Source organism: Phascolarctos cinereus, unplaced genomic scaffold (genome assembly GCF_003287225.1).
Source record: "Phascolarctos cinereus isolate Bilbo 61053 unplaced genomic scaffold, phaCin_HiC Scaffold_2;HRSCAF=192, whole genome shotgun sequence".
Taxonomy (NCBI): domain Eukaryota; kingdom Metazoa; phylum Chordata; class Mammalia; order Diprotodontia; family Phascolarctidae; genus Phascolarctos; species Phascolarctos cinereus.
Window position 1 is genome coordinate 33,027,204 of NW_027555625.1, and position 144,179 is coordinate 33,171,382.

Genomic DNA, 144,179 nt, shown 5'->3' on the forward strand with positions numbered 1-144,179 from the left:
CCCGGCCCCGGCCCTGGCCCTGGTTCCAGCCTCAGCCCCGGTCTCACCCCCGGCCCCGGGCTCAACCTCGGCCTCACTCTCCGCCCCGGCCTCGGCCTCGGTCTCGGCCCCGGCCCCACCCGCCCCGGCCCTAGGCTCACCCCCGGCCTCGGTCTCGGCCCCGCCGCAGCCTCGCTCTGGCGCGGCGACGGCGGCTCGGAGGGTCCGTCCGAGGGGGCGCCGCGGGCCCGGCCATTTCCTCTTCCTCCGCGGCGGCCGAGGAGGCGGTGGCGGCGGCAGCGCCCCGCCCTCGGCCCTGCGGGCGAACGCGGGCCCGAGAGCCGAGCGCCTGGAGCCGCTGCCACCGCCGCCTCCTCGGCCGCCGTCGCCGGCGTGGTCATCGTCGTCGTCGTCGCCGCCGCCGCCGCCGCCTCCTACCCCTCCTCCTCCTCCGGCAGCAGCTGCGGGGCCCGAGGCGGGAGCGAGAGGCGGGGCGGCGGCGGCGGCGGCGGAAGGGGGAGGGGAGGAGGAGGAGGGAGGGGGAGGAGCGGGAGCCGGAGTCGCCACCGCCACTGCCGCCGAGCGCCGCCGGGCCCGCCGCCCAGCGCACAGGGACCGTGTCACGGTGACGGGCGCCGGCTGAGCGAGCGAGCGGCGCGGAGCTGCGGCGTCGGCCCCGCCTCCTGGAGGAGCCGCGCAGCCGAGCGCGGCCCGGCCCGGCCCGGCCCCGATCCCTCCTCCTCCTCTCCTCCTCCTCCCTCTCTTCTTCCTCTCCTCCTCCTCCTCCTCCTCCTCCTCCTCTCCTCCTCCTCCTCCTCCTCCTCCTCCTCCTCCTCCTCCTCCTCCTCCTCTTTCTCGCCGCCGCGGCGGAGCCAGCGCTGCCCCCGCCGCCGCCGCCACCGAACCCACCCCGCCCCCGCGACCGGCCCGGAGCCCGGAGCCGCCGGAGCCGGAGGCAGGGTGCCCGCCTGCCCGCCGCCGCCGCCGCCGGCCGCTCCGTGGCCGGGACGCTCGGTCGGTGCGGGCAGCGCCGGGGCCCCCGCGGGGACTCTGCGTGCAGCCGGAGCCCGGGAGGGGCCGCGCCGCCACCGTCTGAACTAGGATGTCCCGACATGAAGGTGAGAGGCCAGGCCGCGCCCGCCCGCCTGCCGGCCGGCCCGCCGGCACACGGAAGCGGGGAGGCCGGGCGGGCCCGGCCCGAGGCTTTGCACTGTCATGGGGTGGCGGGGGGAAGGCCGCGGCGGGGCCCGTTAGCGGCGGGGCCCGGGCCCGGCGGCCGATACCGGACGGACGCGGCGGCCTGGGCCTGGCGGGCGCGGCCTAGCGCCGTGCGAGGCCCGCGGGACCCGGCGGGACCGGACGGACTGGAGGCCGGGCCGCCGCCGCCTCCTCGTCCGCCGCCGTGCCCCGGGAGCCAGGCCCCGGCACCGCGTTGGTCGCTGGGGAGACGCCGCCGGGTTCGCCTCGGCTCCGGGAGGGCCCGGGAAAGCCCGGCGCGGCCCTCCTGGCTTAGGCCGCATCGCGTCCCGGGGCTCGGGTAACGAGCTCCCCCGGGGGACACTGGGCCCGGCGCGGCCCTGGGCCGCTCGAGCCGCCGGGGTGAAGCCGGCCGGCCCCTAGGCACGGCCCACCCGAATTCGGGGCCATATGGTGGGGACGGCCGAGTGGGGCCGCCGAGCTGCCTTTGTTTGGACACTTTGTGGCGTCCGGGGGAGCAGGGGGGCCGGGGCCCACGCTGGGCTCTGCCCCGGCCCCGAAGCCCCGGGCCCAGGCTGGCAGGCTGGTGGGGCCGGGGGCTCTCGGATTTAGGAGGGAGCAGACTTCAGGTTTCTGAGCGAGGGGTGGGATGGGGGGTCTCTTTCCCTTTTAAACTCAGATTAGTTTGAATTTTATTCGTAGTAAGTTTCAAAAAATAACAAGGGCTCTGTGCCAGTTGTTAGGTGGGCCAGGGAGCACTTTGGACCCGAGGTTCATGATCTCTGAAAGTTTAAAAAAGAGAGAGAAAAGATGAGGACGAACACAGTTCTTTTTTTACAACCAGTAAATACTTATTAAGTATCTGCTGTGCCTTGTGCTAGGTGCTGGAACGCTAGGGAGAGGGCTTGGGCCCGGCCGGGCTGTGGCTGTGATTTCTGGTGTAGGGAACTCCCTTGACTTAAGCAGGCTGAGCCTTCTCAGCAGCTTGTTTTAGAGAGGTGTCTAGAGCCCTGAGAGGTTAAGGGATTTCCCTGAGTGACACAGCCAGGGGCAGAACTCCAGTCCATGTCGTGCTGGTGCTGGTTTAGAGGCCAGCACCCTGTCCACTCTACTGCACTGCCTCTCAAGGGTCTGATAACAATAGTAATAATATCACTAAAATGTTTAGGAGGTTAGTGCCATTGTAATTGTAACATAGTAACATTTAGAAGTTACACTTATTTCATCAACTTGATGAAATTTTGCTTCCCAGGTCTTAGTAATTGAAAGATAGGCTATAATAAAGTATTGGATTTGTAATCAAATTTTAATTGTCATGTTAAGCTTCATTTCAGACTGCAAATTTTAGGTGTATCCTTAGCTATGTCAAAGAGATAGTGACAGTATGACGTCCTTCTCACACCGCAGGCCTGTAAGTTAAAATCACATAATCATAGCCTTGGAAGGGACCTTGAGAGGTCAAATAGTCCATTCCCCTTGCTTCAGGCAGAACTATTTTTAAAGATATTTTAAGAGAAGATTGATTTTAGATCTCCCAGTAACCTTTTCTTACTGCTAAAGAGTTTTTAGACTGTCAGACATTTTTCCTTATGTCTAAACTAAATACTTTGAGATCTCCAGCTTAAACCCATTTTCCAACATTTGGTCTTTTCCTGAAGAACTAGTTATGAAAGTCTGCAGTAACTTTTAATTTACTTTAATAACCTGGCACCTTAAAACACTGAAACTGATTTTTCTGGCAGCTTATGTTTCAAAATTGGTTAATACCACACACTCCTAAGAAAGATAACATCCCTATTAATTTTGTCCATTGATACATTGTAATATCCCTGCTTCTTGGGATCCTATTCGGTCCCAAAGTCTGAGTGTTAAGCATATAGCTACAAAATGTTTTTTAAACATGACACATTAGAAATCATCATTCATTTTATGGATTTATGTTTTGTGAAATATTCAGCCTGAGCTAGTATTCTCCTAAGAGTTTCAGTCCATTAGTAGATTTGAGTATGATGCTCTCACTCTAATGCAGATGCTTAAAGTTGCCTCTTCTCACAATTCTTTAGACCAAATCCATTTTCTTTCGTTGTTACCCACTGCTATATTTTTTCAACTTATTAATCATCTCCATTGCTGTTATCTGAATCCTTTCTGACTCTTCCTATTCCTGCTAAAGTTGTGAAGCCTAGAGCTGGCTATGAAGATCTAAACATTGCTGATTGTAATGAGTTTGTGAAGCTTTATTTCTACTTAGGTCTCTCTGCTTCCTTTTTGGCTTGTGTGACTGTATGCATTTACTGACATCATACTGACTATTTGTCTTAATGCCCATTCTATAAACATTTTGCTGAATGTGAGACTTACAGCGAAACCATTTACCTTTGGTAAACAAGGAAGCTTGGAGTACCAAGACTCTCCAGCTGTCAAGTCTGTATACATACCATACCCCTTAAAGTAGTATGTTCTCCTTGCTGAGAGAGAGAGTTCACCACAGCAAGAATGACCTTGGAACAGCTAGCGAGAGTAGAACTCCGTGGGCATGTGAAGGTGAGCTTGGTGGGGTAGGTGCTGCTCCTGCTAAAGCGGCTGTTGCATAGTCTCCTGCTATGGTGTCATTGACTAGGGAGCATGGAAAGTGGAAGCTCTTCGATGCTGCTGAAGGTTGAACCATTTCCTTTGATGAGGAGAGGCTGATTCTCTAGGGCAGTTGTTGACAGGAGGCAAACCAGCAGCTCTGTCACCACCAGTATTTCCCAGCCCATTCCATTTACTTCAAGGAGACTCCTGAAGAGCAGTTTATCTTCCCATCTTCTTGGCCTGTAAAATGAGGGTTGGACTAGTTGACTGACCTCAGAGCACCTTCCACCTTCAAATCTGTGAGCCTGAGAAAGCCCCTGCCTGATCAGAGCTGCCATTACAGAGACATGTGACTTCCAAGATCTGCAGAGCTTGGGAGAAGAGTGATGAAACATGTTTTCTAGTGATGTTCTTGTGCATTTCACATTTGAGACACCAACAATGACAGAAAACATTTTCTTTGAAGCTGACCTGAGACTTTGCCTGCAGTTTGTATACTTAGTGTCATCAGTCCCAGGACTTAGATTTAGAGTTGAAAGGGGCTGTCCAGATCATCTTGTCCTAGTCCCTGATGAGGAAACTGAGGCCCAGAAAAGTGAAGTCACTTGTAAAATCACTTCTGTCCCAAGTAAGGGGAAGCCAGGATTCTAAGCCAGGCCCCCCTCCCATTGCACTACCCTGCTTCCCAAGCAAGTCACTTTTTCTATTATTTTTGTATTTGTCACTGTTAAACACTCTATTAAATATATGAAATAGATGAGAGGAAGGACATATTTCACATGAATCTCATTTCATTATAGTTTGGTAAATGAAAGAATTTTTTTAAAAATCATATTTAAATATTTTTACTAGGCAAAATGAAATTATCTTGTATCATACTTGAATTAGTCAACATCATCTTTATCATAATTAGACATTTAGTGGTAATTCAGAAGTATGTGATCTGAAGCATTTTTAGGATATAAAAATAAATAGGTCATTCTGCCATTGATTCCCAGTGTTTTTGAAATTGTGATGCTTTCTTTGATTACTTGTTTCATTTCATAAATTAGAGCTGGCATAGAACTTTGAGGCCATCCAGTCCATGTTCATTAGGCATGGAGAGGTTAAATGATTTGCCCAGGGTCAGGTAGCCTTTAAGTATATGAAGCAGGATTTGAACTCAGCCCTGCTTGATTCCAAATCCAACCCTGTATCTACTACATTCTCTTCCCTCCCCCTTCTGTGCTCTCTCCTCCCTCCATCTCATTTTTTCTTTCATTCACGTGTACACTGCACCCCTACACATACACTCACACAAATTAGGGATAGGCACTAGACCTATAATTTCATTGTTACAAGAACTCCCAGGTGAGAAGACGCCTCTACCAAGTTGACTCTTTATAGTCTTAAGAGAGTTTAAGTGATTTGACCCAGAGTCACAGAGAGAGAGAAAGAGAGAGAGATGGACTTGAACCCAGGACTTCTTAGCCTCAAGGCAGTCCACTATGTCACACTACTTCAAATTTATGTTAAACTAAATTAAAATACATTTTGTTTTGAGAACTTGAGTATTATAAGACTAAGCTTAGAAATCAGTGTCTTCTGATGATTCCTGTCTGCCTTCTTTTAGCATTGCAAATTGGCGCTCCCAGAAAAGTTTTTACAGCTAAATGTAACAGTTTTTAAATGTATACTTAACATTTAAAAAATATTAACTTTGTATTAAAATTGTTTCTACCCAACTTTAAAAAAAAAACCTGTACCAAACTCTATCTAAGCTCAGTTACTGATGATGTATGTATTTGTACCTAGGACGCTGCCATTTGTTAAATTATGGGATCAGATATAAGTTGACAATTGAATTGTCTTAAATATGATTGTATGGGGAAACGTCACAGGTTCTGATTTCAGCTTAGTTTGAATGCTAGAAGCCTCCTGTTGAAGTGATGGCCCTGCATGTGGCTGGCAGAGCTCTGACTCCTGACTTCCCAAGCCTTACGTAGCAACTGAGCTCAAGGAGAGGAAGCTCCAGCTTTCAGACAAGTCAGGGCTCAACTTTGAGGGGAAAAACAATTGTTCTCTGTCTTTAGAGGGAAAGTCAAGACATGCTGAGAACTTTATTTGAGTAAAGCTGACAGTTCCACAGCTCAGCAATGCAAGTTTTGCTTTGGAATGGTCATCAAGAAGCTTTGCATCAGTGCTGTCACTGTTTTTAAGCTAGATTCCTTAATCTCTTAGTTTTCCCATTTATGCTATACAGCATTATTAAGTTGGTAGTCTGGATTTGCCAAATCTGAGGGGCTAAATTCCCGCAACTATTTTGAATGGATGTTTAATTAGTCTGGACATTGAATCTGTTCTGATTCATGTAGCAATAAATGTCCTGTTTATACTGGAAATAACAGTGTTACAGAAAAGCCAGTCACATGAACTTCAGCTCTTATAGACACCAGTTCTCACACTGTTTACAAAAGGCAGGTTTTGGAATGCTAGATCCTAAATAAAATTCCTCTGTTCTTTAAGATGTAAATTGTGTATTTCAATGTTTTACTAGAGGACATGATTTTATTTCCTAAATATGTAACCGTATATTCCCTTTAGTCTTCAGATTTACTTATAATATGAAATGGGAAAGCAGATGTAGTCTTTATGAAGGGTTGCAATCATGAATACTTGTCACAATTGTTTTTATAACTTCAAGAACACTTAGAGATAATGTAGTGATCATCAGGTTTAGCAGCTGGCCATAACCTGAAATTCCTCTGTAGAATGAGGGATTACCAAAAGCAGTTTCCCAAGTGAGTGTATGCAGATGGGAAGGGAGTGACTATGCCTGGGGTGTTCTGAGGGAGGGGTGCAGATTCTAGTGTTAGAGGTGCGGTGGGGGAAATGGAGAAGTAGGGAGGGCAGGTGGCCCCGGAGGTGAATTAATTGTAGATGCAGGTCATTGCATAGGTTTGGTGGAGGTTATGGGAATGAGTTTCTTATGAGTGTGTCCTGGAGCATGTTCTTGAATAGAAATGTGCCCCAAGAGGTTTTTTTGGGGGGAAAGGAATATTTATGAAAGCACTTCTAACACCCCTTAAGGGATGTCCTTAACCTTAACAGGAGTTTTTAACCTTTTCTGTGTCTCAGACCCCTTTGGCAGCCTAGTGAAGCCTGTGCACCCTTTGAGAGAATGTTTTCAAATACATAAAATAAAATGCACAGAATTACAAAGAAAATGTTATTAAAATATTAAAATAAACAAACTTTCAGGGAGCCCGAGTTAAGAACCCCTCTGTAGAAGTTGTTGAGGTATTCCTGAAAGGATGCTTAGTATTGAGGAGACTGGCCCACTCCACTCTGTTCTATTGTCTCTCTTTTGCATTGTGGCCACAGGTAAGTTATTTTCCATGTCTGTAAAATGAAGGTGATTGAATGAGATAGCTAAGGTCCCTTCTAGCTAAAATACAAGTCTGAAACAATGTTTCACTGTTTTAACATGTCTTTGAATGCCCAGGGTCTATTTCAGCATATATATTAGGTGCTTGGGCTTATTTGTTTGAGGGAGGGTTATTAAGGGAATGGTCCTGAACTATGATTTAATTAGTTTGGGAACTCCTGATGTAAGTACTCCTTCTATTCTTAAAGTTGTCCTCTTGACTGGCCAGTGATCACATAGCTAGTATATGTCAAAGGCAGTACTTAAATCCAGGTTTTCCTGACTTCAGGGTCACCCTATCTGTAGTTGGTTACTGACAATTTTGAAGTAGTATTTGCAAAAACACTACCATAGGAACTTAGGGAAATGTAACGAGATGGTATATTGGAATCAGAATTTGAGTTCAGATCTGAGCTCATCACTTCCCCTTTGTGGGCCTCAGTTTTCACATCTGTATTATACTAGAAGTTTCAGTCTATGAACCTCTCAGATCTTAGATCTTATGGGTCTGTGCCCCCATGGCACTTAAAATTGCATTTGGAGAATATGCCACGTGTACAGACAAAATAAGGACTATGGTATTTGCCTTAGGTATTGTGTCAATGAGCAGTATATAAGGAAGCCAAAGTTGTGGGTACAGTCTTTTATTTGAGATCAGCCGATTTCACTGTTCTGTGGCTACAAACTAGAACCCTAACCCCAGCCAGCCATCCTGTTATGTGCATGCCATGTGTCTAACGGTAAATTAGACAGAAGATATGGCACCAATTTATCCGTTTTATTGGAAAAAGCAACATCTCCCGATGATTGTGGGTCAGTAGTATTTTTGACAGGACAGAAGCTCAAGTGATGTCATTCAACAAAATATTTATCGAGCATAGTGCTAGAAAGAATACAAATATGTGTAGTATACAGTCACTGCTATTAAGGCAGTCTTGTGGTAGGGGAGAAAGCAGCTGAAGAGAGGCCCAGCCAAAGTCTTGTAGAAGTTTATGGGAGGCTCTTTGCTGGTGTCCAGAAGCACAGCAGCAGGACAGATGTAGCCTGGAGAGGGGGGAGAGAGGGCATTCCAGGCCCAGGAAACATTTTGAAGATGATAATGCGGAGTAAACAAACCAGTTTACATCCAAGAGAGAGTGCCAGAAGGGAAGCTAGAAAAGAAGACTGGAAAGGTGGATTGGGACCCAAGCATGGAGAAGCTTGAATGGGACACTAAAGATTCTGGACTGTATTTGTGGACAGTAGGAACTCTCTTAAAGATTTTTGAGTGCCAGTTTCTCATTGAAGCTGTAATTTAAGATTACTCAGACACTACCAGTTTGTAGGGTGCACTGGAATGAAGGAACTCAGGAGCCTGTTACAGTTTTACTAAGCAGAGGTGGTAAGGGTGTGGACTAGGGTGGGGGAAATGAAAATAGGGAAGAGGGAAGGAATGCTTAGGAGAGCTTTCCTGGGTGTACTAGACAGAACTTTGGTGACTGGCTGTGTAGGAGAGAGAGAAGGCCAAGATTTTCACATTACAGTTTGCCTGAATTGTGGGCTTTTTTTCCCATTTGCATCTGCTCAGAGTAGGTGAACTGTTGTATAGCATGATATAGTAAGAGAACTTTAATTAGAAGGCAATCAAATGCTGAGTTAATAAGAGAGCTCTTAGGGCTGTCTTTGACAGGTGTTTTCTACTAAAATTTCTTGTTTGGATCTATTTTTATCTTACTATAATTCTCAGCTAGGGATCAGCAACCTTTCCTAAGTGACATGTTCAAAGCTTCATTTCTTCTCTGTTTTAAAGTTTTGTGTGCTAGTGATAACTTTAAAAAATCCTTTTTGAATTAAGAAGCTCCATATCTGTCTGCGTGGAAGGACAGATGAGTTGAAGTATCATTTAGATATGCTCATATTTAATGTTTGCCAAAAACAATAGTGAAATCTTGCCTTTTGTGATCCAGGTGGGCTGGCAGACCTGGGAAGTGAGGGAGAGGGTTTGTGAGGAGAGCTTTTAGAAAAACTATGGGTTCAGGAGGAGAGGAGAAGCAAGAGCATTTTATGTGAGCTGAATGTAGAGAAGGTGTTGGAAAAAAGAAAGAAAACCTCTTCTTTTAGAACTGAGCAGAATGCGGCCTTCTCTCTTTTGGGCTTTGCTTTCCCATTGACTAGCATGTACATTTCTTTCTTCAGCTGATTTCACTGTTCTGTGGCTAACTCAGTATTTCAGTACTTTTTCTGCCATAAGACCCTAGGTCTAGAGCTGGAAAGGACCTCAGAGACCATCTGTAAACCAACCCTCTTGTTTTACAGAGAAAGAAACTGGGAGTGACTTGGTCAGGGTCACGCAGATCCAGGCAGATAGCTTGCGGGTTTGAACTTAGCTCATTTGACCCCTGAGCTGCTGCTTGTTCTACTGTACCATACTTCCCTCACCTGGTAAATTAGACTTAGTGTTCATTCATTCATTCATTCATTCATTCATTCATTCATTCAGCAAATACTCAAGTGTCACTGAAAGTCATTTCTGATATCCATCAAAACGTTTTCATCTCATGCTCCAGGACTACGATACTCAATGTTTTTGAACATCCATGCATTTGCTGCTTCAAAAAGTTTATTTGCAACCTCTTCCTTAAACTTTCAAGTTGTTCTTTCACCTTAAATTTAAGAGTTAATTAGGAAGTTTGTATTTTTTATAGGAAAATACTTAAATTAAGGGTTTTTAAGCTTTTGGGGGGTCATGGATACTTTTGTCAGTTTGGTGAAGCCTATGAACCTCTGAGGATGTTTTTAAATACATAAAATACATAAACTTACAAAGGAAACCAATTATATTGAAATATACTTTTTTTTTTGGTTGAGGCAATTGGGGTTAAGTGACTTGCCCACAGTCACACAGCTAGTGAGTGTTATGTGTCTGAGTGCAGATTTGAACTCAGGTCCTCCTGACTCCAGGGCCAGTGCTCTATCCACTGCGCCACCTAGCTGCTCCTGAAATATGCTTTTAAAATATCTATCCATCTAGATAGATGGATAGATATTTTAAAGCAAGGTTTTAAACCTCAGGCTTAAACTAACCAATTACTCCAGCGTTTGGGACATAGAAGTCAATTATGTGTGTGTGTGCATACATACATGCTTTATATACAGTATAAAGAGCGCTTATTATCTTTAGTGTTTCCCATTTGCTGTACTTAATATCTTCCTTAATTATAAATTTCTTGCTTCAAATAATATCTCAGATTATTGTTTCTGTCATCTGAAATCTCAAAGAACTTATGCATACAGAATTATGGGTTGCAGCTTAGAGATGATCTCATCCATTGTTATAGAAGAGGAAACTGAGGACTTGAGAGAAGTAACTTGCCCTAGATCACCTGCCTCCTTAATAGCAAGGCAAAACTGGAACCCAGATATTGACTCTTTTTCTGCTGCCTATGGCAGAGTATCTTTGGTCTTATTGATTTTTAGGGAGAAAAAAAGAACAATTTTAGTGTTCATTTTGTCATTGCTGTTTTTCAGTCATTGACTCCTCGTGACCCCATTTGGGGTTTTCTTGGCAGAAACCGTGGAGTGGTTTGCCATTTCCTTCTCCAGCTCATTTTACAGAAGAGAAAACTGAGGCAAACAGGGTTAAGTGACCTGCCCAGTGTCACACAGCTAGTAAGTATCTGAGGCAGGATTTGAATTCGGGAAGATGAATCTTCCTGACTCCAGGCCCAGCACTCTATCTCCACTGCTCCATCTAGCTTCTCTTCTGTGGTTAGCTAGCTATATCTACTGTTAATATGGAGAAGTTTATATAAAAGTTCTCCTGTCATGTTCCACTAACACGCTATTGTAATGCACTGATTAGACCAAGTATTTGAATTTTTGTTTTGTTTTGGTTTTTTGCTCTTTGGTGTGGCCATCGAGGTTAAGTGACTTGCCCAGGGTCACACAGCTAATAAACGTCAAGTGTCTGAGGCCAGATTTGAACTCAGGTCCTCTTGACTCCAAAGCTGGAGCTCTATCCACTACACCGCCTAGCTGCCCCGAAGTATTTGTATAAAAATTCATTTGCCTGCTCACATTCTTACCACTTTTAATCTAAGTGTGAGTACTAGAACGGTGAGTTAAACAGCAGCAATAGAGAGGCAGGATTGTTGCAATGATACTTTCTCTGGAAGACTGATATGGTGTAGCCTTGGAAAACTAAGGATGGCTGTAGAAGGGAATGATAACTTTATTTGCTATTTTAGTAAGGCAGTGAATTTTTAATCTCTCCCTCCCCCCATCATTTTAACATTTATTAAGTCTTATTAACAGCAATGCAGCTAATTTCATTTTGAGGTATATGTGGCCTATGAAATAAGTTTTATGTGTATGTAGAGATGGAAATAGTTTTCATTTTTTATGGGAGAAAATGGTAATCAGAACCATTTTACTAGCAGTGAACACTCAACTCCTGGTCTGACTTTTTATTAGAGTATGCTGAAATTAAATTAGAGATCAGTGTACCCCTCCAGTTACTGGCTTTGTTTCTTTATGCAAGCTGCTAGACCTTTCTGGGTGTCTGTTTTTGCTCCTGTGAAAAATGAGTGGGTGCTTTTAATTAAAAAACCGTTCAATTTCACAAACGGTGAATTCAGAATTGCGTTTCTTAAGATTCTTCTAGCGCTATGATCCTTTCTATTCTTGTGTGGAAATATTTGTCAGATCATTTTTCTGCTATGTCTAATGTTAATCATATTTACATAGCTCTAGCTTTAATTTTAGTCTTAGGTTGTTGATTTGCTCTTCACCTAGACCAGTAATTCTGTATGCTTTTTAAAAGGAAAAAGTAAAGTATTATGAAAACATGTCAGAATTTTTGGAGAATTTTTTATTTAACCAAAAGTGTAGAAAGAAATGAAATGTTCTTCCATTTTTCTAAGGCATTTCCTACAAACTGGTTGGAAGCTACCAGAGACAGGGAGGCATCAGAAATCTGCATTTAAAACAGATGGGTACATCTGAGACACCTTTTTAGACAGTTGGCTATTGTCTTTGGGAATGGAGGTATACAAAACAAAATCATCAGATACAGGTCAATTTTAGGTCACCTAAATTTTATTTCATTTAAACAAATTTATTCTGATAAATGGATCTCCTTGGTCTTTTCTAGTAAGCCTTCTCCTCCATTAATTTACTGTTCTTTGATGGAGGTAGGAGACGGTGTGGTGAACAGAGTGCTTGCTGGGTTGGAGTCTCTGTGTCCTTTTTTGCTATTTATGCATCCTAATCTGAGTGTAGAAATTGATCCGCACTTCCAGAGTTTTATAAAGGTCTAGCTGCTCTCTTTTGTCCCTCTTTGTATCTAGATGTTTGATTAATGTTCTTGTGCCTTGTAAATGTATTTGACTTTCTGGTCATCAGTGCCTGTTTTATGATGTCTTCTTGAGTTTTTCCTCCTGAGGACCTAGGATCAAATTTTTGCACTATTTTCTCCAAAGGTATTTGGACAACCTTACTTTTACTTTAACAAAACCAAACCTAACCTAATCATGCAAATAGCCACCAATCTATGTGCATTCCTACTTCCTTAATAAAAATGTAGGGACTAGTAACCTGTGTGACTGAAAAATTTTTGAGGTGAATTTGGGTTTGTCTTCCCTAAATCTCCCTTCCTTAGGAAAGTAGGACTTGTAGGACTCTGTCTTGTTTCAGATCAGTATAATCAGCTATTCTCCCTTCTGATCACACAGGAAAATTTATCCTTCTCATTCTTACCTGGTTCTTCTAAAACCTTGCAAGTTACCATTCTCCTACTTTTCTCTCCTTCCTTCTCTCCTGGGTCCTTCCCACGTTCTTCCAATCTGCTCAAGTGTCTTTAATATTCAAAAAGCCTTCCTATGATCCTTTTAGCCCGTCTCTCTCTCTCTCTCCTCTCCTCAACTGTAAAGCTTTTTGAAAAGGCATTCAGGAATGATAACATTGTCTATGTCTAATGCCTACGGTCTCCTGAAGCTTACTCTGCTCATTACTGAAGCTGCTCTTTCAAAAGTCACTGGTGACTTCTTCCTCATCAAATTTTGCTGGCTTTTTTCTGTCTTTCTCCTTGACCTCATTACTGTTGCTGACCCCTGCTACTGCTCTGAACTTCCCTGGCTTCAGAAACTCAACGCTTTCTTGTTTTCTAGCTCCAGATGTTCCTTTATTTCTTTTTCTCTTTGTCCCCTTCCCAAGGTCAGACACTCAAAGACAGCAGTCAGGCTTGCCCTGTGTCTTCTCTTCTCCAGGATCATCACTGATACTTTTCCTTCATCTGATTGCCTTTTCTCTTTATACTCCTTGCTAACTTAATAGTAGCTGGTATTTATGTAGTATTTTAAGGTTTGCAAAATATTTTACATACATCTCATTTTAGCCTCACAACAACCCTGTGAGGTATTAAAGATGATGTTGTTATCATCCTTGTTTTATAGATGAGGACAGTGAGGGAACAGAGAGAGTGACTCACCCATGGACATTCAGCTAGTCTGTGTCGCAGACAGGCTTTGAACCAAGATGTCTCTGACTCCAGGCTCAGCCCTCTCTGCAATGCCATGTTGCTTTCCTGTCATTCTCTTGGCCGATTCATTTTCATCACTGTAATGACCATCCCTAGGCAAATGATTATGGAATCTGTCTCCATTGTTGACTTCGTCTGTTTTCTAGACATACTTTTTTTTTTGGTGAAGCAATTGGGGTTAAGTGACTTGCCCAGGGTCATACAGCTAGTAAATGTCAAGTGTCTGAGTCTGGAGTTGAACTCAGTCTCTTCTGACTCCAAGGCCGGAGCTCTATCCACTGCACCACCAAGCTCCTCTGAGACCTACATTTTCACATCCTTCCAGGACATTTCCACCTGAATGTTCTCACTAGCACTTCAAACTCAGCCTTGGTTGAGACATGGCTGGTCATTCTTCTGAGAATGAGCAGGGGTTTTTAGAGAACTTCCGGCAGGGAGCCAGCTGTATCCTACTATCTGGTAGTCAGGAAAGCCAGTGCCGTGTTAGGCTGCATTGAGTGGCACAATACCCAGGACTAGGGAGATTCAGGTCCCCCAATACTCTGCCTTGCTCAGACCACATGGAAAGTGCCACATTCAGTTTGCAGGCCCAGTGTGTAGGAATGACATTGATAAGCAGTAGAATTTCTAGAGAAGGCAGCCAGGATGGGGAAAGACCGTCCCAGGATCAAGATGACTGACTGGGAGTGCTTATCTTGGAGAAGGCAAGGCTCAGGGGAGCCCTGATACCTTTCTTAAAGCCTGGAATAAGGATTAGGCTTGTTCTGCTTGGCCTCCAAGGGTAGAGCTAGGAGCAGGGGATGTGAGTTTCAAAAAGGTAAATTTAGGCTTTCTGTAAGGAGAAATGACCTCCTAATGCATTGCCTTAGGAATTAGTGGGTTCTCCCTCTTTGAGGTTCTTGTTCATATCCAGGTTGAGGAACCTTCCAGTTTTGAGCTACAGAAATGATTCTCTTGGCAGGCATTCCTCCCCCCCCTTTGGTTTTTGTTTTGCTGTTATTAACTGTGAGAGGCAGAGGAGACAGTGAACTGTTGCCCCTGGGTATTTGTCCTGCCACTGACTGAATGGCATTATGACAGCAGACAAGTTACTAAACCACTGAGTCCCCCCCCCAAAAAAAAACCTGTAAGCTTTAGGACATTTGCACCCTTGTGTTAGTGGAGAGAGTCTCCATACCAGAAGTTCCCTATACAGATGAAGTCATAGGTCTAGAGAGCTAATTAGCCTATCATTTATGCAAAGCTAGCAATGTACAATTTGCAGCACACTTCACAAATACCTCATTTTATCCTCAGAACAGCCCTGGGGGGTAGGTGCTCTTACTATCTCTGGGGGTGCTGAGATGGTGTGATTTTCAGAGCTGATATGATCTTGCAGGAAGAAGAGTTACAGGACATAACGGTAAAGTCAGTTTTTGAGGTAGATTTGAGCACTGTATATATTGGGCCACTTAGATGCCTCCTCCCCCCAAATATACTTACTATGTGATATGTGTCGTATCCATACACTAGACTGTAAGCTCCATGAAAGCAAGGAATATATTCTCTAAATTTCTATTTTCAGTACTGAGATAATAGCTATCATATGTATGTGTGTGTGTGTGTGTGTGTGTGTGTGTGTGTGTGTGTATAAATAATGGTAGATTTTGCAGTGCTTTACCTATATTATCTCATTTCGTCCTCATTAATAATCCCATGAGGTAGGTGCTATTATTACCCTCATTTTACATATGAGGAAACTGAGGCTTAAAATTGTCAAATGAATTGTCAGGGTCTTGGAGCTATATAAGAGGCAGAATTTGAACTCAGGCCTTCGTCTTTCCAGAGCCAGCACTCCAAGCCACCAAGCTGCGGCTCTGTGCACAGTAGACCCTTAATTAAATGGTTTATGAATGAGTGAATGACTATGAATGGTGAAGCCTCAAGGGGTAGTTCATCTCTGGTCCTATTAGAATTTTGGTTACTTGAAATAAACAAATTGAAGGTGAGGAAGTTTTAATATAGTGTAATTTTAAGATCACAATGTCTCTAGTATTTGTCCTGCAGTGATAAACGTGGCTTCTCATGGTAGGGAGTCAGATTGGCTGATGACGTGGCAAACTCTGGGACTGAAAGTGGTTTTAGGAGGCCTGGGGAAACATTGTAGATCAGCAGAAGCCTAATGGTCGACAACCCCGGTCCCAGACTGCGGACTCTCTCCTTTTACCTATTTGCCTTGTTGTGCTCTGTAACCAGTTTGAATTAGATTCACAATGAATTCTTTGAGACGTTTGAACTTTGTGGAAGGGCGGTGCTTTAGAAATACAAAGTATAGTATTTTGCTGCACTTCTAGGAACACATGTTGCATTGAATTATCAATTTGTACTTCTTTACTTCACCTTCCTTTCCTCCAAAACAAACAGAATTCTAAATGGAGCTTCAGACATAGTCCTGGTTCTTCCATTTAATTGTATGATTTTGAGCAAATTACTTAACCTTTCTGGGTCCATTTCCTCATCTCTGAAATTAGCAGGTGGTCTAAATTCAACAACAATTTGATTTTTTTTTAAAAAAAATTTGAATTGAATTGCATTTCTTAAGATCCTTTACAGTTATGTACTATTCTCTTTGGCTTTTCAAACCGTAATACTTAAAATGGAATTCTCAAATTAAGGCCGAGGAAGGATTTCTAGCAGCCCTCATCTTGTCCATTTCCTCTGGTAAAGTGTGTCTACCCTATTTTCCTTATTACATATTTACTATGTAAGATAAGACTTAGTGATAGCAGATGAAAAGACATAAAAAAGAAAAGTCAATAAAGATAACTTTTCAATTTTTTCTGCTTTCTCCCTAATAGATGCAGCTGGATGTAGACTGACCAATTGATACACTCTTTTCTTATTATTCCTTGTTAAAAATGTCATATATTTTTGAGATGATTGGGATTAGGGATGCATTCTTTGGCTGAGGGACAGTTTTTATGGATGTGGCACTAACCTCAACCCATGGAACCTTGGCTTCACTAGCCTAATGCTTTGAGCTCAGGCAGAGACAGAGACAGCATATAGTAAGTTTTTATTGACATATTTGTTTAACATCACCATAATTTTGGCCCAGTACTTCCCCTTCCCTCCGCCTCCTACCCCCAGAGAGCCATCCCATATAACCATATTTTTTAAAGACAAAAAAAAAGAAACTAAAAATGAACATGACTGATCAATATATTCAGAGTCTGAAATATGTGCAGTGTATCCCACTTATGAATCCTGTCCCCACCTCTGCAGAGGGATGAAGCAGGGTATCCTCATATTTCTTTGGAGCATGCTTGTTCTTTGTAATGTTGTAACATTTTCTTTTGATTTTGTGTGTGGGGGGGGGTTCTTTCTGTTTACATTGTTGAAGTCTTGTATGTTGTTTTCTTGGCTCCGCTTACCGACCTCTACATCAGTTGATGTAGCTCTTTCGCTTCATTCATCAAATCCATCATTTCTTACAGCACAATAATCTATTATGTTCATGTGACACAGTTTGTTTAGCCATTCTTCAATCGATGGGCATCTGCTTTGTTTCCAGTTTTTTTGCCATCACAAAAAAAGTGCTGCTATAAATATTCGGTGATTACGAGGACTTCCTTACTGTAGAAGCCTAGTAATAGTATAGAATCTCTGGGTCAAAGAGTGTGGACATTTTAGTCACTTTTTTTTGCCTAATTCCAAATTGCTTTCTGAAATGGCTGTACTTATTCACAGCCCTACTAACAGTGCATTAATGTGCCTGTCTTCCCCAACCCCACCAACCTTGACTGGTTCTCATTATTTTTCCTTGTTGCCAATTTGCAGGCTATGAGGGGCTGTTCAGATTTGCATTTCTCTTATCATTTGTGGCTTGGACCATTTTTTCATATGGTTGCTAATAATTTGTAATTCTTCTTTTAATAGGTGTTGGTTCCTATCTTTTGATCATTTATCTGTTGCTCAGGCACAACAATTTCACCTTGACATGCTTTTTTTTTTTATGGCAGATTATACAATTTGCTCTTACTCTAGAATGGTCTTTTGTATCCTTTTCTTTTTGCTCTTGATTTTTGCCCTCCCTTAGCACACGTAATTTGGAATTTTAAGTGAATGTCATCTGTCCCTGGTTTCCATGCCTGTCGTAGGGAGAGTTGATTGTATAATTAACTCTTGATTATCTATAGTAGACTTTTTAATAAAGGTATGCTCCCTTTATCATGTAGCCAAGTTCCTGGGCTCTGTCCCTCAACTGTAGACTTGATGTGTATCTGGGAATCAAAGTTACTTTTAATATTTAGGCTGAGATAAGGATCCCCAGAGGGTCAGTTGTAATTAATATTGATCTTCAGATCCAAGGTCAACGTCGTTTATTACAGTGTTGGCACTGTCATACCACAGTGCTTGTGTATTTCTTTTGGAGAGAGGCTGGGAGGTGCCAACATGCCTGTTTGCTTATGACAGTCTAGTCAGTGGTGGCTTACTGAGCGTCTGGCAGCGTCTGTATTCTCTTTTGGGGTGGGGTATATAGGATCTTTTCACTTTGGGGAAATGAAAAATAAATTCTCTCATGGAAAAATTTGGGGCCTTCCTTGGAAGGCAGATATGCAATGATAGATTCCAAAATACTTGGCAGAAAGATTTATCTGCTGTGAAAATTTTCCTTAATAATGCTATTCTGTGCTACCCACTCTACAGTGTCTTTATCTTATGTTACTTAGTCCCTCACCCCCACCCCCCAACTAGATTTTACGTCCTGAGGGACAGAAACTTTGAGAAGCTGCGTGGCATAATGGGTGGAATACGTGGTGTGGAGTCAGAACCTGCTTACCCAGATTAAAATCCCATCACTGATACTTAATAGCTGGGTGATCTTGGGCAGGCTACTTTATTGCTATGAATCTCAGTTTCTTTCTCTGTAAAATGGGAATAATAACTTGAGTGCCTTTCTGGTTTGAGGCCAGAATGAGATAAAGTTTTTAATGCAGTGTAACTCATCAGTAAATAAGAGGCAGCCAGGCAGCACAGTGGAGAGAACATCGGGCCCAGAGTCAAGAAGCCTTGAGTCCAGATTCTCCCTTAGATGCTTATTAGCTGTATGATACTTCATCACTGTCTGCCTCAGTTTACTGCAAATTGAAGATAATAATAGCACCTACCCAAAGAGAGTTATTGTGAGGATTGTATGCAGCAGTATTTATAAAGCACTTAGCACAGTGCTTGGAACATAGTAGGAACTTAACAAATAAATGCTTGTTCCCTTCTCCTAAATGCCACTTGCTATTCTGAAATGCTTAATCAGTCAAGAGATACATTATTGAGCATCTATAGTATATGCGTCATTATGCCTGCCAGGCAGTATAAAGGAGAAGGAACTATGTCATGGGCCTTGCTCTCCAGGTGCTTACAGTATAGTTGAGTCAATAAGATAGACATACATTAAATATTAACTTTTAGGACAGGACTAAATAAGTGGAACAGACAGGTTGAGCTTAAGATGTTCAGAGGATAATGAGGAGAGAAGGCATTAGGGAGGAAACGAGACTTAAGGTGACCTTTGAAGGCTGAATCTGATTTGTATATTCAGAGACAAAGCATTCCAGGCTGGAGGAATGGGATGAACATTGGCATAGAAATTGGAAATCAGAAGACTTCGTGGAATACTGAGTCAGGCGAGTTTTATTAGAGAGAAGAATTTATTAAAGTGTGAGGGAGTGGTGAAGGAAAAGTAAGTTTTAGGAGATCTGGAATGCTAGGTGAAATTCTAGAGTAGATTACTGACCGATATTGGGGGATGTTTAGGAAAGAGTTGATCGTTGGGATTCATTGGGTTTTAGTAAGAACAAATCTTTCCAAATTAACTTTATTCCTCCACCCCCTCTTTTTTTTTTATTGGACTAACAGATGATGGAATAGAGGAATACCATACAGTGTGTGCTATGTTCAGCACATCATTTGACTTATCTTTTAGGATAAGAATATAATATAAGAATACAGATGAGATGTAGAAATGAGGGATAGATGTTAGTTTACTTATGGAGATTCATAGTTGAACAACTGTATCCAAAATGTTCATTAACGAGCGAATTATGTTAACCTGGAGAGAGGTCTCTGATGGCTCATTTGTATGACTTGTCATTCTGTCTTCAGCCCTGTGCTGTCCAACATTTTTTCAAACTAGCAACTTAGTCAAAGGCATCTTGTCTTCCTATAAAACCTAATTCATGTGTCACCTGTTCATGAAACCTCTGAGCTAAAAGTGAATCCCTCCCTGAATTGCTAGCTCTTTTCTGTTTGACTTTTCCTCTGCATTCCTATGCGTGTTCCTACCTGGGTTATACTTATTGGAATATCACTTCACTTTCTTCTCAATTTGCAGGCTCTTTGAAAGTAGGGGCCCATTTTTTCATCTTTGCTTTCCTGTCCCCTTGTAAAGTGCTCTGCAAATGGTTAATTTTGGATAATTATTTCCTGAATTGAAATTAATTGAAGCGACATAAGGGCCTGTGATTGCATTTTCTTTCTTTTTAAAAAATTTTTAAACATTTTTATTTAAAGTTTTGAGTTCGAAATTCTATCCCTCCCTGAGACAGTAAGCAGATATAGGTTATACATGTGCAGTTATATAAAACACTTCCATATTAATCATTTTGTACAAAAAGTCTTGAATGAAAGAAAAAAATGAAAGAAAGTGAAAAATAGCACGTTTCCGCTGTATTCAAGCCGTTATCAGTTTCTTCTCTGGAGGCCAATCACATGCTTCATCATGAGTCCTTTGGCGTTGTCTTGGATCATTGTATTGCTGAGAATGCCTAAGTCGTTCATGGTTCTTCATTGAACTCTATTGCTGTTACTGTGTACAACATTCTCCTGGTTCTGTCGTTTCTTACAGCACAATAATATTCCATTACAATCATATACCCCAATTGATGGGCATCCCTTTGGTTTCCAATTCTCAGCCACCGCAGAAAGAGCTGCTGTACCTTTCCCCTTAGGTATACCTAGTAGTGGGATTGCGGGATCAAAGGGTATGCACAGTTTTGTAGCCCTCTGGGCACAGTTCCAAACTGCTCTCCAGAATCCACTGGATCAGTCTGTGACTGCATTTTCAGATAACACCAAGTTGAGTGTGCTCACTAATAGGTCAGATGGAAAAATCAGAACCGCAAATTATCTCAGCCTGGATGAAACGCCTGTATTTAAAGCCCCACAATATTTAACTTAGAAACATCAATTGCAGAGGTCGATTGGGGGGGCCCTGGCCAAGCATTTAATGTAGAAGACTTAGGAATGCAAGTTTGATATTGATGAACAATCATTTGGAGCTGGTAAGAACATGTGCTTTGAGAGAGGGCTTTTATGGTGGAGATCAGTGTGTGGTGGGGAGGGGCTAGTACTGTGTTCTTTCCAAGTCGTCATCTGGAGCATTTTGCTTGGTTCTGGGGGCTCCAGACTTGTCATGAGATTGGTCACAAGGTTATGAATTTTTTTCCCCATAGCAGTTCTTAAAGACTTGTTATGTCACAGAGAAGTTGTTTTACATGTTGGTTGCTGAGAGTGCTCCCAGGGATGCAGTCCCAGCTCATGGAAGGATCAAAGTATTGACAAACTAGAGAGTAGGACGTCCCTGGTACTGTTGTCTGCGGAACTCCGAAGGGTACTGGGGACATCTGTTTTCTCCTAATAGGGGGCGAGTGTGGAGCGCATTTAAGCTATGTTATGTTTGATAGACTTTCATGTGGAAGAGGACATAGATTTGCTGTGTGCTCATTATGTTCAGAGTGCTGTACCAGGATCTTGAATTGAAATATTATTATGGGGATAGCAATCCATTTTAAGGAAGAACTGTTGCACATTGCAGACAGAGGTGGAACAGTTGAACAGACCACTTCAGAATGGCTCGTTATCTCTGACATAGTTCAGGTAGCTCTCCGGGGGAAATGTTTTAATGGGATTCTGCATTGGGAAAGAGGTTGTAAGACCTTTGGAGTTGGGAACTGATGAGATTAAAGAGAAGCTAACTTCTTCCCTCCAGCTTTAATTTGTGTCAAACACCATCTATTCCTCTCTCCCTAACTTTCCACTTGACTCTGTACTCTAGGATTCAGTAAAGAGAATCCTTCATTTCTTGAGAAGGGAATATAGGTTGTCAGGGGGAACCCCCAGGATTCAAAGAGGACATGCAGGGTTTCTTCTTCCTTGTCTCTTGCATGTTCTAAGCCTGAGGATCAGATTCTTGGATTTTTAGAACTTTAAAAGTAAAGCAGACCTTAGACCTTGTTTAGTTTAACACTCATTTTACTGATGAGGAACCACAGAACTCAGGTGACTTATCGAGGACCATATGTGGTCAGGATTAGAACCCAGGAGTCTTGACTGCCTAGTTTTATGCATTCCCCTCAATTACCACTGAGTGTCCAGGCAGATAGGGACTTCCACTAATGCCAAGGCTCTAACCCTTTTCAGATTACTGACTCTAGGAGAGCAGTGCTCTAACCCCGGGCGGAGTCTGAAAGCTTTCTTGCTTTAGAACCCTGCCTAAGTTTCATCTTCTCTGCCCAATGTCACCACAACAATGGTTGGATGTACCTAGAAGCTGGATTTAGAAGTCTTTCTATTCTTAAACTTGTAGCCACATGTATGGCCTTCTTTGGCCACAGGTACAGAAGATGGAACTTTGGACTTTTAGTCCAAAAGTCCTCTGTTCAAGTCTGGTGACCCTGGGCAAGTTACTTAACCTCTCTGTGCCTCAGTTTTGCCATCCGTTTTAATAATTCCTTCCCCTCAGGGTTGTTGTGAGGATCAAATGAAATGATATTTGTAAAGTGCTTTGCAAACTTCAAGATGTTGTATCAGTGCTAGCTGTTATCATGAGGTAGAGAAGTGGCTCAGTAGATAGCACTCTGGGCCTGAAGGCAGAAAGACCTGTGTTTAAAATCTGGCCTCAGACACTTCCTAGCTGTGTGACCCTGGACAAATGACTTCATTTCTGTCTGCCATAATTTCCCCAACTGAAAAATGAGGGTAATAATAGCACCTGCTTTTTGCAGGGTTACCTGAGAATGAAATGAGAGAGTATTTGTAATATGCTTATCATAGTGCTTGGCACGTAGTAGGGACTTAATAAATTCTGATTCCTTCCCCCTTCTCTTCATTGAACCGTCTGAGAAAATAATAACAAACTCCCACCTCCCTTTATCTCTGTTTGAGTCACTGTCAACATCAGTCCCCTGCATTACTGCCCACTTTCTCATCCCCATCCACCTCAGGCCTATCCTTCCCTCCCATGGTATTCTGCTCCCCTCTTCCGTTGGGCCCTTCCTCATCTAATTTAACTCTGATGGCTCTCTGGGGACACTGTATCTCTGGCCACCCTCTCCATTGCTGAGTATGTTTTCTTATGTCCTTTATACTCTGAGCTAGGAAGAAGAGTCAAAGCAAATCGACATTTTTTTAAATATGGTATTTTATTTTTTCCCCAATTACATATTAAAACAATTTTCAAAAACTTTTTCTTCTTAAAGTTTTGAGTTCCAAAGTCTATCCCTCCTTTCCCCTCTCCCTGAGACAATAAGCAGTCTTATACAGGTTATACATGTGCAATCATGTAAAATATTTACATATTAGTCATTTTGTATAAGAAGACTCAAATAAAAAAGTGAAAGAAAGAAAGTGAAAAACAGTGTGCTTCAGTCTATATGCAGACGGCAACAGTTTTTTATCTGGAGGTGGATAACATGCTTCATCATGAGCTCTTTGGGATGGTCTTGGATAATTGTATTGCTGAGAATAGCTAAATCATACACAATTCATTGTATGATATTGCTGTTACTTTGTACAGTGTTCTCCTGGTTCTGCTCACTTCACTTTGCATCAGTTCCAGGTTTTTCTGAAGTCATCCTGTTTGATTTCTCCATCACACCAAACTGTTCTGCCACCATGCTAGGGAATTCTAAATCCTTTTTTGACCAGCTCTTCCAATTGTCCTGTCTCTCTTCACTCTGACCCATAGTCTTTGCTCCCCTCCTAGTTTTCCCAGGCATCACCTGGGCTCTGTCTTTCCTTTCCTCCCTTCTCAGTCTTGAACCTAAAACTAACTGTACAATTATACATTTTCCTGTTACCTCGAACCTTTGACCCCTCATTGCCCATCATACCCTGCCACGTTCCAGCTTTGAGTTACCTCCGTCTTTTCTGCTTTTGAGCTGCTGAGTGCCAATGGAGATGTCACGTAGTTAGCTGATGTAGGCCCACAACAGATTTGTCATTCAGTCATAGGTAGGAATTGGTGTGTCTGCTGCATGGCCATCCTTTCCTTCTTCCCTAATTGACTCTGTTACTCTCCTTACAAGTACTGGTATAAATCTCTTCTTTCCTTGTTTCCTGCCTTATCTCTTTCCTTCCCCCATTCAGCCGCAGATGTCCTCAGGCTGTCTTGTGCTCTTCCCTGTTCTGTGTATCAAAACCTCTCCGCCTTGGCCTCCATCTTCTTCTCCTTTGCTCCAACTGATGTTGAAGAGGTGGGCCTTTTTGCCAAGGCCTTTGGTCTCATTGCAGCTCATCTCCGAGGGTTGTTCTTCCTTCAGTCATCCCTTCTCACTTTCATTCCCTCTTCAGCCTTTCCTTAGGTGATAGCACATTCCCTGCTTCCTGAAAACATGTCCTGAATGGACTGTAGTAGGGAGAGAGAACTGAGGCCAACAGACCACCAGCAGACAGTAGCAGGAGTCCAGGTCTGAGGTGGTGACAGTGTTGGAGAAGACATGGGGGCATACACTAGAGATGTCACCTATGGTGGGGCTGGGGGTGAGAGAGTGAGGAGTAAAGGATGACTCCGAGATTGTGAACTTGGCTGACTTCGAGGATAGTGATACCCCCTGGTGTCAGGAGGACCCGAGTTCAAATTTGGCCTCACTAGCTCTGTGACCTTGGGCAAATCACTTAACCTCTTTGTGCCTCAGTTTCCTCATCTACAAAATGAGGATAATGAGGATAACACCTACCTCCCAAGGTTGTTGTGAGGATTAAATGAGATAATAATTGTAAAGTGCTTAACAAAGTGCCTAGCACCCAGTAGGTACTGTATGAATGCTGCTGCTGCTGCTACAGCTACTACTACTGCTATTCATGTTAGCAGTATCTCAGCAGGGGAAATGATATCAGAAATCTCTTAGTCTAAACCATACCTGAAACAAAATTCAGCGTTCTTGACAAGCAAACAATCAAGATGTTGAGAGCGCGTTCTCTTTAACGGGAGCCCGCGTTTCTGTACCTCTTGTTCTTAAGAGTTTTCGAGGGGGGGGGGTTGGTGGTTTGGTTTTTGTACATAAGCTGAACTCTGTTCCTTTGCGATGCATTACTGGTGGTTGTGCCTCTCAGGTGCTTGAAGACAGCTGTTTGGTCCACCTTAGATCTGCACTTGGTACTCTGACGCCTGGCCGGGCCAGCCAGACACTAACCCTCTCCAGTGTCTGGACTCACATCTGAAAGCATTTTCAGCTGTGCCGTCATACTTTTAACTGCTCCTTAGCCTGAGACTCACTGAACCCCTCAGATGTTTTCCTAGTCACAGAATGGTAGTTGGGCGCTTAATTGTTTTTCACCCGTATGCTTGACTTTGCCCTCACCTCTGTTGGTCCCATGCTCAGTGAAACCCAGGTACAGAATCTTTGGCATTTATCTTGATTTTACCTGAGCTCTGACTAATATTCTAAAGTTATTTTTATTGTTGCCCCCTTTTCTGCTGTTAAAATTCATTTGCATCTATTTTAGTGAGGCTTTCAAATCAGAGGAGAAGCAAATGTTAGTTTATAAAGGGGAGTCCCTTCCCCATTGTGAAGCTGCTGCATCTCAGTGATCACAGCATCATTGCATCCAACATCCTGGTGTAAGACAGAAATAAAAGAGCTCCAATCAGCATTTGTAATTGGAAAAGCCAAAATGTAATTGTTGGAAAATAAATGGAGAGGTCCAGTTAAAGCGGGTGACCCATCAGACACTCTGAAACCAGTGGGAAACAGAGGTTTTTTACCTTTTTTGTGTAATGGGCTTAGTTGGCAGTCTGGTGAAGTCTCTGGACCCTTTCCCAGAATGTTTTTAATGCAGAAAATTAAAAGGATTACAAAGGAAACCAATTATATTGAAATGTAGTTGTCAATTTTTACAGGTTGTAAACCTTTGTTTTAAAATATAATATTGGAAGGCCAGGATAAATATGTGCAAAGTATTTTTTGAATTCCATTTTTAGCTTAACTTCTGAATCTTATCATTTCTGCTTTCATAACATGTCTCACATAAGGTGGCCCTTCTCTCTCTCACACAGCCACCCTGTTCAGTTCTTATTATCTTTTACTGGACTAGTTCAGTAAATTTCTAACCAGTTTCCTTGCCTTGCCCACTCACCTGCCAAAGTGATTTAACTTAAGCATGAGTCTGACCCACATTACCCTCCCTCTCCTACTTAATACACTGTGGTAACATTACTTCCAGGATCAAATACAAGGTCCTTTGTTTGACATTTAAAGCTCTTCATAATCTCCGCCCTTCCAGCCTTCCTAGCCTTTTTATACTTCACTCCCTACAATCCAACAGTGCTGGCCTATTTTGCATATTTTGATAACTGTATTTCAACATAATCGGTTTCCCTTATACTCCTATTTATTTATTTTATTTTATATATTTAAAAACCTTGTGAGATGGGATATGTAGACTTTACCAGGTTACCAAAGGGGTCTGTGTCACACAGGCACACAAAAAAGCCTTGAGGTTACCTCTCATTTCCTCTGTGCATGCCTGTCCCTCATTAGAACATGAGTTTGGGGGGACTGCTGCTGTTTTGCCATTCTCTGTGCCCTCCAAGTTTAGCACAGTGCCTGGGCCACACCAAGAGTTTAAGTGCTTTTTGTTGTATTGATCCAGAAAAGGTCTCTTAAAGAACTGCAGGGGAGCCCAGGAGAGATCAGAGGACACACCCATCTTGGTCGGCAGGGATAAGCTGTCCAGTGGACTAAAAAGATCTGAGGGGCTTCTTGGAAAGGACTCAGACCCAGAAGAGCAGGCTCTCTGGTGATTTAAATCTATCCAAGGAAGGAAACCAGTCTGAGGATCAGTGAGGCCACTCGTTACAAAAGATATGCTTAGGTTCCAGAAGGAAATTCCGTGCAGCCAGGGCCTTGGTCTCAGGGTAGTTTCAGTGGCTTTAGAGACTGCACAGTGGTAGATTGTCAATGGAGAGTTTGTGGGAAAACAAAAAGTATTTTTTATTTACATCCTATGGCCTTTATTGATTTTTCCTCCTTGTAGATAATATAGCCTTCTTATAGAAATGGCTTTGCACCCTGAAGTAAAAGTTTAAATCCATAGGCAACGTTTTTGTGAAATTTGGAAATAGGCACTGTGTATTCTGTTTCATAATACTTTGGTAAATGCATCACTTTTGTTATAGATACTTCTGTAAATTAGAATTTTTTAAATTGAATTCTACGTTTTGAACACGCACTATCTCTATCTTGTTGATTGTTCAGCAATCATGTATTAAAATAGCTAAGCTTTGTAGCTAGTGCCACAAGGAATATGAAAGAGGTAGAATATATGTTGGCCTTTTGATCAAGTTTCTTACAGCTTTTTAGAAAAGGCAAGCTAATGCAATCAGCAAAACCTGGGGAATTAAACCAAGTTTAAAATGATGCAGTGTAAACCACTCAAAAAAACAGAACCGTAAATAAACCTCCTCTGGCCCCTTTGGAAGTCTGGCCAGGGTGGTTTCTACAGAGGGAGCTGGCTGGGTTTTGCTCTAATCTCTCCTAAAACCAGCTGCTTCCAGTTTTCTAGATTGCTTGTGTGTGACACCATGAGCACTGCAGTCATTTATAATGGGCAGATTCATTTCTTGCTAATGTACTTGTCAGAATTATGCACAAGAGCTAAAGCTGGTTTGAGTCCATTCTTAATTGAAGAAGTGTATATAGTTAGAACTCGGGGTATTGTTCTTTATACCCAAGTTGATTTTAGATGTGATTCAAGGTTTTTTCTTAGAATCATAGAATTTTAAAAGAGGACGAACCATAGAGATCATATTTGATCCAGCCTTGTAAGGAGAAAAAAGCCTGCATTTGCATTGCTAATTTTGTTTTTAACTTCACCTATGTTTCCCACTGTTTGTTTCCCATGCCTCCTCCCAAAAGAGCTATTTCTTGTAAAGAATTTTTTAAAAAGATGAAAACAAAATTCATCAAAACTAAGCAACAGATGACAAAAAGTCTGAGGTTGTATGCATTGTTCCAGACCCATGATCTTCTACTTCTGTACAGGAAGCAGGGAAAGATGTCTTCTGTTATCTGTGGGGCCAAGCTTGGTTATTAAAATTTCAGAGCATTCAGGGTTGTTTTTTTGCTTGTTTGTTTTTGTTTTGTGATCCTTAAGGCAAAGAAAAATAGGAGGAAATTTTTTATTTCAAAGTAAAATTATTTTTATTTCAAAGTCCCTTGATGTACCTGATCCTTATAGTGTTTTAACTGAGCTCCTCTGATCCCAAATCAGTACTTTCTTTACTGTTCTGAAGATAAGTCAATTCATTTCAGCAAACATTTGTGAGGTTCCTACTATATGCAAAATCCCAGGGTTGGAATTCTCTCCCAGGGAGAGAATTTTCCAATTGTAAGCCACATCATAAATCTGGCACTCCATTTTGCTTTAATCAATTCATTATTGTATTAAAATAACAAGATGTGCTAAGAGATTTCAGGGGACCATGGTTTTGGAAATAAGTATGTTTTCTTAAATTTATGTCGAGTAATGTAGTATACTGGAACAAGCCACTGGACTTGGACTTGCGTTCTGGATGTTGTAGCTACTACAGACATTGTTATCTCCACTTTTTGGATGAGGAAACAGGGTCTGGATTTGCCCATGCACACAGTGCCTGAAAGTGTTGTGGGCAGGATTTGTATTCAGATCCTCTCTGACTCCCAAGTCCAGCGTTCTGTTCACCATGCCCTGTTCTCTCTGAATGTATGCAGTCTTTAAAGGTACTGAATTTTCATTGCAAAAATGAACAAATGCAAGGTGCGACTGTTAGTTATGTGTCATTTCAGCATCTGCTTGAACATTTCCAGTTGTAGAGTATTTACTACTTTGGGAAGCGACTTATTCTGTTGTTGGACCTCTCTAATTATTAGTGAGTTGTTCCTTACATTTAGCTGAAATCTGTCCCCAAGATCCTCGCCTGCCAGGAAAGGATACAGTAAATCTAATCTCTTTTCATAGTGAAAGCCTATGGAGTATTTTAAAGATAACTATCATATTTGACCTTCCCCAGACTATCTTTCCCTTTTCTAGGCAAAATATTCTTAGTTCTTTCAGCTTTTTCTCATGATGCCTGATTTTCAGACCCTTCACCATCCTGGTTGTTTCTCTCGTCAAGTTTATAAATAAATATCCTCTCATGTGGCACCCCAAAACAGTATGTAGTGTACTTAATGTAGTTTGGCCAGTGCAATTTATATTGGGATTATTATTTTGATTTGGAAACTGTACCTGTCACTAGTTTTTGAGGGGATTTGTTAGCAGTGAAGTCAAATTGTAGTTTCATTGAGCTTGTAGTAAAATAAAATTCCCATGTCTTTCACATGAAGTTAAGGTCACACCTCTCCAATTCATACTTAGGTTTTTGAGCCTGTATTTCCAGTTTGCTGATCTCTCTCTCTCTCTCTCTCTCTCTCTCTCACTCTCTCTCTCTCACACACACACACACACACACACACACACGTCCACACGTGAGCTCGCACGCACCCAGGTTTGATGATGACACAAAACTGAACTGATATGTTGGGTAGCAGAATTTAGATTAATAAAGAGTTGGACAGGCTGGATTGCTGGACAGCAGCTAACAAGATGAAATATAACAAATAGCTGTCAACTTGAGTTTAAACCTGATTCTCTCGTTATCTGTTAGCTATTGTCGTTCAGTCATGTCTGATTCTTTGTGATCCTGTGAACCACAGCATGCATGCCAGTGCTGTCCATATAGTGCTGTCTAGTATGGCTTTTTTTGGTGGGGAGGGGGTTTTGGCAAAGATACTGGAATAGTTTTCCATTTCCTTCTCCATTGCATTAAGGCAGACAGGGTTAAGTGACTTGCCCAAGGTCACACAGCTAGTAAGTGTCTGAGGCTAGATTTGAACTCAGGTCTTCCTAACTCCAGGCCCAGTGCTCCATCCATTGAGTCACCTAGCTACCTACCACTAGCTGTTAGTTATAAGAGCTATCAAAACTTGCTAGTTTTCTGTCATAATCTACCTTAATAAGCATCCTCTCTGTCTTCATTTGAAGTTGTTTGGTAAAAGCATTAAATAGGATAGGTACTGCAGCATAAGTCTTTGCTTGGTGTGCCCAAAAATGTATGGAACTTGCACACGTACCTTGTCTTAGTGAGCCAGGGTTCCTCATGCCAAAGAAAAATACTGTGCTATGAGCCAAAGCTTGAGAAGCCTTGCTGTGTAAATCTCCTGCTCAAATGGATCTGTGATCTCATTGATTTGGGAGTTCCCTCCAACAAAGCAGATTGCATACCATCCATGCTTGCCAGTCCCCTGCACCTCTAGTCCGTGTCGTCCCAAACATGTGTCGCAAAGATCCTCTGATGTGCTGGAGGTGAGGGGCTGCGTGATGCCCTGGGCAGCTCCTTGTTGACTCTCACCCTCGTTCTGTCCTACAAGTACTTGATGGTACACTGTGTTCCTGACCCTCAGCTTGGCTCAGTGGTTGTCTTCAGGTTGTCTTCTGCAGCCTGCTCAGGCCCACATAGCTAGAAAGACCGACCAACAGACAGAAGCCTATCCCAGACTATCAAGAACTGGACAGGAACTCAGCAGCCACCTGGTTCAGTTCCCACCTGGACAGCAATGCTCTCTAACTGCCATTGCTGACTGTGTTAAGGGGTCTAGTGAGAAACAGCCCATACTCTCTCAAGGCAGCCCCCTCCAATTTTGAGTGCCTTGAATTACTAGTGAAGTTTTATTTTCCTTACATCAAGCAGAAATCTGTTTTTCTTCTAATTCTGTTATTGCACATAGAACAAGTCTAATTCTTCTTCCACATGAAAGTTACCGTGTGGTGCTACGGGTTCTCATCTCCAAGCTAAACATACCCAGGTCCTTCCACCTGGCCTTGGTTATATAACTTAAAAGAAAATGGAGAAAAAATGTTCTAATCATGAATTTTCATAGATTCAATGGATTTCATGAAGCTCACTTATGTTATGCCTTTTTATGACTAGCGCTGGCAGTTTCTAGATGTTGAGTTATATTCCTTTTTTTTTTTCCACGAAGAATGAATTTTCCCACACATAGGTTTTTAATTTCTGAAATGCCTTAAGGCATCATTTTTCATCTGTCCGGTTTTTATTCTTCTTCTGAGATTAGCAGTCAGATCATGGAAACAGCACCCAACTGTCAAGAGAACCAGGTTCTAATACTGCTACTGTAGCTAATTATCTGTATGCATTTGGGCAAGTGAAATCACATCTCTGGAGGTTGCTTTTCTCATCTTTCAAATGAGAAGATTCAATTTTGGATGATGTGGTCCTCTCAGAATGCCGTAAGTGGCTTCTCCTTGATTCCTGAGTAAAGTTTAAGTGATTGATTCTAGCATTTAGGGTCGCCCACCAGGCTGGCTCCCACCTACCTTTTCAGCCTTTTCTCACACTACTACTTCTTCATGTGTTGGCTTTCTAGGAAAACTGGGCTACTCTCTGCCTCCTGCTCTTGTTACATTGTCTCTTTTTAGAATACTTGCTCAAGTAGTTTTCCCATGCCTTTAATTTCCCTCTTCCCTTCCCTCCACCCAGATAAAATGATTTCTTCCTTGTACTTGTTCTTTCTTCCTCAAGCTGTAGGTATTTGTGTTCTTGTTATTCCTGATTGTAGGCTCTTGAGATCAAGTTTTGTATAATAGGCATTTAATAGAGTTGATAGAGTGAAACTCTGAGCACCCTTCTAGCTTTAAAATTCTGTGATCACAGCTGTGACTGGGGGAAGAGCTGGTTTTTTGGGAGGAGCTTTGTAAATTTTTTATTTTAAATTTAAATGCAAAATAAGAAAAGAAAAAACATTACTAGGTATACAGCAGAACGTAAGAGAGAATTCAATCAATATAAAGGAATAAATTTCCATTTCAAGGAAACCTATGTCATATAGTACCATACATTATTTTCAAAGTTGGCCATCTTTTGCTTCCTTGTATGTTTTCTTTTGTCCTCTGCTGTGCACTTTTTACTTCATTTTTTCCCCTTCTTCCTTTCACCTCCCTAAAAAGACTATAATTAAGCACAAAGATATATACACGCATATATATACATATGTAAACATGTACATGTATACACATATACACTCAAATGCTTATATATGTAAGACTGTATTATGCTTATTTCTACTTGTCACCTGTCTCTCGGAAGGTGGAGAGCATCTTCCTTCATAAGTCCAAGTCCATATTTTTCTAAGTCCACCAGCTCTTCATTTTCTAGACCACAACAGTATTCTGACCTAATCACATTCTATCTGAGAGATTGTCTATGAGAGTTTTCCCCCCAATTTTCTGCATTCCTTCTATTCTCGGCTATATACAGGAAAATATATATACAGGAAATTTTTAATTTAAAATAATAAAAAAGTATTCAATTTCACCCTTCAACACTGCTCTCACCCTATAATATGGTTTAAGGTCTGATACTACTGAATCTAGTTCTTTCACATCTTTTTCCCCTGGTTTCCTTGAAGTTCCTGACCCTCTGCTCTTCCAAATGAACCCTGTTATTTTTTTCTGATTCAGTAAGATAATTTTTTAGTAATTTAATTGGGATGGCATTACATAAATAGATTAGTTAGGTAAAATTCTCTCTCTCTCTCTCTCTCTCTCTCTCTCTCTCTCTCTCTCTCTCTCTCTCTCTCTCTCTCTTTAAGTATTTTGAGTTTTTGGAAAATTGGGCCCAAGTTTCCTTTCTTGATCAAATGGCAGAAAGTTTGTGTATATGTTGTTATCATTTTTTACCATTAGGAGGAGAATTGCCTTTTGGTTGCGTGGATTTTTCACAGAAATATTTAAGTATCTGCTTGAAAGTGAGTAGTTTTATAACGATTTTCAGCCTCCAGGTTACACTGTTGTGTCTATAGCTTAATTTATTTGTTTATAGTGAGCATCTAGCTTTTGTTTCTATTTGAAAAAATAATAAATGAGGTTGGTGGTAGAGTGTTGTGTTAAAAGGATGGTTGTACACAGTTCTCAGCATCAGAGCTGCTAAGTGCTTCCCTGCTAGTTTGCTTTTAGTGGTCTACTGTAATACAGGTATAGGAAAGGAGGACTTTGGGCTGGGATGGAATTCCCATTTCAGGTCCAGGGCGCAGGAGTGGAGGGTAAAGGGTGCACAGGGTGGAGATTGTGTAAGTTCTTTGGTATCTGGAACTCCTTGAGGAAACTCCCTCTAACCATGCAAATCAGTACTTCCTCTTGGAGAGTAGTTGAAGACCTAGAAATTCTTCCCTTATCCAGGTTCACTTAGGCAAAGGATGTGTCAGAGACTAAACTAAAACCTGGAACTTTCTGATTTTGAAGACAGAATCCACTAAAGCATTGTCTTTCTTTTTGGAGGCATGATAGCCCCAGGGTACAGGAGAGAATAAACCTTTCCTGTGACATTTGGGTGATTGCTGCCTCTGAAGAGCTGCCTTGACTCTTGGTAATTGAAGCAGGCTTTTAAAGGAAAATGGGGAAGTGGCCTTTTTCCTGGGTCTGTCTTCCCTGGAAATGGATGTTCCTGCTTGTTTACTGTACCTGGAAACATGGTGGACCCCAAAAAACAAATGACGTTCTTGAGAAAGTTTTGGGTGGGATGCTGTCTGTTTGTTCAGATATTTCCCAGGTCTTCTCTCTTGGGAAAGAGAGAGAGGCAACAGATGATGGGTCATAAGATTATGGATTTAGAGCAGGAAGAGAGACATTAGAGGTCATGCAGTTCAACTCCCGAGGTTTATCCAGACTCAGAGGTAACAGATGGCATTTATAGAGCACCTTTAAGATTTGCAAAGTACCTTTCCATCTATTATCTCATTTTATCTTACCATGAGTACCGAGTACCTGAGGATGAATTTGAATTCAGGTCCAGTGTTCTGTCCATTGAACCACCTAGCTCCTGATGGTGGATCCATAGGATCCTAGGTATGGAGCTGAAAGGGACTTGAGAAAGTCATCCCTTCCAACCCCTTCATTTTACAGACGAAGAAACTGAATGGCAGAGTTGGGATTTGAGCCCAGATCCTCAGACTCCATATCTACTGCTCTTTCCATTATATAGGACAGGATTTATTTAGGTAACTATTGAATGTTTTCACGTATGGTATGTGAATTAAATTGCTGCTTTGGTAAATATTCAGTTCTGTTTGACAAATATTTGGTTAGATTACACGTACTGTGATAGGGAGACAAAGAAGACTATCTTCCCCTTCAAGGAGCATCCCTTCTACTGGGAAATGGAGCATGTACATGAATTAGTAAATACAACTTAATTGGAGAGACCATTAAAACCTAGGGGAAAAAGGAAGGCATCCTGGAGGAGGTAGCACCAAGTCAGAGTCCTGAGAGAGTCAAGAATTCTTGGCATTGAAGATCAGTCACCATCTATTACGTGCCAAAAAAATGTTCAGACAAGTTGGAGATAAGGCACTAAGATTAAGGATAACTGAAAAAGGCTTCTTGTAGAGAAGGTGAGATTTTAGCTGGGACTTGAAGGAACCCGGGAGGTAGAGATCAGGAGAGACAGAATTCCAGGTATGGGGAATAAATCAGTTAGGGGATGGGGTGTTTTGTGGGAGGAGCAGCAAAAAAACCCATGTCACTGGTGAGAAGTCAGGAGAGAGTACCTTGCCAGCATTTATGCAAATGCACTGGGTGGGGGTGGAGAGAGAATGTTGAGTTCAGGAAAGAGCCATTCATATTTGGAATGCAGAGTAAGTGAAGGGAATTAAGTGTGAAATCAGCCTGGACCAGGTAGATGTGAGTCTTAAAAGCCAGGCTGAGGAGTTCTTACTTTAACGGAAGAACCATGACAAACTATTTCAAGGTTTTTGTGTAAGGAAGTGATAGAGGATTACAAGTTATTTTGATAGCTGTAGGGAGGCTGGGATAGAGAGGGGAGATATTGAACACTAGGCCATCAGTTATTAGGAGATGATTACAGTAGCCCAGAAGAGAGGATATGAGGGCTTGGCCTAGGGTGAATGAATGGAGAGAAAGAAACAGATGGAAGAGATGTGGTAGAATTGCCAAGACTTGGTAGCTAATTATATATAAAGTGGAGTGTGAGAGGAGAGTCAAGGCTACACACCCGGGTGATTGGGTATATCATAGAACCATAGGTTCTAAGCTGGGGGAGGGTATCAACTACATAGCCTTGTTTTTCACATAAAGAAACTGTGGCCCAGAAAGGTGAAATCATTTCCCCTCTGTTGCACAGGTAGTAGATGGCAGTGCAGAAAATCTGGCCTTCTAAGAGGCAAAGGTGAAGAAGAAGAGTGTTCCAAGTGTTGGGAATAACCCGTGCAGAGGGATGGAAATTGGGAGCGCTGTTGCATGAGGAGCCCTGAGTAGACCAGTCGGTGGAACTTGAGTATGTGAAGGGGACCTGTGAATGAGAAAATGGAGAGATAGTCGAAAAATTCCAGAGAGAGGAGCTTCTATTTGGTCGATAATAGGAAATCACTGGAGTCTGAGTGGGATACAGTGACATGATCAATCAAACCTGTACTCTGTTAGTGTATTATTTTTACATGCCTTTATAATCTGTCCCTCCCACAGCTTCCTTTCCTGCCTTGAACAACACCAACAAACAACAGCAATAATAATAATAACAAAACTTGAGAAACAAAATCCCCATCATAAACATGTATATATATTAGTATGGCAAGCAATCTCTAGCAAGGAGATGAGTGATGTGTTGCATCTAGACTAGTGCACTGTTCATCATTGCATTGATTAGAGTTCTAAAGTCTTTTAAAGTTTTTCTCTATAATGTTATAAAAATTGTTCTAGTTTGGTATATTTTTTTTTGTATCAGTTCATAGACATCTTCACAGCCTCCTGAAACAATCCATTTCATCATTTCTTATGAAACGATAATATTCCATTACGTGTATATGCCATGATTTGTTTAGCCATTCCTTAGTAGGAAGACTCTCCCCACCACCACCCAGTTTCCAGTTTAGGGCTATTACAAAAAGAGCCACCATAAATATTTTTCTCTGTGTAGGCTTTTCTCCCCTTTCTTCGATCTCTGAGGGATCGCTGGGCCCAAGGGTTTGCGCAATGGAGTAACTCTTTGGATATAGTGAAAGGGAGCAGAAATATATAGGACCCTTCCAGATTGCTTTCCAAAATGGCTAAACTAATTCACAGCTCCATCAGCAGTGCCCTAGTGAGCCTGTTTTCCTGCAGCCCCTCCAGCATTTGTCATTTTTCTCTTTTGCATCTTTGCCAGGCTAGTGGTATGAATTAGAACCTCAGAGTTGCTTTAATTTGCACCAATCTGCACTTTAGGAAAATCACTTTGGCAGCTGAGTGGAGGATAGATTAAAGAGGGGAAAGACTTGAAGCATGAAGACCAATTTGAAGGCTACTGGAATAATCGAGCTTAGTGGTTATGTGGACCTGAACCTGGGGTATGGCTGTATAAGTGGAGAGAAGGGGGATAGAGATGAGAGATTGTGGAGAGAGAAACAACGAGATTTGGTAACTGATTGGATATGTGGGGTGAGTGATAGAAAACAATCACAAATGACAGATTTTACACCTGGATAACTGGAAGGATGGTGGGTCCATTAACAGGAATATAGTGGGTGCTTAATAAGTTTACTGTATTCTAACAATAAAATAGGGGTAGGTTGGGGGGGGTGAAAAATGGATAGTGAACCTGTAAAGGACATTCTGGGAAAGATTTCAGAGGGTTCAGAGGAAAGGTTGGTAGGATCCCATGGAGTAAAATACTACAGAGGAAGTCAGCCCAAGAGGAATGGGAGATTCCTAATAAAGTTTTGAATACCCAAAGGGGATTAGTCCCAATGAGAAGGAAAAACAAGAATTATCTGAAGAGACAGATATGAGTGTAGAGAAAACTAACCACTTAGATTTTTAAAATATATCTGCAGAAGACAAGCTATAAAAAACATTCCACATAACCCTAAAAATTATGTCAGGGGCTGTAGCTTAAAATGCGCTGAGCCTGGTGAGAAAAGCTAAGGAAAACAAAAGGGAAGGAGCAAACTAGATATATAGGGAAGAGAGGCAGATCAAAGAGAGGACAAGCCCTGTTGCTCAGAGTGGCTAGTACAGTGATAACTGATGACAGAGAGAAAGAAGAAGAGCAGCCTACTTCTAATTTTGCTTCTGATTTCTCTGCCAAGCAGAATGACCTTTCATTGGAAAGGAACAGAACAAAAATGGATAATAGGGAGAGTCGATACACAAGACAAAGAGATAGTAAAAGAATACTTAGCTGCCTAAATGAATTCAGGTCACCTGGCCCTAGTGAACTACCTTCTTGGGTACTGGAAGAACATTGATGTGATGATGATTGAGCCACTGTCAATGAGATTTGAATGGTCGTGGAAGATAGGAGAGGTGATGCAGGAGTGGACAAAGGCAAATATTCTTCTTTTCAAAGAAGGAAAGGTAATACAGTTAACATTATAGACTAGTGGATTTGACTTTGATCATTGACACAATTCTGATATATTGTTAGAGAGACAGTGAACATCTAGAAAAGGAAGAAATCACCAAAAAGCTATTATGGCTTCATCAAGAACAAGACATGTCAGAATAACTTTTTTTAAAAAATTTTTTATTAATTTATTTTGATTTATCAACAATCACTTCCATATGCTTTTGAGTTTAAAATTTTTCTCCCCACCACCCTCCCCAAGACGGCACACAATCTGATATCAGCTATACGTATACATTCCTATTAAACATATTTTCACATTAGTGATGTTGTAAAGAAGAATTAGAACCAATAGGAGGAACCACCAGAAAGAGGAAAGAAAACTCAACAGAAGAGGGAAAAAAAGTAGCAATTCAACTTCCATAGTTCTTTCTTTGGATGTGGATAGCATTTTCCATCACGAGACCTTTGGAGATGTCTTAGATCCTTGTATTGCTGGGAAAGGTTAAGTTTATCAATATTAGTCATCGCACAATGTGGCTGTTATTGTGTACAGTGCTGTCCTGTGTTCTGCTCACTTCACTCAGCATCAGACCATACAAATCTTTCCAGGTTTTTCTGAAGTCTGCCTCCTCATCATTTCTTATAGCGCAATAGTATTCCATTACATTCATGTACCACAACTTGCTCAGCCATTCCCCAATTGATGGGCATCCTCTCAATCTCCAATTCTTTGCCACCACAAAAAAGAGCTGCTATAAATATTTTTGTACACGTGGGTCCTTTTCCCATTTGTATGATCTCTTTGGGATATAGCCCCAGAAGTGCTATTGCTGGGTCAAAGGGTATGCACGTTTTTATAGCCCTGTGGGCATAGTTCCAAATTGCTTTCCAAAATGGTTGGATCATTTCACAACTCCACCAACAATGCAATAGTGTTCCAATTTTCCCACATCCTCTCCAACATAATAACTTTTTTTTTTACAAGAATACTGAGTACTAGCTCAGGGGAGTGAAGTAGGCCTAGTTTACCTAGGTTTTAATAAAGCATTTGATAAAGTATCTCATAAAATTCTTGTGAGAGATAGATATGGGCTAGATGATAGTATAATTAGGTGGATTTGGAACTGGTTGGGTGAACAAACTCACAGTAGTTGTTAATCATTCCAAATCATCTTGGAAGGAGTTCTCAAGTGAAGTACCCCCAGGGATCTATGGTTGGTTATGTATGTGCTGTTTAACATTTTTACCAATGATTTGGATTGACCAGTGACTAAGGCGTAGATGGTATGCTGATCAGATTTGAAGGTGTAGCACACAGATCAGAGGAATACCATATGACAGTCAGGGACTTGAAAGAATCTTAACAGGATCTTACCATTGGACTGATTAATATGTTGAAATTTAGTAAGGATGAATGTAGTATTATGCTTGGGTTAAAAAAAAAGCCACATAAGTACAGAATAGATTAGAGGGCATTTTGAAAAAGAGCTCAGGTTCTTAATGTATTACAAATTCAGTACGAACCATTAGTGAGATGGGGCAATCAAAAAGGCTTATACCATCTTGGGCTACATTAAGCTTCCAGGAGTAGAGGAGGTTGAAAGTCCCACATCAGTCTGTCATTCTGTAGTCTGTCCTAGTCAGTTCAGATCTGGAGTGTTCTGTTCTGGTTACTACAGTTTAGGAAGGGCATTCAGAACATGGATAATGACCATCTTCTGACAGTGACAGAGAAAGGCAACCAGTATGATGAAGGGCCTCAAATCCCACATTTGAGGATTCTTTGAAAAAATTGGACATGTTTAGCCTAGAAAAGAGAAGATCTAGAGGGATGTAATAGCTGTTTTCAAATATTTAACAGGCTGCCATGTGTAAGAGGGATTAGATGTGTTCTGTTAGGCCCCAGGGGGACTGAACTACTATCAATGAATAGAAGTTACATAGAAGTAAGTTTAGCCTTAATGTCAGGGGAAGACTTCCTAACAATTACAGCTATCCAGAAAGTAGAATGGGCTGCATTTAGGGGTAGGATTCCAAACCCCTTATTAGAGGTGGTCAGGCTGAGGCTTGTCAAGTGCGTTGTAGAGGGATTTTTTTTTTTTGAGGATTGGGGTTAGACTAGATGAGGTAGCATGGAATACTGGTTTAGAGTGCTGGACTTGGAGTCAGACCTGATTCAGACCCTGCCTGAGACCATTATTAGCTCTGACTCTGGCCATGCAGTTCATTTGATTTCTCTGTAAAACGAGGGGAGTTTGATTTGAAGTCATCCATCTCTAAATCTATGATTTCTGATCCTAGGTGGCCATTCAGGTAATTTCTGGTTCTAAAATTCTGTGGAAAAGGTGGGTTTAGATTGCATGACAATGGGAATAGAACAGCATCAGGGAAGTCAATGAATGAAAAGGTATCGAAGAGAGATTGGCAGTGTCATTTAACAGAAAAGCACTAGAATAGTCAGAGGTCCTGAGTTTGAATTTTGCCCCTTCTATTTGCTAGCATTTTGATCTTGGGCAAATCACTTAATCTCTTAGTGCTTTCATTTGCCAAAACTAGGGGGTTGAACTAGATGATTTCTAAGGTTCATTCTTGTTCTAAAATTCTGTGATTTGGTGACATTTACGGTAGTTTCAAAAGCTATAAAGATATCGAGGACAGATTGAGGATTGAGAAAAGATCTTTAGATCTGTTGGCATCCTTGAGAGAGAGCAGTTTTAGTAGTGGGGTGAGTTGGGAAGCCTGATTGTAAGGGGTTGAAGAGGGAGCTCTGAGAAGTGAGTGGAGGGAGAAGAAGAAGAGGCAGGGAGAGTAAGCACTTTGTAGGAGTTTGGCAGTGAAAGGCAGCAGAGATGTAAAGTATAATAGTTTGTGTGGATGTTGAGGCCAAGTAAAGAGCTTTTAAAGAGGAGAAAGACCAGGACATGTTCGTATTTGTCATGGAAGGAAACAAATGAAAAATGAAGCTGCAAAATGTGAAAGGAGAGGATGATTGAGGCAGCTTTCCTGAAGAGAAGGGAGAGTATCAAGGACACAGGTAAAGAAGTTGGCATGGGCATTGACAGGAGAAAGGGTCTCCTGGAGGAAAGAAGGAAGGTGATGTTGAGGAAATGAAGGGACTGATAATAGTTTGCCTCATTTTCCCCCTCATTAATGTATTATGGTTCACAAAGTAGGAAAATGAGGCTGCCTTGCCTTTTTCATACATATAGCCAAGATCTCCTGCACTTTAGGGGTGCTTATACCTCTACCCTTATTCTCCCCAATACTCTTAATATGTATGTGTAACCATATGTATGTATGTATAGCCATATATAAACTTATATTTCAAGAATTCAGCAAGTGGGCAGGTAATGCTTACTTGAAAGCCTCGGAACAGTGGGGAATACAAAGACACAAAAGAAACAGCCCCGGTTCTCTAGGCAGGAGAAAGTGCTTGGGGCATGGGGAGTGGGGGGAGTGTTTGAAGTGGCCCTTAAACTGAGTTTCTAAGGAAGATAAGGATAAGGATTCTGAGAGGGGCAGATGAGGAAGGAGCACATTCCAAACTGTAAGGATGGAATGCTCCTCTGCTCTGAAGGGTGGATATGCTGAGTTAATTTTTGGTAACAGCCAGTCTACTTTGTTTGAATAGAAGATGGAGTACACACATGGAAGCGAAGTGAAGTAAGGTTGGAAGGAAGCCAGATTGTGGAGGGGCCTTAAAAGCCAAGCCGAAGAGTTTCGTGCTGGAGTCACTAGGGAATGACCGCTGAGGATCTTTGAGCCAGAGAGGGACATGACTGGACCTGAGCCAGAGAAGCCTTTTAAATGTGACCAACGTTCATATTGTATACACATTCAAATATAGCTGCTACATAGTGATATTTTATACCTCTATTTAAAATGACATTTTTGTTAGAGATTTTAGCTGTAAATGGATAAAGACTTGTCAAAATACCTTTTATACAAAGTTTCTCCTTAAACTTCTCTGTGTCCTCATTAGCAGAATGATTAGTGACTAGGACATGGGGAAAACCTTGTTCCTGCAAGCTATATTTTATCATGATGTTCATTGTACCTATAGTAGTAGTCTCGGTGATAAGAAATGAACTGTCCATTCACATTGATAAGCTATTTCTCAAAATTTATACTCATGTAAAATTACAATCTTTGTGTTAGCGAATGTGGTACAATGGAAAGAGAACTGATTTTGGAGTTTGAAGGCTCGAGTCTTCTGACCTGGGATCTAACCCTAACTCTCCTGGGTCAGCTTAGTCAAATCACATGATCTTTCATTTCCTTATCTGCAAATTAAGGAGGTTAGCTAGGATGATCTCAGAAGTCCATCCCAGCCCTAAATTAGATCTGTCATGCTGGTGTTGGTACAAATCTCTTGAAATGAAGGAAAGAAAGAAAGATAGAGAGAAAAAAGATGCTTAATAACCCAAGTCAGAGGTGTCAAACATGCAGCCCTCAACATTTGCAAGTGCTCTGGAACCAGATTAAAGTGTAGTTGGGAGATATTTACAAAATAAAATTCAATAAAACATAGATAATATGAACATTGTAAAGACCCTCAGGGATCCTTATGCTACTTGCCTTTTTTTTTTTTTGGTGAGGCAGTTGGGGTTAAGTGACTTGTCCAGGGTCACACAGCTAGTTAGTGTCAAGTATCTGAGGTCGGAGTTGAACTCAGGGCCTCCTGACTCCAAAGCTGGTGCTCTATTCACTACACTACTTAGCTGCCCCAACCTCAGGGATCTTTATGTATGGATTAATGGCCCTGGTTCTGTTAGCCTTTGACACCACTGATCTGAATTGATGGTTGTGTTAGGGCTTTTCTTCAAGATGTAAAATTCTTTGGCCTTATTTGGAGGATCAAAATAGTTATAGACATATAATGGGTCCATGAATGGAAATGGATTCGTGATATCCGTCTTGTACTCCTGGTATGAGACAGGAATGCTTTCACATACCCTACTTATTTTGATTGGTTCCTGTACAGAATTGTGAAGTAATGGTTTGGGCATTGGTGAGATATTACATATGTGTACAGGTTTATTGTACTCATTGGCTCATAGATGTACAGCTGAAAGGTCAGAACCAGTTGGATCTAGAACATGTCTGTGACATTTTTTCAAAGTGTTTTCACTTCTGTTTTATTTCATCTTTACAACAGCTAGGTGGGGTAAGTGATATCATCCTCATTTGAAAGATAAAGGTGTGAAAGTGACCTGCTCATGGTGCCCAACTCATTAGTGGCTGTAGCAGAATTAAGGATTTGGTCTTCTAACTCCAGTCCAAGGCTCTTTAACCTTCATTAGGATGACTAAAGGAGATTGATAAAATAGAGAATTACATTTTTTGTCAAACTATCTGAAACATTCAAGTCTTGAGATGGAGTTTTCCCTGTGCTACAAATACAAGAAGGAAGACCATCTTGACAGTGAGGCCAGGGGGTATTCCTTGTCACCCTGGTGGCCTTACTGATAGGTGTTCAACAATAATCAGTACTTAGAAGCTGAGCCAGGAGGGACCTTAGTGATCATCCATTCTGTCTCCCTCATTTTATGGGGGAAGTTGCCTCGTTGGCTGCAGAGATGGGACATGGCCTAGGTCCCCTCCTCCCCTTCCTAACACTGCTTCTTCTTAGGTCCATTCTTTATTAGAAGTGAGAAAATAGCCATGCCTCAGTAATATCACAAGGAGAGGGTAGCAGAGGCATGACTAACATTAGAAAGTATATATTTGTTTGGGGCATGTATGTTTTTATGCTTACATTTAAATAGATCTACTTGAGGTCCTAGAAATTCCCATCATACTACATATTGAACTCAGTGACTTGGGGGTAAGAAAGCTACCCAAGGTTCACCATGTCATCCTCTCCATCAAACTCCTTCCTGCATCTCACTCCAGTCCAGGAATAGTCAGTATCATTGTGACTTACCTTCTTGAAAACCCTCTATGGAACAACCTTGAAGGAACAGGGAGTCTAAAAGGTGGGAATGAGAAGGGAGTGCATTCCAGGAAAAGGGGAGTGTCTTGGGTCAGTCAACAAGCATTTATTAAACCCTTTCTATAAATATGTCAGGTACTGTGTGCTGTGCTGGGGAGACAACAATCCCTTCTCTCAAGGAGCTTGCATTCGACAAGTGGAGACAAGTCTGTGTATGTGTATATATATATTGAATAAATATCAAAGAAATCCAAGTTGGGGGGAGGGGGGATGTAGGGCACTAGAAGCCAGGATGAAGAAAAGTTTCCTATAGATGATTCTGGAACTGCATCCTTAAGAGAAAGGGGGATTCTTTCCAAGAGTTATAATTGAGGAAATAGCGTATTTCATCATGCCAGATTGCCATTGCAAAGGCCAGAGGTGAACGCTGGGTTCAGAAACCTATACAGCTGGGCTGGACCTTAGGATGCAGGAAGAGGAACAATGTATAATAACTCTGGAAAGGTAAGTTAAGACCATGTGGTAAAGAGATTTAAATTCCAAGGAATTTATATTTGATCCTAGAAGTGATAGGAGCACTTGAATTTCTTGAGTAGGGTAGTAACATTATCAGAACTGTGCTTTGGGAGTTCTGTGAAGAGTGGATTGCAGTCTGGAGAGCCTTGAGGCTTGGAGACCAGTAGGAGACTGTTGTAATGGTCCTGGTGTGGGGTGGTAGTAGCTACTACCTCTGAGTGGAGAGGAAGAGTCAGAGGCAAGAGGTGATTCTGTGCTAGAAAACTCCAGTGAATACTTATTGTCTACAGAAGAAAATCCTTAGCCTGGCGTTCAAGATCGCATAAAAACTGGCCCCAATTTACCCTTATAACTGGTCTTAGGACCCTGCGTTCCATACCATGAACTTTCTGCTCTAGTCAAGCTGATAGGCTCCCTGTCCCTACCCTGCCCACCCAGCATCTACCCAGGCCCTCCTTCTTCAGAGATGGTTTGCTTTCTACCTCTTCTGTAAAGTCTTCTGCTCTCTTACCTGGCATTCATCTCCTGAGAACATGGATGGTACGATGGGACAGATTTGCTTATGTTGTTGTTTGATACTGAAAGATTGCTTTGTATCCTCAGTTATCTCTACTGTGTATCAGTGTCTGATTTAAGCAGATAGCTTCTGGAGACAAGAACTAAGTTATAGGCTGCTTTTTATCTTCCCTTACTTTCTCCCTACTGGCCTTATGCATAATAAGTGCTCAGTAAATATTTGTTTGTTGATTGACTCTATTCAAAAGGCTTTTCTATAGAAAATAAATAGAACATGAGAAATCAGAAAAACTAAAGGAATTGGTTGCCAGAAATAGTACAGGGTGCCCCCTAATACTTTCCATTCTAGCTCCTATGACTCTATATGGAGAGTTGGGCAATAGCCCAATACACTATTTAGATCAGATAGTAATATGCACCAAGTCTAAAAGAAAATTTGTGTCCTAGTACAACTTTCCTACATCAATAAAGGTAAACAAAGGCAGAGAGAATGGTAAACTGCAGATAGTTTGTTCCTCATGTGGTAACTGTATGTATCAGAACTGTTATGAACCCCCATGGCTTCAAATTTGGGTGTAATTAATTGGAATTTTGTTAAAATTTTTGGAGATGTGATTTTTCTTCACTGTTAAAGCATCTTGGCAGTGTTACTTTAATTTTTTGTAAATCCTGGATATTTCCACAAATTGTTGGCTGGCAATATTGCTTGAAGTGGATTGGAACATCTCTTTGGATGTTATGTGAAATGATGACGAGGTTTATCCATTCTCTGAGATCGCTATATACTAACCTTCTTGTAGTGCTAGGTTCCTGTTTTGGGAACTCTGTGCTGTGTAGTCTCCAAATGCTCAGCGGTCTTGCAGTGTTCTACTGTAGACAGTTGGCATTGATGAAGGAGTGTATGTTTCAGCAGAGGTGGAACCTCATCTGTTGGAGGTTTCCTCTTGCCAAGATGAATGATGGGAGTCTGATCACTAACTACTGCCTTGAAGCCTAATACCCTTTCATACTAGTGAACTTACAATTCAGCTACAAGTTTTCTGAGACATTTACTAGTTTGATATAAGAATTAGAAACCTCTTTAGTCCTCAGTGCCATCAGCAATACGTAATAACTAGGCTCTAATTGCCACTGGATGGCACAAAATATAACTGAAGAAAAAAGTTCATAAGATCATAATTGGAGCTGGGATGTGGGAGACCATGAGGTCAAACACCTTTTTTTACAGATGAGAATCTTTAAGCCTAGGAATCTCCCCAAGGCTATGCAGGTAGTAAGCATCAGAGATAGGCCTTGAACCCAGGTTCTCTGACTCCAGATTCAGTAAGAAGGATGGAGGGAAAATTAAAAGAATGAGAATAAATCGTAGTAGTACAGTATAACTGATGGTTACTGCCTGTTATCACTAATGCCACTAGTTGCCTATCCCTGTCCACCTTGCGTAGTAGTAAGCAATTAAACTTATTTTGAATTTTTTATAACAGAAAACATATGTAAACACACTGTACACATTGTTTTACATGGCTTATTGCTATTAGCATACTGCTGCAGTGAACAAAACATTTGGTTTTGACTAGGTCCGCTGCAAATTTATGTCACATAACCTCAACTGGGCCCTCACTCCTGCTGGGAATCTTACTATACCTTCCTTATCAACTCACTATCCTACTTTTCAGAGCAACTCTTCCAAACCCTTTTATCCCTCCTCAAACTTCCCATGGCTTTTCCCTCACCCCCAAACTCTCTCAGCTGAGAACTTTGCCTCATTTTTACAGAAAAAATTGTGAACTCCCTCTTCCTCATTTACTGTCATCTGGTGCCATTTCCTATGTGGTATCTTTCGCCATTGTCTTCTCCTTCACCTCTGTCTCATGTGATGAAGTGGCCTTGCTCCTTATCAAGGCTAACCCTTCTGTTTGTCCATGCTATCCCATTCCATCCCATCTCCTCTGTCATCCTCGTTCTTTCACTTATTTTCAGTCTCCCCTTCTCTGTTATCCTGTATATCTTCTGCTCTTTGCGGCTAAACTAGAAGAGGTCATCTACAATAAGTACCTCTACTTTCTCTCCTCTCATTTTCTTCTTAACCCCTTACATTCTGGCTTCTGACCTTATCATTCCACTGAAACTGCTCTCTCCTGAGTTACTAATGATCTCTACCTTGCCAAATCCAATGGTCTTTTCTCAGATCTCATTCTCCTTGACCTCTCTGCAACCTTTTTTTCTTTTTTTCATATTAATTTATTTTGAATTATCAACAATCACTTCCATAAGCTTTTGAGTTTTAAATTTTTCTCCCCCTCACTCCTCACTTCCCTCCCCAAGAAGGCGACACGGTCTGATATAGGCTATACATGTACATTCCTATTAAACATTTTCACATTAGTGATGTTGTAAGGAAGAATTAGAACCAATAGGAGGGACCACCAGAAAGAGGAAACAAAACACAACAGAAGAAAAAAAAATAACAAATAGTATGCTTTGATCTGCATTCAGACTCCATAGTTCTTTCTTTTTTGTGGATGGCATTTCCATCATGAGGCCTCTGGAGATGTCTTAGATCCTTGTATTGCTGGAGAACGGTTAAGTCTATCAATATTAGTCATCGCACAACGTGGCTGTTACTGTGTACAACCTTCTCCTGGTTCTGGTCACTTCACCCAGCATCAGACCATACACGTCTTTCCAGGTTTTTCTGAAGTCAGCCTGCTTATCATTTCTTATAGAACAGTAGTATTCCATTACATTCATGTACCACAACTTGCTCAGCCATTCCCCAATTGATGGGCATCCTCTCGATTTCCAATTTTTTGCCACCACAAAAAGAGCTTCTATGAATATTTTTGTACATGTGGGTCCTTTTCCCATTTGTATGATCTCTCTGGGATTTAGCCCCAGAAGTGCTATTGCTGGATCAAAGGGTATACACATTTTGATAGCCCTTTGGGCATAGTTCCAAATTGCTCTCCAGAGTGGTTGCATCATTTCACAACTCCACCAACAATGCATTAGTGTTCCAATTTTCCCACATCTTCTCCAACATTTATCATTTTCCTGTTTTGTCATGTTGGCCAATCTGATAGGTGTAATGTGGTACCTCAGAGTTGTTTTGATTTGCATTTCTCTAATCAATAGTGATTTAGAGCATTTTTTCATATGACTATAGATGGCTTTAATTTCTTCATCCGAGAACCATTTATCAATTGCGGAATGACTTATATTCTTATAAATATGACTTAATTCTCTATGTGTTTTAGAAATGAGGCCCTTATCAGGGAGACTGGTTGTAAAAATTCTTTCCCAATTTTCTGCTTTACTTCTAATCTTGGTTGCATTGGCTTTGTTTGTGCAAAAACTTTTCAATTTTATGTAATCAAAGTTATCCATTTTGCTTTTTGTAATGTTCTCTGTCTCCTGTTTGGTCATGAATTCTTCTGTTCTCCATAAATCTGATAGGTAAATTATTCCTTGCTCTCCCAGTTTGCTTACAGTATCAGCCTTTATGTCTAAATCATGAACCCATTTTGACTTTATTTTGGTATGTGGGTGTGAGATTCTTGATCTGTGCCTAGTTTCTGCCATACTGTTTTCCAGTTTTCTCAGCAGTTTTTGTCAAAGAATGGGTACTTATCCCAGAGACTGGAGTCTTTGGGTTTTCTGCAACCTTCAACACTTTTCTCTTTTGATTCTCTTTATCATTCTAGGTTTTCAGAACACCACTTTCTCCTGGTTTACTTTCTACCTTCTGATTGTTCTTTTTCCGTCTTTGCTGGATCCTCCTCCTCCAGATCAGGTCCTCTAACCATAGGCGAGGGGCAGCTAGATGGTACAGTAGATAGAGTGCCAGGCCTGGAGTCAGGAAGACCGGAGTTCAAATCCAGCCTCAGCCACTTACTAGCTGTGTGACCTTGAGCAAGTCACTTAACTCTGTTTGCCTCAATTTCCTCGTCTATTAAATAAGCTGGAGAAGGAAATGGCAGATCTCTCCTATGTGTCTGCCAAGAAAGCCTCAGATGGGCTCCGAAGAGTCAGTCACAACTGAAACACCTGAGCAACAACAGCGACAAAATAGGTGTCCCTCGGGGTTCTGTCCTGAGTCGCCTTCTCCCTCTATACTGCTGCTTCACTTGGTGGTCTTACCGGCTTCTATGGAGCTAATGGCCACCTCTGTCCTGATGATTCTCAAGTCTGCCTTCCCTGCCCCAGTCTCTCTGGGACCTCTAGTCTCGCAACTTCAGCTTCCTTTCAGATATCTCAAACTGGATGACATCTCAAACAGCAGGTGTCTTATACCCAGGATGTCTGGAACGGAACTTATGATCTTTCCCCCTAAACCCTCCCCACTCCTACCTTCCCTATTACTGTAGAGGGCAGCACTGTCCTCCCAGGCCCTCAGACTCTCAACCTAGGAGTCATCCTGGATTCTTCACTGTCTAGCACCCCTCATATCCAAGCTGTTGCCAGATCCATCAATGTCCCCTTTGCAACATCTCTTGACTATGCCTCCTTCTCTCCTGTTACTGACATCTCTCTGGCAAAGGCCCTCATCTCCTCCCCCCTAGATTATTCCAAGAGCCTGCTGTAGGCTGTGCCTGCCTCACGTCTCTCTCCATTCCAGTCCATCCTCCATTCAGCTACTAAAGTGATTCACACCACCTCCCTCACTCGGTAAGCTTTAGTGGTGCTTCCTATGTCCGCCAGGAGCAAATACAGCATGTTCTGTTTGGTGTTCAAAGCTCTTCATCACCTAGCTCCCTCCTATCTTTCCTGTCATCTTACATCTCACTCCTCAACATGTACTCTTTCATCCAGTGACACTGGCCTCCTGGCTGTTCCACGGACAAGACGTTCCATCCCTGAACGGCTCCCTTCTCTGCTCTGACTGCTGACCTACCTGGCTTCTTTCAAGCCCTAACCAAAATCTACCTTTCTACAGGAAGTCATCCCCAACCCCATTTAATTCCAGTGCCTTCCCTTTGTTAGTTATTTCCATTTATCTCATATATAATTTTCTCTACATATATTTGTTTGTATATCTCCTCCATTAGATTATAAGTTCCTTAAGGGCAAGAGTTATCTTTTACCTCTTTTTTGTACCCCCACCTCTTAAGACAGTGCCTTTCACATAGTAGACATTTAATAAATATTTATTGATTAGTTGATTTCAGGGAGCCCGGTTTAAATGCTTTCCCATCTTCTTAACTGTGTGATAATAGCAGGAAAGTCACTTCCCTCTAGGGCCTCAGTATTGCAAACCTGTACAGTGAGGGAGTTGAAGTAGAAAACTTTCAGCTCTAAAACTCACTGAATTGCTGAATTATAAGTTATTGATAAAGCAAGTGTATACTTAAGAGTATAAAATTGGAAAGCAAGCTATCATAGGATTGATTGTATTCATCAGATTTGCAGATGCTTCTCAGTTCTGCTTGAGTGCTGATACTCTGGGACTTAGGAATAGTATTTTAACTTGAACAGTTGGGGAAGAGAGGCATACCAAAACTTGATGGAATTTCAAAGGAACCAAGTACAACATGTTAGGAACAAAAAGCAAACTGGATATGGAATTGATCGAAGTAGAACAAAAAAAAGATCTGAGAGCCACAGAGTAAAATCTGATTCTGAGTCTGCTCTGGTATTTTAAGTGTTGTTTATTATTTAAATCCATCTTGATAATAGCTTTCTGAACTATCTCAGAAGTAATACAGGGCAGTGTGAAGCTGTGCCAAGTTTGGAATCAGGAAAAAGGGGTTCATCTCCCACCTCTGATGCTTACTTACTTGTTGCATATCATGATTATAGTTCTTCAGCTAAAAGGGCCGTTAGAGGTCATCTGGTTCGGTTCTCATTTTATTGATGAAATCCAGAGAAGCTATGAATTGCTGAAGGTCACAGAGTAAGTGACAGAATCAAAATTACAGCTCAGCTTCTCTGACTCCTAAGCTAGCACTCTCTCCACTGCGCCACATTGCCTTTCCATTGGCTTAGAGAAACTCTTGATATTTTGTCACCCAGGAAGAGATGTTGGTAGACTTCATTGACTATATGGCTACTACAGCTACATCCTTAAATCTTCTAGTACCCATATTGAGGGAGGAGACAGTACTTCCTCATTTGCAATTTACCTCGTCCGTGTAGATGACTTCTCACATCTATATTTTCAGTCCCGTTATCCCTTCCAATGTTAAAATAGGCATCTGCAACTGCATTCGAGACTTCTTCAACTTTACTGTCACACCAAACTCGCTATGTCCAAAACCATGCTTATCTTTCACCTTAAACCTAGGCTGCTGCCTTCTCTCTTGTGTGTTTGTCTTTTTCACCGTATCTCTGTGCTGCCACGGTTTAGCTACTTTTATTTAAAAGCCATATGGGTTGCCAACCATGTGTGTAGGACAGTGTGCCAGGTTCCAGAAATACAAAGATAAAAATGAAATCGTTCTTGCTCCCAAGGAACTTATGTTCTATTGGGGGTGATTCAACATATATAACAGTAAGTAAATAGAAGATAGTTTGAGGAAGAGGACTAGCATCTGGGGGGAGCAGGAAAGGTGAGGGCAGCTGAGCTGAAGATAGGGATTCTGAAAAGCAAAGATGGGGATCGTTCAGCATTTATTAAGGACACACAGTATGTACCAGACACTGTGTGGGGAGGTAAAAAGTCAAAATGGTTCCTGCTCCCCAGGCCTGTACATTCTAATGAGGAGACATGTGTGGGTGTATACAGAAGAAATATGACAATAGATATAACTAAAAGCAAAGCAGATAAATACAAAGAGGAGGGCACTAGCAGTTGAAGGGAGGTAATCAGGAAAATGTTCTATAGGAAGCATCTTGAAGAAAGAGAGGGATTCTGAAAGGCAGACAGGGAAGGAAACGCATTGCAATCATGGCGGACAGCTCGTGCAGAGCTGCAGAGAGAGAAGATGGACTATCCTGTGTGTGAGAAACAGACAAAGGCAAGTTTGGCTCAATCACAGAGTACGAAATGGTTAGGGATGTCCAGTGAGGGTGGGTCTGGATAGAAAGGTGTAAAAACTAAAGGCATGGCAAGTGCGTGGAGGGAAGAGATGGAAGATTGATTTTGTGAACAGTCAGTAGTATAGTTTGGCTATATGAGAAATCAGGCTGAGAAAGTAGGTGAGAACCAGGTTGTGGAGGGCCTTCAAAGCTCTCAGGCTGAGAGGTTTTTATTTTATCCTAAGGTCTTTTGAACGGGGAAGTGGCGCGGGTAGACATACCTTGGGAACACTACTTCAGCAGCTTCATGGAAGGTAGATTGCAAAGGCTATTGGGAGATTTGAGGCTGAACGAGGATGGTAACTGAGTGGAGAGGGGGGATGTGTGCTAGATGTGTTGAGGAGGTAGGATTGACTTAATTTCCCATGTTCTCAAATTCGGGGTTATCTTTGATGAGTGTCCCTTAGCTCATCAGCAGACTTGAATAAAATTTTGTTCTTAATCAGAGCGATTGTTTTTACAATTCAGCATACAGTCATATTTCATAAAGATTTTGTGAGAGATCAGTTAGAAAACATGATCAGCTCCTGCCTTCAAAGAGCTTGCATTCTAATGCCATCTTTTTTATCTGTTAAAATTTTGGAGATTTTTTTGTTTGTAATGTTTTATTGATGGATTTAAAGGTTTTTTTTTTCCTGTCACTCCCAATACCTCCCTTGCCCCCGAGAACTTGCTCTTGTAGCGACAAAGTATAACTGAGTAAAAAACACCCCAATAAACCCTAAAACTGACACAGTGGCCATACCTGATTTTTTTTTTAATTTTTAATTAATTTATTTTGGATTATCAACAATCACTTCCATAAGCTTTTGAGTTTTAAATTTTTCTCCCCTTCCCTCCCCACCTCCCTCCCCAAGACGGCGCGCAGTCTGATATAGGCTATACATACATATACATTACTATTGAATATATTTTCACATTAGTGATATTGTAGGTAAGAATTAGAACCAATAGGAGGAACCACCAGAAAGAGGAAATAAAACACAACAGAAGGAAAAAAAATAGCAAATAGTATGCTTCGATCTGCATTCAAACTCCATAGTTCTTTCTTCTCTGTGGATAGCATTTCCATCATGAGGCCTTTGGAGATGTCTTAGATCCTTGTGTTGCTGAGAAGGGTTAAGTCTATCAATATTAGTCATCTCACAACATGGCTGTTACTATGTACAACCTTCTCCTGGTTCTGCTCACTTCATTCAGCATCAGACCAAATCATACCTGATTTTCCCCCCTTGTGTCACCCACCATGGTCTACACACACACAGACATATGCACACACACACACACACACACACACACACACACACACATACCCCCATCCATTTCTCTTTTTCTCTTTTAAAAGAACTTCCTGTAGGATACAGTAGGGTTAAATCTTGTGCACCTACTTTAAGCTGAGTATCTATTATCCTAGGTATTAACTGCTGTAGTCTTTGAGATCCTTTGGGGAGCCTGTGAAATAACTGGTTTGAAGTGTTTTAGGTTTTCTTCCTGGGAGGGGAGCCTTCCCATCAGGATCATTGTAATCATTTATCAAAAACACAGACTGTTAAACAAAATTGGTCAACGTGTCTTAAGGGGGTTATACTATCCAACCTGTCTTTGGAATCTACATAGATAGCATTGTACTTGATACTGTGGTCTGGAAAAAGACCCAGAAGAAGTAGATAGCCAAAAATTGGCAGTGCTGTTGGGTTAACCAGATATCAGGAAATGATGGAGCATGAAAATCTAAATGCAATCCTTATATGTGCTGATCCTCCAGAATAAGAGACGTAGGCCAGGGTTGGCATGGGAGTGGGTAGGAGGAGCTATGTGTGATGGAGCCATGTACCCTTCTTCCCCTCTGCCCATGCTCCTGCATACCAGGAGAAAATGGCATCGGCAGTGTAGTTCTATACTTCACAGTAGAAACGTAAAGCTGGGTTGGGAACAAACCAGCAAAATGACCAGACTGTTTGGAGAGCTTCAGACATTGAGATGTGAAGCCAGAGGCAGGTCAGTGATTGCCTTCCTGAAAAAAGATGTGCCCAAGGAAAGTCCCCAGGCACCCAAGAGAGTAAAATTAGTAGTGATGAGTGATCTGAAACAAGGCCATTTTGGACTTCTTCATGGGGTACTAGAAAGCCAAATGATGGGTGCTTTTGTGAGGAAATAGAAGGGGCACGGAGGTGTACTACAGTCTGGCCCTCCTGCCTTCCCCCCTGGTTCTGGCTCTGGCTGTCCCAGTACTGCAAGTGCGATGCTGCCCCCTGAGGGCTAGTCTTTTCTGAGCCTTTTTCAGTTATAAGGCATTAAAAAAATAAAGAGATTCCATTTAAAATATTAATGAATATCATGTCTGCACATAGTAGGTACTTAATAAATAATTGTCGCTTGATGTCTGATTTAAGGTCAGTTGTCTTTAGTTCATAAAAAATTGCTATACTATGAGTAATGAAAGAATTTAAGGTATAGGATATTTTCAGCTAAGAACTATTAGTTTGTTTTTTTCTTTTTAAATGGGTTATTGATACTCTTTCCTTTAAAAAGAATACATTCTTGGAACTTCCCCGTGATTCCTCCTTCCCAATCAAACCCTCCCTTTGAATGCTAAGTACAGTCAAGCAAAATGAATGTAAACATTGGTTGGTATCTGAAAATGTGTGTTTTATTCCAAACCTGTTAATCTGCCAGGAAGCGTGAAGTCATTATTGTTTCATTTTACGTTTTTGTGGTCACGGTATAAATTATTCTCTTAGTTCTGTTTACTTTTGCTCTCTATTGGTTCACACAAGCCTTTAAAAATTTCTCTTATTGGGGTTTTTACAAAGCTATCTATCTGAAGTAGAACCTGGTTTTACTGAGTCTGCCTTTCATCTACCTTTAGTTTCAGGTTGACTTGCTTTCCCTTTCAGCTTCTCATTTGATTTCTGATAGGGAGATTTTTATCTTCTTCCTTGGACTTTAGATCTACCACTTGGCTTTCTGTTTGAAATTGTCCTAATCTACTGCTGCTTCCCTCAACACAACCTGATTTTGGTTCTCCTGAAGTTCAGACTTAAGAACTTTTCTTTGCCTAACCTGATATGCTTTGATATTTTGAAGGACAGACAATTTCACCATTGTGAGTATTCTGTCCGCCAGTGCAAATGGCTCCTTACTTTCTCATCCTGTATCATTTCTGTCAGAGTTGTTCTGGTGCTCTCTACCCCAGAATCTCATCTCTGGATCCCCAATGCTTTCACCTTCTTTTTTCCCCTTTTCTGCCACCTTAAATTCTTGCCTCCCTGCTCCCTCTCCTACCAGTTCTTGCTCTCTGCCCCACTTTTATCGTGTTTTTCCCCCCAAGACAAAGCCATTTTCATGGTTGGGACAGTGTTTCACTTTTTTGGCCCTAGTGCTTAGCACAATGCCTGGCACACTGTGCTTAATAAAGGTTTGTTGTCATTGTCCCTATTTCTCTGCCTTACTATACCTTTAAAAAAGGCATCTGGCAATCAAATCCCCTTTTCAGAAGTTCTTTCCTGAGAACACAATAGCACATATATTTTCATATTACCTATTTGTAGTGCTATTAAACTATCTCAGTGATTCACAATGAAAAAAAGGCCTATCGTTTCAATACAAATGTCCCTCTTCTGATGCCGTATGGTTACAAATCTTAGAACACCAGGCTCCGAGGAACCAAAATTGTGCACGATCCACAGGACAATGAAAAGATACATGATGAAGAAAAGTAGGTTGCCGCGTATTTCTTGGGTGGCCCCTGTATACTACAAGTGACACAGAAGCTATCTCAGGAAATAAAAATGTAGGATAGAAGAGGAGGTGGGGTGGTCATGTCATGAAAATAGAGCTAGCGTATGGATATGTCTGAGTGATGCTCTGGTGCCTAAGAAATCAAGCAGGGAGGACTGATTAAGTTCCCACGATATGCCTGGCCCTTAGCTAGGCACTGAAGATATAAAGCCAAAAGTAAGAGAAGACCAACGGGAGGAATCCTTAAGTTAAATCCTTTGTGGAGAGCATTAACAAGAAGGTCTTGTGACCTACCCTGCTGAAAGAAATACTCATGTTCATGAAATCACAGATCCATTTAAGTCAGTAAGATTGCGCACTTATATTGTAACAGAAGACACATCATCTCCTTAGTAGATTATCTCCAAGAAAGAGAAATATTGTCCCTTCTATTCTACTTTCTTCCCACATCTACCTTCATTAAATATCCATAATTACTTTCCTTACTCCAACATTCTGTTTACCTGGCCCTAAGCATGTATTTGCCCAGAGTCTTTATGCTTTAAACTAAAAGGGGAGAAGGAGAACACTAGCTGTGTATTTCTCCTGAGCTAGACACCATAGAGAGGAATGATAATGTAGGAAGGAGAGTGGCCCATTAATTCACAAGAGACACAATTCCAGAAAGCTGGTAATAAAACCGCTGACCTAAGATGCCTTTACTTAAAGGCTCAAAGGAAGGATAACAAACAAAGTGAAGCCGAGCTTTTTCTCAAGACAAGGAGGTGCATTTGACATTCGAGACAATGCTGAGACATGGTTGGAATCAGATCTGTGGCTACGATAACTAGAAAAAACTAGAAGGGTTGCCTGTTTTTAAAAGGAGAAAAATAGTTAAAGGGGTAGAGTATCATGAGAATATCATTTATTATTAATCCTAATAGACATTTTATGGTACTTTAAAGCTTGCAAAGCAGTTTACACACACTATCTTCTTTGAGCCTCACAACCACCATATGAGATAGGTGTCATTATTCCTATTTATGGATAGGGAAACCTGGGTTCAGAAGGGATAGGCAGCTTTTCCATGGTCACTCCAGTACAGAGTAGAAGAAGCAGGATTTGAACCCAAGTCTTCCTGACTCCAAATCCAGCAGTGACTTCATTATGCTAGGAAGAAAATACCCAGGAACCGAAGAGGGAAGCATAGTGGAGAGCCTTTGGGCTGCAGTGGAGGCAGAACCAGTGCAGTCAACAGAGTGTCACAAATCACCTGGAAGGAAAGAGGAAAGAGAGAAGGAGTTCTAGAAGCAGATGGCTGTGCGTAGAGGCATGATATAATAGGGATAGGCAACGGCAGTTATCCATCCCGCGCTGGACTTCTCCCTGTCCAAAGCCGAATAGCTAACAGAATAGCTAATCATTTCTTGATTTGCCTTAATGAAAATTTCATCACTTTGTAAAGTTGTCAGGCAAGGATTTCCTTTCTAGTCTTGATTCTCTTCAAAAAGAAGAGAGGCAATTATTGGTGTGTAAATGATAGGAACCTTGGTAAGCAGAGGGAAGAGGAAAGTAACCATTCCTTCTTGGAATTTGTGATACAGTTGAGGAAAGTTGAGAATAGTCTGACATACATGATAGGTTTTGGAAGGGAAGATTTCAAACAGTTCTGAGAAAGGATATGTATTATCCGATCCCATGGTCTAAAGGGTTATGATAAGTCAGTCTAAGAGGAACAGGAAACTCAAGAGAGAAATCTGGAAGACCCAAAGAGAAATAATTCCAGCATAAGAGGAAGGAAGGGATTATCTAATGATACTAGTGGAAAATGCAGAGAAAACTGTCTGCCAAATTATGTATTTAAAAAAAGAAATACACAGAAGGTGAAATCAAGGGTAGGTAATGGAGTAGAAGTACAAAAATGTGATATGGTACTGTAAGAATAGCGTAGTTTCATTTCAGTCATTTTTAGTCATGTCATATTCTTTGTGATCCCATTTGGGGTTTTCTTGGCAAAGATACTGGAGTAGTTTGCTATTTCCTTCTCCAACTCATTTTACAAATGAGGAAACTGAGGCAAACAGGGCTAAGTGACTTGCCCAGAGTCACATAGCTAGTAAGTGTCTGGGGCCAGATTTGAACTTAGGAAGATAAATTTTCCTGACTCCAGCAGGCCTAGTGCTCTATTCACCACAATGTCTAGCTGCCCCAAAAGAATAGTGTAGAGAGTGTGATAAAGCTCAGAATGAGCTGATTCTGGCAAGGAAAGCAAAAGAGAATAAAAAATAGTCTGGGTTTTTAAAAAATTGTTTTGGGGAAAAGAGAATCAAAAAGGGATAGAACAGTTGATCAGGGTTGCTGGGACAATGATAACTGATGCCAGAGAAAAAGCAGAATTTTTCCAATTACTATTTTGTTTCTGCTTTGTCTGTGAAGAAGAATGATCTTTGAACTGGAAAAGGTCAGAACCAAAATGGCTAAAAGGATGTTGATACCTGAGACAAGTGTGAAGGTAGAAAGAGATCTTCCAAATCTCCTTGATGAATTAGTCACCAGGTCCAGATGACAAATAGCCTTCCTCTCTGTCTCTCTATTTCTCTATCTAGCTATCTCACAGAATGCCAAAAGTATTGGTGGATAGGATTGCTGAGCCACTGTCAGCAATCTTTGGATTGCTATCATGGAGTGGAAAGAAGTTCCAAAGAACTGAAGAAGGCATTGATAAACTTGAGAGGAGGGTAGCAGAGTTGGTGAAGCATCTCCATATTCTTTTGTGTGCACATCATTTGAGGGAATTGAGTATGTTTAGTTTAGGAAAGACTGTTTGGCCCTGTACTATCTAACCTCTTTTCCCCAGTAATATTAGATAAATGGCACGCTCATCAAATTTGAAGATACCACAAAACTGGGGTGTATAGTGAATATACTAGAAGATAAAGATCTGAAAAGATCTTAGCAGGCTGGAGTATTGCACCAAAATTCAATAGGAATCAATATAAAGCTTTACACTTAGATTCAAAAAAATCACCTTCGCAAGTACAAGATAAGGAAGGCATTCAGAGAGAGATCTGGGGCTGGGAGAGAGAGGATTGTGTGTGTTAGTTCATTCCAATCTAAATATGCATCAGCAATGTAAAGTGGATGGCGAAAACTCAGAGAGAAGGCGCTAAGGTCAAGGAGGCCCTGTGAAGGCTTCTTACAGATGGTGGGACCTTGGGTGAGAGACTGGGAGGAAGGCAGGAGGGAGAAGGTTTCAGGCATGGGGAACAGTCAGTGAAGGTGCTTGGAGTTTAAAGATGAGGTTATCTTGTTCAGGAAACCTCGAGGAGGTCAGTGTCACCTGATCACAGATTAAGGAGAAAAGTAAGGTGTGAGAAGACTTGAAGGGAAGGGAGGGACGTTATAAAGGACTTTGAAAGCCAAACAGAAGGTTTGTTTGGTTTTGGAAGTAATAGGGAGCCACTGAAATGTATTGATTAGGAGAGTGACATGATCAAACCTGCATCTAGGTAAGATTAGCTTCTCTCTTTTGTAGCCAAGCTCCTAGAAAATGTTGTATATCCTCATCTCCACTTCTTGTACTCTCAATTTCCCACACCTTTAACTTGGCTTCTACCCTCATTATTAAACTGAAATTGCTTTCTCCAAGATGATCAATGATCTATTAATTGCCTGTTCAGTGGCCCCTTCTTGGTCCTGTTCTGTCTTGACTTCTCTCTAGCTTTTGACGCTGTTAGCCATCCTCTCTTTGATAACGTCTCGGCTCTTGGCCCTCCTAATATTGCTCCTTTGGTTTTCCTCCTACCTGTTTGGCCATTCCCTCTTTTCAACTGATTCATCATCCCTGTGCGATCCCTCTATCTGCCCTAGGCCCTTAGCTCTCTCTCTGCCTTGTCTGTTTACGAGGTCATCCACACTCTTGGGTTTCACACTCATCTTTATGTTGATGATTCCCATAGCTACGCAGCCAGCCCTGGTCTTATGAGCTACAGTTCCACATCGTTAACTGCCTGCTGAATATCAGAAGATATGTAGGCACCTCAAATTCAGCTCGTCTCAAAAGACAACTTATTATTCACACCTCTTCTCTACCGTGCCCTGAGAAGCTCATTATTGGAATGACCTCATCGTGTAAGATGAAATCAGCCTCATCCTCCGCCTCCCTGGTTAGAGGACGAGGCTTCCATTTCAGAGAGAGCTGTGCTCAGACGTCTCCTCATTTCTCACCTGGTGTCCTTTTTGGGAACGTCTCTGACCAACTACTTGACCCTGGACCCCAGGGGAGGTACCTCCCCTCCCCCACTCAGCTTCGTCTTGTGCTCTGTCTTCCTGCATTAGATTGTGGGCTCCTTGAGGGCAATGACTGTCTTTCTGTTCTGGCATTTGTATCCCCAGCACTTAGCACAGTGCCTCACACACAGTCAGTGCTTAATAAATGTTTGTTGACTATTGACTTCTCCACCCTGTCCACCAAACAAAATGACTCCTTGTCCTCTATTTCTGTGGAGTCACCATCACTTTTGCAGTTTCCCACAACCTTGGAGTCACCCCCTACTTTCCCTTCACTCACCCCTCACATCCAGTTGGTTTACAGGTCTTTGTAAATTCTACCATGACAACACCAGTCCATCTGTCCACTTAAACAGCCACCACCCTAGTTTAGGCTCTTATCACTTTTCACCTCCACAAGTCCAGCAGACTCCTTGTTGGCCTGTCAGCCTCCTCCACATAGCATGGGCCATGCAGCTCCCAAGGGCCTCTGAATAAAATACAAATTCCTGTAGTTGAGATTTAAAGGCCTGCCCTTCCAGGCTTCCTGCCCTTTAGCCTTCACACACTCTCCATTCTTGCCAGGCAGGTCCAGTTGTGATTCTGCCGACAGTACATTCTTTGGCACTTCTTGCCCTCATGCATTTCTTCCTGTGTTCTGCTTCTTAGCATCCAGAGCTTCCCTCAAGACCCAGCTCAAGTACCCTGTGTTATAGGGAGCTGTCCTTATTCCTCTATCTCCTACTGCCCTCCCCGTGGAAATTACTTTGTCTTTTCTTTGTGTGTACTTCCTACTCTTATATTCATGTTTCTTCTTCCCAGTACAATATTGTCTTCTTAAGAAAAAGGGCCATTTGGATTGTTTTTTACTTTATGCCCACGCCCTGCACAGCTCCTGGCCTGTAAGAATTAATTATTGAATTGAATTCAGATGATGGCTGAATAACTATTCATCAATCATGATGTTTAGGGTAATCTTAAGTTACAATGTGGACTAAGTTGCATCCAGCTTAGATAATTTGTGATTCTCTCATTTAGACCAACCCCCTTATTTTATATACTATATGAGTAAACTGAAGCCTAGGCAGGTCTACATTTAGGCCAAGCTTGGGATCCCAGGGCCCTGGGAAGATTAGGTTCAGTACTCCTCCTCACTTCCAAGTACAGTAGGGCATAAGAATGCCTAAGCTCATGTGAAAAAGACTTAAAGGGTTCTTAATGGCCTGAAAGGTCAAGATAATAGGGCAGGCAGAAAAATCAATGCCGTCTTGGGTGCAGTAACAGAAATATAGTAGCCAGAATGAGGGTGATGAGAATCTGCTGGGCTCCACCCTCATTGGGAGGGGCTCCACCTGCAGCATATTGTTCAGGTTCAGGCACCAAGACTGGAGCAAGACCATAAAACCACCTCATCCAAAGGAAGTGTGTGCAAGAGAAGGTAGAGAAGGAAGGTGACACATAGGAGATCTGACTGCAGTTGTTTGAACAAGGGTTGCCATGTGGGAGCAGGCTCGCACTCAGGGAGCAGGTGTTAGAAGAAACAGCTGGAGTTCAGCTGAATATAAGAAAAAACTTCCTATTGATTAGAACTGGGCCAAAAACTGAGAAGTGCTGTCTCTAGAGATGGGTGAGGCCTAAGTGACCACTGGCTAGGGATCCCTGCTCAAGTATAGGATAGACGCAGTGACGTGACCTCATGCACACTTAACGCAAGTCTTAGCTTGAGCAAGATTATGTCTTCGTTATGACTAAGTATGAAAAAATATTGACTGATTTTGGAAGACTTAGGTAGTCAGAAGTGTAAAGTTCTAACCATCTAGGAAAATTGAACCCCTATTATGCATTGGGAAAACACTGAGAATGGCAATATAAAGGGGTTTCCCTTCAGAGAAGGGAAACTGATTAAATTTGACAGCAGAAGTATAAATATGACCCTGATCGAATGAATTTACGGTTTATCTAACTGATGAAGACATTGGGTTTACAACCTCTCCAGTCATCCTTGTTTCATTATTTCCCTCATCCCCACCCCATCCAACTAGTTGCTAAGTCCTGTTGATTCTGCCTTTCCAGCCCGATCTGGCATCATCCCCCCTTTTCTCTATTTAGGATAACACTGTGGTGCAAAAGAGGGATTCTGAGTCAAAGAGCCATTTAATTAGACCTCTTCCACCATGGGATAGTCACTCCTTTGAGTCTCAAGTTGTCTCACTTGTAAAACAGAGGGATTTATCCAGATGACCTTTAAGGTCCCCTTCGGCTCCGAGTCTCTGATACTTTTTCTCTCCTGCCTAGGCAACCTCCACAACTCAGGCGCTCCTGGCTTACGTTGTAATCCATCGTTGATCGGGGTCTCTGTTTGCTGGCCTGCTCCCTACACAGCTGCCACGCTTATCTTCTGAAGGACCCCATCTGACTAGGTCACTGTTCCACATGAAAACTTTGGGTGCCTTATTGTCTCTAAGATAAAATGCAAGCTCTAGATTGGCATGTAAGACCTTCCACAGCTGGGCTTTAATGTACCTCGGCAGCGTTATTTCACATTGCTTCCCTTCAGACTTTGTACAGTGCTGTCACACCAGGCTGTCTGTTAGCTGCTCCCCAAACTTGACATTCTGTCTCCAGCTTTTGTACATTTGTGCAAACAGCTGTCCAGCCCTCCTTTCCCTCTCCCTCACTTAGTGGCTCAGAATCCTTCCTGACTCAGTTCCAATTCTACCTACTTTTACGTGCTTATCTTTGTATGGTTTGTAGTCCGGGAGAAGAAAGACATGGTACAATAGATAAAGCACCAGGCCTGGAGTCAGAAAGACCCAAGTTCAAACCAGATCTTGAATACTTACTGTGAGATCCTGGGTGAGTCACTTAACTTCTGCTTGCCTCCGCTTCTTATCTGTACTATGGGTGTAATAATAGCACCTACTTCCTGGTATCAAATGAGAAAATAATTGTCAAGCTTAGAGCTATGTAAACATCAGCTGCTGTGGCCAGCTGTCATCTCTCTTTGCGGGGCAAGTAGTTATTTCACCCCTCTCACTAAGTAGGTGCATAAGTCATGATAATTGAATTGAAAGTTTCAGGTTCAGAAAATTGTCAGTTTAATTCAAGGGACATTACGTGTTTATTGTATGTAGAGCAGAATTCCTACTCTGACTGGGTGTGGCATACCTCAGCAGTACAGAAGACGTACAAGCAAAGCGTATGTGGGGAGTGGGGGAGACCACCAGGAAATCAGGTTAGAAGAGATTACTTTGGAGATGCACTTGAAAGGCTGGGTCAGAATTAAACAGTTGGGAAGGTGATTTGTCCAAATGCCCCGAGTGTTGTGGTTACTGCACAACCTGTTTGGGGTTGTGTCATCCATATGTTCAGATTTTTAAACAACATTATTGTGAATATAACCATGGGTAGGATTCAAAGAATCATTTTCTGTTTAGTAGCAAGTGTGGGCTATTTTGAGTCTGGCGTTTTTCTTGTAATATTGGCTTCCTGTGTTTTCTTGTGCTAGTACATAATTTTGGTCAAATAAAAATGTTCTTATCACTAATTTCTTAATTAAAGATGTCTTAGGCATGAAAAGGGTGCAGAAAGTGATAGAAAATTGAGCATGAAAGGAAGGGAGCCTTAGAGTTAATCAGAGATGAGCAGGAGAGCATGTCTAAGGAGAGACCTCTTTTTGATTTAAGATTTCTGTGCATGTAAAAGGAAATAACAGTTATCTAGTATTTAAGAATAACTAAAAGCAGATTCAATTTCTCTTTCTTGGAGTAGCAGTCTTCCAGAATGCAGTGCTGATAGACTCCAAAATTCCTTGTAGAGTTCTGCCTTGATTGTTTGCCTTTTCTCTGCAGAAATCCCTGACTCGTGGTCCTGACGGTGTGCTTGAATACACACTGATTCTCATAGTTGGAAGGGACTTCAGGGACCATTTAACTTATTCCTTCCACTGCCCCCAAATGAATGCTCAGTGTAAGACTGACAATCGATCAGCAAGTATGTATCAACCACCTCCTGTGTGTCGGGGCGCAGTGCTAAGAGCTGGGGATGTAAATGCAAAGAATGAAACCACTCTGCTTGCAGTGAGCTTCCGTTCTAAGCGGGGAGACCACGAGTACGTAGGATGAAAATATAGACAGCAGAAATAGAAGGTTAATGACCTACACATCTATACCAGCATGTATAAACGGGGTAGTGTGGAGGGAGGGCATTAGCAGTTGGGGAGAATTAGGAAAGGTTTCACACACAAGAAGATGCTTGAGCTTCCATTGTCAGAAGATGACCCACTTCTTCCCAAGGCAGCCCATTCTACTTTTTGTAGCTTTAATTTTTAATTTTTTAGGAAGTATCTCCTTTGTTGATTAATCCTGTCATGACCCTATTTGGTATTTTCTTGGCAAAGATAGTGGAGTGCTTTGCCATTTCCTTCTCCACCTCATTTTCTAGATGAGGAAACTGAGGCAAACGATGAAGTGATTTGTCCAGGGTCACACAGTTAGTAATTGTCTGGGGCTGGATTTGAACTCAGAACCCCCATGACGCCAAAGCTAGCACTCTGTCCACTACACCACCTAGCTGCCCTAGTGTTTCTTTCTTAGGGTTTACCCTAAGTTTGCTACTTGCAAATTCTACCTCTTATACTTCTGGGAGGCAAGCAAAAGAAATCCAATACCTTTTCCATAGGACAACTCTTCAAATACTTGAAGGAAACCAGTGTCAGTTACTTAGGTCTTCTCTTTCCTGATTTTTTCAGCTGATCCTTCTACAGCACCATCTTGAATGTTTCTTACATCCTCATAATTCTTTCTCTGAACTCTTCTTGGCTTATAAATGTCCTTCCTGGGGGCAGCTAGGTAGCGCAGTGGATAGAGCACTGGCCCTGGAGTCAGGAGGACCTGAGTTCAAATCCGGCCTCAGACACATAACATTCACTAGCTGGGTGACTCTGGGCAAGTCACTTAACCCCAGTTGCCTCACCAAAAAAAAAAAAATGTCCTTCCTGAATACATGAAGATTAGATTTTTAGGACATTTGAATTCATGTGCAAGGCAAATTTGCTGTTTATGGAGTTTGGGGGTTTGTGGGGAAGGGAGTAATTGACTTTATTTTCTTTTATCCATTATGACGATCATTAATAATGGTTCATATAGAACAGAACCAGGAGAATGTTATACACAGTAACAGCAATATTGTTCAATGAAGAACTGTGAATGACTAAGCTATTCTCACCAAGACAGTGATCTAAGACAATCCCAAAGGATTAATGATGAAGCATACTATCTCTCTCCAGAGAAGGAGCTGCTATTGATTGAATACAGATTGAAGCATGCTATTTTTCACTTTCTTTCATTTTTTTCTTTTATCTGAGTCATCTTATACAAAATGACTAATATGGAAATGTTTTATACAATTGCACACGTATAACCTATATCTGATTGTTTACCATCTGAAGTAAGCGGTAGGGGAAAGAGGGAGGGACAGAATTTGAAACTTAAAACTTTAAATAAAAATGTTTTTTAAAATTTTTTTAAATGGTGGTTCACATAGCACTTTAAGGTTTACAGAGCATTTTTCTTACAGTCACCCTGTGGAGTAGGTAGTATCCATTTTACAGATGAAGAAACTGGGCTTCAGAATTTCCCGTGATTTATCCCAGCTAGTAAGTGTGGGTTGTAATGCATATTCAATTTGACTCAAGTCTGGTTGTCTTTCCTGCATCAGGCTTTGCTTCTCTCGTTAGCACCAGTGCTCTGGGGTCAAAAGAGGCACAGTCCATGCTGCACTTGTGATTTTACTTGTATGTAAGGATGGTGCCGGGCTTATTGCTTCATTAGTAGTGTGAAGACTGTTTTGTGTTGACTCATCCAAATTCCCTCAGTCAGTTGCCATTGTGATCAAAGATGGGACAGATTAAGAGGGCTAGTTGCATCTAGGATTATGTTCTTTAGCTATTATTAGTTCATTTGCTTAAGGAACCTTATAAATGAAGCTGAATTCACAAGTGGTCAGTTTGGTAGGCATTGAATTGATTAGCTAACCCTCTTACAATTGCATTTTGATGAAGGAAACTGAGTGAGAAAGCTTAGGGATGGTCAGTGCAGTTCCATTGGTACTTCTGGCAAAATAGCATCCCATAATGGTGAGTCAAAAGCATCTTTCTTTTTAAGAATTACATTGATGTATGGAACAGCATAATCATCTTCTACCGTGCTTGCTTTAAAAACGAAACAAAATTAAATTTCTGACTCCTTGTAGTACCTTAAGGACTTACTGATAAAAACCAGCCAGCAGATCCTTAAGCCACAAGCCTAAGCCTAACCCTCCTCATTCCCTGTTACTGTAGGGGACCACACTATCCTCCTGTTCCCTCAGGTTCATGACCTGGGAGTCGTCCTGGATTCCTCATCTCTCACCCCAGGGATCTGTTGCCAAGGCCAGTTTATTTCACCCCCTCAACATCTCTTGAATATAGCCCCTTCTCTCCTTTGACACTGCCTGCTCCAAAGCTCTTTCCAATCCATTCCATCCTCCATTCAGCCACTAAAGTGATTTTCCTAAACCTCAAGTTTGATTATGTCACTCCTCTACTCACTAAACTTCAGTGATTCCCCATCATCTCGGACATCATATAGAAAATGCTATGTTTTACATTCAAAGCCTTTCATAACCTAGACAGTGCCACCCCTGCCCTCTCTGCGTGCCCCCCCCCATCACCACTACCTTTCCAGTCTTCTTATGCCTTATTCCCTGACACACACTCTTCAGTCCAGTGACCCTGGCCTCCTGGCTGACCCCTCAGACAAGACCTTCCATCTCTCAGCTTAGGGCATTCTCTCTGGTTGTCCCCCCAACCTTGGAACGTTCTCCGTCCTCATCGCAGTCTCTTGGTTTCCTTTAAGTCCCAACTAAAATCCCATCTTTTACCGGAAGCCTTTCCCACCTCATAATTTAGTGATCTCTCCCTGTCACTTATTTCCTATTTACCTTACACATAGCATGTTTGTATATATTTGTTTGCTTGTTGTCTCACTCTTAGATGCTATGCTCCTTGAGATTAAGGGTCTGCCTTTTGACTGTTTGGCGGTCCTTAGCATTTAGCACAGTGCCTGTCCACTTAACAGCTGAACAAATTCATATCTGCTCTGTGCCAGGCATTGTACTAAATGACTTGATTGGTAGATTTTCTACTGTCAAGCATATGTTGTCGTTAGCACTCCTTCATATTACCAAACTTGTCACTCTGCCATAAATGGAATTTGAATCCTAGCGTATTAGCTTTGGAAGAGACCTTGGAGGTCATCTCATCCAACCCCTTGTTTAATAGGTGAACCCATTGAGGCCCAGAGAGGTTAGTTGACTTTCCCTCTGTCACACAGCTACAATGCAAAGTCAGGGCTAGAGGCACTATGTCCTGACTCCCAATCCAGTGCTCTAACATTCCACCATTTCGTAAAGAATTCAGATTGTGTGCAAAGGTTGGGGGCCCAAACCTCCTTTTAAGAGCTTTTCAAAACAGAGTAACTATGATGAGCTTTGTACTGCCTTTGAAAAAGCATGTATCTTGTCATCCACTGAAGGGCTTGAGAATCTGTGCTTTCTTTCCTAGTGGAAGGAATGTGGAATCCTCCTTGAGACAGTGCCAGCCTCAGGCCAGGGGCTGCCTGCTTCTTTCTAGCCACTTAACAAGGTGAGGATAGTTCCGAGGTGCCTCTTTCTTTCCTCTGTGTCTAGTTGGACTTTTCAGGCATTGCTGAGGATAAATAATGGTGAAGGTGACAGTAACAAATAGTTCTGTCATTCTCCAGGAAACTCAATGGAAGCTAAAGGATGCAACTACAATAACTGGTCATTAAAACAAACATGCAAGTGTGTGGTGATGGTGTGGAAAACATGGAGAGAGTTCTTTGCCATCTCCATACGTTGCTGTTTCATTACTCAGCTATTACAGCAGGTCTTAGGACCTTGTTTCTTGCCAGCTCTTGGTTTTTTTTGGTTGTTTTTGTTTTTGTTTTTGTTTTTTTGGTTAGGCAGTGGGTTAAGTGACTTGCCCAGGGTCACACAGCTAGTAAGTGTTATGTGTCTGAGGTCGGATTTGAACTCAGGTTCCCCTGAATCCAGGGCCAGTGCTCTATCCACTGCGCCACCTAGCTGCCCCTCTTGCCGGCTCTTGTGAACTTACCTTTCAGATATGGCTTCAGTGTGGCTTGGGTTTTTGAGCTTCATGGCTTATATTCTTGATTATAACTATGGCTTGTTTACATCATAATTCTGTTCCCCACCTGTGTTGTAAATTCCTCCAGTCCCCAAACCTGTAAGGCTTCAGTCAGTGCCATGGACCCCCATTCTCCAGGTCTGTGCGAACTGCAAACCCTGGGGAGGCCAGGGCTCTTTACTTCCCTCCTCTGTAATCCCTTCTCACGGAGCCTAATCAGGTACAATTTCAGAATAACATTAACCCAGCAGACATGGGATTTCATTTACTAGTTGTTACTTAGGAGCCTACTAATAATGTAAGTATGTATTTCTAAGTTTACTCTTCAAATAGAGCTTCATTGAATGTTTACGGTAGTAGAATGGGAACCCTGTTTAGTAGAAAGGCATCCTTTCTGAAGTAGTGTACTACATTTTTTGTTTGTTTCATTCACGAGTAAGAGAATGTTGAGGGTAGGAAGGTCATGGGTCAGAAGAAAAATTACGGTAGCTCCCCCCTTCAAGAGGAAGTAGAAGTGGCTTTTGCAGGAGTTAGAACTAGGGTGCACTCAAGTAACCACCTAGGACCCAGTTCTGGTAGTGTGGGTACTGGGTACCTCAGGGTAGGATTGGACCGTCCCAGCAGAAGCAGCTGCAAGGAGGCAGAGGGGCTAGGCAGTAGATTTCAGTCACCTGATAAAATGGACATGACTTAAGGACAAGTGACAGCCTGAGCACTTGACTTGACTGACCAGCCCTCTAGCGTAGGAAGGCAGAAAAGAAGCAGCATTTATTCAGCACCTAGTTCGTGTGTGCCTGGTTCACCCGGTTATCGTGTGTAAAAGTGATTTGCTGACTGAAAACACTTTGTGGACACGCTGATCATGGATATCAGATCTTTATCATCAGAGGCAGTTGATGCAGAGATTGTTTGCCTTCTTTCCCTTGTCAGCTATTGAATTTCTGCCCATCCTCTTAACATCCAACTGAAATGCCACTTCCTCCAAGAAGCCTTCCCAGATCTGCTTAGTTGGAAACAGATTTGTACTCTCTCAGATCACATTTAGCACTTTATTTTGCACATCTCTGAGGACACATAACATTTTTTATTATAGTTACGTACTATATACCTTTGCCAAACTGTGAGCACACTGAGAGTAGTGGTCCAAGGTGAGTAATCTCAGCTTTTTACCTCCCTCAGCATATCATAGCACAGTGCTAGGCACACAGTAAGTACATGCTTAATTGATGTTTGCGGAACAGAAATTATGAAAAGAGAGAATTTTAAGAAGGCTTGTTTCTTTTCATTGCTACAAGTAGAGAAAAGAAATTATACAATCCTGGAAATGTTAAACATAAAAAAATCTACAGGCTTGAAGTTTTTCTTCAAATTTATTCTTTTAAATGAATAATATTGAGTAAAATATCTCTTAGCCTTTTTAGCGCTTCGACAAAAATATGGTTCTACAACTATAAACAGAGCTGTGCAGTTCTGTTGCAGTCTGGATCTGTGGTTTCATCAGTGTTTGCTCTGCCTATTCAGAGGACGACCCATCATTATATGGGGTATTAGCAAAAGTATAAAGTATACTGAGTAATGGTTTGGGGGAGCCCTTTAAGATATGGTTTTGTCAAGGGCTGGTTTTGCCTCTTAAACAATGAATTTTGGTTTTAAGTTTTGTTTTTTAAGAGATATTATATCTAAGGATGAACACCTTAAACAAGCATGTCATTTCAGAACTAGTCCTGTCTCTACATTGTTGCAGTTAAGGGGTCTCACAGACTTTAAAAATCATGCAGAGGAGCTTTTCTCTTCTGTCAAATGATCTTCAGTAACTCTGAGCTGTACTGCAAATATTATCTGCTTCCATTTTGTAGAGGAGGAAGAGATGATGTTGAAGAAATCAAATGACTGGCTTCTCAGCAGCAGGAGAATTACTAGTAGGTCTTCTCGTGCTCATTCTGTTGCATGAGACACTCCTCCAGATGTTCTTTTCAACCTCTTTACCTGCCCCAAGCCCTCTCCCCTGATACCTCAAGCTTAAAGCCAATCAGAAGGGAGAGGTTTGTGTCTGTCTTTTTTCCTCCCTAGGAAAAAAGAATCAATGATAGAAACCATGATCTTGGCTTCCGATTTCCATGCATAAGATTCATGCTTGTGTGCATGCAAGATGGACTACACAAAGAATTGAATTTGACCGTATAGGTATCACTGAGATTTAATGGGTTTTAACTGACAGTTGAGATCTATGGCTGGAATGTGATGCTGGAAGCATATACCTTATTCAGAAGAAATAGGATAGGTTAAAGGGGACTGGACAGCATTGTATATTAAGAAGATGTGCTCAGATGAAGAAATCCAGAAGTTGGAAAGGGAGAAGAAGCTTCAGAGTGAAGATCAATGCAGACAGGAGCCGAAATAATATTGTCATATACTATAGACCACTTGTACAGGAAGAGGAAATAGCTGACTTCAGGGAGCAAGTAGGTCATTAGCTTGGCACAGACTTATGGTGTAGTAGTGGTTTGGAACTTAAGTTTCCTCTCTCTTTAAAGTAGAGTAGTTCATATTTTCTTGGCTTCTCTTTGTGATATTTTCATCCTTTAAAAGGTGTTGAAACCAACAAAGGAAATTTTATTCTGGATTTGATTCACATTGAAAAGAGGCACTGAATTCTGGGGTGGAAATGATGGGAAGGTTAGGGGAAAACGTCTGAAATGAACCCTAGATTTTGGAAAAGCAGATTTTAAAGGGTTTACAGGTAGGATTCAATGAACTAAAATTTTGTAGATGAAGTCTGTTCATCAGGGATGGGAAGCTCTCAAGAATGACGTTTGAATAGAGGAAAGTAAACTGTTCTTATGAGGAGGACAACATGGTTTGAATAAAGAGACTAATGTGGATACATAGGGAATTCCCCAAATTTTGTTTTTAAAATTTTTTTTTATAAAGATATGTACAGGAAACAGGATGAATTCAGAAGTATGGCGTCGTAATGTAAGAATAATGTCAGGAGTTCTTACTCTCAGAATTGTCTGAAGTTGGCAAAGAATGCAAAGACATCATTTTGTTACGGTTTTTAAGTAATGTTGGGGAAAAGATTGTAATAGTTCTTTAATAGTTGTCTTTGTAATGTTGTCATTATTGTATAAATTGTTTTCCTTCTGTTCACTTCACTCTGCATCAGTTCATACAAGTGTTCCCAGGTTCCCACAGTTGTCCCAGTACGTAGTAATCCAGGTGTAGGCTGATGGTATGATGGTACCATTGCCTTCTTGGATGTGAATATTACTGTTTTATGAAATCTGCTTATAAGTGCATTAACTTTTTTAGCAGCTGCCTGGGGCACTGAGAGGCTGTCTTCAGTTGTAAGAATTCAGCAGGACGATTAAGAAAGGTCTGGGTTAGGGTGTGAATGAAGAGTCTGATAAGAAACAGTCTGATAAAATGATTCCATCAAAGAAAAGGGAAAGGGACCTATTTATACAAAAACATTTATAGCAGTTCTTTTTGTGGTAGCAAAGAATTGGAAATTGAGGAGATATCTACCAATGGGAGAATGAATCTCTGAACAAGTTGTGGTATACGATTGTAGTAGAATACTGTTGTACTGTAAGAAATGACAAGCAGGATGGTTTCAGAAAAACCTGAGAAAACTTACATGAACTCATGTTAAGGAAGTGAGCAGAACCAAAAGAATGTAGTACACAGTAACAGCAATATCGTAATTATCCTTACTGTGACTTAGCTCCTTTGATGAAGACATTGATCCGAGGCGATTCCAAAAGACTCATGATGAGAAATGCTACACCTCCAGAGAGAGGACTTATGTACTTTGAGTGCAGATTGAAGCATACTTTTAAAAACTTTCTTTAGTTTTCTAGTTTTATTTTGTTTGTGTTTTCTTTCTCAATGTGACTAATATGGAAATATGTTTGGCATGACCTCACATGTATAATCGAAATCAAAATGCTTGTCTTCTCAAGGAGGGAGAAGGGAATTTGGAATTCAAAATTTTTAAAAATGATTGTTAAACTTTTTTTTTACATGTAATTGGGAAGTATTTAACAAAAAAGATAAAAATAATTTTTTAAAAATGTTCCAAAGCATAGTAAAATTATGAAAGAAAAAATTACATAGAAAAAATTATGAAAGCATAGAAAATTATGAAAGGGAATTTTAAAAAGGATTAAGAAAGTGGGTTTTGGAGAAATGCTGTTTATAGAATACTTGGAGCATTCAGAACTTGAGGTTTCCTCGTCAAGCTTTAGATTTATGCACCATTCTTGGAATTAATTATAAAAGATCATGCTTCCCCGTTCTCCAATTCATCATCCTAGTTTGACTGGCCACAGACTGAGTCAGCCAGTGCCTGCAGTCACACCTGAGCTGTGTGGAAGTCAGATTTGTGTAATTTCAAAGACAGTATTATCTCTAAGAGTAAAAGGCTTTTACAGTCTTAGATGGTAAAAAATCTTACTACTTACAAATGACTGTCAGCTTGGCTTCTAATAGAATGATAGGTGTTGTATTTTGATATAATCTCCAAGCTTGTATTTTAGGCTGAGTTCCAAAGGGATTTAGTTATTCTCTGGGAGAATTGGTGGAAGGAGTGTTTTATGGAAGGGTGTGGGAGATGGTGTCCCATACCCTTTTTAATGGAATCTGCCACTCGAATTTCATGGGTCTGGTGGAATAACTCCTACTGCAGAAATTTCTTCCTTCAGCCTATGCATATGAACAACATTAGGTAACTAGTAACATTAGAGATTTATCAGGAGCACTGAGTTCTTTTAAGGGGCTTGTCTATAGTCACTGGGTTAAGTTGTGTCTGGAGCAGGGCTTACACGCAGACAGGCTTTCCTGACTCCTAGGCCAGCATGCTCTCAAGCTACTGTCCTGCACAACACTGCTTTTTGTATAGGGTTGCCCAAATGTAGAAAAAGTAGGCACGTGCCAGAAGAAGCCAAAAGGGTCAGACACAGGCAAGTGTTTAGTGAAAGGCTGAAGGGAAAGCACAGTACGGGGTGTTTGGGAGTGATCTGAATTCTTCTCCAAGCGTTATTGCTAGTAGCTTTCACAGTAAAGTGGCCCCTGAACATGGGGCCATGTGAACAGCTCTTTATTCACCTTAGAGGCAATGCAAGGATCTTCTCCGGGCAGAAATGGTGTTCTGGCCAAGATACTCTTCGCCCTGCCCCTGTGGCATTTGAGGGCAACACAGTGTGTTTCTATTTTATTGCTATGCTCAAGGACCTGAAAATTTCCATTTCACACCCTATTTTCCTCATTTTTAAACTATTCTTTCCAATGTGTTTCTGAAAGTGTGGAAATTGTATATCAACTCTCAGAATCCATTTTCTTATTTTATGGCATATATTGGTCACTGGGGCTAGAACCAGAGCTCAGAAGAGATTAATGATTGTAACATATCATTTCTTGTCCCATCTTCAATAATAATAGCTCATATTTAAAAGCACTTTGCAGTCCATTCCATAATACAGTGCCTTACTTATATCAGGATGTACCCAGTAAATATTTTTTATCTGCTTTCGTGCATAAGCCCTGTGAACCTGTGGATACTTATATTAATTAATTATTATTTTATATTAATTAATTAATACTTGGGCAAAAGTTGTCATAGTCAGGTTGTTTTAACATTCATGACTTAAAATGAACTGAAGTTTAAAGATTGTAATATTTCAGTTAGTTTTTAAAAATATATATGTGTGTGTGTATATATCTATATCTATCTATCTATATATAGATAGATAGATAGATATAGTTTTTGCTACGTAAATATTCTGACCAAGCGTGAGGACAAAACTGAGAAAATGTACCCCTACCAACAACATTGCATTTGCTGTCAGACGAGGTTGAAGTGCTGGTTTTGCTGAGCCGTTTATGGTTTCTCTTTTTTATTCTTAGTTACAAAGGAGGAAGAAGAGACATATTTAGAATAAAGCTAATATGAAACAAAAAAGAGGTTTTCTTGCCACTTCAGAGTGGTTCCTAGAGCCCTCTTTAATTGAAATTCTCTAGTCTTCTCCCCTCATTTTACTGATGAGGAAATAAATAGACCCTGAGAACTGAAGTTCCCCGCTAGCTGGTGCAGCGAGTAGAGCACTCTTATTACCTGTGGACCCTAGGCAAGTCACTTGACCTCTGCCTACCTCAGTTCTGAAGAATGGGGATGATAGCACCTACCTCCCGCGGCTGTTGTGAGGATCAAATGAAATGATATTTGTAAAGCACTTTGCAAACCTTAAACATTCTACGAATGCTGTTAGACCACATAGGTGCTAGAGTCTGGATTTTAACCCAAGCCCTTTGACTATACCATGAAAAGGTTCAGAATGTGGAACCCGAGTGAATGACGGTGCCCATTAATAGAATCAGTGAAATCAGAAGGAAAACAACTTTAGAGGGAAAGGTAATCAACATGAAGTTGGAGGGGCCAGCGGGGAGGATAGCCATATGGAACTTCGATTCCATATCTTGGCCAATTAAAACTATTTTGAAAGCAATGTGAAGCTGCACTATTTTCTGAGAGTAGAAAGCTGTGTCTTCCCTCCCTCACTTACTTGCTTTCAGTCTTGAGGAAGATAGCTGTTAGCTTTCTAAATGTTTATTACGGTCCTCAAACAGGTGTTTGGGGTCACGCTAGACATGTCCTGTCCTGTCCTGTCCTGTAGTCATTTACAGAGTTTTGTGTGCTGGCCATACGATCTCCAAAGAAAGGTTGAAAAGTAGACTTCACCTAATATGCTTAATATGTATGTATAAGTAGAACCTATATCAGATTACATGCCGTCTTGGGGAGGGGGGGAGAAGATTTTAAAGCTCAAAATCTTATGGAAGTGAATGTTGAAAAATAAAAATAAATTATTTTTAAAAAAATAAAAGAAATAGACTTCACCCAAATCTATACGGAAAGTGTTCCAGAAGATTTTCAACATTTTCTTTCTAGGACTTATTACGATATTTTTTTATTTCTGCAAAGAACCAATTCTTTTTTCAGTATGGATTTGTGTACCCAGAGATCTACTCCCTATGCTGTTGTTACAGTCTGATAAAAATAGGCACAAGCCCAGGGAGACTATTCTAGTTTTTCTGTAGGCTATAGGCTTTCCTGCATGTCCCAAAGCCATCAATGCCACTCGAAAGCAGTCTGACTTATGGAAGGGCCAGCTCAGAGGTAGGGAGCTTCCCATCTGGCCTTTCCCTCCCAGGGAGCAGTGGACAGACTCAGCTGAGTAAACCCAGGGAAGGAAGGAAGTCCCAGAAGAGTCTATGTTTGTTGACCGAAGTCATTAGAGAGGCAGAAGGAGGGAGAAGGACCAGAAAGGGAGAAAAAATGTTGACCTTTACCTGTCTGGAATCAGCATTTACTTAGCCTGGGGACTCCTCCCCTCTCTTACCTCCCCCAGCCAATTCACTTGGAAGCGGACCTACCTCCTCCATCTTTCCTTCCTTTCATTTGGAGACTCCATCGGGTAACCTGTGGACATTGGGATCCTCTTCTCTCCCTCCCTCCCAAAATACGCAGGCTGTCCTGTTTAAGTTTCTGTAATTACTTCAGCTGATAGCTCAGTTTTAATGCGGTGCTATAAAACCTCACTTCTCCGGAGACTGATGTCCAGCCATCCTAGTATCTGAAGGGCTTTGTAGGAAAGTTATTGGCCCCTACTAGTTTAAAACGAGGTTTGGAATTTCCCTTGAAGTAAAATTGAATTGCTGATAAGCCTAGAGCAGCAAATTAGGGTGAGTAGCTGCTAGAGCAGGGCTTCCTGAACTTGCATTTTCACCAACCTCTAACTGAAAGTTAGCATTTTCCTCAGTTATTAATTCGCTTTAAAAGAAATTCTGAAAAGGGGCCCTTAGACTTCCTCAGACAACGGGAGGCAGGATGGAAGGAACAGGCAAGGCAGCGAAGCAGCACATTGTAAGAACAGAGAGAGCTCCAGCTCTGCCTGGCCGTGGCCTAGCTCCCCATGGCCTGACTGGAGGCAGATGACTTTGGGCAGCAGGAAACCACCATGTGTTCTGCAACAACTCACATGAACTCGTGGTTAGTTTTTAAGCAGTTATTATACTTTGTATTTATAGCTTAATGAAATAGTCTTAAAAAGGATAAAAAGAAAAATATGCTTGTGTGATTGATGATATCAGAAAAAAATAGTTATGTTATTTTAAAATGAAAATAATTTCTAGTCACCAACTTTGTATCAGTTTTTCCTGTCTCTATGTGTTTACACACCCATATGTTTTATGTATAATAATATTTTGGTGCCAGCAGTTTCTGTTTGGGGCTAATAGGTTTGGAGTAGAACCTTAGAGATTTTCTAATTAAACTTCCCTTACTTTAGAGGCATGATTTTCCCAATTACACAGTGGCAGAACTGGGACGACATGATTTTATTCTTTTCAAATTCCCAGTTAGGAGCCAAGCTGACAGTCATTTGTAAGTAGTAAGATTTTTACCATCTAAGATTGTAAAAGGCTCTTACTCTCAGAGATAATTCTATCTTTGAAATTACACAAATCTTCTGACTCTTTCACAACCTCAGGTATGACTGCAGGCACTGGCCGACTCAGTCTGTGGCCAGTCAGACTAGGATGATGGGGAAATGTATCTTTTATAATTTCCCAGAATGGTGCATAAGTCAAGAGCTTGACGAAGAAGCCTAAAGTTCTGGCTTCTCCAAGTATTTTATAAACCTCATTTCCCCAAAACCCAATTTCCTAATCCTTTTCTTTATTCCCATTCTTTCATAATTAGCTTTGGAATCTTTTTATCAGATTGTTTCTTATCAGACCCAGACCTTCCTTAGAACTGTCCTGCTGAATTCTTACAATTGAAGACGACTTCTCAGTGCTCCAAGGCAGCTGCTAAAAAGGTTAATACAGTCATAAGTAGATTTCATAGAAGCAGTAGTGTTCACATCCAAGAAGGCAATAGTACCATCATACCATCAGCCTACATCTGGATTACTGTGTACTAAGACAACTGTGTAGATGAGGGAAATGGATGGATATCTTAGAGAAGACATAACTTGGTTGGAATATGTGTCTTCCAAAATTTGAGTGATTATCTTCAGTAAATGCATTCTATGTTACTCCTGAGCCCAGAACCAGAACCAATGGGAGATAGTAACAAGGAGGAAGACTTTAGATAAAATATAATTAAAAACTTCTTGACAGCTAATATGGACTTTTTAAAATGGTCAGCTCCTCATCTGTAGCACTGTTCAAACATTGTCTGGATCTGTCAAAGTGATTTTTGTCATGGCTTTATATGAATTCTCCTTCTTGATGATACTGATTGCTAGTTCGGGTGCTGGCTATTCACTTTCTGGCACATAAGATATCCAGATGGTCAGACCCTACTTTTCTTCATAGGGTAGAAGATGAGCTCACAGACAGTGGCATGTAAAGCTTTATGGTTGGCTTGAGGTGAGCAAGGCTGAGGGGAACATGAATGTTGGGATTTTAGGGCATAAACACAGCTCTCGCCTTTATTTGATGAGAGGAAAAAAGTAATCCTGTTACAGGGCTGCCAAATGGAGCCCGAACCCAAATAGCACCTATCCCTTCAAGTTGTGTAGGTCACACCCAGAATCACCTGAAGCTTTCTCCATCTGTGAACGGGGGAGGCCTTTCTATGAGGAGCTCTTACCACCCTGCTTGGATAGTGTATCTGGTTTCTCCATAATCTTTGCTTTGCTTACCTCTATTGGATATTCGTTGTAATTTGATAGGGTCTTTAGGTGACTTGAAGTTGAAAATTCAGTGTTCTAAGAGAAAATTTGTAGAAGTTGTCAGTAGTTTACTGGAGAAGTTAAATTAGACCCAATTAAAATCCTTGCTTTTACTGGAAGCCTTACCCAGCCCCCTCCCCCTTAATTCTAATGCCTTCCCTCTATTGTTTCCTGTTTATCCTAATTATAGCTGGCTTTATATACATTTGTTTGCTCGTTGTCTCCCCATTAGACTAGAAGCTGCTTGAGGGCTGGACTGCCTTTTGCCTCTTTTTGCATCCCCTGTGCTTAGCACAGTGCCTAGCACTTGGTAGCTACTGAATGTTTATTGATTGATTACTTGACCGTACACATCTTCTAGTATGATAAAGTTACACGCTAGGAAATGTGCTAAAACGGTTTCATGACATGGAATGTTTGACGAACATTAGGGGAGAAACATGCTGCCTTGTTAGGATGGTGCTTTATTTTCCAATTCAGACTAGTGACAAAGCTTTTTAAATAAAAATAGAAAATATTGATCAGACTGTAGTAATTCCTGGGTCTTACATTTGTCTAGCACACTCTGGTCTGCTCCTTTGATTTTTTTTTTTTTAGTGCCCCAAGGCAGGGAGAGAGAGGCTGACAGCACTCCCATTCGGCAGGTAAGAAAACAGTAACGCTAGTAATAGAGCCCGAGAGCATGAGAACCCAAGTCTCTAGACTCTGTACTTGGAGATCTCTTCTACTTCAACATTTTAGAAAGGCAAATAGGTAGGCATGAGAATGATTTAAACGTTTCCTGAATTTTTTTAGGGAAAAACAAGAGTTCCTTTTCTCTGTACCTTCTCTATGTTCTCTTTTACAGGTGTCAGCTGTGATGCATGTTTAAAAGGAAATTTTCGAGGTCGAAGATACAAGTGTTTAATTTGCTACGATTACGATCTTTGTGCATCTTGTTATGAAAGTGGTGCGACGACAACAAGGCATACAACTGACCATCCAATGCAGTGTATACTAACAAGGGTAGATTTCGGTAAGTAGCACATTGTACAACTTCTGATAAGATGACAATTTGGAAATTTTAGAAGTGGCTATGTGACCTGACCTGCCATTTGACTGTATCCCATGCCTGGAGGGCTCTTCTTCCTCTCTGGAGGCCCCTCCCTGTTCTGCCCTGCCCTGTGTTCTCCCTCGAGGTTCCCTGAAGTTTACCCTATCTAGGTCTTGTATATACAGGGTAGTTTGCTTGTTATCTTCCTCATTGGAATGAGGTTTTTGAGAGCAGAGACCATTTTCACCATTCTGTGTTCTCCATCTCTTAGCGATGCCTCACACGTAGTAGGCACTCAAAGCGTTGCCGATCGATTGAATGACTGACACTGAATAATGAACATTTCATGCTTTATTTAGAGTTTAATTCCCTTCAGTCACGCTTTCGTTTCTCTAGCAATACATGAAAACCAAATGGCATGGATAATTACAAACCTGTACCTCAGACCGTCTCCTAGACATCCCACTGAGTATTTTGACAGAGCCTCAAACTTAACCTGTCCCATATTGAACTCCTCGTCTCTGCATCCCAGTTGCTCCATGTCGTTAGCACCACCATCCTGCTGGTCGTTTAGGCTCCCAACTCCAGTTCTAGTTAGCTCTTCTCCCTCATGCTACCATTCAGTGAGGTGCCAAATCCTGTTGGTCATACCTCACCGCTCACATCTCCCACCTTCTTTCTGTTCCACAGCCACCACTCTAGCTTAGTTTCCTATCTTTTCTGAAATAGGTTATTGTAATAACCTCAATCCATCATTTAGCAGGTACAAGTGCCTGCTCTGAGCCAAACACTGCTCTGGGAGATGGGGATACAAATACAAAAGCAGAACATTCCTTGCCCTCAAGGAACTTACAGTCCACTGTGGGAGATAATCTTTACACCTATCAGATATAAAAAATTATTATATGTGAAATTACCACAAAATAAAGACAAAGTGATGGGTGGGGAAGAGCACAGAAGGCTTCATGGGAAATGGCATTTAAATTGGTTTTAGGAGGCGGCTAGAGATGCTACACCACGGGCAGCAGCCCGTAGCAAGGCAGAGAGACTTGTGGAGGGTGTCCGGCCTGAGGAGCAGCGAGGGGGCCAGTGTGGCTGGAACATCAGGAGGGCAGTACAGAATGAGACTGCAAAGGGAGATGGGAGCCAGGTTGTGAAATGCCAAAGGCATTCCTAGTAGGGAGCCAGTGGGAGGAAGCAGCAGGTCAGAGCCATGCTTTAAGAGGGAGGATTGGAGAGGAGGGAGCTCAGCTAAGAAGTCGCTGTTCAGATGGCACAGTCAAGTGGGGTGAGGCTCCAAACTCAGGTGGGCCTGCTCGAGTGCCCAGATGGCAACAAAGAAGAATGAGATGTTATGGAGGCGGGATTGGTAAGATCTGGCCGTCAGTTCGATGTGTGGGTGAGAAAGAGCATGTGAGAAGTCTAAGATAACTCTGAGTGGTGAATGACATTCATATAGCGTTTTAAGATTTTCAAAGTGCTTTACATGTAAATACCTCATTAGAGTCTCACAATAACCCTGTGAAGTAAGTTCTGTTGTTATCACAGTTTTATCACTTAACAGAGAGGTTGAGGGACTTGGCCAGGTTCACACAGCTTACAGAAATCTGAGGTAAGATTTGAACTCAGGCTGCAGTCCTTACTGGCTGCAGTCCTCTGCTCCATCCATGTACTTCCCAGCTGCCTCGAGGTAGGAGTCTGTGTGACTGGGAGCTCATCGTGTGCTTGACAGAAGTAGGGAAGTGAAGCAAAGGCTGAGTTTGGGGAGGCAAGTTAATTATTTCCGTTTCAGACTTGCTGGGTTTGAGATACCTGTAGTTGAGTCAAATCAACAAGAATTTAGGAAGTGCTTGGTGTGTGCCAGGCACTGTGCTGAGCCGAACAAAGTCCCTGCTAAGCCCAGGACACTCACAATTTAATGAGAAGACAATATGCAAACTGTGCGTGTTTGTGTGTGGTGTGTGTGTGTGTGTGTGTGTGTCTGTACACACACACATAGACAGGTATGTGTAAAACAAATTGGAGATAATCAACAGAGGGAAGGCAGTAGCATTAAGAGGGATTGGGAACAGCGGCTTGTAGAAAGGGGAGTTTTAGGAGGCAGCTGGGTGGTGCAGTGGATAGAGACCGGCACTGAAGTCAGGGGGACCTGAGTTCAAATCCTGCCTCAGACCAAACACTTGACACTTACTAGCTGTGTGACCCTGGGCAAGTCACTTCACCCCAATTGCCTAAAACAAAAAAAAAATTTAGAAAGGGGAGTTTTAGTTGGGACCTGAAGGAAGTCGGAAAAGCCAGGAGACAGAGATGAGGGGGCAGAGATTTCCGTGCATGGGGGACAGCTGGTGCAGATGCCCAGTTGGGAGACGCATGTCTTCTTCAGGGAGCATCACCAAGGCTGGATGGCAGGATACATGGAGGAGGTGGGGAGTCGGATTTTAGAAGACTGGAAAGTTAGGAAAGCGCTTTCAAAGTCACAGGACTTTCTGGAGTTTATTGAGTGGGAAGGGAGGGGAACATTGTCACACCTGCACATGAGGGCTGTCATTTTGATACCTAAGTGGAGGATCAACTGGAATAGGGAGAGGCTTCCTTGAAGCAGGGAGACCAGCCAGCCGGCTATTGCAAATGTCTGGGTGATGTGTGCCAGCACTGGGGTGACAGTCAGAAAGGTGTAATTGGCAAGACGTGGGGCAGTGTATTAGATATGAGGATGGACAGAGCATGGAGGGTCAAGGGTGACATCTCGGTTGTGACCCTGAGTGACTGGGCAGATGATGGTGCGCTCCACAGCCATAGGACAGTTAGGGAGACAGGAAGACTCAGCAGAAAAGTTAACGAGTTCTGTTCTGAACGTGCTGGGTTAAAGCTGTTTATGAGACATCTAGTTTGATAAGTACAGTTAGACTTGTTGTTTGAACTGTCTAATAAGCATTTGGCAATGTAGGGCTGCAGTTCAGGAGAGAGACTGTGATTGGGTATGTAAATCTAGGTGTCATCGGTGTAGGAATAATTCAATCTAAGGAAATTGCTGAGGTTACCAAGAGAGAATGTATAGAGAAAAAAGGGAAGAAGGTCCAAGACAGAGCCTTGGGCCATGCTTGAAGTTACGGGGTAGGCAGTTAGGACAGAGATGGTGGTGAAGATGGAGGACACTGGAAGAGAATAGTCAGACAGGAGGAGAACTAAGAGAGAGCCCACCAAAAACTCAAAGAAGAGAGTGTATCCAGGAGATGCGAGTGTCAGCACTGCCCATTTCTGCACAGGAGACCACAAGCAGGAAGTATTTCAGCTTGGCCATCTGATTTGGCAGTAAGAGACCCATGGTAACTTTGGAGAGAGCGCTAGGGTGATGCAGCCGCCATTCAAGGGACTGAGAAGTGAGGGAGAGAGAGAGAGAAGGGGAAATGGGGAAAGCGTGGTAGAAACAACTTTGGCTGCGAGGCCGAGAGAGAGAATGATGACTGAAGAAGATGGTCGGGTTAAATGAGAATTTTTTTAAGGCTGAGGGACACCTGACTGCATTTGTAGGTATCAAATCATGACAGATGACAAGAGAGATTGAAGATTAGAGGAGTGTGGTGGCTAATTGTGGGGGCAGTCTGCTAGAGGAGCCGGGTATGGGGCCAAGGGTCCATGGAGAGGGGTTAGCCTTGTTGAGGTCTGTTTCTTCATCCAGACACTGGAATTAAGGAAGAGAAGGACAGAGGAGGTCAGAAGATTTTAACATGTAGGGCAGGGGAGAAGGGGGAGATCTGGGTTTCTTTTCTCACTAAAGTTGAGGCTCAGGGTCTTCTGCTGAGAGTGAGGTATAGGTTATCAGAGAATTGAGGAGAGAAGATAACGTTTGGAACAGCCTACGGTGAATGAGAGAGAATCAGTTAGGCAGGAATGAAAAAGGATTGCTTTACTGTAGGAAGGGCCCAGGTGAAATGTGATTGCATGACTTCTTCTGGCACCTTTAGCAGCACAGAAACAGGAGCAGAGGAGACAGATGGCAGGAGGAGGACCATCTTGACAAAGTGGGTCGGAGTTGTCAAGAGGTGAACAGTGATAAGATGGGGACAAAGGATTTTAAAATAGAGGCTTGAATAACATTGAACTGATCAGGATTGGGAAGGGAGGAAAGTTAACTAATGGTCTACCTACCTATCTGTCTCTATAGCTGTAGATACAGGCATAGCTAGAAATGTGCTCCTGCTTCCAGCACGGCCCTCATAGCTTTCATCTTGGGAGCCCGTGTCCATGGTACTTCTGTGGGTACTGTAGTTACAGTTACCAAAGGTCCAGAAAGCAGAGTTCTGGCCATTTTGCCTTGGCCTGTCAAAGAATCTACAGAAAAAACTCATGATTTTGTCATAGAAATGACATGAAAGAAGAGGCCTGCTTTGACACTGTACCCGAAGGGTGGTGGACCGTTTTGATCTGCCTTGTAGTCGGAACCTTCTAAATGTGACTTTGTCATTAGAATGAGCTCTTCAGGGCAATGACTGTGCTTTACACACAATGAGTGCTTAATAAATGCTTTTTCATTCATTCGTAGCTCTTTTGCTTATAGCAAAGAACCAGAAACTGAGAAAGTACCCATCAAATGGGGATTATCTGGACAAGTTATAGTATATGAATGTAATGGAATATTATTTTTCTATGAGAAATGACAAAGAGTGGTCTCTAAAAACTCTAGAAAGACTTCCATGAACTGACCTCAAAGGAGGTGATTACAAGGATTTGTACGATGACAACAGCACTTTGAAAGACTTAGGAACTCTGACCAATGCAGTGATCAGCCACAGTTCCAGAGGACAGATGAAGCAGTTATGTCCACCTCCTGATACAGAAGTGACAGACTTAAGTTGTAGAAAACATGCCTTATTGGACACGGCCAGTGTGGGAATTTGTTTTGCTGGACTACATATTTGTTTCAAGGATTTGTATTCTTTTTTCTTTTAAATTTGCAGGCAGAAATGAGAAGTGGGAGGAAGAGGGGACTAGGAAGAGAGTTCCCCTCCCCCCATCCCTACCCCAAAAGAGAAAGACTAAGAGGGGCATTGAAGCATTTTTAAAAATGCGTAGAGGAAAGCACAAGGAATGCTGGAACAAATCACAAACAAGCGAGGTGGCTCTGAAAGTGACACGTTGAATTTATTATATGTTTTAAAAGATCAGCATAATAGAGAGTTGCAGTTTCATGTACGATCTTATTCTGTTCTATAGTATATAGGGAAGTGCCTGTTTTTAAGGAGAGAGAGAGAGGAAATAAAGCTAGATGCTAGAGGTCTCAGGGAGAATGAAGAATAGGTCTACAAGGACCTGAGTTCAAATCCTGTCTCTGCTACTTAATACCTTAGTTTGCTCAAATGTAAAATGAGGGGGTTGAAGGGTTCTACGAGGTCACCTAGTCTGACCTTTTAACTTTACAGATGAGGAATTGAGACCCAGAGAAGTGTAAGGGGTGAATTGCCTCAATGTAGCAGAGTCAGGATTTGAACTCCGGTCTTCTGACAACATACTTAGCATTTTTGCCAAAGTACCTCTCTGCCTTCCTAACCCTCTCTTGATGTTATCCCTTTTTACATGGATCACTTCCCCTACTTTTTGCTCATAAGGAGACCCTTCACCTTTCAGTGCCAGGGAAATAAGGAAATGCCTTTTCATAGCAACTTTCTACTTTGTGGTGTAAAAATAATACAAGTAGTTAATACAAATTCAGTTGAATGGAAGGTAGAACTTAGTACTGTACTGCTCTTGCAAATAACATCTCAGGGTCGGCCGGGACCTCAGAAGGCATCTGGTCCAAGCCATTGGATTGAGAGTCTCCTGCTGTTTCTCTTCTGCCTGGGGTAAAGGAAGATGACTCTTGCTGACAGAAAGGAGAGAATGGTGGCTTTTTCTTTGTTTCGTTTTTTCTAGTGTAGAAAGTCTAGTCTACCTGGAAAGGCAGAAGGGAAGGGAAAACCCTGGGGACAGGTTGGGATGATTAGAGTCCGACATCCCTTAGCCTCAAGATTTTAAACACGTCTCATTAATTGAATGTCTGACTCTGAGCACCACGTCTTTGAAAACGCCAAATGCCAGGCGAGTGTTCTTTAAGTTAAAATTATCGAAGAAGGAGAAATTAAGAATGAGATCAAGAAAGAGGGGGAGGGGGGTGAGAAGTTAACATAGCAGAGAAGGGCCAGTAACGGATGTTTAAAATGGTACTCTTCTCCCATCAGTTATAATATCAAACCTTCAGAAAGACTTTGAGTTCAAAAGCCAAGTGCTAAAGTTGGCCATGCTCTGGAGCCCTTGAATCTCTTCTGTGCAAACACAAATGGCAGTTGAGGGCATCTTCTTTACCAGTAACCAACCTGGCACCAGGATATTATTCCTTTTTGAGGGGAGGGCTCTGGCCTCATGCTTTTGTCAGTGTGTGGGCTCCAGGGAAGAAACCCTTTCTGCCAATGTAGATAAACAGTTATTCTGCACCTTATTTTTAGAGGAGTGCTTTGGGTATCTAGGGTTCTGTGGCCAGGATGTCCCCGATGTGGGAGTTGAACCTAGGCCTTTCTGACTCTAAGTCGGGCTCTCCATTCACTTCTCCTACAGCTCACCAGAAAGAAGCACAGTTGCTTGGGGGATTCTGAATGTTTTATTTTTACCTATGGGCTAGTACAGGAAGTTCTCAACAGACAAAGAGCTCCTAGATTAGAATTGGAGTGGATGAGGTGGCATTAGAGATGGAGACTTCCTAGAAATTTTGAAGTCATGAAAAAATGCTTGGAGAGAAAAATTGTGCTGGGAGTGGGGATTAAATGTAGATAATACTTCTAAAATATCCATCATACACATAATAATATTGTTAGTTTAGGAACACAAAAGTACATTGTGTATGACTTGATTTGCTCCCAAAGTGATCATTTAAGAGTTTAAAAGTGTAGTTTATTTAGGCAATAATATCAAATTCACTAATTAATTTTAATTTTAGATGTTTTTAACTTTTATTACAAATGGAGTTATAACCTGCCAAACTTTAAAATGCCCAGCATTTCTTAGTTTCTCCGCTTTATAAGGAACAGAAGAAGATCCCTTTTCATGTGAAAATACCATTACGCTCTTAGGGAAGAAATCTAAAATCTAATTTGCTCTCCTATTTATGAGAGGTTTGTGCAGCCTTCGTAAGAATGATGCCTTACCTCTGACACGTAACACTCACTAGCTGTGTGACCCTGGGCAAGCCACTTAATCCCATTGCCTAGCCAAAAAAAAAAAAAAAAAGGAAGAATGACACCTTAAAGCAGATCCCTGTGAGGTGGAATCCTGGCTGTGTGCGGCCTGTTACTTCATGTCTGCGAAAATGCTGGTAGGAGCCACAGAATGGGTGAGTGAGTGGGTGAGTGAGTGAGTGAGGTTGGTGAGAAGTAGAGCATCCATTTTTGTCAGGTGCATCAAATCCATTATTCTGAGGTGTCTATTGTGGCTCAGCAAAAGGGGGAATCACCTTTCTCTACTATACTCTTCCAGTGGAGGAACCATCTAAATATCTAGAGTCTGTCCTTACTGTAGAGTTTTTAGAAATGTTTAGTGGGTAAATGCAGACCTAAGAATCAGAGCATGAACATTCTTAAAACGTTGTTATCCTTTTAAAAGCCATCCCCACACACACATATTTAGGGGCAAGGGTAGAGGGCGAGACAGCAGAGCCCTCCAAAAATTGACAAAGACTTTTATTTCATGTTTCTCAGGTTTTGGCCAGGCCTTCACATGTCTTGCTGAGATAAGGAGTAATATGAGAACATATGATTGAACTAAATCACTTGATGTTATCTTTGTAACTTGAATAAGTTAATATCCCTGCAAAAAAAAAATCACTTTTCATTTCTAGAATTCTTGCCCTTCCCTCTTAAATTTACTGCTCTAGCATTCTTGGATTTGACTACATACTTGAATGTGTGAACATATAGTTTCATATTTTCCAGCTACCCTTGCCATTTTTTAAATCCTGTAGTTTTTGGTATTAAAAAAATTCATAGAATACCAATTGTAGAGCAGATCCAAAGTTGGATTTCTGTAGCAGCTATAACAGGCCTGAATCAGGCAGCTTCAGTGGTTCAGGTTTGGATTGGAAAGGTGTGAGACACTCATAGATCAGCAGTTAATTAAAGGACGTTTACTTAGCCATAGCATGGAAAAGATATTCAGCAAGGATTCTGTATGCATTTGCCTTGGTAGGTCTATGTATGTCCTTACTCCTTATGGTCTAACTTCTGTACTTAGACCAGTAGGAAGCTATGTCAGTGGTTCTAGCCTTAATCCCTTTTTAGGAAAAATTAGCCTGCCCTACATGGGAATACAGTTACTCCTAAAACACATGGCGAGGCTGTAATCACATTAACCCTCTACATGTGGCACAGTAGACATTTCTGAGGTCCAGGAGATAAACTAATCTGTATTAATATAGCCAGTGCATTTGAATGGATTAAAATAGTATTAGGGTCCTCAGGAAAGAGTTTTGTGTTTTAACAGGTTGTTTGTACTGTGTGCCTTTGACTCCAAGGAGTGACTTAGACACTGGGCATGTGGCTACCGTGGAAGTTGATATAAAAGAAATATTCAACTAGGCTTTGTTGAGTGTGTCTTATATGCTAGGCATAATGGTTCTGTGCAAAGGAACTTTGATTTTTCTGGTTTAAGACACTTTACTTGCCCTTAAAGAGTGAATAGTCTCATTATTGAGTATTTCCATAATAGATCTGTGATCTCCATAAGTCCATGACACTGAAGCCCAGGCTCCTATGTGATTTTTGTCCGTTTGTTCTCACAGTAGATCTACCTAGCGCATTGGAGGACTTCATCTAGTTCTTTACCGTCTTGTGAATACCACATTGTGCTCTCCATCTTAAATCACTCCTTCTTGAAACATGCCCAGCCTATCCTTTTCCAGCCACTTTTGTGTCTCTTCTGCCACTTTTCGAGCATATCTTTTCATTATTATTTAGGTCATTATAGTGACGATTTTTCTGATCATCAGGCTTTTATTAGACACCAGCTATGTGCCAGGCACTTTGCAAAGCACTAGGGATTCAAAGTTAAGGCCAAAAAAAAACAAAAACCCCAGTCTCTGGCCTCAAAAAGCTTATGCCAAACAAAGGATTTGATGTTCAGTCCTGGAGGTATAGGGATCCATCAGAGTTTATAGAATAGTCGAGAGTTACACGGTCAAACCTTCACTTTAGGAGAATTACTTTAACAGCTGAAGGAAATATATATATATATATTGGAGGGAGGAGAGGCTTGAAGCAGAGAAGCTGACCAGAACCCTGTTGTCAGGTACCAGGCTGGTGGCTGTATTAGTAGAAAGAAGGGAGGGAAGGCAGGAAAGATAAAACTTACTGTCAGAAGGGATATGTGAGGTATGTGTAAGGGAGGAGTTGAAGACGACGCTGAGGTTGCCAGCCTATGTGATTGGGAGGATGGCGGTGTCCTAGAGACAACATGCAGATAGCTATGGACCTACCAGACAGAGGAAGAGCAAATGGAAAGTAAGTTTAGGGAGCTGGTATTAACAGTGGGAGGGACTGGGAAAGACCTACAGAAATCAGAATTTGAGCTGTATTTTTTTTAATTAATAAACATTTATTATCTCTCCCCCTCTCTCTTCCCCATGTAGTAGGAGAAACTCTTGTTCCAAATAAACTTAGTCAAGCAAAACAAATCCATACGTTTGCCAGATCCAAAAAACATGCTTCCTTTGGCGCCTTAAGTCCACTCTTCTCTCAGGAAGTGGGTAGCATGTTTCACCATGAGTCCTCTGGAATCCTGGCTCCTCATTGCACTGATCAGAATTCTTAAGTCTTAGAAGTTGTCTTTGCAGTGTTCTTGTTGTCATGTAAGTCATTCTTCTGATTCTGATACGAGCTGAGCCTTAACAGCATCCAGGGAAGCTTGGAGGTGAAGGTGAGGAGGGAGCGGGCTCCAGACCTGTTCTTTAGGTAAACCACCTTGGCAGCTAAGTGGAGGATGGACTGGATTGGAATTTGGAGAGACCAGAAGCAGGGAGTCCAGTTTGGAAGCTATTGCAGTAGTCTAGACACGAGGTGATGAGGCCTTGCCACCAGCATGGTGGCTGTGTGAGTAGAGAGAAGGGGATGGATGTGAGAAGTGCAACGACAGTAAAAGTAACAAGATGACGGATGAGCGAGTGAGGCGGGGATGTTGGGCTGATTGTAACGGGAGAATGTTGGTGTCAAATGATGGACTTTTGCAGTAGCAAGGAATTTGGAATCATTCAAAACACTGTGGTGTAACCCAAATGCACGTTCTCATCTGGGAAATGGGCAATTATATTCCAAGTGGAAAGTGACGTTAAAGAGACAGGGAGGGAGGTTGACCCGAGATGGAGTAACAGGAGGAAGTACAGCTGAGCTCCTCCCCTCCAGCACATGCTAGAAACTACGTTAGGTAGAGTCCTGAGCGGGAAATCCAAGAGAAAAGAAACACAATGCCATTGCTGGCCCAGGTCAGCATAGGAGAAGAGACAGAGATGGGTGGGGACAAGGTCTAGCCAGAGACGTGCCCATGGATATCCCAGCATACAGGAGCTGAAAGAGGCCTGAGACTGCACCAGGACAAGAAGAGCTCCCGGACCCATAGAGGGAGATGCCCTGTGGAAGCTACGGAAACAGGTGCCACCTGGCAGCTCTGTCATTCACTACCCAATTCTGGGTCACAGGTCTAGGACGGACTGAGGAGGGGGCCTGTGTCTAGCCATGGTATTCCAGAATGAGGAACGACTGGGGACCTTAGGCTGCGTACTGAGTGAGGAGCAAGTCCAGAAGCTCTGACCCCAGGAGCTGAGCAGAATCTCAGCCCCAGCCTTCAGCCTTCAGCAGAATAACCAGAGTAAAATTCCCAGACCAAAGGAGAGCCTGTAGTTCTGTCGCTCTGAACCAGCAGAGCTCTCCAACTGCCTCCTAACAGCTGAGTCTAGCAGCAGTCTACTGGAACTTCCAGCCAGGGCTGAACCAACAGCCTAGACCAGGAGCTTGCTGACCTCAGGCCAGGTAGGCAGCAGTCAGATTTCCTGCAGGATCAGACTACTCTGAGAACACTGAAAGCTCACAGGTTAGATAGCCTGAGCTGACACTGAGGTCCTGGATTGACAACACCTCCTGGCTTCCTTTATGTTCCAGCTAAAATCTCACCCTCTAGAAGAAGCCTTTCCTGATTCCTTTTAATGTTAGTGCCTTCTCCAAGTTGTGGTATATGAATGTAATGGAATACTACCGTGCTATAAGAAATGGTGAGCAGGCAGACTTCAGAAAAACCTGGGAAGACTTGTATGGACTGAGGCTGAGTGAAGTGAGCAGAACCAGGAGAATGTTGCACATAGTAATAGCTACATTGTGCAGTGACTAACATTGAGGTAGACTTAGCCCTTCTCAGCAATACAGGGATCTAAGATGTCTCCAAAGGTCTCATGATGGAAAATGCTATTTCATCCAAAGAAAGAACTGTGGAGTTTGAATGAAGATCAAAGCATACTATTTGCTATTTTTTTTCTTCTGTTTTGTTTCTTCTTTCTGGTGGTTCTTCCTATTGTTTCTGATTTCTTCCTTACAATATCACTAATATGAAAATATGTCTAATAGGAATGTATATGCATAGCCTATATCAGATTATGCGCCCTCTTGGGGAAGGAGGAGGAGAAAAATTTACATCTCAAAAGCTTATGGAAGTGATTGTTGATAAATCAAAATAAATTAATGTTAGTGCCTTCTTTCTGATGATTATCTGAAATTTATCCTTTACATATCTTATTTGTTCCTTGAGAGCAGGGACTAGATTTTGCCTTTCTTTGAATCCCCAGTATTTAGCACAGTGCCTGGCACGTTGTGGACAACACCATCTCTGCTACTGCAGAACCCAAGAAAGGGATGACCTAGAATGGACACAGCAGGTGGAGGGCCAGTTGGACTGAATGGCTATACTCAGGACTTCATCATGCCTTCATGATGATAATCATGAAAACTTCTCCTGGAAAATCACTTCAGTCCTGGAATTCACACCTCAGGAGTACCCTCAGCCCCTTCTACCCTCCCACTCCCATTGAATGGCTTTTTCCAGAACTTTCATTTAAGGAGGGTACCCAGGAAGACCCGAGTTCAAATCTGGGCTCAGACATTATTAGCTGTGTGACCCTGGACAAGTCACGGAAACTCTGTTTGCCTTAATCCTCTGGAGGAGGAAATGGCATCCCACTCTGTATCTTTACCAAGAAAACCCCATGGACTAGATAGTGGAGGACAGAAGGGTCTGGTATACTGTGGTCCACAGGGTCACCAAGAGTCGAAACAACTCAACACTAACACCACCCGGGCTTGATAAGTACTTAGGAAAATGCTGGTCGATTTGTTGCTGCTTTCAGTCAGCACTCTTTCATCTTACCATCTGGGTATATAAAGTCTTGTTTTCCTCCCTGTGAGTTCCATGCTGGACTAGACCATAGAGTTCTTTAAGGTCTAGGAAAAGATCTTATACTTCTCATATGTCCAGCATTTGGGCATAATAAATGCTTGTTGATTAATTGAATTAAAAAAATGTTTATATCCATTTAAATTATAGTTTTTTTTAAATTTTAATCACTGTTCCCACTATGTAAATTTTGCAGTTGAAATGGATGTGAGATTACTATTTCATCAGAATAAAATGAAGTATACTGCCCTTTCACTAAATTGACCACAAAAGCAATTGTGTCTTCCTACATTTGGTTAGCTATATCTTGTGACATTAATGGATAGTTCTTTACCATGAAAAATCTCCCTTTGTACCGCTTATGTTTAATTACAGATGATACTGTTTTGATTTAGGGATATCTATACTAGATGTTTGGAATGTTTTCTATGAAACGATTAGACTTGCTCTCTCAGCTCTCATTGCTTAACCAATTCCATACTTTACACTTTTATATGCTTTATTCTTTATATACTTTATATATTTTATACCCTTCAGTTCTTTTTTGCCCTCCTTATCCTCTCAGAGATAATTGTGTAAGGAGTTGGTCCAAGCATCGCTTCCTGTACAAAGGAACCAGGACAAATGACTCTATCCCAAGGTCTTCAGGTCTAATTCAAACTGGTGAAGTAGCTTGTTCTGATATTTTCCTTTAAGCAACTATATATTAATAAATCTACATTAACTGCTAGGATCATAGGACAGTAGTGTAGTGGAAGAGTAAAAATAAATATTTATGTCCTATGTTTGAGGTGCTTGTTCGGTATTGTTGGCTTAGTGTGGATTGTTCATTATTTGGAGATTTCAATAATCTGTGCTTCTATATTCGGAAGCAAACTGAGCCCCTCTCCCATTTTGAAGCTGCTTATTAGAAAATAATGTTAAGGTAATAACTTTGGGATGAAGTCCTTGGTCCCACCTGAATGAGAAACCCTTATCAGTCATTAAGTATCAATTCCAGAAAGATGGGCTGTATTGAAATCTTTTTAAAGGCCTGATCAGTTAGCCTGAAGGGCTTCTCCCCAAAATGAATTTGGTAATGATCGGACTTGGTGAAGGGAGAAGTTTGTGGGAGTATCTCTTGAGTTCACCTTTGATAAGATTAAAAGAAGAATCCTTAGAGGGAATGGTCAAAGAGGGATCGAATGTTTTAGAAAAATTATTCTTCAGGTTACACCTACATTTTAAGTAATTGTTATACTGTTGAGGCAGCTAGGTGATTCCTTGTATAAAGCTATGGGCCTGGAGTTAGGAGGACCTGAGTTCAAATGTGGTCTAATTCTTTTTTTTTCTTTTAATATAAATTTGTTTATTTTTAGTTTTCAACATTCACTTCCACAAGCTTTTGAGTTCCAAATTTTCACCCCATCTCCCCCCTCCCCCCACCCCAAGATGGCATGCATTCTGAATATCCCTTCCCCTAGTCTGTCCTCTCTTCTATCTCTCTCCCCTTCTCTTATCCCCTTCCCCTTCTATTTTCCTGTAGGGCAGGACAGACTTCTGTACCCCATTTCCTATATTTCTTATTTCCCGGTAGCATGTGAAAACATTTTTTTTAAACATATGTTTTTAAAACTTTAGGTTTCAAATTTTCTGTCTTCCTCCCCCCTCCCCCCACCCTCATCGGAAAGGCAAGCAACTCAATATAGGTTGTACATGTGCAGTTATGCAAAACACGTCCATAGTAGACATGTTGTGAAAAACTAACTCTGTTTCCCTTAATCCTATCCTGCCCTCCCATTTATTTCTATTCTTTCTTTTGACCCTGTCCCTCCTCAGAAGTGTTTACTTCTGATTACCCCCTTTCCCAATCTGCCCTCCTCTCTATCATCCCCCTGTTCTCTTGTCCCCTTCTCCCCCTATTTTCCTGTAGGGTAAGACAGATTTCCATACCCAGTTGAATGTGTATGTTATTCCCTCCTTAAGCCAAATCCTATGAGAATAAGATTCACTCATTCCCTCTCACCTTCCCCCGTTTCCCCTTCCAAATGTGGTCTAATTCTAAAGTGGCAGGTGGGGGAGAGATTTCATAGGCAGGTTTGATTCCAGTCCCTTCTTGGATTATTTTCTAAGCCTGGGGTTCGTAATACAGGGAATTCAGACTTGTTTGTTTTAATATATTTTGATGAATGTATTTTAGTATAATTGATTTCCTTTCTGATTTTATGTATTTTATACTTTTAAAAATATTATTATTGAAAAGGGGTCCCAGACTTGCCAAAGGGCTCTGTGATACAAAAAAAGGTTAACAACTCATGCTCAAAACAGAGATACTTAGAATTATAATCTTTAACTAATAAATTGTATCTGGCAGGCTTGTGCCTAAAATATTTTTCTTCCACACACAAGATCATAGATCTAGAGCTAACAGAAATCTTACAAGTAGTCTAGTCCAACCTCCTCATGTTACAGATGAGGAAACTGAGGCCAAAGGGAGAAATAGAAACATTGCTTCTCCTTAAATGGAAGAGCTACATAGGATGTGGGATTTTAGGATCTATTTAAAGCTTGGTAGGGATGGCAAAGAGTTCTTGATAGACAAGATGATCAGATACAGGCAATGTCAGAAGGGAGGATGTTAAAGAAGGAACGAAGAGGCTTAACCATAATGAACTCGGGTTAGGCATAGACAGTGGAAATAGCTTTTCCCCCTGTCATTCCACTACCTAATCAGTTTTTCTGCTTTAAAATAGTATTTAGTTACTGTTTTTCAATGACATTCAACCATATTTTTTCAGATTTGTACTATGGTGGAGAAGCTTTCTCAGTAGAGCAGCCGCAGTCTTTTACTTGTCCCTATTGTGGAAAAATGGGTTATACGGAGACATCTCTTCAAGAACATGTTACTTCTGAACATGCAGAAACATCAACAGAAGTGGTAAGCAGGAGTAATGTTGTATTGAGATGGTATTTATGTATATATTACTCATCTTGGAAGCCATCTTCATTAGCGCAGGAGAATGTCTTTGAGACGCCCGTGTCAAAAGTTTTGCTCTTATTCATCAGAGTAAATTGCATTTCTTGTCAATAGGTCTGAAGACAGTATGTTTTTCTGTTGCCTGTCCATGTTAAATGATATGTTTCTAATTTGTTCCAAAAAACAAAGGAAGTTTAGACATTGAGTATTGAATCAGCCTAAAGGGACTATTGTACCTTGAGTTGAATTCTGGTTTGGTTTTTTTTTAAGCCAATAAATTATGCTGGGTGTTTGAGCAGTTTTTGTTCTAAAAAATGAATTTAAAAATTTTTAAATCTATTTCAAAATGATAACCAACAAAAAGTGAAAAATAATAGACTGTTCTCTCCCACAGTGAAAGCATATCCCTGACTGTATTCCATTTTCCTAAAGCCTGGACCACTTGCTTCCAAAGATAATTAAAGGAATTTGAGAACAGTGGTACCTGAAAAAGGCTTATTTTGTTCTTGCTAATAAATGTCTTTTGGTATCAGTATGAATGAGATCTCCTTGTTTGTCTCTTTCTCCTTTTCCTGTGTTCTGATTCATATGTCTTTGCTGTGTTTTCCTTTTCCAGGGTGTATTTCTGTGTCTCCCTGCAGAACTCCAGGGTATCTTTGTTCTAGCCTGCATGTCTTTGAGGTAGTCTGCGGTGGGGTGGGCATGGTTGGGGAATATCCTGTCTGTGCACATGCCTGAGCAGGCATTGAGTGGTAGAGATAGAATCTGGGGAAACAGAGTCCTCTTCTCCCTCCCGTGCCCCCTCCCCCCCCAAAGAGTCTGAGTCATTATTAGTGAATGTTTGCCTACAGCCTCACCATGACACCTACTGTAGTTTACACAGGCAACGAGAAATTCTGATTTCTTCTGATTTAAATAGATGTGTAGCCCATTTCAATCATTTCTTGCTCTGCTCTGCTCATTGATGTCCATCATTTCTTCAGGCCCCCAAGTCAAGACTAACTTTCGTTAACTTTAACTCATATTCCTCACTTCCTTAGCATGGAAGTATGTTTTCAACTTGCACTGGTCTGCGTTTTCTGATTGTTTCTCAGATTGTGTGTGTCCTGTCTCCTTGCCTAGATTGGTGATTGCTTTTATTCCACTGGAACCTTAGGTTCTTTTCTGTTCTTCTGCCTGGCTCTGGCCTGGGTTGCTTTAGAGCAGGAACCCTCCTTCTCTTGGATCCCTTTAGCTGCTGTGCACACACGTGGATGGACACATGAAGGAACCTGCCTTGGTCAAGAACCTGTAAGCTGAATTTGAGAGTGAAAAGCTGTGAGAACAGAAATAGCACCTACCTAGGCAGCCCTGGTGATGGAGAGCACCAAGGTGGCCTGGGAAGAGTGCTAGGCTTGGAGCCAATTGCCCTAGGTTCAAATTCTAGCTTTGCTACTTCTTACCCGTGAACCTTGGGCAGGGCACTTAACTCTCTGGGTCCCCTTTTCCTCATCTAAAAAAAGGAGAGGGTTGGACCAGATGACCTCTGTGATCCCTTCCAAATATATAGATCCTGTGATGATTAGCATAAGACGAATAACAGTTTTACTGGGTTAATCCAGGGAACCTTAATTTCATTCATTTTACTGGGCATGACTGCAGCATTTGATCTAGTCTCTTAGTCATGTTTTTCAGGAACCACTTTTCCCACCTTTAGTATGCTCACCGAACGATTATTAAGAGTGTAGGGTTTGCCGGGCACTGTGTGAAAGCCTGAGGATGCAAGTACAGACAAGCATGACCTCATATAGCGTTTGGTTTGTACTTATGACCCCGCTATAGTCTGTCCTGCACTGTAGTTAGCAGACAGTTGTTCTCGTATGTAATTGTTGCATATTTGATTTATGATGCTGCCAATTTGTATTTGCTGCATTCCCTATGCTAGACTGTCAGCAAGGTGACCTTATACTCTCAGGTGCTGTTTATCTGGCATGCTGCACGTGGACTCAGAGTCAGTCACCAAGCATTTCTCCAGAATTACTGTGTGCCCTGCAGACACTGTGCAGAGCCAGACCTGCAAATGAGACACAGGATGACATTAGCTATGAGACCCTGAGAAAGTTGTTTTACCCTCTCTACAGCCTTTTCCTTTTCTTCTTCTCTAAAGTAATGTGGTCCTAGTACAAGTAAGTGGCATTTCTCTAGCACCTAGGTGTTTGAAAATCGCCTACAGACACTGCCTTGGGTAGGAGTCCCATCAGCCCCATGGGGTGGGGGCCATAGGTGTCACTCTCCCCATTTTACAGGTGAGAAAGCTGTAACTCAGAGGGCTGACTACATAGCTAGGACATGGCGGAGGTGGGTTTCAGATCCCACTTGTCTCCTGGCTTCCAGGCCAACACTTTCTTTCCTATCCCCATGGAGCCTGCCTCGCCAGGTTGGTGGGAGACACAGATACTTGAGAAACTTTGCCACGCTCCCCAAAGACCAGTATTTATTACTCTCCACTTCCCCAGCCCCTCACCCAGAGTTCTGAAGGAGCTTACTGGTTGTTGGATAATGTCCCTGAATAATTACCATTGCTGCTGTTTCTAACGTGAGAGATTTGTGTTCTCCAGAATGATAGTGATCACAACTGAGAATAGCCACTCTGAAAAGATGTAGGTTTAAAAAGTAGCAACAAGAGTCAGGTCTAGATGCTTCCTTCCTTCCTTTCACCTTGCTTTTTCTTTGGGGGATGGTTTCTAGTTTGCCAGGCCAAACTTGGAGTTAGCATAGGTCCGTGCCCAAATGCTAATTTCAAGAAAACTATATGGAAACATTTTCTGTGCCTTGTCCTCACAAAGGAAGTCTTTGGAAGAACTGAGGTCAAGTGTGCCAGGAGATCACAGGCAGCAAACAGAAGATGAAAGAGATTCTGGCTCCTCAGTCCTTGGAAGCCCTAGCCAGAAAGAAGCTGTCGGAAAAAATTCCGCGGATTCCCTAGTATTTCCACAAGAGGGCTGTGGGGGGGATCTTTTACATAGAATATATTTCACTGACATCCTGAGATAAGGGAAATTGTCTACTGAAAGGAATTCTGTTAGCACTAGATTTTTATTTGAATACTTTCAAAAGGGTAGTGTTTTTATAGGGAAGGTAAGTTAAAAAAACCGGTAGACAACAAGAGATGGTAAAAATAATTAGTAGGTGTGCAACCCAGGTCTCATCTGAATTAATCACTCATTTTCAAATTCTAGAAGAGTTGGGTCATATCTGACTGCCCTTTAGGTCTCAGAGTACTATGTATTTTATCTTGTTTGTGACTTATACCAGCTCTGTGAAGTGAGTATTAGACACTATAAGCATTGCTGTCTCTTTTTTTACAGAGGAGGAAGCTGAGACAAGAGAGGTGAGGGAGCCTGACCATGTGTACACGGCTAGGAGGACACACAGACACAGAGAAAGGCACGCACGCGCGCGTGCGCGTGCACACACACACACACACACAACACACACACACACACACGCACCCCCGATCAGAATCTCCAGCGTGTATGGCACGAGGGGTGATATTCCAGTGCCTTAGTTTTGAGATCTTAGTGCTGCAATAAAATAGAGTAGGTTATTTGTCAGCACTGTTTCTGATTCTTTTAGGTCTCACTCCTTCATGCAGCCTGAATGAATGCTTAATTACTTCTCCTGACCATCAAAATTAAAAGATTAATGATAATAATAAGGTTATAGCCGTTTGGCTCAGTGCTTACCTTCAGTCTGAGAGAGGGAGCACAGAGTGAAAAGCAGCGGGCAGATTTAGGAAGCTAACCGACTTCCTTCCCATCTTGTTATGAGTCAGTGTTTCACAGAGTGGCTTCATTTTTTTGTTTTAAGTTTGAATTCCCAGAACACCAGACACACCCATATTTCAGTTGTAAGTCTAAAACAGGATTCAAAGTCAAAACTAAATTGTTTGGGGGTTTCTTTGACAGTAGAAGATGTAGGAAAGCATGAGCTATCTTGCTATATGAACAAAACTTGAAGATATTCTAAGGCCACTTACAGAAAGAAACAAGGATTCCAGAAGCATTGCGGAGCCACTGGTAGTAGTAACGGTGGGCTCGTTGTTCTCCAAGAGGACCAAAATCACATCACTGTGCTGGAGTCAAGTTCAGTGTGTCTGACTGTGGGTGATCAGACCAGTGCTGTCTTGGAACGGTCTGCCACGGGTCGGACACGGAAAGTCCACGTGAGCATTTGGGGAGAATTCTCTAAATTTGTGTGCCTTGCTTCCCATGTGCCAGGCACTGTGCTGAACACTTTACAGACATCTCGTTTGGTCCCCACACCAACTCTGGGGGAGAGGTCCTGGAGCTGACAGATGGAACTGAAGAGGAAAATAAATCAGATAACTAGCACTGTTGGCAATAAGAGGCATAGAAACATGCACTAATTAGATAAAAAATGGGATTCCAATCCAGAGTGAGGTGGCTGGCACCTAGCTTGGCTCAGGTATAACTTTAGCTCTGATGACCTGAAGTCAGTAAATTATCCAGGTGAGCCAGTACATTGGAGGGAAGGGCTTTGGTCTGTAGATGGCATGGTGGGCAAGGGTACAGGAAGGAGACCTGGGGGATGACCCATAGCTGACCAGCTGGTGTAACCCTGAACACAGCTTACTGATGAAGGATACAGTTGGCTTTGTGGGGGTATTCAGAACAAAAGCATTTGAATTTTCTAGTGTTCCTTCATGGGCTGTCAAGCCTGCTGCTTTATCACTACCACTTGGTTGATTCCAGCCCTTGTCACAGGGCCTGATGTGTAGTCCATACCTAATCAAGGCTAGTTGATTGGTTACGTGACTAAGACTAGGAGGTTCAGTATCAGGACAGATGGCTTCGGGTTCCAGTTTGTCACTAACTCTGAAAGATGTTGGGCAAGTGGTTCTGGGTCTCTGGACTTTAGTTTCCCCTTTTGTAAAATGAAAGTGGGTTATGTTAGATCTTGGTTTTATAAAAGGATAGTTGTACTATTAATATCTGTTAATTGAGGAAGTGCAAGCAAACGAATTTATGTTTTAGGAATCACAACAGCAGTAAGACATTAGTCTTCAAAAGGTAAATTTGCTTATTCTTATACAGAGCCATTTAATGAGATAGACCCCTTACAGTGACTACAGTGTCCCATTGAGCTGATGATCAAAGATTTCTTTCAGCTCTGAATTTGTAAGTGTTTCAGTCAGAGACAAGGGGCATATATGCTTCCCATTTAAAGTTCTAAAGTACTGAGTACAGTGCTCACATGATGGGATCCATGAAATGCTTGTTGAAGGAAATCCATGGAAAATCACTGAACTTTTCTAGGCCTTAGTTTCCTCATCTGTAAAATGAGGGAGTTAGACGTGATGGCATCTGAGGGCCCTTCTAGCTCTAGATAGATGGTCCTATAAGCTTGAAGAACTTTATACATAAGCATTAGCAAATAGCCTTAAACAAAATAAAATGCTTTGGTTATACAACAGATCCAGATGTACCCTACTCTGAGTTCAATTCAGCGAGTGTTAAACTGAGCACCTCCTTTGTGTAGCAGTATGCCAGGGGCCAAAGGGGGATAGTAAAAATAAATTTTAATAGGTTTTCTGTTCATAAGGAGTTTAGAGTACTGTGGAGACATAGCTAAAATGGATGATGTAGCCAGCTAGCAAAATGAGACTATTCAATTGATGAATTCTGTGGAATGGAGATATCTTTGTGGACATGAGTAGTCAGGAGACTTTGAGTGGGAAGGTAGGACCTGGGCTGGCCTTGAAGTGTGGATAGGCTTTGACTAATTGGGAAGGAGTCACAAAGGTAATGCCTAAAGGCAGGAAGGTGGGAATGGTACCTCGTTGGGCCCGTGAAATTAGACTACTACATGGGTTTGTATTGAACTGTATAGAATTGGAGGGTTCTAGGGGGAGGTCACTTCAATGAAGGAGGAGGTAGAGCTATGAATAAGCTGTGGAGCATCCTCACGGTTAGAGAGGTCACCGAGAATCAAACACCTGTGTTGTAAATTTAAATCTACGGGTTACTCATTTTACGGAAGGGAAAACTTCTGGGATTAGAGTTTAGGTACCTTGGTGTCCAGCTCACTCTTCTGCACCGTGGAAGAATCAGAGATTTTTAGTGTTATCCCCTCACCTTGGAGATTATTAGACAGGCCATTGTTGCCAGGAGGTAGTCATGTCAGACTGGATCAGCCAGACCAAACCGTGGCTGCAGCAGAGAGCTTTCTTTTCCACTGTGGTAGTAACCAGTAAATCCCCTTCCCATTCCCTACTCCTCATAGCATTATGGTGGCTGCCATCGTAAAGCACACTCTTGGTGACCACTGACCATCTTTCTTCCTGTCCCTGTCATAACCATTTTGAGAACAGAATTTATTGCTTTCATCTTCTTAAATTTAAACTCTACAATAGTCCTTATACAACACATTACATCATTCTCCTTTTATTGCCTTTGGGGGTTTTTTTGGCAGAGATCCTAAGGACAAGTAAAATAGTGAAATAAAATGTACTGTCATTAGAAGTTAAGCTGTATTCATCTTTGATATATGTTTGTATTTTGTCGTGATCTCATAGTTGTTCTTTTTTTTTTTTTTTAACATTCACTAGACAGGATCCTGATATAGTACTTATCTCTGGCAGCAAGCCAGGCTTTCCCAGAAGCTCTGGCTCTTCCACTGCAGGGACTGGCAGCCTGCTTTACCCTCGTCATTCTTAGTTCTTCTTTTTGCCATCCTAAATCAGAACCCTGGGAAGTCTACCCAGCTCACGTCTCCCATCGTTTCTGGGTTTTAGAGAAATGCTCCCTTCTCCTCATTTAATACTGGAGTCCAACACGTGACTGTGGAGAATCACCTCCATTCCTTCTCCATCGCCACCTGACTTTGTCAGTGAGCCCAGAAATGCGGAAGCTGCTGCCTTCGTGTCCTGGCCCTCCGTCCTTCTTACTGGCTGGCTTGTGTTAGGCAGATGACCTGCCCGCTCTGAGCCTGCATCTTCATCTATAAAATGGGATCCTAGCACAGGGAACGAGGGGAGCCGAGGAACGCCACCCGGCATGGCCTGTCATTCCCGTTGCTCCTGTCATCACTGTAGTCGGACTAGCAGTTTCCTCTAACCCTCCCACCCCCAGAGGCAAAGCTTGTACATGTATGGCCCCAGCTGTTGTAATGCAGTGTACTCTGATAGATAAGCATGTGCTCCTGCCCCTCACACTCTGACAGGCTCTCAGAATCCCCCTGGGGAGAACCTTGTTTTGCTTGCTTTGAGGCACACGCGTGGCAACACAACAAAATGCTGACATCAGTGCCCGTTGCCATGTTTTGGGGGGTTCTCCGTGGAAACGTTGCACTGGGTGAGTGAAAGTGTGAAGACCAGTTAGGCCTTTGTCAGGAACCTCACAGGATGACCAGAGGAGCAGTGTACGTGCCTGCCACCAAGCGGGTCACGGTGAGGTGCCATTCTAGAGGTGTGGTTGGCACTCCAGCCAAGGCAGCAGTTTATTTGTCAGCCTTCTGCTCCTGCTTCTGTGAAAGGCAACCCTTTGTCAGGTAGAAGCCAACAGAACTGCGGTGATCTGTTTCTTGATTGTAAGTGACCAGATAGGAAAGTGTTAGCGTAGTTTGACTCCCTCTTCTAAAAAGAGGTGGGAAGCATGAAATTCCCAGTGATCCCTGTCTCTAGGGATCTCCTTGATCCTAACCTGCTACCCACTTGTATGTCTCACATCTGCTTTACACGTTGAGTAGTTTTGGCCTCTCTGCCTTTGCTTGTGCTTCCCTGTTCCTGGAATGTCCTGCAGATTATGAAATCCTGCCTGTCCTTCAAGACCCGACTTAGATGGCATCTCCTATATGCAGCTCTTATGAAAGGGCTTTCCCCTCTTCCTCTGAACTGAGGCAACATTTTGCACTTCTTTTATATTTATTGTACCCTACTTTTCACAATAGTGATTTATAATATTATGCATGGGACAGCTAGGTGGTGCAATGGATAGAGAACTGGGCCTGGAATCATGAAGACGAGTTCAAATCTGGCCTCAGACACAGTTAATAAAGCCAAACAATCATTGTATTATTAATATCTGCTGGTTGAGGAAGTACATGATGGCAAATGATTTTATGTTTTATGAATCACAACAGCGATAAGAAATTATTTGGTCTTCAAAGGGTAGATTCACTTATTTGTTACACAGGGTCATTTAATGAGATGGACCCCTCACAGTGACTCTACAGTGTCCCATTGAGCTGATGATCTCAAAGGTTCTTTTTTTTCTTTTTCTTTTTCCCCAAATCTGGCCTCATGAGGGGCAGCCAGGTGGCGAAGTGGATAGAGCACCAGCCCTGGAGTCAGGAGGACCTGAATCCAAATCTGGCCTCAGACACTTGAAACTTACTAACCGTGTGACCCTGTGCAAGTCACTTAACCCCATTCCCTAGTAAAGAAAACAAACAAGAATTTGGCCTCAGACACAGTAAGCAAGCTAGTATAAAGCTGTGTGACCCTGTGCAAGTCACTTAACCCCATTCCCTAGTAAAGAAAACAAACAAGCAAACAAGAATTTGGCCTCAGACACAGTAAGCAAGCTAGTATAAAGCTGTATGACCCTGGGCAAGTCACTTAACCCCATTCCCTAGTAAAGAAAACAAACAAACAAACAAGAATTTGGCCTCAGACACAGTAAGCAAGCTAGTATAAAGCTGTGTGACCCTGGGCAAGTCACTTAACCCTATTTGCCTTAGTTCCTCATCTGGAAAATGAGCTGGAGAAGGAAATGGCAAACCACTGCAATATCTTTGCCAAAAAAATGGGGTCACCGAGAGTCCGACGTGATTGAACAACACCAATGGAATGTACATATATCATATCCTTCCTGCTAGATTGTAAATTTGAAGTCAGGGACCATGTCTTAATTATCCTTCTAACTTCTGAAGCCCAACACAGTTACCTCACACATAGGAGCATCTTGATAAATGGTTGTTGAATGGATGAATGACTTTAATGAATTGGCTTTTATTCTGTAGACTTAGACCTGGGAGGAACTTCAGAGGCAACCCTGTCCAAGCTCTTCATTTTGTAGATGACGAAACTGAGGCCCTCTGAGGACCAGAGTGGCTTGGCCAGGGAATGCCAGAGGTGGGATGGGAACCCAGGACTTCCTGCTCCAGAGTCACTGTTTTTCTCTGTCCCAAGTTGCCTGTGGTTTGCCTCTAACACGGTTGTAGGCACTATATGCAAAACGAGTTAAATAGAGAGAATCATTCCCACCTAGAATATTGTCCCAGGGCTTTGCCACTTAACTGGATGCTCAGTATCATAATGACTTGAATATACAACAAGGTATGTTGGTTGTCGGGTTTTGTTTCCTGTTTTCTTTTTTAAGAAAGATAAACATTTATGAGTATGTTTTACTCATTCTTCACCTGTTAACACCCAGACACACAACACCCCAGCACTGTTCATGCTTGGAAGCTACTGCTTCTACACCATATGGGCCTCCTTATCCTTGTCCTCTAAAACAGTAGCCAGCATGTTAACATAGCGCTGCTGAAAACTCCCTGATCCTTGGATTATGATATGCAGCTGCTACTCTTGGAACATAACATGCATTATGAGGTGCTTCCTCAAGACACCTCCCAAACAATATTTCTAAGGGGGGGAGAGAGGGAAGGGGCGAGACAGATGGAAGGAGGCTGCAGGTGGGAGGAGGATGCCAAGTGTGACCTCTGCTGCTGACATGTGTAAACCCCCAGGCCTGACCTGGGGTAATGGAGAAAACAGAAGTCAGTTTAAAATGAGGGTAATAACAGTTTTTGAAAGTGAATGAACCTTCCAAAGTGATTATGTTGATCAAAAAGTTAACAGAAATTGAGAAGTTAATGTACGTTTTTTAGATCAGAGTTATAAGGAAGCTGAAACTCCAAACACTTAGCTTTTTATTCCTGGACAAACCCTAATCACCTGTCGTGTTCTTAGCCCTGTTAGGCATTGTGGGAGATACAGAGAAGTGTGAAACATTCTCTGTCCTCAAGAAACTTGTTATTACAGTCTAGCTGAAGAGCGGAGACTTGATGCTGGACAGCAGTCAGTCACAAGGCAGAGGCAGTATATGATGAAGTCCCAAACGAAGAGCAAAGTCACTACGCCCAGCGTTCAGAGAAAAGGTTTTATCATTTTTGCAGTTGCCACACACTGGCGTTTTTCTTGATGGAGAGATAGGTTCACATGACATGTTAAAGTCTTTTAATTAATGAGCAGACACGTCTATGACTTCTTCCACCTCTGTTTCCCCAAGAGATGGATTTGAGTGCCTCTTGACAAGTATAGGAAAGTATAGGACATGGGTGTATTTACTATTAAATGCACCACTTTTAGTTTTGAAGGGTTGCTCTGAGTTAATTGCATGGTCACCTTCAAAAAATCCCCCAATCAGTAGATTGGAATACTGAATCCCTAAACCTCTCACTCCCACCACACGTTTCTTTCCTCACAGACCACGGTAGTATCTTTCTCCCTCTGTCCACTGTCCCCTGCCCCAACCCTGCTACTGAACCACCTGGGGGGACTTGGGCAGACTTTCCAGCCTCTCTGGCCCTGAGCTTTCCCATCTGTAAAATGGGTACATATTCTTTCAAGTCCCTTTCAGGGCTGAATCTGTGATCCTGTGATTTTGATAGTTGAAGGACATATCACAAAATCATAGAATTTTGAAAATCTGAGAGACCTCAGCAGCCTTCTAATCCATCCCATACCTTTAAAAATATGCCCTCTATAGCAAGGGTTCTTAACTCAAGGAGGAAAGTTATATATTTATTTTTCCTGAGCTCTAACTGAAATTTAGCATTTCCTTCAATTCAGAATTTAGGCAACAAACCACAGTAGTGTTAGGCTCCACCAGACTGCCAGATGTGTCCCATGACACAAAGGTTGAGTCTCTGGCCTGTTATCATCATGGACAAGTGATCTTGCCGCTTCTCGAAGACTTTCAATGGGAAGGAAGTTGGTGGTACTTGTAGACACCCATTGCACTTTTGGGTAGCTCTAGTTGTTAGGAAGTTTTTCCTTACACCGGAGCTGAATTAAATATCTGCAGTTCCTTCAACCAGTCCTCATGTGGCGTGATTCCAGTGCCCACAATAACTCTGGTTGTCATCCTTTGGATACTCTCCAGCATAAAAATGTGGCCCCTCAAACTGAATGCAGAACTCCAGATCGCAGTCTCCTTTTTCCTTAATGTAGCCTAAGAGCACATGAGCTTTTTTGGCTACTGTCTATGTAGGGGTCCTGTGTAACTAGCAACAAGCCAAGCATGATGGGTTACTCCCCTATGATTTGGGCCATTGTGAGACATTGTGTTGATAATGCTGTATATTTGTGTATTTTTTTTCTTCATAATTACAGTTTAAAATGTACATGATCAGCAAAATCCATGCTTTCTCTTGCACTAAGAAGGGGCTTACACAAGGGCCATGATTTCGTCATAAAATATGAAAGGAGTTGGAGCCAGTGACTGAGCATCACCTACAATCTAAAGGCTTTGGAGGTTGTGATGTTCCACGATTCGTAGCAATGAAGTGTCTCGGATGGGATTTTGTTCAGGGAAGCAGCCTGAGGTTGCTGGAAAAGCCACTCCTTTTCCCAAATAAAGAGCAGCCAGTCCCCTGCTTCTTCATGCTGATGGTACTCAGTGGGCTATCCATCCCACTCCCTCTGTCTGGACGAAAGAAATTCTTCGTCTGCTTGGTTTTCCTGTTTGGATGGTTGAACAGAACTCTTTGGAGAGTGGCTTAAGTGCTTAATATTACACTGAGAAGGCAGGGTCACGTTCTGGGGCTTGCTGCAGTGCGCAGGAGCCTCACCTGAAGGACCTCCCCAGGCAAAGAAGTCAGGAAGGTTACAGTTCTTCACATTCGCTCCGGTTTTCCCAGCTTTTTAAAGGCTGTGTTGTTGCTAGGAACCCGCAACACCCCTCTCCTCCCAATTCCCCTGGGATCTGCCTGTTAGATCCTCAGACCCTTATTCTTTGGCCTTGCGTAGCGCCTCTTCTCCCAGCGCTCTGTGCTCTGCGTCGGAGATTTGGACTCGAAGCCCCTTGCCCTTTGGTCTCAGATTCTCTGTGGTGGGCTGACTCCCTAGCTCTTGTACCTTAGATGAACATTTCCTGTGTTTTTATTCTCATCTCCCTATGTGTGTCTTTTCCTCTCTGAAGACCGTTTTCTTAATAGCTGGTAGCATTTACATGGGCTCAGTTCATCTTATTTACCTTACAGGATTTTACAGTGTGTGTTTGTATATTTATGTTCCTTTCCCCTGGAAAAACCTTACTTGTTTTCCCTCCCTCCATTTAAATTCTTCAGACCTCACATTGACGTTTTAATACTAGCCTGGCTGGGACTGTACGGTTACTCTCTGGGGAGGGGGCTCTGATTCTAGCTCTGGCCTCGCTGGTGTGAATGGATCAGTCTGTGAGCAGATACCGTATAGGCAGGTGTGTCCAGCACCAGTCTGAGTTGGAGCGCTTCTCTAAGACTGTGGACAACACAAGGAACGTTTTTCCGTTCTTGTTCTTTTCTCATGGGTCCACACTGGGAGTTAAGCCTGCCCTTCCTCATACTCAAGCTTGTCTGAAGCTAGCGGTGACATCAGAGAACTCAGACGCTGAGAGCCAGGACGCTCCCTCAAGATGCTTCAGTCATACGCTTTGTCGTGTTTGTGTTTGCTAAGTTGTAACGTGATCAGTGATGACAAAATCTCTCATCTCTCGTGTTCACATTTTGGTTCTCCCTGGCGCCGTGTCTCTGTTGTTAAATAGCCATTTACTGACCCTGTTCTTCTGGCTTTCGTTGCAGATTTGTCCAATCTGTGCAGCATTACCTGGCGGAGATCCTAATCATGTCACAGATGACTTTGCAGCTCATCTCACACTTGAACACAGAGCCCCTAGAGATTTAATATCCTTTTATGTGCCAGCAAGGAAAAGAAAGGAGGAAATTGCATGTGTCACTCTGGGCTGTAGCTATTAACATGTGCTTGATTATCTAAAAAGCAAATCAGAAAAAAGACCAAACTTCCAAACTGTCTATTCACATTGGAAAAAAAAACTAATTTAAAGATGGACTCCTGTGCGTATTAGTCCTCTTACTTTCAATATAATTCAAAAATCAAATGGCATGTCCCACATAGGTAGATTTTTAATCAGCTGGCCATTGCATATGTGATAACCTCCTTGTATAGAACTAAATGTCCCATGTCATTCCATAATCAAGACTGTCAACATTTCAGTTTTTTGAAAATTGATGTTTTTTTTTTAGGCAGTTGGGGTTGAGTGACTTGCCCAGGGTCACACAGCTAGTAAGTGTCAAGTGTTTGGTCTGAGACTGTATTTGAACTCGGGGCCGGTGCCCTATCCAGTGCGCCACCTAGCTGCCCCGAAAATTGATCTTCTCTATATGATAAATAACAACTCTTATAACCAGTATATTTTATTAAAACCAGAGTCTTCTCTCTGATACTAGACAACCAGTATACTGCAGTAACACCTCAATTATCCCATGGCCCTGGAAACCAGACTTTCAGGAATTCCAAGCATGCAGAAGGAGGCCAAACCTAAATATGGCAAGGGGGAAGGGAAGTAAGTATAAGGGAGGAGAGGAGTGAGGCCAAGCAGCATAACCTGAGAATCTACTGCCAAGGAAATTAAGTAAGAAGAGCTAAGGATTACCTTAGCTCTTTCAGAAGACGGAAAGAAGCACTCAGAATTCATATTGATGATGTCTATGAAAAAGCAGTTACAGACAAGACAAGAAGAAAAATGGGAGTGGAATGGATGCACAAGGAGCAGTGAGAGATAACGGTTCCTGACCCAGAGGCAAAGAGGGGTGCCTGCAGTGGAGACGCAGATGATAAGAACAGCATAGATAGATAGATAGGTAGATAAATAAATAGATGGATGGATGGATGACACTCTTTAGGTTTGCCAAGGGGTTAGTCAAAACATTCTTCCCATTTTGAAATGAGAAAACCAAACCACAGGGAGGGTAGGTGTCTGGCACTTACATGTATATGAGGCAGAAAGAACTGTGTAATACAGGTGGAGTGCTGGATATACACATGCAGCAGAACAGAATTAGCACATTTCAGAAGCCATCCCTTGATAGGTAGGGATTCTAAACAACTGGGGAAAGATGCAAGTGTAAGAAAGGTACGCTTACCTTAGAAAATGGAAATCTGTCCACAACTTGACATGGGGAGCCCAGGAAAATGTCAGTTGGTCGGTACCATTAGAGTACCTGGATTGGGTTTTATTTAATTGTTTCTTAGCAAAAAAAAAAAAAATTAGAGAGTGCCCTCTAACTCCAACCCAGTGTTAATCAGAAAGCAAAAAATATTTTTATGAGCAAAGGCAACGAATTGAACCATGCAGGCTGTCTGAAGGTCATTTTATGTTTATTTGAAAGTCAAACAAGACTTTAGAAAACTAGATACAGATCATAAAAAGCAGCAAATCGCGAGGCAGCAGAACGTTTTTTCCTCTTCACAGAATCTATCCCAAAAGATGCCAATGAAACCAGTGTATTTTGGTGCTACCTCCTAATGAATCAAACACTGCACCCTCTTGAGGTTGAGTTTGGTTAAGGACAGGTTGACTGTTTTGTCACTTCCTAATAATGATTTAGAGTGCCACCAAATCAAACCTCAGACTCCTAGAACAGTTTGGCATCCATTGAGCTCTCTCAGAACATAAGCTAATTCATGGGTGGAAAAACACTTTTTCTGACTAGCTCTGTCATTAATTTTTTTTTAACCTTCGTTGAAAGGTAAGCTTATAGCGATAACTCAAACTAAAAAGGATTTATTAAGTGCCTACTCTGTGGGTGGCACTGGAGACGCAAAAACAAAATGAAAGAAGAGTCCCTGCCCTCACGGAGCACGTATTCTACTCAGGAACACAACGTGGAGTTCTGAAATGAACATGGCAAAAGTTAGTTTTACAGTTATAGTTTTGTAGTTATAAAGCTCACTCCTGAGGAAGTTAGTGTCTTAAGTTTGTTTTACCATCTCTCTTCCTACCTAGCAGACCTCACTTAACCTGTGAACAAGCTCAGCATATGAGGCATCATTACAGAAAAAATGTCATGAGAAAGTTGATCTTAGCACCGCGGATTTAGAGTTGGAAAGGCCCTTAGAGATCATGTCATCCAACCCCCTCCCCTTCCTTTTAACAAGTGAAGAAACTGACGCCTCATGAGATTAAGGAAGTTGCCCAAGGTTCCAGTTACTAAGCGGCAGCGCTAGAACTTGAACCTAGGCCCTGTGGTTCTAAATCCAGCTCCTTCAACAGTACCTTTGCTGTAGGTACATAGCAGGGGGTTTGAAGGGGATGAGTGGCATGGTCTAATGGAGACAACAGTGCTTTGGGGTTCAGCAGACCTGAATGTAAACCTTGGCTCTGCCACTTACTGCCTATGTGACCTTTAGCAACCTTAGGCAAGTCATGTAACTTCTGTGTGCCTCAGTTTCCTCATCTATAAAGTATGAGTTAGAATGCATGACTTCTGGATCCTTTCCAGGTCCAACTCTGTAATCCTGAGGTCTTGTCTAATTCTATTAGGTTTCGCTTTTAATTTTGCTCACACCTGGAGTTTTCTTAAGGAGAAATTGGAGAAAATGGGAGCATAGTTTTATGTCCACAGACATGTAACTGGAGAATGAGGGTGAATTTGCAGACCTCAAAGTAAGCCCTCTCTAATTCATGTAATAGTGAGATTATGATCCATGAGTAAGTTTAGTGCTAAGGAGTTAGAAAAGTGAATGCAAGCTGGCTAGGGAAGTTGCCTGTGGTTTATTGTGACCATCAGGTAGATGTGGTGTTTGAAATGATTTTCACAAGTCAGAGAATCTGAGCCTGATGACAGGTGTCTGCTGGCCAGCCACCTTCTTGTCCTCCTCCTAGGAGGCTACTAGAAGTCTGCGCAGAGTAAGTGAGGTGATCCTGTATTCAAATGCCAACATTTCACTCTTCCACTGGTTTCTTTTTCTTTTTGGCTAGGCAGTGGGGATAAGTGACTTGCCTCGGGTCACACAGCTAGTGTTATGTGTCTGAGGCTGGATTTGAATCCAGGGCCGGTGCTGTATCTACTGCGCCACCCAGCTGCCCCACTCTTTCACTAGTTTCAAGTAACATCCAGCAGCATGGTTTGTTTTCCATTTGAGTTGTGACTGAGAGACAGGACAAGACGTTTCATTCAAGTGCCAAAAGCCATTTTAGAAGAGTCTGTTTGCCTGCCTAGCAAAGAATAAGCTTGTATTGATTTTCACAGGCCATTCCGTTTGTTTTCTTAACTCGCGGGTTACGATGAATCGAGTGGTGTTCGACATGTACGTAGAATGTTTCACCCTGGCCGGGGGCTAGGAGGTCCTCGGGCCCGTAGATCAAACATGCACTTTACTAGCAGTTCTACTGGTGGGCTTTCTTCTTCACAGAGTTCGTATTCTCCAAGCAATAGGGAAGCCATGGATCCTATCGCTGGTAAGACCTTTTTGTATTTGCCTCCTAAAGAATATTGCTTTGTCTTTTTCCTTTTAAAATTTTGGTTCCAATATGTATGTTTTTTGTTCCCTGGCCATCAAACAGCTACCAGTTTTTGGTATATTTTCATTTAAAATAAAAAAAATCCTTAAAATGTTAAAAGGTGGTAATATAGAACATGAATCATTTTGCTTGACTATAGTTTTTTGGTTTTTTCCCAAGCACTGAGTAACTAATGGAAGAAACAAGTAACTCTTGATGACATTTTCTCTTTTTTTTTTATGCCCCCCCCAAAAAAAAGAACCTTAAAAAATTAATCTTTTCTCATACAAAAGTCAAACGAGAACATGTTTGTCTTTGTATAAAATCACAGGAAAATCTTGTGAAAACACAAGAATATAAAGGCAAGATACTGGAAAATGCCTCTTGTAATAGTTTATGACGATATAAGTGAAAAATATTGGGACACAAAGTTCATAACTGATCCTCCTGGCCCACCATTCCAGAAACCATGAGTCTGTAATTCTGCTTTGAACTGCAAAGTGCAACTAGCAATGATTGTAAATACTTTTTGTTTAAAACCAGACCGTCCTGTTGAAGCCATGGGCTTGGCTGAGAGTGAAAGCTTGTTACAGCAAACTGGAAATGTCTGCACTCCAACTTCTTCCCTGCTTGTGTCCTTGATAGTCTGTGGCTCCATTGTAAGCCAGTTAAAAAATGTTTTCATTTTTAAAGACATAGCCCTGTGAGGTGTTTGTCCGTCAGGTTAGGGCTGAAGTGGTGCTTGCCACGGGACTGGTTCTGTCTTGGGGAACAATCAGACGTGATGAAGAGAGGTGAGTGGGAGCAACCTGGAGGAGACTAAACGTGCTGTGCCAGGGACCCCTGGAGGAGCGGGAAAGCTGCCTGATCCCCCCTTTTAGCTCACAGGATGGGGTTCTTTTCCTTGGGCAAGCAACAAATTTGACAAATACTTCTGTTTCCTGTCACTTCTAAAAATTAGAAAGGAGTTGGATTAGCTGATGCAGATGATTCTTCCTAAAATACCTTTAATTCAGTCAAAATTCTGCCATGTAGTAAATTCCCTCCCCTCCTGCAGAATGCTGTTATAGTTAGGGGAGGCCCTTCTCCAGTAAAAAAGCGCCCTCTGGAATTGAGGGCCAAGGAATACAAGAATGATTCAGCACATGTTTCTGTTCTCCTAATTTTGAAGCATTTCCACCTGGCTGTGAATTAGTCAGGACCAAGCTATTTAGCGAGGCTTCATTACATGGCCTTCTAAGGGCCTCCTTCAAACTCTTGGGTTCTGTAATCTAGAGGTTTGCTGGTCACTCCATGGATCTTGGAGTACCACATGTTCCCCGAGGCCAAAGCCAGTGACAGAAGGGACAGACGAACAACATGGTAAGCCTATACATGCATCTAGTATGTCAGACGTCAGCAGTCGATGTGAGGAGCTCAGTGAGGGAGACAGGAGTCTTCTCTGTCCCAAGAAGAGGTCATGCCTCAGAATTCAAGGTGACTTGGTGGACATCTGGGATCTGTCAGAGTTGAAAAGGCAAGGCAGAAGTGAGTCTAGCAAGATAAATCTGGACCTGGCAGGTAGTCAGGGGGACTTGACCGAGATGGCGAAGATAGCGCAGGAGTCTGGGAGCAAATGCTGGCAGAGGGGAAAGAGCTCCATATGGGATGTCACGGTCCCTGGGCTTGAATTCCAGGTCTGCTGTTCATTACGTGCTTGCCCTTGGACAAGTCACGTCATTTCTCATCTCGGTCCCCCCACCTTTTATTATGAAAGAGTTAGACTGGATGCTCTGTCTGACGTCCCTGCCAGTGACCTCTTATCAGAATGTCCTCCACAACATCCGTGGGTGAGTTCATGTCCCTCTAGACAGCCCATTTTGGTTTTGAGCCCTTCCAATTACTAGAAAAATCTGGCTTGTGTTGAGCCAAAATTTGTTTCCCTTGAGTCCTAGATAACTGAAAAGAACAATCAGTGGTGGGCTAATGAAGGTGAACAGCCAGCTCTCCAGAAGAAAACAAATTGTCCACAAAACACACTTTTAAGGTTAATCTGGAATATTTGAATTTTGTCCATCGCTTTAGGTTTAAGCAGTTAGCCAAACGATAACTCAAGCCATGATTTATATAGTTTGTTGATTGTTCTGCCGGCTGAGAGGTGAGCACAATTAGGGCATATTCTGTTTTCTGTTCTCTAGGCTTAAACGGTCTGAGTTTCTTCAGCCTGTCCTCCCCATGACAGGTTTTCTGAGTCCCTCTTCCCTAGGGTAGTGACCGTTTTGTGGAGAACCTTCACAGGTGGTGCCTGTTCCTGAGCACCGCACTGCGGTTGTAACCTCCTGCACCACCGTAGAACACGGCGGGGCTCAGCTCTGGAAGCAGAGATATGGAGTGACTCACCCACAGTCACAGGGGGGGTTCCCAGCAGAGCCAGGGTTAGACTTTCAAGTCTGAGCTTCTCAATGCATCGCCTCTCAGGCTCGTTTGATGGATTGGATAGTTTTGTTGAACTGGGGTTTTTTCCTTCGTTTTATTCTTCATTACAAGGGATGACTCACCAGGCAAGAAGGGGAATGAGAAATATTCAGAAACGAAAGTCAAGTCATGTGCCAGGTACTTTGCTAAGCTCAGAATGTAAGTGACGTAAAGACAAAAGATGTCGGTACATTTTTTAAAAGCTTTTAAAAAGTATGACGTTGTTCTTATGTGCTCAACTTGTTTGTTTCTCTGTGGGAGAAAATCAGTAATATCAGTAAACCAAGATAGTGGGGAATCAGAAAAACATTTCTGATCTGTCTGTTGCTTTAACAAAGCAATCTTTCATTCAGGGGTTTCCAACCTTTTGAGGCTTAAAAAGGTTTTTTAACATCAGTAGATTTTTGGACCTCTGCTTAGTAATAGTTGTACTTTTAGTACCCACTTATTGAGAATTCAAATGGTTGATTAAAAAAACTACTATGAATTCAGAAATGTTCTTAATTATTTTTATTGATAACAGTAGTATGCGTACACATTTGAAAAAATAGTAGATATTTGTATTAGACAGTCAACAGAAAGTCTGTTTGCTTATTGCATCTATTTAAATCACACCCGAGATTCTATTTAAGCTGAAAAACAGAGTGAGAATGACTAGTGTGCATGTGAGTTTGAGGACCTCCTGTAGTAGCTGTTGCCCCTCCTTCCCCTGTAGGTCTGTGATGCACAGACTGAGAACCACTATTCTAAACTGTCTTCTTGAAAATTTTATTTTGGCTGATATTAAGTGGAGGTCACTAGTGGTATGGGGAGACAGCCCAGAAGAGCTGAGTAACAAGAGGAAACCTCTGAGTAGTCAGAACGAGGAGTCACCGACGTGGTGCCTCCTCGCCTCTGAGTGACCAGGGGCCTTTATCCAGGCGTCTCTGCCCTTGAGGTTGACATGTTTTAGTGCGCTTGTTTGCCGACTTACGGCGCGTTTGCTTTGTGCCCGTCGAAGTACACTGGGTTACGGCCTGTCTCCATTTCTCTTGGCAGAGCTTTTATCTCAGTTATCAGGAGTGAGACGTTCTGCGGGAGGACAACTCAATTCTTCTGGCCCCTCAGCTTCTCAGCTACAGCAGCTGCAGATGCAGCTGCAGCTAGAACGACAGCACGCACAGGCAGCGCGGCAGCAGCTGGAGACCGCCCGGAACGCCACCCGGCGCACCAACGCCAGCAGCGTCACCACTACAATCGCACAGTCGACAGCCACAACCAACACGACCAACACGGAGAACAGTCAGCAGACCCTTCAGAACTCCCAGTTCCTGCTTACGAGGTAGCTGCCTCCTGGCCCTTCTCCTGGGACTTTGTTTAGGCATTGAATATTGGAGGACTCATCTTAAGTGAACTTGGCTTTCCCCCTCCATTGGAGCTCTAGAGCCTTGCATTCCTATCGGTTGTGAAACCCGCAGCTCCTCAGGCTAAGTCCCATGTTAAGTATTTCCCTCAGTGGTCTTGGAGGGATAGGACTCGCTCTTTGCTGAATGGCCTGGTGCGACAATGAATAGCGCTCCTCTTTCAGAAATGCTGCAGGGTTTCCAAAGCCCTTCACGTGCACCGCGGTCATCATCATTGTTATCACGATCACATTGATTCCTCCAAGTGTCCGAGTAGGTTGCACAGCTGTCGTGGTCCCATTTTAGAGAGGAGGCTCAAGGGCTTCTGCCTTACCGAGCCAGCATCCTTTTCACCGTTCCATGCTGCCTCCTTAAAGTAGAGTTGGCCAGATATTTATTTGGGAAGTATTTTTCTGTATCGCTCCATCTAATCTGGGTGTCATTTTCTTTATTGTCCAAAAAGCTTACCTATCATGATAGTATATGTATAGGTAATATTAGGCAAAGCTGTAAGCATAATTCACATTGCTCTCTCTTTGTTATCTTTCCTACTGCTGAGAGGTATTAAAAGGGACATGGATGTTATAGACCCTCCCTGCTATCAAAGAAACTTAGAGTGTAGGTCCTGCACAGCTGGGCCTTGGCATGTCAGCATGGCTATATCAGGCCAGGGTCACTATGTGCAAATGATGGCCAGTAACCCAGCCAGGCTCACTTGCAACTGAAGCCAGCTTTGCTGGCCACTAGGGCATCGCCTGCCTTCTGGAGTCAAGTCGCACAACCATTCACATATGTGATTTTCAGAAGGATACAGAAAGGGGAAAAAGATGAAATGATGAGCTGTGGATTTATTTTATTTTGACAGAGCTTAAACCTAAAGAAAACTGAGCCTCTTGAGAAAGTGGAGAAAGGGAGAATATAAATTGGAAAAGTGAATCGGGAAAGTAAGACCAGATCTGTCATGAGCATAAAGCCGGGTTTTAAAGTGGTGGCCACACTGGGGTCAGTTTATGGCACATCTCCTCTTCTCTTCTGAAGGGAAGCAGTAGACAGATTCATTCACCCAACCAGAAGCCCAGCTTAGATTTCTTTTCTCAGATGAACCCTCAGTTTATGGAGGGGCCCAAGTAACAGCCACCACTACTCATTCATGGGTGCATTTCTTCAGATGGTAGGCCTGTCATCTCCTAAAGCAGAGCTCACTGTGTCTTTTGGGACCCTGTCTCAGGGTTCCTCTCTCAGGTCTGTGTTCACCTAGGATGTGCTAGTCTAAAGATGGAGCTTCTTCATCACGGTCCTTGACCTCACTCACCTGCCCACCTGCCGATTTGGTATCCTCTGAAATATGGAACCACTTTGCCCGAGGAGCCTAGCACATATTCTTAAGATCCAGTGTGCCTTAACAGTATTCCTACTACGCTTTTCACTACTCAAAAAGTTTTTTGATTGGGTTCATTATTAATCACCTTTAGTCTATGGTTTACCACAAGCTTTTGCCACCATCTAGGAGAGATGATATACCAGAAATTACCCAGAACACCATTAGGAACACAGAGCTCTCAGGCTTCAACAGAGAGCCTGGCCTTTTTTTTAGTCGGGCAGGTGCCTGCAAATAATACCAGTCTCCTCATTCACCTCAAGGTGCTAGGGCAAGCGTGTCTTCAGGCATCAGAATAGACCCTGGCTGATCGGTGGGTCAAGCCTCAGGTGTAGTCTGATTTTTCTGACCTCACCTCTTCTTTCCTGGCCTTCACGGGTACAGGGGATTCGTTGATCCTGCCACGGACTACCCAGTTACCTCCATGTTCCAAACGTAGCCTGGCTGTGGAGCGTGGCAGGCCCTTCCCCAGTCCTGTTCCTAGGAGCGGCCTTTCCAGGTACTAGCTTTGTCCATAGATTCAGCAAACCCTGGACAGTTTTCCAAAGGAAGGTCAGCCTACCCTGATTAACTCAGATTGGCTTCTTACTGAGAAGGTACATTTAGTACACCTTCCCCTACCCTACTAACCAGTTCACTGCTGTCACAGGAGGGACAGGGAAAACCTTTTTCTTCAGGCTAAAGATCTGAGCTTTATTTAGGCTTTGGATACTTTATTTTTTGATTGAAAATTTATAGCTTACCTCACCAGGCACCATCTTGCCATCATACTGGTTCATGGCTTCTGTCAATTCCTGATTTGCATTCTTAATCACTAAGAAATTACCCCCTGAAGTCCATTCTTTACAGCCTTATCTTAGCTCGATTTCTTGCCTTGAGAACAGGTCGTTCCAAAGGTTATTTAGGAGTATTCTCTGTCCCCTCAGCATTGATCTGACTCCAAGAGCCCAGTGTCCTACAGCCCCTGCCTCCTGGGTCATGTTCTCCTGTGTCTGTGCAGCAGCCTGGCCACAAGAAAACCAAATGCTTTCAGTTGCTAAAAGAACCTTGGAAACAAAAACTGCCCTTTGTTCTTCTGGGGGTACATTGGGATTATTTGACGGAAAAATCTCTGTCCTGCCACTTCCTCCTTGTTCTCCCATTAGTCCCCAGGCCCCAGTGCCCATTTTCCCATCCCCATTCTGCCTCTTTCCCTTTGTTTCTTTGGAGCCACAACTGAAGTCCAATCCCTCCCTGAGAGGTGGATGGCTCTTAGCTCTGAGCAAGAAACCTGGGAGATGCCACCCTGGTCTTGCCCCCCACTCCCTCCCCAACTGCACCTCTAAGTAAATGTATTCAAATAGTTAAAGTTGGGTTTTTAGTAGCAAAGAAAAGAAATGGGTGGAGCCGGGATCAGAAAGAAGATGTCTGTGGGGAAATCCTCCTCAGCTAAGCCCCTTTTCCCCAGATATTTGATTACATTTAGATCATGTCTCATGGAGGATATTTTTTGCTAGCCTTTCAATTGCCAGGTGCTATTCCTGCAAATCCAGCTTTCTGTAAAAGCATCTGTTTGCTTTTTCATGGCCAAATTTCTTATGGAACCTTGTTTAGTATATGTACTTCTTTCTCAGCATAGCAGAGAAGTAGGTTACTTCCTCTTTTACTTCCTGCTTCCTATTTTACAATGAAGAAACTGAGGCCCAAGGAGTGTTTCTGTTCAGTCTTTGCAAGTTCTAAGGTTTTCTCGGTGTGTGGGCACTCCCCGCGAGGGCACAGCAGCGACTCTTGAGGCCACAGTCGGAGGTGGTTGGTTTCCAAAAGTCGCTGTGGTTGAGAGCATCATCAGCCTGTGGCCAGCTCCCAGAGGAGCCTCTGACCTTCTCTAGTCTTGTCCTCACACCCCAGGCATCCAGCCTTCCTGGAAGAAGCCTGTGCGCTTGGGAGGACCTGCTGGAGCAAGGTGTTCTCGCTGTGGCCTCTGAGGACCTGTGCAGCACGTGAGGCAGGGGTGGTCCTCGTGGCTGGAAATCGGAGCAGGCCATAAGTTTCAGCTTCAGAGTGTCCATTCTTTGACCACGTGAACCCTGTTTTAAACCAGGTTTTGCCTTGGCATAGCACAGACCTCCGTCATACCAAAGAAAAGAACCATCTGCCCGTGCGAAAACATATTTGACAGAGCATTGTCTCTTGACAAGTGCCCTAAGCTGCGCAGACATCCCCAACTCTTGGCAGAGGGACATAGGCGTTGCCTCCTGGCCTCCCTCTTAGGGCCTTTGTACGTATCCCATCATCAACTGACTTTGACCAGTTCTGTTTTCTTTTGCTGTCCTCCAGGTTAAATGATCCTAAGATGTCCGAAACAGAGCGTCAGTCGATGGAAAGTGAGCGGGCAGACCGCAGCCTGTTTGTCCAAGAGCTTCTACTGTCCACTTTGATGCGTGAAGAAAGTTCCTCCTCAGATGAGGATGAGCGGGGGGAGATTGCCGATTTTGGTGCTATGGGCTGTGTAGATATTATGCCTTTAGATGTTGCTTTAGAAAACCTAAATTTAAAAGAGAGTAATAAAGGGAATGAGCCTCCACCACCTCCTCTTTGATGACACCCCAATTCGCAGACAGTGTCCTCTGTGCTGTATTTGCCAATGAAAGTGGACAACAACTATCTTGGGTTTGTTTTGGTGATTGTAATTTCAGGTCTGTCACTCTTGTTACATTGTGTACATTCAAAAGGAAGAGAGAAAAAAAATATATATGATAATCATTTCCACTTAACTAATTTTTACTTCTAGCAGGTAAATGTAGGTAGCAGTGCAGGGGTGATCCTGCTTCCTGTACCTTGACATGCAAAAGGCTCCTAATACTCCACATTCAAACTGAAGAGGAAAATTGAAATCTCTAATGAAGCTGCTGTGTGTATTTATGAATATTAATGAATAAAAACTGCTTGGATGGTTTACCTTAACTACTGCATGAGGTTTTTTGCAGCGTGCATGAGTTTTAGTGACCTTGTCATTTAAAAACTTAAATACAAGGAGTAAAACTATATGAGACCCAAAGCTTTCCCCAACATTATTCAAAGGTTACACGATCCAAGAGTGAGTGTGCGCTAGCTGTCGTAGCCATGAAGTAGCTTTTGAATAATGTCCTAACATCTGACTGAATCACCCCCTTCCTTGCTGTGCCTCGAGCACGTGACGCCAGCTGTGCAGTGGAGTGGGCCCTTTGCAGGGAGAAGCCCCTCGCCCTGGGCGACTGGTCTGCTTGGCTGCCCACGTGGAGTTCAGCCTCTTTAATGCATCCAAGAAGACACCACAGTAAATCTACTGTCGAAATCTGCTGCAAGGGCATCTGTGTGCCCTCAAAATCAAATCCTGTTCGTATTTGTTTAAAGTTTTTACTTTTTTGTGGTTGTTTCAAATTTTTCAATTGTTAAACATGTTTTATTCAGGTGTAGATGAATTCATTTATTCACTGTTCAACAAAGTTAACCTGGATTATGTTGTCTTAGTTTTTTAAAAGCCTCACCTTCTCAATCATATTTTGAGTTATTTATGTATTTGCTTCTAGTTTGCGAAGACTTGTCAGTACTAAGGGAGCTTGAGGATGTGACTTCCCAGACTTTGTCAATATATTACAACTGAATTCTTAATGCTAACTTTAGCACCTTTTATTTATTTGGGTTTTCTGGCATAAAAAGTAAAAGCCTTTTAATTGAATCATGCCACCTACATGCCTATATTATTAATCCTCTATGTAAAAAAAAAAAAAAAGGAAAAATGTACAGGGGGGTCTTTTTTTGTGCATAGACTTTCATAATATACCTGAGGCAGGGACAGCAGCTGGGATGGGGTGGTGGGGTTGGCAGGATGGGGAGGGAATTGTTTTGGAATGTCAGTTTAGGACATTCAAACAAAGTTCGCACAGCTTCTGAGAAATTGACAAACAGGCTTATCCATAATCATGTCTTTTCCAGTTCCCTTTTCTCTCTCCCTTTCTCTCCTCTTGCCATCCTTCACTTGCCTTCTTTTTCTGTGTCCTTCCATTTCTGTAATGATTCAAACATTTTAGAATTAAATTACAGACTTGAATACCCACTGGTGTTCTTAAGAGAACTGTGACGTGTATGTTAATCTAAAATAACCAAAAACAAAAGCTCATCCCACATGTCAAAAAAAAAAAAGGTTTGTTTCATTTTCATTTTCCTAAAGAAGCTTCAGATTCCAATGGTTTCCACATAATAATAGGTTTGTTTTCTTTAGTCTCTGCAACGAAAAATGTTTTAAGGGGAAAATTTTACACTAGGCCTCTGGTTATCCTAGCAGTTAACCCCAGTAGGGATTTTTTTATTGATTGTTGAGGATTTTCAAAAACAATTTTCAAGCTGTAGTCTTTTCAAACACATCTTCTGCACATTACAATAAGACACACAGTTCAATAAAGCATTTTCAAGACTGTTGTTCAGTTGAATTTCTTTGGTGTTGATGAACTATGCTGACTGCTCTACTCTAGGATTTCCTATTGGGACTCTCCAGTCCAGGTAATTTTTCCTCTTCATCCTAAACAGAGCAATCTTGGTTTTGTATGAATTAATTCCTTTGGGCGTGTAAAGTAGAAGTTATTAATATTCACTCCTTTTCCTCAGAATTTCTTGGAAAATGGAAAAGCCATTTTTTGTTTGTTCTTTTTGAACATTGGAGGCCAGTGGGCAAGTCTGTTGAGGACAGTCTTAATGCTAATTGAACATTTCAGGATATCCAAAGCTACATGGCATTCCTTATATTGTTTTTAGCAAACATTTTACAAATATTTCATCCCCTGTCAATCAAGGATAAATGGAATATGTGTGAGACAGAAAAACTCAAAAGAGTGTGTGTGCAAGTGTGAGTGGGTGTGGCTAGATTTAGATGCACATATATAGAAAAATAGCTTTCTTTTCATAACTTAAGCTCTTCCAGCTCTTGTGGCCTCACTTTTTGCTTTGGTTTTTTAAATTCATATCGTCACACTGTTTGATTTCTCTTGTCCTATCGAATAGAAATGTGCTGCAAAGACTGATGGGGGAAAAACAAGCAAATGGATACACATTGGCATTTGTCTTAGCTTACATTTTCATATCACTGTGGTCTAGTCCTGACTTGGTTTGGGAGATAACTGGCTTAGCTATAATCTTGGAATATCTTCTGACATTTTTTATTTGCTTTCTGTTAGGACATCAGTAAAGGTGCGTCTTGTCTCATTTGCACTAGAAGAGGTTCAGTGCCAAACGTTTCCCAGTGAAACTGAGGTGTGGGAAGGGCGATTGACCATCCAGGGTGAACCCTTTACTGTCTCTGCTCCTTTGTAATCTATACTGTTGTATACACAGTGAGTTGTGGTATCCCCAAAAGCTAATAGTAAGATGTAAGATAATTACAGGAGTGATTTTCCAGAGACATCACCATACTCTTAATGTAGCTAGAGAAGTGCCAGGAGATTTCATTTTAAGAAAATAGCAAAGCTCCCCCAAGGAGCAGCAGGGTCATGAAATAGAAATTGTATGGTGATAACAGTCAAATCCCAAATCACATTTTCATTGCATTGGATCGATTTAAAGAAACAGCAGAATCAGAGCTGAGATTTTTTATTATCATTATTATAATTATTATTACTAAGAGAATGATTTTTTTAAAAAACTCAACTTTTGGGGAGCTGTTGCTTTTCTTTAAGTATTCCCTTACCATATCTTAAACTGAAATGGAAGCAATAATTGAGGCAAATCGTAAAGCACAGTTATACCTTATGGGTTTGGAGTCACAGGACCTGTGGGTTGAATATTAGCTTTCTGCCCTGTGGCTTTGGGCTGCCTGGTGACCTTGGACAAATCACCTCCCCCCATCCTCAGATTCCTAATCTGTTCAATGAGGGGGTTGGACTAGGTGACCTCTAGGGTCCCTTGAAACTTTAAGCCTATATAACCTCAACTTTCCCCTCTTTCCCCCCCTCCCAAAAAAGCATCCTGGTGAATGAAATTTCCGTCTTATTCCTAGGAAGGACTGGTGGAGATCCTCCAGAACCACTCAGTCTTGAAAAGTCATACGTGCATTACCTGAGCTGTGAGACAGAAATGACCCACAGAAGGGGGTGGAGATCTTTGAGAAGCTCCTGATGGGAGTGAGATTTGGTCCCAAGGCTTTCTAGAGCAGCAGACAAGCAGGGTCCTGGAAACTTCCACTTCCCACAAAGCCTGTGGGAGAGTTCTGTTGGAGATTTCAGGACCATACAGAGAGGAATGAGACAAAGTTGGAAAGAAAATAGGAAAGTGGAGGAAAGTTTTGATCTCTGTTTTGTTGGCTAGTATAATTAAGGAACTTGGTAAACATCATGGATACAAAAGTCTCCTAAAAATCCCAAAGGAATTTGTCGTTTCTACTTGGGTAGTATCTTTAATATCTATACTTGAAGGAGGCATGCAACAGGGGTTTAATCATCTGCGTGAGTGAGTACTACTGTAAGTAGGAAATATTTTAGAGAGAAACAGAATTAGGGTCATTTTTGTGAAGAGTCTGCCAAGTTTTCATTTAGACAGGTTGTCTACCCTGAAGATAATCCAAAGGCCTTTCCTTTTCATCTCTTTGACTTTCACTTTTCCTTTTCTGAAGCCTACCTGGGAGCCTTTGAAAGCCAAACCCCTTCATTACTTCTCCTCAGATGTAACTGTGGCTCTTTCCTCTGTATGCTTTGCACTCATCTTGAGAGCTCAGTGCTGTAGCTAATGAGAGCAGAGACAAGAGTTGGGGTGAGGGTGCGAGATAGAGGAAAGGAATACTTGCCTACCTCTCTTGAATCAGCTCTTAATAGTGTTGTTTCCTCACTTCCATCAATGTGGTATGAATTCTCAGAAGAATGAGGCACATCTGTTATTTGGCTATAAGAGGCCCCAGTCTAAAACTAAGTGGTGATGAGGTTTGTTTTGTTTTGTTAAGAACAGATGACTCCCTAAAATTTTTCATCCTTCTCCAAAACTTTGTTACTGTTCAGAATTGTCCTTAACTGCCTTTATAATTGGTCTTCTGGTACCTGCTTCCAAGGGCTTCTTTCTCAAGTAACAAGTGGTTTGTTAACACACTAGGGAAGCTCATTATTCCCATAACCCAGTGGCAGCCTTTATATGAAGGTGTAACATTTGCTCTCACTTCTTGCCCTTACAGATTCAACTGGGGGAGACAGGGAAGGATGGATAGGAAGAGAAATTGAGGTACCTATTTGAGCATACTGCCTCTAATCCTGGTAGGTTGGTCTACCAATTAGCTGGTCACTTGGTCCAACCTGAGGTAGATGCTTGGCCTGGAATTTGGAAGGAAAACTGTTCAAAGGCCACAGATTTTCTAAACTGATGAATTTAAGTTGTGAGCAAAATAGATAATGCTTAGCAAGGTTTGTAAAGAAGTGATTGGGTACCATTTGATTCCTTTCTTACTAGTCTTTAACTGTTGGCAGCTTATTCTATGTATGACTTTATCAGAATGTTTCCAGATTTCTGAGCCAATTATACACACACACACACACACACACACACGGGTATCCATGTATGCATGGAGCTGAGTCTTCAAAGCCACTATCAAGTTGCCTCCTTGCTGCTTAGGTCTGCTTTATTGAAATAGTTCTCTAAGGACTCAGAACCATAAGGGATTGCCTTAATTTTGCTTTTCATCACCCTGTGTTTGGATGTCCTTTCTCTTTCCTGGGCAAAAGAGAGAGTAACATCCAGTTATTAAAGCATTGGTGCTTCCCTCGGAGTACCAGACCCTGCCCTTCTCTTTCTGATTAGGAAGAAATAATTGTAAAGTGCTTAGCACAGTGCCTGGCACATAATAAGCACTATATAAATGTTAGCTATGACTGTCTTTGCACATAACGCCTGTTGACTTAGGCTTAAGTGCTTCCTCTTCATCCCTCAATAGAAAAGCAATTCCCTTCAACACAAACTTAACATGAAACTACTGTGACAGCAGTTGAGGATTCAAAGATAAAAATGATTCCTGCCTTCAAAAGCTTACATTCTACTGGGATGAAGTAGCAGGTTCATAGATGAGCAAATAGTATAAACAAAGGTATTGGCACTAACCATTGGAGTGATCAGAAAGGGCCTGTCAGTGGCACATAAGTCACGTCTCGAACCAGAATTGTAAGAGGGGGAAGTTAGGAGGGAGAGTCCCGGGCCGGACACATAGCTGCTTGGGTGGGGAAGTAACAGGAAATCGTTCCAGAAATAGCCAGGTCCTGAAGGGGCTGATGGAGTATTTTATGCTAGAATAGAGGTGCTAGGGAGCCGCTGAAGCTTGCTCAGGGGAATGCTTCATGATTGTCAGTTGGGCAACTGTGTGAAGGGTGGGTTGGGGAGGAAACAGTTGAAGGAGCGAGACCAACTGGGAGGCCACTGCAGTCAGCCAGGCGATCCCCGCTACATTGAGGGTACCACGCTAGACTTGCCTGCAATGGGGAGGCCTCAGTGTTTCAGGAAATAATTTTCTGAAGGCATTTTATGCAGGCCACAACTCTTTGAGCAGAATTTTAACCATGTTTAAATAAATTTTCACTGGTTTCATTATAAAATGGAAGAACCTTTTTATATGACAAAGTCAACCCTGGATTTATCTGTTTCTTCTGTTCTGCTTTCAAGGATACCGTCATAAAGAGATTTTGTATTAGTCACATGGCAGTTGATTTCATTTTGGGGAGCAACTGACAGCTAACTCCAAGTCTCAGGCTAAGGGCTTCTGGGTGACAAACTCCAATAGAAATGGAATGATTAAGTCATACATGAGGATCCCTGAGGGCCCCACATTGACTTATTTTTAAAAATATTTCCCAACTACATCTTAATCTAGTTCTGCCTGTACTTGTTCTGGGCCAGATGCCCACGTTTGACACCTCTGCCTAGGCAATTTACTATTTGTGACTAACATTAGTTATGTTCAAGATCAGTCTCAATAACCTATGGTACCAGGATCCCTCAGCAGTAGCTGAGGCAATTGGTAGCAGTGCCTTAAACCTTACTGGAAAAAGCCATCATCTGCCCTTTGCCTTCTAGGCTGTCCCCACTGTTCCTTAGCTCCCTCATTAGGCTTGGCATCGATTCAGTTATGCTAGAAGAATCCATACCTGTTGCCTTGGGGTCAAGTCTCCTACAGTCACCCGGCATTTGTGATGGCTCATGGAGTCCAGGGAAATCAGCCCTGCCTTGCCAGCTTTCTAATAGCACCACAGGGTGACCTTTTTGATCCTCTTCACAAAGAATGAATGACGGGAACCAGGTCCCACTTGTTGCTTCATTCTGCACATATGCCCAGGACCTATACTCCTGAAGGGCAGTTAAGGTGGGGCTGTCTGATGGAAAAAGAATTGAACTGACAGGCAGAGAACGGATGCTCAAATCCAGAAAAGCCGCTTCCCCCGCCACCTGCCTCCCCTAGACCTTAGTTTCCTTGACTGTGAAGTAAGGGATGTGCAATAGATTGCTGTGATTTTCCTTCCATGCTCCCCACATCTCATCAGTTGCTGAATTGTAGATTCCCACCACTCATATGGCCTGATGACTTCTCACTTCAGACTTTTGGTACAGGTTCCTAATTGGCCTCCCAGCTTCCTATCTCTTCCCCTCTCCAAATCCGGCCTCCACACAGCTGCCAAAATAACCTTTCCAAAGTATGTCTGAGTACGTCATTCCCCTGCTCGTAAATCTTAGGTGGCTCCCTATCACCTCCAGGATAAAACAGAACCTCCTTGACCTAGCATTCAAAACTCTTCATAGACTGTCTCTAGCCCACCTTTCTAGGCTAAACTCACATCGTTGCCCTTGCCTTCTGTGCACTCTCTTACCCTTATTCCCTAATGCCTGGAATGCACTTCCTCCTCCCCTCTACCTTGAAGCTATTCAAAGCTAAGCTTGAGAAACTTCAAACCCAACCTTTCCTGCTCTCCCTAGCTCTGTTCCCACCTTCCTCAAATGAATGTGTATATACTTATCAGATGTATGTGCCCAGTAGAATGTAAGCTCCATAAGGGCAGGGACTGCCTTTCGTTTGGAGTTTGCATCTCCAGTGCTCAATAAATGCTCATTGGATTGGGTCGAGGTGAATAAGTACTTTTCATTTTAAAATTAGAGAGGAAACCAAGACACCGTGACTTGATCAACCCTTACCAGTTAAGAAAGTAGCATTACCTTACATCACTCACATTCCTTCTATGCGCGAGGCACTCGGCTCATTCCCTCTAGTGTGCATTGCTTAGATTGGTGGAAGGGGTCTAAAACTCTGCCAGGGCTTGGCTTGGTATTTTATTTTGTAATCATGCTGATGACTAAATATCTGTTTCTATGATTACTAATCATAAGAGCTTCTAAACCATCCAGACCTAGGGGTTTTCAGCCAGAGGCAGAACCAACACTCCTTAAATAGAAGCTACTGGAAAGCAGCCTTTGGCTTCGTATAAGGAAACACTTTTCAATTGGAGCTGTCCAGAAGTGGAGTAGACCACCTTGAGCAATGAGTTCTCTGGAATCAGAAGGTCTGTCTTCATGCAAAAGCTCAATAATTCTTACTGAGTATACTGTAGGGGGGGATTCCGTTTACTAGATGTTCATCTCATTGACTCATGAGATAATGTATAGAAGGCACTCTGCAAACCCAAGAGTACTATGTAAATGTTGACGATGATTATTTTCTTTTGCAAGCAAAGGTTGCTTTAAAGGGTGACTACTTGCCATCTACATTGTACACAGAATCTTTATTCAGATACTACTTAGGCTAGGTAGACTTCCAAGGTTCCTCCCTGTAATGAGATTGTGATTTTTGATTCACTCCCATCTCATGATCATGTTTTTAAAAATGAGGACTACATTTTTATGAAGCTCCTGCGTGGAGCTTGCATGGTATTCAGAGACTGGCCAGTTGTCTTGGGTTACTCTTCGGAGTCTTGCAATTTAATGAGATGAAGAGTTCAATTCAACATTTATTAAGGGCCTATTTTGTGCAAGACACTCTCCTAGGTACTGGGGAAACAAAAAAAGAAACCAGTCCTGCCCTCGTTTATATTCTACTGGGCAGATACAACACACATAAAAGTAAGTGCAAGTATAAATAAGTATAAATTATGTAGAAAGTATTTTCAAAAGGAAGAGAGAAAGATAATTGGGGGTTCAAGAAATGCCTTGTGTGGGAGGTGGTGCCCGAAGGTGCTTTGAGGAAAGCTGGGATTCTTTGAAATGAGGGAAGGAGGGTCTTCCAAGGCACTAGGGGCCTCCTAGCAAGCTTTCAATGAGCTTGTGTTAAGCACCTTCTCCCATGCCCAGCTTTGTGCTAGAAGCTTGGGGGTACAAAGGCTCTTCATCCCTTATACCTAAGCAAAGACTATGGTGGGAGATCATAGAATGTCCCCTACGGGCTATTTTGAATGGAATGCAGAGTCCATGCAGGGGAGGGTGTTATATGAAATAAAACTTGAAAGGGCGGTGGGAGCCATGTTATGGAGGGCTTTATATTCTAGGATGAGATTGTACTTTATCCTAGAAGCAATAGGGAGCCATTGAACATTTTTAAGAAGGGCTAACATGGTCACATCTACATTTTGGGAATATCAATTGGGGAGCTGTTGGGGGAAGAGACTAAAGTCAGGGAGTCCAGTTAGGAGACTATTGCCATGAACCTGGTGAGAGTTAATGAGCACCTGTTTGAATAGAAAGGGATGAACTCTAGAAAAGTGGAATCTAAGTGAACAAAACTTGGCAACTGATAGGATGTGAGAGCTAAGGGAGAGGAAAGGGGCAAGGATGACTTAGGGTTGCAAACCAGGGTAAGTGGAAGGATGGTAGTGCCGCCAATAGGAATGGGAAAGTTTGGAGGAGGGATGAGTTTGAAATGGCTTCTGCAATCACTGGTTTTAAATCTTAGAAGTCATCTATTCCAACCACCTCATAGTGTAGATAAGGAAACAGAGAGAAGGGGAAATTACTTGCCCAAGATCATACATGTAATAGCCAGTAAAATGGAGTTTTGAACCCAGGTCTTTTCTCAGTCCAGTGATTAACATTACAAGCAGAGGTCGGGGGACAGGATGAAATATGATGAGCAATGTGATCTGAGAGCTAATTGATCCTGTGGCCTATGGACATTGGAGACTTAAAGACACTTCAGAGATCTCAACAAATTTTGTTTTACAGATGACTTGGCCAAGGTCACAATGCTCCTCACTTGGTTGGAGAGAATAAGCTGAAAGATTCAGACAAGGGTGAACTTAGGGTTGGAGTAGGTGTTCATATTCAGAATAGAGTCAGTTTTCAAGTGAAATTAACTACTCTCCTTACCAAATTATCCATTAAGTGATGGGAAGCAAAACGCTGCATAGTTAAGTAGGAATTAAGCAATAACTGTCCTTCCTTTTTTCACCTGGGGGGAGTGGGGCTTTCAACTTCTAGAATTCCCTAGGCTACTCTTTAGCCAATCCTAGACCTATGGTAATGGAGATGATTGACTGGTGCTAGGGGATGAAGGGCAGCTACGTGGCACAGCGGGTAGAGCCCTGGGCTTGGAATCAGGAAGACTCATCTTCTTGAGTTTAAACCTGGCCTCAGACACTTTCCAACTGTGCGGCTCTGAGCAAGTTACTTTTAACTCTGTTTGCCTCAGTTTCCCTATCTGTAAAGTGAGCTGGGGAAAGGAAATGGCAAACCACTCTAGTATCTCTGCCAAGAAAACCCCAAATGGGGTCATGAAGAGTCGGACATGATTGAATAATAACAAAAATGACAACAGCTAGCATTTATAGTATGTTTGCAAAGCACTTCACAAATATTATCTCATTTTTCTCTTCATAATGACCCTGGGAGGTAGGTGGCATCATTATCCTTATTTTATAGATAAAGAAACTGAGGCAGATAGGTTAAGCAACTTGCCTAAGGTCACATACTTAGTGTCTGAAGCTATAGTTGAACTGACGGTCTTTCTGACTGCAGGCCCAGCACTCTATCCACTGTGCTACTTAACTAGTCTCCATTCAAAACTGCCATCAATGAGAAAATACCTTCTATGATATCTTCTGGCAGGTGACTGGCCACCCAAGTTAAACACTTTTAGTAACAGAGAGCTCAGTATTTCACAAAGGGTTGCCACATTCCATTTGGGTGCAGTTCTGAATGTTTTTAAGAAGTGTGTTTTTTTTAATAATGAACAAAACTTTGCCTCTCAATAACTTCTCCTGATTCATCCTAGCTTTACCTTCTGCCGTCAACTCAGTGGTCTTTCTGACATCTGAAGCCGTCTATCGTGTTCTCCCAAAACCTTCTCTAGTATGAAAATCCCCAGTTACTTCAGCCATTCTTTATTAAAACAAAAACAAAAATCAGTAACATATTTACATAGTACTCTAAAGTTTGCAAGCACTTTACATACATTATCTTTTTTGAATGTGCATTATTTTAACATTTGAGATAGATGTTAGGGATTGAAGTAGGTAAGAGCTGAGATTTTGTTAATATAGGAAACTCATGGGCGTGGGGGTAGAATTCCCTCTTCCTATGCAAGTTAGCATACTCTCTGAAACTTAGTCTTAGACAGTTGCCTAGAGTGCTGAGGAGTTAAGTGATTTGCCAAAGGTCAGACAGCTAGTATGTGTCAGAAGTTTGACTTGAACCCAGGTCTTCCTGGCTTTGTGGCAGCTTTCTATCCAATATTTCAAGCTGCCTCTTAGATATTATAAGCATTATGTTGAATATTCTCACTCAATTCTCACAACAACCCTGTGAAGTTGGTACTATTGTTACCCCCAACCTATGGATGAGGAAACTGAGACCAGAGAACTTAAGTGACTTGCCCATATCCACACAGTTTGTAGGTCCCTGACCCAAGATTCAAGTCCCAGTCTTCTTCCCTAAAATTCCAGTGCTCACTCCACTCCACAGAGTAAGAGTTTTTCCATTCCTTTCCACCATAACCATCTGTCCTACTTTGATTTGTCAATGTCACTCTTAAAATGTGGTGCCCAGACTTAAACCCAGTGCTCCAGATGTGGTCAGAGTAAAGGTCAAGAGCACAGCTGAACTCTTATTGGCCAAACCCAAGACACTCTTCTTCCACCAAATTGTACCGGAAGGCTTCCTCCTGGGGGTAGCCAGAGGCTCTCAAAGGCTGTGCCCAAAGAGTGTCCATGTGCTCCAGAACTGGAATAACCAGTGGTGGACTGTCCTGTTTTTTTTCTGAGGACCCCTCTCACTAAATTTACAGGGATTGCTTATCAACTTGTTCAGGATAAGGTTTTTTGGCTACAGAAATGCACTCAGACCATCTATTGTGTTAGGAAGGGCTTGCAATTTGCCACCCTCTTCTGGTCTCTCCCTTCCAAATTACAGTGTGTACATACACACACACACACACACACACACACACACACACACACACACGTGTGTATGTATGCATACATATGCTATACATATGTGCATACATGTAAATGCATTGTATACTTGTATGTATGTGATGTGTGTATACATGTGCGTGTATATGTGTGTACATGTATATGTGTACCTATGTTTGTATATATACATATAGAATATAGAAATTTTACTCCCCTGTGTACCTGGGCTTTTTCCTCTGCTAGAATATAACCTCCTTGAAGGCAAGCAGGTTCTCACTTTTGACTTTGACTTTTGACTTTGTAATCCAAGTGCCTGGAAGGCAAGATGTGCTTACTAAAAGCTTGTCAGATTGAATTGAAATTGAGAACACGAAGCTGAGGAGTCTGTATCCTGATGGTGGGAGGCAATGCTGAGCCACTGAAGGGACACGGGAGTGAAATGAGTAGTGACAGTGATTCGTAGTTATCCAAGGTTCACAGACTCACAGATCTAGAGCTAGAAAGGTATTCAGGGCTCTTCCTTTTACAGATGAGGAAACTGAGGTCCAGAGGGGTTAAAGGTTACATAGATAGGAAGACCGGATTTGAACCCAGGTCCTCTGACTCCAGAACTAGTGATCTTTTGATGGTTCTGGATTGACTTATCAGGAATAAGGGATAGAGAAAGGGATGAGAGTTTTAGGGCACAAGCACAGACAGTTTTGAGATGGTTGACCATAGGATCCAGGCTAGATGAGAAGGTCAGCAAAACCAGAAAGAGCTTGGAAGGATGGGCAAAAAATGAAGATGCAGAAGGGCCAACATTATCTCATTCGATCAGAGTAAAGGGGATTTTGAACCAAGAAGGGAAGCTCTGCTTTTGAGGTTTTGGAGGGAATGTTGTTCAAAGGGATGGGTGACACACAAAGTATGGACTTGTCACTGGGCAGCTGACTTGGGGTGTGATGGTCCCCCTATATTCTGCCCTCATCAGGCCTCATTCTGGAGTATTGTGATTCGTTCTGGGAGCCATAGTTTAAGAAGGACATTGAACTCCTAAGTGGTGCAGTGGATAGAGCACTGGGGCCCTAGAGTTAGGAAGAGGAGTTCAAATTTGACCTCAGATACTTACTAGCTGTGGGACCCTGGGCAAGTAACTTAATCCTGATTGTGAAGAAGAAAGAAGAAGAAGATGAAGAAGAAGAAGAAGAAGAAGAAGAAGAAGAAGAAGAAGAAGAAGAAGAAGAAGAAGAAGAAGAAGAAGAAGAAGAAGAAGAGGGGGGAGGAGGAGAAACATATGAGAAGTGATTGAAAGAAGAGGGGTTGTTATCCCAGAGAAAAGAAGATTCAGAGGGGACATGATAGCTGTATTCAGATATCTGAAGGACTGTCATGTGGAAGAGAGATTGACAGATGCTGTTTGGCCCCGGTGCACAAAATCAGGAGCTATGGGTGTTAGATGCAAGGAAGCCGATTTAGACTTGATATCGGGAAAAGTCTCCCAACAATTCGAGCCGTCTGCAAGTGGAATGGGCTGCCTAGAGGGGCAGGGGGGTCTCTCTCCTTGGAGGTCTCCAAGCAGAGGCTGGACAATCACTGGTCAGGTAGATTACAGGAGGGATTCCTTTCATGAAGGGACTAGACAAGATGGTACCCAAGGTTCCTTCCAGTTCCATAATTCCATTCCATGTTAGCTGTTTTCAAGCATACCAAGGGCTGACCCTTGGTTTTTTTTTGGGGGGGGCCAAGAGGTCAGAACCAGGAGTATCAGGGAAGCTGCAAGGAGAAGAAGGAAGTCATGTTGACATAAGGGAAAAAACGTTATCCGACAAGAGAAAGGACTTCCTCAAGAGATGGTAGACTCCAAAGCACTCAAGAGCTTCCAGTAAAGACCGAATGACCCCTTGTGGGGTATGTAATGGTTGGGGTTCTCCTACAGTTGTGGGCTGGACTGAGGTCCCACCAACTTCAGAGATCTCGTGACTCTGGAGGAGCCTGCCTTGACGTGACATCTCCTTGAAGGATCCAAGTAATCATTTCTCATTTTTCCAAGCAGCCACCTTGTCCTTTTGTCTCATATTCATCTGTGATTGACTAAAACCTGGGTTTGTTTTTTCCCTCGTGATAATTGCTGTCTCTGGCACTGTGTATTCTGCAACTGATTTTTCTAACTTCTTCTTGTTGTTGGCCTAATGTTCCCACCATCCAGATCATTTTGGATCCTGAATCTGGAGGAAAAGAGATCCAGTTTTCAGCTTAGGCATGTTCCAAATCCAAACTAGACCTCCAGCCCCTTTGGGGGTTCTAGTTCCAAGTGCCCTGGCTTTTCAGTTTCCCTGCAGCCTAAAATCCTGTCTCCAAGGTCACCTTAGCTCAAGCTTCCAGTCAGGCTATTCTACCATCTGCATGCCCACAATCAAAAAGTATAAGCAAAATAGACCAGACAAACCCGCAAGCCCATTTCTTGAGGCCTGTAATGGGGAGGGAGGGAGAGAGGGAGGGGAAGTTGCCCTTCTACCCCCCCAGTTCGTTCATGGTGCCTGTGATGTGAGTGAACAGGGTCTTCATCCTTTGTGGATGCTCAGGAAAGAGAGACATATCATCTCACATGATCCTCATAACAATCTAGGGGGGGTAGGTGATATTATTACAGCCATTTTACAGATAAGGAAACTGAGGCTGGGAGAATTTAAGTGACTTGCCCAAGAGAAGACTTATGGGAGCCATGATCACTTTTATGTGGAGGGAGGATTTGGTTTACTGTGTTTGGCCCCAGAAGGCACAATGAGATACCCTGTGGACCCAGCGGATATTATCTTACTAATCTTGATAACCTGGTGAGATAGGAACTACCCAAATCACCAACCTGGACGCAAATAACAGCCAATCTATAGGCATTTGGTGAGCACTTTGTATGTGCCAGGCATTGCACTAGGTGATAGAGACATGTACGTAAACGCACACACACACACACACACACCCATACAGGTAAAGTCGGGAAGGGCCCTAGGAGCTGGAAGAATGAAGGAACAAGCACGGAGAAGGACTTGCTGATTTGAGTTTCAGAACCAGTGAAGACCATCAACTGGTCTTTGACTTAGAGTTCCAGAGAGCAGAATTGGAAGGGACCTCGGAAGCCATCAATTCGACCCCACTCATTTTACAGATGAGGAAGCTGAGAAGTTAAGTGACTAGCCTAGGGTCACATATACCTAGCAATGATCTGAGGTAGGATTTGAACTCAGGTCTCCCTATCTCCAAGTCTAATACTGTCCCCACTGCACTCCCTAGCTGCATATCCTGAGGTGTGGAGAGCTTCTGGTACTAAAAGGAGCAACCTTCCCTCTGACCTCAGGCCTTCCATCTCCCCTGTCCCTGATCCCTGAAGAAAGAGGATCTCCAGCCTTCTGAGGGAAGAGATGCAGTGAAACAGTGCATCCCCATCTGATCATATGTCTTCCATCTCATGCTGGTTATTATCCAGCAACCTCTGGGAAGAGGAGTGGCACCTTCCACTCAATGATGAAGGCCTACCTGGTCATAGCTACACATCCCAACGTTTCTGAACCCCTGTAGGCCATCATTCAAACCCATTCTTCATCTCCCAAGACCTGATTCATTATCCCTATCCTCTTCAAACCCCTCACTCCGAGGTCCCAACCAAACAGTACCCACCCTTCCACTATGCCCTCTGGAATGCCTGCTCTATAGCCAACAACTTTCCTTCATCCTTGATCTTTTTCTCTCTCACTCCGTCCATCGTCTAGCTGTCATTGAAACCTGGCTCCCTCCATGACGCAACCTTGCTGACCAACCTTTCAGTCCTGGTTGCATTTTTATTGTTCCCCTTAACTCACTATTTAAGGAGGGGAAGTTGGAATTCTCTTTGTTCCCAATTACTGCTTGCAAGCTCTCCCCCATCTCCATCACTCAGTAACCTCTCTTCCTTTGAGGTTCATGAAATCCATATCTACTGCCCAACCAAAATCCTAGTAGCTATTATCTACAAATCTCCATGTCAGTCTCCCTTCCTTCCCCAATGAGTTCAGTACCTGGCTCACCATCATTCTCTCCTCCCTCGTATTAGGACATTTCAGCATACGTATCGACTCTCCTTCAAACACCCCAACCACTCAGTTCTTCACCTACTCATTTCCCATGATCTACTCCTCCACCCTACCTCAGCTACACACAAAGATGATTATACCTTTGATCTTGCCATCACCCACAAATACACCATCTCCATGTTCAAGATTTCTGAAATCTTACCTACCTATCTGTTGGCTTTTCTCTTTTCCCTTTGTCATCTCTTACCAAATTCTACTCTTCATCTATATGGTGACCTCCAACCCCTCAAACCCTCAGTTCTCTCCCAGGCCATCACCTCTGCACTAGCCATCTCTCCTCTTTTCCCCATCTTGACTCTTTGGTGAACCAGTTCAAATCTACCCTATTTTCTTGAGTCCCTGGTTCCCTTATTGTATGGCTGGTTGTGCCCTGCCAAGCTTCAGCCTTGTATCACTCCCACCATCCACCACCTTTGCTTCTTTATGCATGCTGATGCTAAATAACAGCCCCTCTGACTGGGTCCACTACAAGTTTATATTACACAACTTCGGTTGGGCCCTCACTGTTGCCAGGCAATCCTTTCACACCTCTTCACAGCGGCTCTGCCGAACCTTCTCATCCCTCCTCAAGCCTCCCATGGGTCCCCGTACCTCTCCCTTATCAGCTGAGAACCTTGCCTCATTTTGTAGGTCTCAATTTTAAGTCGAGGCCATTCATCATGAATTCTCTCTTCTTCCCTCTTTCTCATCTCATATCATTCAGATGTCTTCTTTCACTGTCTCCTTCTCCCCTGTCTCACACTAAAAAATGGCCTTACTCCTTACCAAGACTAACCCCTCTGCCTACAGAAGTGATCCCATTTTATCCCATCTCCTCCAACAGATTGCCCACCATCCCATCATCCCTACTCTATCACTTATTTTCAATCTCTCCTTCTCTACTGCCTCCTTCCCTACTGCCTACAAACAGACTCACATCTCCTCCATCTCAAAAAACCCTCACTTGATCCTTCCATCCCCATTATCTATTGGCCTATATCTCTTCTGCCAATTAAGGCTAAACTTGAAAAAGCCATCCACAATAGGTCCCTCCACTTTTTCTCTTCTTTTGTTAATGTTGTTCAGTTATATCCAACTCTTCCTGAGCCCATTTGGAGTTTTCTTGGCAAAGATACTGAAATGGTTTGCCATTTCCTTTTCTGGCTCATTTTATAGATGAGAAAACTGAGGCATACAAGGTTAAATGACTGGCCCAGGGTCACACATCTTGTAAATGTCTGAGGCTGGATTTGAACTCAGGTCTTCCTGACTCCAAGCCCAGTGATCTCTTCACTGTGCTACCTAGTTGCCCTTACTTTTCCTTTTTACTTTCTTCTTAACCTCTTATAATCCATCTTCCAACTCCATCATTCTAACAAAGCTGCTCTCTCCAAAGTTACCGGTCTTTAGCACTATTGATCACCCTCTTCTCCTTGATACTTTCTTCCTCTAGGTTTTTGAAACATCTCTCTCTTTCCTGGTTCTCTTCCTCCATCTCTGACCGCTCCTTCTCAATTCTTCTTGGCTGGATCCTCTTCCAAATCACTCCCTCTAATTGTAGGTGTCCTACAGGGTTCTGTGCTGGGTCATCTTCTCTTCTCCCATGAAATTACTTCACTTGGTGATCTCATCAGCTCCCATGGATTTATTGATCATCTTTATGCGAATGATTCTCAAACCTTTCCTGTTCTAACCTGTGGGCTGACCTCCAATCTCACATCTCCAGCTACCCTTCAGACATCTCAAACTGGATGTCCCGAAGATATCTTTAACTCCACATGTCCAAAACAGAATCCATTATCATTCCCCCTAAACCGTCCCCAGCCCTCCTAACTTCCCAGTTCCTGTCCAGATCAACATCATTCTCTCCCCCAGGATTGAAATCTAGGTTTCATCCTCAGCTCCTCACTATCTCTCAACTCCTCTCTCCATGTCCAATCTGTCACCAAAGCCTATTGATTTCATCTTTCAACATCTTCTCTCCTCTGACACTGCCCCCACATTGGTCCATGCCCTCATCACCTCCCTCCTAGACTGTTGCAATAGGTGCTGGTGGGTCTGCCTGCCCCAAGTCTCTTCTACTCCAATCCATCCCTCATTCTAATTACTAAATTACTCAAGTAACTTTTCTGAAGTGCCGATCTGACTGTCACCCCCCTCCTCCAATTCAGTAAACCCCAGTGGTTTTCCATCACCTCCAAGATGAAGTACAAAATAGTCCGTATAGTATCCGAAGCCCTTCCTAACCCAGCCCCTTCCTACCTTTCCAGGCTTCTTACACCTGACGCATACTCTTTGATCTGGTGCTCCCAGCCTCCTGGCTGTTCCATGAACAAGGCCCTCCATCTCTTGGCTCTGGGCATTCTTTCTGCCTGACTCCCATGCCTGGACCACTCTCCCTCCTCCACTCCAACTGCTAACCTCCTTGGCTTCCTTTAAATCCCAGCTAAGTTCCCCTACAGGAAGCCTTCCCCGACCCCTCTTAATTCCAGTGCCTTCCCTCTGTTAATTATTTCCTATTTATACTGTATATAGTTTGTACATATGTTTGCTCATTGTCTCCCCTGTTAGATTGCAAGCTCCTTGAGAGCAGGGACTGTCTTTTGCCATTTATTGTACCTCCATTGCCTAGCACACAGTAGGTGCCTAATATTGATTGCCTGACCCATTGACTATATTAAAATTGGGACTTCCTGATGTCTAGGCAGATCCATTAAGACTTTTGAAAAGAAAAAAAAAAGACTCAAAAAAAAGAAAAGTCTTTAGTCCCAGATGCTTCAGTTAGTGAGTACGAGAAGTAAGGATCTGAACCCAAGGTTTGCCTGCCTCCAAGACCAGTTTCTACCCCACACCACAGCTACCTCCTCAAGTGGAGGCCACCTCCCTGGGTTGTGGTTTCCCAATGCAAGAAGGTACAGTGCCTCAGTTTCTGATCCAATGCAGTTCTATTCTTTGTGCTCCCCTAATTCTTTGATTAATTCCATTTACTGGCCAGTGCCTCTGTCTACTTAAGAGGATGTCAAAGATGCCCTTGTAAAAAGGCAAGTAGTGACACATGATGACCACGTGGGGGCAGTAGATCAACATGACATTGAAATTACTCTAAAACTGCCACTATAGTATTGGAGTGATTGAGATGCCTAACCTTCACAGCCCCTACTGGCACTCACTCTCCTCTGGCTACTGTTGTGTGACCTCTTTTCTCTGCAAAGCTATGGTATTCCTTATAACCTTGATGTGGAGAAGGAAATGAAAAACCGTTTCAGTATCTTTGCCAACAAATCCCCAGATGGGGTCACAAAGAGACAGACTCGACTGAAAAAACTACCTTTATAAGGCAGTTACATGTGAATTAGGAGTCTGCAGACCTCTGTTCACCTCTTAACTTTACCCCTTTTTACCTCTGTGATCTCAGACAAATCACCTGACCTCTTTCTGCCTCAGTTTCCTCATCTGTAAAATGAAGAGCTTGGCTTAAATGGCTTCCAAGGTCCCTTGGTAACTCTGCTATGGTCCTAGGATCTCTGGGGTCAATTCCAGCTCTAAATCTATGATTCTAGGATCCCAATTTCACAGCATCCTAGGATTTTAGAACTGAGAAATGAAACATGATCTCCTGGATTTTCAGCCTTGGGCCATGTGTAAAATGGGGACAATAATAGCACCTATTTCACAAGGTTGTAGGATCGAATTAGAAAATATTTGCCAAGTACTTTGAAGACCTTAAAGTGTTTTATAAATGCTAGCTATCACCGTCATTATCCTACCCCCTCCCTCCCGTGCATAGCACAGTGCCTGTCATATAGTAGGTTCTTTAAAAATGTTTTTTGAATTGAATCATTGAAGACAGTAACATCACCACGGATAGATGGAGGAATGGGAGGCAGCACAGGGTAGGGGAAATAGCCCTGGATTTGGAATTAGGGTCCTGGGTTCTGATCCTACCTCTGCTCCTTAGCAGCTGTGTGACCTTAAGCAGGTGACTTAATTTTACTTCTCTCATCTGTAAAATGAGAGTCTGGACTCAATGATCTCTAAAGTCCCTTCCAGCTTAAAATCTAGGATCCTATGAAAGGGAACAGTGGAGAGGCAGATGACAAGAGAGAAAAGAAAGGGAACTACCTTGGAGCCACTCCTGGCCTTGAACTGCTCCCATCCAATGGAGCTGCCATTCCTACAATAGGAGCAGAATAATAGCAGTCAAAGTCTACCACATTTTCTGCTATTCTATCATTTTTTTCCTGAATTGGGGGAGGCGGGAAAGCTGGGGGAGAGCAAGGGAAAGCCCCGTGTTTGGAAGGAGCAGGAGTTCATGAATAATCCGGAACAATCCAGGGACCCCTGAGCTGCCTGGCGCCCTCCAGCCTCCAGCTGAGACTCATCATTAGCTACAAAAGCATCTGTGATCCCTGACTGCCCACATCCAGGGGGGAGGCTGGCACAGCCTATTTCTCAGCATCTGTGCCAAGATATTATCTGAGCCAAGTCTTGGGGTCTAAGTTCTTCACAGTGGGGTCTAGGGTGACCCAGGAGACCCCAAAGTTCCCTTTAATGAGCTCTACTGGGACCGCCCCAATGTGTCCATCAAAGACAGTTCTCCCCACCCCCTCCCACGGCAATGACAGCAAATGCATTCGCAGACTCCAAAGCTAGCAGCTAACATCACCTACAGCACACAAACAGAAAAGCCGGGAGAGGCCGAGAGCCAAGAATGGGCCACCTGTTAGCCCAGATTGGGAGGACAAGTAATTGCTGGTAGGGATGAGCTCCAGGACTGGCCAAGCCATCCAGCAGAGGTGGCAAGAATAAGGGATGTTTCCCTATCACTCTCAAGTTTGCAAACCGCTTTTCTGTGTATTATCGCTGGAGCCTCACACTGACCTTGACTGGTTGATTCAATCAAAGTGGCTAGGAGTTGTTCTGGTAATGTTCTTTTCCTGACATTACCTTCCATTCACCCTGCATGTATTTTGTTGGTGCCTAGCTGTTTGCGTGTTCTCTCTCTCATCAGACTGGAAGCTCTCTGAGGGCAGGAACTGTCTTTTGCCTTTCTATGTATCTCCAGGGCTTAGCACAGTGCTGACACATAGCAGATACATAAGAAATACAGACTGATTTCCCTCTCACTGAATTATCCTCGATCAGCAGCAGCAGCTTCTCATCATCGTGGACCACTGAGCAAAGTTAGGATGCAAACAAAGACTGTATCACTGTCATAAAAGGAAAGGCTTGAAAGAGGATGGCCAAGAGTGACAGCCAGGGCCAGGCCCCCTTCTCCACCTCCATGAGATACCACTGTTACATGTTAAAATAGACATTCAAATGTTAAAAAGCCTTTTAAATAAACAGGCCACTTATCTGTCACAAAAGATGAAGAAGTTCCGTAGTCCTACAGAGAACTTGACAAAGATCGGGTTGGCTTTCAGACCCACACTTTAATCCACCTGGATCCAGCATCCCCGTATGACCCTCTTGTACCCGGAAAGCCAGTCTGGCCAGACCAGCCTTCCTGGTGTTCCATGTGCATGACATTCCATCCCCCATTCAGTCATTTCTAAAGCAAGTGTTCCTGGGCAGTCAACTCATCAAGTGGTTAAAAGAAAACAACAATGAGCATTTATTGAATAAGTACCTACTGTGTGCCAGGTGAACAGGAGACAGGGACAAAAAGGAAAAGGAATTAACCATTATTGGAAGGAAATAACACAGATAAACCAGCAGAGAATATAGACAGAGGAAATGCAGAACAGTCAGTGGGTGAGCTGGGGGTAGGGGAGATACACTAACAATTGGAGGGATTCAGAAAGGCCTCGGGTAGGATGTCGCTCTTGAGCTAAACTTTGAATGGAGTTAGGAATTCCATGAGGCCAGGGTAAGGGCAGAAAGCGTTCTAGGCTTGGGCAACCCTCTGGACAAAGGCCTGGAGGTGTGAGATTTGATATCTTACATGGAGAAGGACGGTTTGACTAGATGTTCGAGTGTGTGTGTGTATGTGTGTGGGATTACTGGGAAATAAATTTGAAAATAGAGGTTGGAGCCAGATTGTGAAGGGCTTTAAATACCAAACAGAAAAGTTTGTCACATGAGAAGAATCTGTTAGCATTACAGAAGCTCCAATCCAGCTTGCCTGAGGAATCTGTGGACATAGATAAATAATATTAACTGTCATTAGTTCTTAGATATAATTTAATCAAAGGAAAGTATTTTTTCACATTGAGGATGTTGAAAGGGAACAAACGCTACCTAAGTTAGGACATGCTTGATCTATCCTGCTTTTGTCACCATACTGTATATTTAAGCAACTCACTCAACCTCTTTGTGCCTCAGTTTTCCTGATATGTAAAATGAGGGGGTTAGACTAGGTCACCTCTAACCTCCCTTTCCTCTAAACCTATGATCCTATGGCCCTTGCCAAATGGGAAAAAATAGCAGCCAATAGCTACGTACCTTTAGAGTAAAAATTCATTTGTTAAGCATTCCAGAAGGGCATGATATAAGGTCAGCAGTAGCATCATCTTGCTTTTCAATCATGTCTGACTCTTTCTGACCCCATTTGGGGTTTTCTTGGCAGAGATACTGGAGTGGTTTGCCATTTCTTTCTCCATTCTTTCAGCTCATTTGACAGATGAGGAAACTGAGGCAAACACGGTTAAGTGACTTACTCAGGGTCACACAGCAAATAAATGTCTGAGGCCAGATTTGAACTCAGGAAGATGGGTCTTCCTGACTCCAGGAAATGGCAAACCACTCCAGTATCTTTGCCAAGAAGACCCCAAATGGGGGTCATGAAGAGCTGGACACAACAGGATGACCTCTTGTTGGGAGGGTTATAGAGCCTGTACTGAATGGCCTCTGAGGAGAGGCAGTGGGAAAAGCCCTAGATCGGGAACCAGAAGATTCTGGTTCAAATCTCAGGTCTGTTATTTACTACCTGCTTAACCACACACAAGTTGTTAAACCTCTCTGGTCCCCAACTCCCTCTCTATAAAACAAGGGAGTTTGACTAGGGGGACTTTCCAATTTTCCGATCCATGCTCCCTTGCAGTTTTAGGATTCTGGGATTCTACTTACCTGTATGGAGATGCACCATAGCCTGGGCACCACGTGTACCCAGCCCCACACCTGCCTTCAACAGCCCCAGCCCCAACTAGAGATAGTCATTATTAGAAACAAAGACTTAACCTGGGCTAGGCCAGGGTGCATGCCAGGCCTCAGGTGAGCAAGGCCTCGGCGCTGAGCATTGAGGAGAAAAGTGAAAAACCACACACCTCCTGCCTGAGGAAGACATTAAGTATTCCAGAGCATCCTCGAGCTTTGCAAACACATTAGACGCAGAAGGCCCACTTGGACGGAGGCTCGGGCTGGGCTGCTCACACCTGACGCATTCTTGGCAGATGCCTCTTCTGTCCTCTGAGGCTTCTGGCTCCATCAGCCTCCCTCTGTGAGGCAGGAGTACAGATGTGCCCTTCTGAAAGGGTCACGTCGCATTCCCACCCTGAGGAGGAGCATTAGGGGGCCTGGGAAACATTGATGCTCAAGCTGGAGCCCAGGGAAGGGAGCAGGGGAGCCCCAGGCAGCCCGAAGACCAGCCCAGCACAACTGAGGCACCATCTGTGCCTCTCTGTGGCTCTCACCTGAGATGCAAGAAACTAGAAGAAAATCTTTATTACAGCTGGAAGTAACCTTGGAAGTCACTGAGTCCAACCTCCTCATTCTACAGAGGAGGAGATTGAGGCTGGGGAAAATAAGTAACTCACCCAAGACCACACAGGTGGTGTGTCACATGGCACAGGGGAATTCAAACCCAGGTCTGTCACCTGGTGATGCAGTGCCAGGAGAGGTGCCTATGAAAGCAGCCGGCCTGGCTTCCAACATGTGATCTGTGACCCTCAGTCAGATCCTTCCTCTGGGTCTCAGTGTCCTCGTCTGTAATAGGAGGGCATTGGGTGAGATGATCGAAGGCCCCTGGGAACTCTACGTCTGTGCTTCTGGAGCCAGAATCCTTTTCTCACACACACACACACACACACACACACACACACACACAATTGCTTCCCATTAGTTGCATAGGAAGACTAACAATGCAGAAGAGCTGGGGGGAGAGTCAGGGATCTCAGCTGATTTCCCCCTTCCCCACCACCCCCCTTCCCCAGCATCTGCCCCTGTCATTCGAGAGCACCTCCAAGGGAAAAATAAGAACTCTCTCGCTCTGACAGATATGCTTTTACTTTATCTGGCCCAGAACGAGGTCTCTCTACCACTTCCTGGCCACCTCCGTGCAAGGCTGCCTCCCAGGGCCCTTGTTCCAGGTCCCCTTCATACCTTGTCTTCTTCCATGAGAACATAAACCTCATCGGGGCAGGCCTGTCTTTGTATGCACAGACAGCATTTGGCACATTGTGGCCACTTAATGAAATGCTTCATCCACTTGTGTGCTGGGAAATGTTTGACCATCGACTCTCAAAGGAAAAATATGTGTGCTCAGGACACACTCTGAAATTAAATTTACATTATCAAGTTTATCTCATTAGAAAGTTGACAAAGCAATAAATCAGGCTGTGCCTTGTAGCTTGCTGATTTCTGAGGTGCCCTGGCTATCTATCTGGAAGGAAAGAACCCCCTCACTTTAGAAATAAGAAAACTGAGGCTCATAGGCATTCAGGAATTTTCTCAAGGACACACTGCAAGCAGGCTGAGACAAAAACTCAAGGCTCTTCCCCAATCCCCCATCCAGGCCTTTTCCCCTTCACTTCTCACAATTCTCTTCCATTCACATCAGGGGCACTGCTTAGGTCCCCCTCCTCCCTCCATTGTGGTGCCCCTCAGGAGGAAGGGAAGGGAGAAACTATGGAGGAGTAAGAGTAAATCCCAGTCTGACTGGGACCAGAGTATTCAAAATATAATTGGGTTATAGATGTGCTAATGGAAGGTGGTGGCATGTGATTGGGAAGACAAAGAAACACAGAGAAAGGTAGATGCTAGTGCTGGGCTCCTGCTATCCCGGAGTGGGGAGGAGGGCTGGAGGGAAGAGGAAGGCAGAGCTGGGAAGGAATTTAGGGCTTTTTAGAGAAACTGTAGCTTTAAAATGAAAAGCAACTCAGTTCAAATCAACTACAAAGAAACTATGAAGGAAGTTGCAATCCACCTCCTGAGAAAGAACTGATATATAGAACTGTGTATCGTATAGTTCTCATGTGCATCTGTGTCAAATGTCGGCCTTCTCTAGTGTGGGGTTGGGAAGAAGGGAATGAAGCACCTTGGAACTCAAATGTAACCCCCAAAAAATAAATTAAAAAAAATAACTCAGAGGAGTTGACCAAGATCATGGGTACCCCAAAAAAGGCAGAAAACAATTCAGAGAAATTCTCTGGGCAGAACAGAGGGCAGTTATGATATGGAGCTGGTTTAGGGAAACTTCCTAGCCATGAGAACCGTCCAAAGGTATTATGGGCCAGCTGCCTAGGGAGGTAGTGAGCTCTTTCTCCCTGGATGGCTTTAAGCAAAAACTTGATGACCACTTTTCAGATATTTTTAGAGGAGAATTCTTGTCCAGGTAGCGATTGGTTATCTTTTGACTTTGAGATTCTATGATTCTGAGGGTGTATAGACAGACGCAGGGCCTAAAATGGAAGGATGAACTCAAGAGAAGTGTGGTTTTGGATGGAAAATGGAATGCGTGAATTAGGAAAGAGAAAAGAGAGCACATAGAAATAAAATGAAATCCCAACTCAGCCACTTACTATCTGGGTGACAATGGATATGTCATTTAACCTGCCTGGGTCCCAGTCTCCTCATCTTTAAAATGAAGGGGAAGGACTAAATAAACTGAGAAACATTAAATGCCTTTGCGCTCCATTCTGGCTCTGAAAGCAGATCAGATATTTTATGATGCCCCAGTTTCAGCTCCACCTCAAGAGACCCCGTCTCTATCCCTATGGTGTTGTTTAGTCATTTTTCAGCCTCGTCTGACTCTCTGTGACCCCATTTGAGGTTTTCTTGGCAAAGACCCTGGAGTGGTTTGCCATTTCCTTCTCCAGCTCATTTTACAGATGAGGAAACTGAGGCAGATGGGGTGAAGTGACTTGCCCAGCTAGGGAGTATCTGAGGCCAGATTTGAACTAAGGAAGAGTGGCCTTCCTGACTCCAGGCCGGGTGCTCTATCCACTGCACCACCCAGCTGCCTTTAAATGGTCATCCCATCACTGCCCAAAGAC

The 144,179-nt window shown here is 42.6% G+C and overlaps 1 protein-coding gene and 1 non-coding gene across 3 annotated transcripts; both read left to right on the forward strand.

Annotated features, from left to right (window-relative positions):
• The first annotated feature begins 924 nt into the window (after positions 1-924).
• Positions 925-118,460, forward strand: KCMF1 (potassium channel modulatory factor 1). Of its 2 annotated transcripts, XM_078149272.1 has the most exons (8): positions 925-1,097; positions 78,138-78,305; positions 93,554-93,693; positions 106,582-106,683; positions 110,087-110,261; positions 112,830-112,895; positions 113,796-114,078; positions 117,834-118,460. In XM_078149272.1, the coding sequence occupies exons 1-8, from the start codon at positions 1,082-1,084 to the stop codon at positions 118,093-118,095; spliced, it is 1,212 nt and encodes a 403-aa protein (XP_078005398.1). In that variant the 5' UTR covers positions 925-1,081; the 3' UTR covers positions 118,096-118,460. The 2 variants fall into 2 exon arrangements, with proteins under 2 accessions (XP_078005398.1, XP_020825146.1); XM_020969487.2 differs by lacking the exon at positions 112,830-112,895 and having other exon boundaries at positions 934-1,097.
• On the forward strand, positions 45,076-45,310 carry LOC144456067 (small nucleolar RNA SNORD17). Its single transcript, XR_013484973.1, has one exon. It is a non-coding gene; the product is annotated as a small nucleolar RNA SNORD17 (small nucleolar RNA).
• Positions 118,461-144,179: the final 25,719 nt, after the last annotated feature.

Bases quoted from the DNA above. Each gene is read 5' to 3' on its own strand.
- KCMF1 (XM_078149272.1), top strand. The intron at 78,306-93,553 runs GTAAGTAGCACA...ATATTTTTTCAG, and splicing joins ACTAACAAGGGTAGATTTCG to ATTTGTACTATGGTGGAGAA. The intron at 106,684-110,086 runs ATATCCTTTTAT...CTCGCGGGTTAC, and splicing joins ACAGAGCCCCTAGAGATTTA to GATGAATCGAGTGGTGTTCG.